Source organism: Macaca nemestrina, chromosome 5 (genome assembly GCF_043159975.1).
Source record: "Macaca nemestrina isolate mMacNem1 chromosome 5, mMacNem.hap1, whole genome shotgun sequence".
NCBI lineage: Eukaryota > Metazoa > Chordata > Mammalia > Primates > Cercopithecidae > Macaca > Macaca nemestrina.
In genome coordinates, this window is record NC_092129.1 from 31,348,579 (window position 1) to 31,492,757 (window position 144,179).

The window sequence follows — 144,179 nt, forward strand, 5'->3', positions numbered from 1 at the left end:
CCCCATTAGTTCTAATCTCTAATATCCAGCTAAGCTCTGACTCCTAGGCTGGGCTTTACCTAGATTTAGTGTCAGAAATTGCTTGGCTCTAACAAAGTTAGGATAAAACCTCAGGTTATTCCAAAATGTTTTGGTTGGGAAGCAAGCAACAAAACAACCCCTGGTCTTTGTCTACCAGCTATGTGTTCCTTGTTTGACCACTGACATTTCCATCAGTTGTTGAACATGTTGATCCTGCTTTCCTTACTGCTTCTTTCAATGTCTTTTGATCCTTATCCTAACAACCATTGTGTCAATTTTTTTTTAAAAAAAGATAAAAATGCTACTTTAAAGATTTCAAAGGGGAAGTAGATGCTCCCACCTCTTCCTCCATGGCTATTTAGGGTCTGAAGTTATTGATGAGTATAGTATTTTGGCCTTGGTTATTGATGAGTATTGTATTTTGGCCTTTCTGGGACTCCAGTATTAACCCATGTGCCATGCAGTTATGGTGCCAGTGCTCTCAGCTGGCTTCATTTCTGCTGTTTTTATTTCTATTTTGGTACTGAGAATACAAAGGGGCATATCTTACAGTTCTCAAGATAGGAAATGACAAATATGCAGAAAGGATTAGAAATTTGGAATCTATGTGATTACTTTTACACTTTCTTAGTTTTGCAATTTGCAGTACAAATTATTTACTATTATAAACATCAATTGGAATTATTCTAACTAATGTAGATAGAAAAGATAAATAAATAAAAGGTAGGCTCATATAACTAAATTAAGAAAATCTGTTTCTATTATCTATCCTCTTTCTGGTGATTTATATTTTGCTTTAATTCAAAGTATAAAATGAAGTTTGTTTGTTTGTTTTTCAAATGGATTTTGCTCTTGTCACCCAGGCTGTAGTGCAATGGCACAATCTCAACTCATTGCAACCTCCACCTCCCAGGTTCAAGCGATTCTCCTGGCGCCTGCCACCTCTCCTGGCTAATTTTTTTTTTTTTTTTTTTTTTTAATTTTTAGTAGACACGGGGTTTTACCACATTGACCAGGCTGGTCTCGAACTCCTGACCTCAGGTGATCTGACCGCCTCGGCTTCCCAAAGTGCTGCGATTACAGGTGTGAGCCACCGCATCTGGCAAAATGCAGCTTTTTTAACACTCTTTTTTTCTAACCTAGGCACTCCCTTTCCTGTAGAGGGCAACTGTAGAATTGACCAGACAATAGGTTGTGAGCTCTTCTAACTGAAACTGCTGGAGTTGGGAGAGTGTGTATTTCCAGCTGTTGCCCGGAATCCTGAATTCTGACCTGGTTTTGAATTGTAACCTGACCATTAAAGACAGAACAGGGCTGCTAGAAGAGATTAAGAGCTCTTGAGAACAGACCCAGTAAAAAAGACAATGGGAAGAGAGTGGTGTTATTTTGTATAGTCTTTATTTCTTTGGCATATGTGGTAAATAAAGATAAGAACTAAGCAGTACCTATTGGAGAAAATGAGTATTTTTTTTGTCACCGAAAACATTTAATAGACAACAGAGATGAGCAGAGATAAGTTAAATTATAAAATTAAGCTGGGCGCGGTGGCTCACTCCTGTAATCCCAGCACTTTGGGAGGCCGAGACAGGTGGATCACAAGGTCAGGAGATCGAGACAATCCTGGCTAACATGGTGAAACCCCGTCTCTACTAAAAGTACAAAAAAATTAGCCCGGTGTGGTGGCGGGCGCCTGTAGTCCCAGCTACATGGGAGGTTGAGGGAGGAGAATGGTGTGAACCTGGGAGGTGGAGCTTGCAGTGAGCCGAGATTGCGCCACTGCACTCCAACCTGGGCGACAGAGCGAGACTCCATCTCAAAAAAACGATAAATAAATAAATATTTTTAAATTAAGAGAGTAAAAACTAATTATGTATATTTCAAAGTTTTTTTCCTTCTGTATGTTTATTGTTTCCCATCTTGAAAACTGTATATAGCAAGTTACGGCCCTTTGAGATTTTTGCACCACAAAAAAGTATACTGAGCAGAAATGAAGAAGAAAATGAGGAGATGACCTATTTTTTAGTCTAATTCACTAGTTACTGTTTTTCAATTTGCCCTATTTTTCTCCTTCAATTTTTTTTAAGTCTACAGTTTCTGTTACTTTTCTATTTTATTTCACTAATTTTTTTATTTTAATTTTTTTCTTATTTAAGAAAGCACTTAACCACTCTGTTATATCTCATATGTTCTAAAATGTAATATTTCATTTACCATACAATTTCTGTAACTAATATTTAATATTGTGTTTGACAAGAGGTTATAGGGTATGTTTATTTTTGTAGCTATTAATTTATTGACATTTGCCTTGTGAGCTATATATAATTTCTTTGTTTGCTTTCTCCAAATAATTGGCAGACTGAAAGGTGTAATATAATCCAATACAAACCTAACTAGCTGACAGAATTTGATAATTCAAAGAATAAAGACGACAAATAATTTAGAAATTAGAGGTAAGGAAAAATGAGGAAAAAATGGAGAAGATGTAATGTTTCCAAAATTTGGTCAAAATTATGGCAAGAGAAGAGAAATGAGTCCAAATGGGAGAAGAGGAAGTTGAAACAAGAAAGAAGAAAAAGTAGGAACTAGATGTTATAGTGGTCAAAATGCTTTCTTGGGTAATTTCTAAAAAATATGCCTAGGAGTAAAATGGACACTAATTACCTAGTTGATATACTGGTTCTGTACCAGTGCAAAACATTCATTCCTCACCAAACCCAAAAGACCAACAATCAAAACTACCATAATGGTCCTAGTCCTGTCTACATCTTAAGTTGAAAAGAAGTGTATTCTCCTCATTTTTCAGATGAGCCAACCATAACCTTTGAAGAGTGCCGGAGACATAGTAGTTGCTTCAGAATAGATGTATAAATGAATGAGTAGTTAAACCAAGGTCAAGCAGCTGGTATCAGGTGAAGAATTAGGGGTAAGTGATCTTTGTCTCCTGCCTCCTCATGCCTTAGTCTTTTCAATACATGATATTCCCCTATGATTTTCATTATTTCAGCAAATATGACAGACTTAAACTTTCACTTTATTGGGTAGGTTATTATTTTGTTTCTTCTTCTCCTAGTTTAAGAAAGAGAAATAGAAACAGCCAAAGAAAACACAGGTAGGCATTTACAATGACATTAAGGAAACATACACTAAGAAGGATTGCAGAGGCATGAGGTGGTGAAGTCCAGGGAGTACAAATAATCTCATATGCATCTTACCACTGCACTCCAACAATACACACAAAAGTTGAATATCATGCTGGTAGAATAATTTCATATGGTACAAAGCTATAATATAGGTTATATATACAGTACAATCTCTAGTAGTTTGATGGAAACTTTCTGGAACACTCAGTTGAAAAAAAATTCAATGGTCACACATGAGATCCACAGGATGTGTATCAGATTGATTAAGAATGTCTGTCGTGGTTATGGATAGGGATAGAGCATTATGAATAACATAAATCTTCAACTCTTTCTTATTATATTTTATTTGGTATTATCACTTTTACACTATTCAGTGAATTAACTTGCCTAACAGAAGACTAGGGCATAGTTGAATATATATATATTTGAGAAAAATATATATATATTTGAGAAAATAAGCTCTTCGCTAATAGAAAGGGCTATATAGATATTTGATGAGTTATATATAATGATTAAATATTCTTGATGTATACTGATAGAAAGATATATTAGAAAAAATAAGAGAATGTCATTCCATGGCATCACTCGCTGCATAGTCTATCACCTGGAAGCAAAAAGGAAGACAGAAAGATTTCTCTACCCAAGGAAAGATGATTGACATTGTCTTCCATATCAATAGTCAGATTAAAAATGCCTTTTAATTGCAATATTTTAGAAAAGTTCAATTCAGTCTGCATTTTGAAAATTTCGGGGATGAAGTCAATTAAAAAGTACAAGAGAACTAGGTTAAACTTGTGGTCTATGTGGTTGCACCACTCAGTGACATGTGGGACAGATTCCTGGATGAAAGAAACCATCACCCAAGTTTAGAATTCACTGTAACCTGTGGCTTTTGAGATTTGAACCTAACCTGAACTTTTTGGTGTGTTGTATTTTCCTTTTGTTTTGTTTCCTGGCAAGAGAACATGTGTGTGTGTGCGTGTGTGTGTGTGTGTGTGTGTGTGTGTGTGTGTGTGTGTATTTGTACTCATTCTACAGTTGGTAAAAATTATTGTAAAGCCAATTGGGAAATATATTTTTGAATACATTTTGATGAGTTAACTGTAAATAAATTAATATCAAGAGGATTAAATTTCCATTAAAATATATAAATATTTAAAAATTGAAGGGAAAGATACTTAGAAAAACATAATTTAGGTTTTACCCAAACCAGAACATTTGTAAAAATAGCTAAAAATACTAGATGATCTCAAATTGTGGTCTAGCTCAAAACCTTAAGTTACATTGTTTTCCAATATTCGGATTCCCTGTGATCCCCAAGCAATATTAGTTAAAACTATTGCTCCTCAGGGAAGAGAATGTCGAAGCTCTGATTTGGTCTCCCACTCATTCATCAGGCCACATTGGGACCTGTCCTTGGTTGGATAACATATAGGGCCACCATGCAAGTTCTAAGAGCCACCTGGGAGAAATAATTAAAATCATGTGGCTAAGCTCTTCAAAACATATAGAAAAATTGATATGCCTGTCCCTGTGGGAGGAAAAGAAATCCACAAGAATAATGACCTTAATGGTGCCTTGGTGTTGCTTGACTCCCAGTGTGTACTCTGTAGTGCAGCCAAATTTTCTGATCCGAAGGATTGTAGTGTTGGCTAGCAGAAGAGTAAAATAAATGTATGAGATATAAGGCATTGTTTGCATTTGATTTTGTGAGAATATCATCTTTTTAAGTAGTATGTCTTTTGCTAGTCTACTCAGTCTGTTGTGTCACTTTATATTTTTTAAAAGGTAGCATCTTAGTTTAACATGGTAGAATAGAAAGGACATGGGCTTTGGAATTAGACAGATCTGACTCTGTCCTTGAATAGCTGAGTGAACTGGGGCAAGAACTGTACCTGGCATACTGTAAGGCGATGTTAATTCTACCTCATAATGTTACAGTTGTGAGAGTTTGAGATTTAATATAATCTGGTATAATGTAGGTGGTCAATAAACGCTAGTTAATCCTTTTTGTTTTTTTATCTTAGAGCTTCAGAACTTTTATGTGAGAGAAAAAAATATTTTAAAAGAAATAAAATTTCCCCATGACTGTCAGCATTTCTTTAATTTTCATACAGTGGGCCAGATCACTAGGCATTTGATACAAAGGACATCAGAGTAAAACCTCTCCTCCCTACTGAAGGATCTTAACAAAACTGTGACAAATTAGAAAGCAAATTAAGCTTCATCATAAAAGAAATAGAAACTAAGAGATCATATTTAGAGTGATTCCTTGCCAGTGTTTGGGTTATGCAAGCATTCAACATTGTTCTTTGGTTCTGTTGTAACATCCAGCTGTTATGATAACTCTGAAATAAGTAGTGAATTTTCATTTTTGCAGTTTAACTTTTGAACTTTATAACCATTAAATGAGAAGCAATATTCTGGAATCTATAGTTTGGTTTAGCAAAGAAATGTTTTCTGTTCTCTGCAGGCCTCACTTAGACCTGGATATTGCTGATTGTCCTGAAATACATATATTCATTCAAGAAGCCTTTAGTAATACTCCTAAAGGCTTAGAGGATGCCTGATATTACAGAGCTTCCAGGAAGTCACTATATCCATATAGATTATTAGTCAGTTTCATACTAAGTTGGGTACTTGAAAGGTACATATTTGCTTGCCTATTTTCCTTTCTGGTATCTCGGGTCCTAACAAAAGGGCAACAGTGACTACTTATCTTTACTGTAAATTTATCTTTTACACGTCTTCTGCCTTTATAGTTTCCATGTTTCCTTGTGTTTGCTTTTTCTCTTTATTACTACTACTGCCTCCTTGTTCAAGACTCTTATATTAGTCAGGGTTCTCTAGAGGGACAGAACTAACAGGCTAGATATATACATATATAAGAGGGAGTTTATTAAGGAGCATTGATTCACATGACCACAAGGTGAGGTCCCAAAATAGGCCATCTGCAAGCTGAGGAGCAAGGAAGCCAGTCCGAGCCGAGTCCCAAAGCTGAAGAACTTGGAATTCGATGTTTGAGGGCAGGAAGCACCCAGCACAGAACAAAGATGTAGGCCAGAAGACTAAACCAGTCTAGTCTTTCCATGTTATTCTGGCAACTTTGATTCTAGCCATGCTGGCAGTGGATTAGATGGTGCTCATCCTGATTGAGGGTGGGTCTACCTTCCCCAGTCCACTGACTCAAGTGTTAATCTCCTTTGGCAACACCCTCACAGACACACCCAGGAACAATACTTGGCATCCTTCAATCCAATCAAATTGACGCTCAATATTAACCATCACAGCTCTCATCAGTTTATACCCTGAATTGTAAGAGACTTCTACCTGACTTTTCTGTTTCTTTTCTCACTCATCTTATCGATTTGTGTCTGCCATAATCATAACTATAATACTTCCTGTAGTGCCTACAATAGTTCCTTACTGTCTACTACTATAAAACTTTGGGAGTTAATTAAAAGATCTCAAAGAGTTTGGAATTACATTTTTAGAAATGCGTCTGAGTTAAACTATAAAATCAGGCAAATATAGATAAGGTGTGTCAGCTGAAATGAGTTCCTGGTAACCCATTTGAAAATGCTCATGTATCTTGTCAAAGACTGAGCCTCTCAGAAAGAGGAATTTGTCACTCCTAGACACACAGAGAAGAGGTGAGTGTCAAATGTATATGTTGGCAACATCTATCCAAAGATAATCCAAGGAAAGGGAAATTGTCCATCCAACCTGGAATATTTCAATTTCTAATGACAAATACATTGCTAGAGTGCAAATAAATATGCGCAGTTGTAATCAGTGGGTTTTAGATCACACTGCCAATACCATCCATATTGTGAAGCCATTAAACGATAGATTTGTCTAATTCTGCTTACTCATATTCATACTCCCCAAGCAAGTGTGCCTGATAAAGGTGTGCAAGGATGTTATACTGCCATGAAACCTTTCTTATCCCTGTAACAAAAGTTGCTTCTGGAAATTCAGTAAAACGATATCTGATTACTATTTAGCTTCCTGGTTTAGTTACTTTTGTTTGATTACATTCCTAAGAGTACCCCAAATTTACTCAGGCATCTATTCTCTTTTTTGTGGTCATAGGCTTCTTAGAGGCTGGATGCAGCCTCCAAGCAGGGGTGAATCCTGATTTGTCTACACTGATCACTGATTTCCATTTTCTGTGCCAGCAACGTGTCTAGGCCAGAAACAGTTCTAACCTGTGAGATATAAAGTCAGTTGGCTGGTGGATCTCAGGAAAGATTCCTCATCCCTTCATTTGGTGCAAGTGAAAGCATGCCTTCTGCCTCTTAAAGGTTTTGTATTCTGTATGATATTTCAGAGTTCTGCAATGAACCCACAAGGGGAGCTAGCTGAGAGAGGCAGAAAGAGAGAGAGAGAGGGACAAGAGATAAGAGAGAGAAAGAACCTGTTGGCTTTGACGACACTATCATCCACTATCATCCCCTGAATTAATTAGCTCTGGACTTGCTCCACCTCTATGTTAAAGCATAAAGCATGAATGTAAGACTTAGGTTTGAACCATCTCAGTTTAAGGCAGTATAGTATTGAGTTAAAAGCATGGGCTCAGGAACGAACTGTCTTATTGTGAATCCTGGCTTTACCAAATCCTCAATGTATGAATGTGGGAATTTAATATTGTTGTGCCTCATTTTCCTTATGTTTGTCGTATAAACTAAAAGTGTTAATACAAAGTAAAGAACCAAGAATTTTTATAAATTGTAAGCTTTTCATAAATATTCGGGAAAAAATTTTATGGCAGAAAGCAATGTGATTGATACACTTCCAAATAGTTGAGCTACAGGGACAAAATATAAGATTCCTGCCAACATGGATATTCCCATTCTTCTATGTATTTCTTATTTTGAAAGAATAAGTTGGCATTTTGATATCTGCCTCAGTTTTATGTGTATTAAAGCTAACATAGGTCATTATCTCAAGGTCTGTTAATCCCTTGGCATTGGAAATCATGAGTTTAAACCTTGAAAGGGGTGGACCAGATGATCCAACAGAGCTGCCATCACATTGTTGTTTCCAAATACCTCTCTGCAGACCTATGCAGCCTGTGATGAGATGTTCTCCAGCCTCCAGTAAAATGAAAATGTAAGGAGTGAGTTTTTCACAAGCCAAATTTCTAATTTAAAGGAACATCCTTTATTTTGAGATCATTTGCATACTCCATTTTTTGTTCCAGATTTTCTTAAATTTGCTTTAATTTATTAAAAGTTGAATTCCAAAGTTTTCCATGGTCATTCCTGGATAATTACTACCCAGTGTGTTTCCTGAACTCCTTTTAGACAGGATTCCCAACTTTCCTCTGACCTAATTGAGCAGAACCTTCACATCCTATCAAAGCTCCACCCTTCAAGTATTTCTTGGAAGCCCTGGGATGTATTTAACGATGCCATCCCCATTGAATCTTTGGTGTGGCACACCAACCCTGAGAATTATTGTCCAAGTTCCACTCCCACTACCACGAGAGTGCTGCTCCTGTCTGTTCTCCCAGATGCTGCAGTTTCCTGCTGGCCCCTCATTGGCATCCACCTGGCAGTGGATGTCAAGTTGGGAAAACTGCCCTCTCTTCTTCTTGTTTCTTTCCAAGATGGCCCAAAGCAGCCTTATTTCAGGCCCTTCATTTGGGTTTAAATACAGCCTCTGTGGTAGACTCACATGTTTACTCTCCTACTATGATTGAAATGAGTAGCTGTGTCAAGTTCACCAGGCTTAGCCTGCTCTCCCCAAGGGGAAATTCTTTCCAGGGAACTTATTCAGGACCTCATGTTTAAAGACTTTGGTAAAACCACTCACCAGTACTACCAGCCAGTGTATCTGAACTAGAGCAATAGATGGAATATTAATTTTTTTCCAGAGGGTACAAATATATTTCCATCAGGCCTGTATCATCAGCTTGACAAATATACCTGAAGCCCAGCCATTGGTAGAAGTCCATGCACAACTCAAGCGGAATCATTGCTATCATCATTTAGGAATGAAGTTTTGGAAATGGAAATAGTACCTAAAGATCTAGCCTCTGGTTCTTGACAATTATCCTTAGGCAAATTACTTAATTTGTCGAGACCTTAGTGACTTTATGTATAAAATGGGGATAAAAATAGTACCTATCTCCCATGTAAAGTAAATAGGTTAGTATCTTATAAGGGTACATAATAGAGCATATACAATAAATCTTTACATATATGTCAGATATTATTATTATGATTAACTCTGTCACACTGCCTCCTAAGGTGGAAGCATATGAATATTCTTAATTGACTTGGGCTAGTGCATTCTGACAGCACTTCTTTTAATTCTTTTAAAGACATACATAATGTCTTGGAAAAGAAAATTAATTAATGATGTTGCATTACTACATTTACTTTAAACCTTATTCTGAAAGGTTTTAAAATATTCACAGAAGAGATATTGGAATATAATATGCACATATATATCAATTAACTATAATAATGTCTTATATTACTAGATGCATAAAATTGGTAATAGCATTACATCAGACGATGGGATATATAAGCTAATAGAATGGAAAATTTTCTTAATACTATGGATTATCCTTACCCTTCTTGCTTATTTACCTAGCAAGTGGCAGGGAAATTCAAATGACTGCTCACATTGTATCTTTAGTTCAAGTCACGGCTCAACCTCACAGAGGCACAACTGACAATTCCAGATGTTCATTAGTCATGCAACTATGGAAACAGACCCCACTGATCAGTTTGTAAGCTGTGGGCAGGTCATGGAATTATCTTACCGCCATACAGATAAACAAAACATATGTGCTACTAGTTTAGAGCTGAAGATAGGATTTGCATGTGAACTTAAAAATCAAACAAGAAGCTACATAAACTGTAAAAGTTTAGAGAGAGAGACAAATATAATACAAACTTTGAGGACATAAATAAAGGTAAGTCATAATGTAGAACAGAGCCTCATTTTTTACAGTAGTATTATTATCTTTGATTATTGCATGGAGCAGACACATGCTGGCTGAAATTATGTCTAGTATTTTACACTAGTGGATTGGATTGGCCAGAGGCTTGAAACCTTGTGGATTTGTGGCTCTTCAGATATGCTTCTGTATTGGCATGTGTTTGTGTTTGCCTTTATTTGTTTTTAATTAAAAAAAAAATTTGAAGAAAGAGTTTCTGCCTTGGTAGATTTTCTTTGGAAACTCAGACAGGGCTCTTGAGGGCTCTGTGGCTCTTTTGTGATGATAAACCAAAGCTTTGAGCTTGTCCCAGTTGGAATTCCAGACACTAAAGAAGCCAACTTTAATTATTATTATTGTTTTCTACAGAGCTGAGCCGCTTTCTGATTATTCAGGTTTATACTAATAGTCTTCTAAACATATTGCTTTTTTTTTTTTTTTTTTCAGCTAAGCTAGGACTACAAAGCAAAGCAGGAGAAACTTCACAATAAGGTTTCAGAGTTGCCAAGTTTTTGAGTCTCCATGGAATGTACCTATTAGTGTAGGAAATGTTATTGGGAGGGAAATATTAATAAAAGCAGGTCCTGCAGTGAAAAACAAGTTTCTCAAACTTGTGGAAGAGATTGTTACCTGGGAGAGATGGTAGCTGAGATAAACTTGGATTCTGTGAATTAATAAGTTTACTGCAATATCTGAATCTCTAAACCAATACATTAATTGATAATCATAGAATCTGAGAGTTTTAAGGAAACTTACAAATTTTCCAATCGAATCTTATTCTTCTGCAAGAACTAGCTGCACCACGTCTCCAATAGATTACTCAGTTTCTACTTAATCATACAACCTAGCAGAAATGTCACTGTCATACAAGACAGTCCATTCCAATTTTAAACAACTCTGAAAGGAAGTCTAGCCTCACACTGGGCCAAAAGTTATTTCATTTTTAACTTTGATCCAGTGTTCATAGTTCTGTCCTCTGAAGTTACTTTTTATTTCGTGTAATACCTGTCAATTATTTAATGTAGTTGTTATTTCACTTATTCCCTAAATTATTTTCTTGTCAAGAGTTCTAACCTGCAACCATTTCTCTCCTTTACATTAAATTCAGTCAAATTAACATTAATTGAATGTAACCATGGGCCATACTCTGTGGTAGAATCTCAAAATACAAAAATGATCTACAGTCTGTAGTCTTGAGAAATCACAACTGGGACAGGGAGACTGAGAGACATACAATCTTATCATTGCAATACATTCTAACAAATGTGAAATAGAGACTTGCATAGGCTGGAGGTGGCCTGGAGTGACTAGATCTGTCTAGGGAAGCTGGGAAATCCATGTCTAAACAATATAATTTTCTCACATGAAAAATATTGTGTTAGGAGAACGTGGCACACATACAGTACTTTAAAATTTTCAATATGAAGCTTCAGTGGACCCAGACATTTTATTTACTTATTCATCTGGGGGCTTTTTTCCAATCTTCTAACCTGTCTTGAATTTCCATCTCCATTTAAAAATGTTTATTTTTCCTTTTCTAGTTTAAGAATAATCTTATTTCACAGGGGAGAGAGAGTGACATAAAAATTGAGGATTGGGTGACGTCACAATATTCTTGAACACCAGACCCTCTTATCCCAATCAACTGGTCTATTAGTTTCTTTTCTTGATTCTTGCACCCCAAATAACTTTAAAGTACTTTCATTCTTCAGATTCTTAGCTCATCATGGGCTTTATCCTTACCAACATGATTCCACTCCTACTCTTCCATTTGTCAGTGATCATTTACCCTCACTGTATTTCTTATTTTTATTCGTATAAAATATTCCTTGAGAGAGTTATCAGTGCTTTTTAAGTGAATTACAATAGTTAATTATTTAACACTTATTAATAGTTGTTTCAAGAGCTTTAGATACATTATTTCATTCAATCTCCACAATAGGCTTATAAAATGATTATTACTATTTTTCACAATTTACAGATGAAGAAGTAAGTTCTGAGAAGATACACGATTTAACTACAAAACTTCATTTTAGTACTGGCTTTTTAAAATCTACCTTTTATTCACAAAACTGTGACTTTTAAATCCTTCCCATTTTTTACATCTTGGCCTTATTCATAATTGAAAGTGAGAAAATGTCATTTTTATTTCCTGCTTTTTTTTTCTATCCTAGAGTATATAACCATGTGAGCAATCTTCTTTTTGAACATTTTGAAATCCTATTTTCATTTTAGCCAAACACCCCCAGAGTGACCTCATGTGCAGATGCTCTACTGAGGTTCATAGCTGAGCCCAATAAATAAGAAATTAAACTGGGGCTCCTTTGGATGATGACTGCAATTCAAATGACTTATTTCTTGGAATTCATGGTTCTTATTTATACATAATTGCTTATTTTAAGTCATATGGCCAAATCAAAAATGATAAAGTACTGAATTTAAACTTAAAATTACAAAATTAGAAAATTACAGGAATAAACATGAAGCATCTTCATTAACTCCTGAAATCCAGTATTTTGTGTACCTTTTGCTGATCTCCCAACTTTCCAGACTCCCAAGCCCTCATCCAACCCAGGGATGCCCACTGGGCAGCCACAGATCTTACCATCTCTTAAGCTTTTAAATACCTCTGCCATTACTTTAGACCTAAAAATAACTCGGGCTTGGGATCATCATAAAAATTTGTTGGCAGATGCTAAAAATACAAATGGGAAATTCTGTTATATTAGCTTTTATAAGACGTAAAAAAATGTGTTCTGTCAAACCAAAAGACATACTTGGGAGACTTTTGTGGATAAGAAGGATGGCAACTTATTGGAAGACAACAAGGGGAAATTGAGCTGGAAGAGGAACAAACAGAAGTGAAGTTGGAGACTTTGTTAAAGGAAAGTACACTTGTTATTGGTCTGCAAGATATAATTCTTTTTGAATGAAAGTAAGCTTACGAAAGCAGGACAGTGTCTGTCCTGCTTTTGTTCCTGAGAACATGAGGAAAAAAATGGGAACATACACATTCTATCAAATGATCAGCACATGAAGCAAATTATATCCTGTTAACAGACAAAATTGGTACCACAGAGATGGTGATGGGTCTGAAACAACACACAAGATGTATTAGAACAGATATGTAGTTTTAAAATGATCTCCTATATAACTGGTTGCCTTATATAAAAGGAATCACTGAGAAGTATTTCTGATCTTGTTCCTAATTTTGTTATTTCTTCTAATGTGAAAATGCCTATCAGGCATTTCTTATAGAAAGCTAAAATAATGTCCTTGCCAATCCCAGTAGAGGAGAAAGGAATAACTCCTGGGGAGAAAGAAGGGGGAAGAAGGTGTGAAGAGTGTTGAAGTAAAGGAATGCTGTTTTGGCATCTCATCCATGTCAGTGACAGCAGGTGCTACAGAGGAAAAGACAACCAAATAAAGGGCAAGGAAACCAGGAGAGCAGACACAAAGGGGGAAACAGATCCCTCTGCCCTGTGCCTCATTAATCTTGTCAAAAGTATTTGCTGCTGAGAAATGCTAATCTTCTCACTCCCCAGAGTAGCCTCCCTCACAAGAATGTTTTAAAGTCCTGGTATATCTAATGATTGAGTCATTTAATAAATTACTTACTTACGTTACTATAAAAGCTAGTCCAGCAGCTGTAATGTACATGTAAAGCACTAAATCCTTTTACCTGACTTTCTAAAGGTTTCTCTAAATCATATTTAGTGACAGGGTGAGGTACACAGGAATCAGGATTTAGTGGCAGGGCATACTTCATGCTGTTTCGAGTAGGTCAGGAGGTCTGACTTGGATTTCTTCCCAGTAACCTGATCTAGGTGAATCAGCAGGTTATAAATGAAAGTCAGTTTCTAAGATCTCCTGACTTTCTTCAACTATCAGGAACTTTATAGGAACCTGGTGAGAAACAGGAAAAGACAAAGAGATAATAAATACCATTGACCAATATTATGGTATTGCAATTTCTCTTTCCTAATACAATGTAAAATGTAATGCCATTTTTGTACAAACTAATTATTTGTATAGATTCCTGATTTTGTTATTTTTATTGTTAGCCTGAATAAATACCTAAATAACTGGAAAATGTTTAAGAGCTCACAGCCTTTTCTAGGTCACAAAGTATAACATTAGACAGTGGGTCTTCCAACGGCAGGTTCTAATACTTTCATATGTTTCTATCACTCATCATATGAAAATTCCTCCTTTTAAACCCTCACTTTAAATCACAGGAGGGAAGACAAGTTAGAAAAGGGGAACAAAGGAAACAAAATGTATTGGAAGACTTGTCACATTCAAAGTATTGACACTCATTGCCCAGCTTCATTCTCACAGCAACTTTTGGATGAATTAAGAAACTTCTGCTCAGAGAGAGTCAAAATAGCTATAGTAAAATTAGTGTTTGATTCTAGCTTTGTCTGATTGCAAAGCCTGAACTGGAGGTAAATGTCTGGTGTAAGCAAAATTCCATTGCCCCTTAAACTGTACCTCACTGATAATTGTCTTCTTGTCCTTCCCATAGCCTGGTTCTGCACCAATTTCTGCATCAATTTATGTCGTATTTCTAAAGGTTATTTTTTCCCTCTTTGTTGTTATTTTCAGTTAAAAGATTTCTGAGTTAGCATGGCTTAGTAAATCAAAAATTTACATCTACACAATCTCAGAGAAACCCAAGGGCATCACAAGCACCACTAGTGATATGTTTCCTTCGTTGTAAATGGGGAATAGCACTTACTGTTTTAAAATGCCATGAACACATTGGGAATGTTCAACTACTTTGTGGGTCAGCATAGAAAAATTATATGAAATATGAAAAAACTATCTAAATTTTCTCATCATATTGAAATGTCAATAATAACAATAGCTCACAGATACATTATGAGATTGACAAACTGCCACATGGAAAGCGCAAAAGGCAGCTCACAGCATAGGATGAGTGTTAAGTCAATACTAGCTTTTATTAATGATGTTTTTATACTTATGATTAAGATTATTGGGTTCCTGTTCCCTGAGATTTAAGGGTTCACTAGCTCCAGAACCACACAGTAAAATGCTTCCTCTGTTTATGTCCCTTCCAGTGTCAATTTCATTGCTTCTGTTTTATATTCCAGGAGTGTGATTGGTGATTAATCAGGTAAATATAAGAATAAGCTGTAGATGATAAGAAACTGGTTATATTTGCAAATACAGCCTTCAGTAACCTGCATATTTATAAATAACTTGAGATTTCTGCCCCCATATGTACCAAAACAATAACTGAAATACAGTTTCTACACAACCACCTCCCAACCTTTTCTTACCCCCAAAAATAACTTAACAGGAGACTGCAGGACCATAGCTGAATAATAAGGCTCGCCTGTATCGGTTACCTTTTTCTGAAGGTCCTAATATATTTCAGGAATGTCTACCCTTGACCTTGCTAGTCCACTCCTCTGAAATATCTTATTTTATTTTTATGCTTGTTGTGTACTAGGGTGAGGACAGGCAGGTAAAGGTTAGGTTGTGTGATATTCAGAGACTGGAAATTGAAACCCCCTGTTTCTCACAGCACAGATGTGGTGCAGACAGCCCGGGCCTCTACATTTCCTCACTGTGCCCTAAAAATGACCTTAACCCTGACATAGAAAGAGAAGCAACATCACTGTGAAAGGCTGTTGTTGGCAGGCTGTGTGAGAGGGAGCAGTTTTCTGAGTGTGGGGCCGTGTCCCATTGGCCTCTCCTGTGTCATAACACTTCCAGTCTCTCCAAGTTGACCTGGATCCTCTGAAGCCAAAGAAAGGTCAAAGTTAATTCTTTGTGTCCATCAAACTCATTTTGTGAGTTGTTTTTTTCCATGAACCAGTGGGGAAATGATTCAGATCAATACTTTCTCTTCAATCTTAAAATATATTGGAAACAATTTTTTTCTTTTAGGATATTTTGCCCAAACAACCTCTGCCTTTCTACCATTTGCTTTATTCTAATAAATAAATAAAAATATATGTGTACATATGTATACGTGTTCATATATACAAAATAATCAAACCAAAACAACAATCACCTCAACAAACTGTGTTTCCTTTGAATTGTTTATTTTTATATATTTCACATTTACAACAATTGTAAATCTAAATGATAATAAAAAATTTATTTTAGCTTCTTTAAAGATTTCAAATTCTTGTTTTACTTCTTCATTTAAAACAGATGTTTATGTTTATATGATATCTAGATTTTATAAAGTCCAGGTAAGAGAATGCTTTCATTTTTTCTTTCTATATTTCTCAGGATAGAATAATGGAAAGTGATCAAACCAGGAAATGGAAGCGTTTAAGCAAATGGAATTTTTTTTACCAAAATTTATTAAAACAACATGGACAGGTTTTCTTTTTTAAAAAAATTGACTGACAAAGTTAGTTTTGTAAAGTATTTCTTGCAACCATTTAATTGAATTCAAGTCTTATGTAGTATAATTCAATTCTTATGTAGTGTAGCCTCTTCTTTGCAAGAAAGCATCATTTTAGGGTAAGAGCCATTTCTCAGATATTCACCTTACTTTCTGTAGTAAGGCTTCAACATGATTGTGACTGCCTATAACCCTTCATCTTTCATGGCCTGTGGATTCTGAAAACAAAAAAATGAAAGAACAAGACCTCTGATAGATTTCATTGGCTTCTTGGAAGACCAGTATCAGTCAAAGGAAGTATGATGACTTATCAGAGGTAAAGTGGTCCTCTATTGTTCTTTACTCTGAAGTACTTGCTCAGAAAGATATCTTTTTTTTTCCACTTTATTTTATTTATTTATTTATTTATTTATTTTTATTATTATACTTTAAGTTCTAGGGTACATGTGCACAACATGCAGGTTTGTTACATATGTAGACATGTGCCATGTTGGTGTGCTACATGCACATGGTGTGCTGCACCCATTAACTCGTCCTTTACATTAGGAATATCTCCTAATGCTATCCCTCACCCCTTCCCCCTCCCCGCAATAGGACTCGGTATGTGATGTTCCCTTTCCTGTGTCCAAGTGATCTCATTGTTCAATTCCTACCTATGAGTGAGAACATGCAGTATCTGGTTTTTTGTTCTTACGATAGTTTGCTGAGAATGATGGTTTCCAGCTGCATCCATGTCCCTACAAAGGACACAAACTCATCCTTTTTTCTGGCTGCGTAGTATTCCATGGTGTATATGTGCCACATTTTCTTAATTCAGTCTGTCACTAATGGACATTTGGGTTGATTCCAAGTCTTTGCTATTGTGAATAGTGCCGCAATAGACATATGTGTGCATGTGTCTCTATAGCATCATGACTTATAATCCTTTGGGTATATCCCCAGTAATGGGATGGCTGGGTCAAATGATATTTCTAGTTCTAGATCCTTGAGGAATTGCCACACTGTCTTCCACAGTGGTTGAACTAGTTTACAGTCCCACCAACAGTGTAAAAGTGTTCCTATTTCTCCACATCCTCTCTAGCACCTGTTGTTTCCTGATTTTTTAATGATTGCCATTCTAACTGGAGTGAGATGGTATCTCATTGTGGTTTTGATTTGCATTTCTCTGATGACGAATGATGATGAGCATTTTCTCTTGTATCTGTTGGCTGTATGAATGTCTTCTTTTGAGAAGTGTCTATTCATATCCTTTGCCCACTTTTTGATGGGGTTGTTTGTTTTTGTCTTATAAATTTGTTTGAGTTATTTATAGGTTCTGGATATTAGCCGTTTGTCAGATGAGTAGATTGCAAAAATTTTCTCCCATTCTATAGGTAGCCTGTTCACTCTGATGGTAGTTTCCTTTGCTGTGCAGAAGCTCTTTAATTTAATTAGATCCCATTTGTCAATTTTGGCTTTTGTTGCCGTTGCTTTTGGTGTTTTAAACATGAAGTCCTTGACAATGCCTATGCCCTGAATGGTATTATCTAGGTTTTCTTCTAGGGTTTTTATGGTATTAGGTCTAACATTTAAGTCTCTAATCCATCCTGAGTTAATTTTCATATGAGGACCAAGGAAAGAATCCAATTTCAGCTTTCTACTTATGGCTAGTCAATTTTCCCAGCACCATTTATTAAATAGGGAATCCTTTCCCAATTTCTTGTTTTTCTCAGGTTTGTCAAAGATCAGATGGCTGTAGATGTGTGATGTTATTTCTGAGCGCTCTGTTCTGTTCCATTGGTCTATATCTCTGTTTTGGTACCAGTACCATGTTGTTTTGGTTACTGTAGCCTTGTAGTATAGTTTGAAGTCAGGTAGCGTGATGCCTCCAGCTTTGTCCTTTTGACTTAGGATTGTCTTGGCAATGCGGGCTCTTTTTTGGTTCCACGTGAACTTTAAAGCAGTTTTTTTCAATTCTTTGAAGAAAGTCATTGGTAGCTTGATGGGGATGGCATTGAATCTATAAATTACCTTGGGCAGTATGGCAATTCTCACAATATTGATTCTTCCTATCCATGAGCACGGTATATTCTTCCATTTGTTTGTGTCCTCTTTTATTTCACTGAGCAGTGGTTTGTAGTTCTCCTTGAAGAGGTCCTTTATATCCATTGTAAGTTGGATTCCTAGGTCTTTTATTCTCTTTGAAGCTATTGTGAATGGGAGTTCATTCATTATTTGGCTCTCTGTTTGTCTGTTACTGGTGTATAAGAATGCTTGTGATTTTTGCATATGGATTTTGTATCCTGAGACTTTGCTGAAGTTTCTTATCAGCTTAAGGAGATTTTGGGCTGAGACAATGGGGTTTTCTAAATATACAATCATGTCATCTGCAAACAGGGACAATTGGACTTCTTCTTTTCCTAACTAAATACCCTTTATTTCTTTCTCTTGCCTGATTGCCCTAGCCAGAATTTCCAACACTATGTTGAATAGAAGTGGTGAGAGAGGGCATCCCTGTCTTGTGCCAGTTTTCAAAGGGAATGTTTCCAATTTTTGCCCATTCAGTATGATATTGGCTGTGGGTTTGTCATAAATAGCTCTTATTATTTTGAGATATGTTCCATCAATACCGAATTTATTGAGAGTTTTTAGTATGAAGGGCTGCTGATTTTTATCAAAGGCCTTTTCTGCATCTATTGAGACAATCATGTGGTTTTTGTCTTTGGTTCTGTTTATATGCTGGATTACGTTTTTTGATTTGCATATGTCGAACCAGACTTGCATCTCAGGGATGAAGCCCACTTGATCATGGTGGATAAGCTTTTTGATGTGCTGCTGGATTCAGTTTGTCAGTGTTTTATTGAGGATTTTTGCATCGATGTTCGTCGGGGATATTGGTCTAAAATTCTCTCTTTTTGTTGTATCTCTGCCAGGCTTTGGTATCAGGATGATACTGGCCTCATTAGATGAGTTAGGGAGGATTCCCTCTTTTTCTATTGATTGGAATAGTTTCAGAAGGAATGGTTCCAACTCCACCTTGTACCTCTGGTAGAATTCGGCTGTGAATCCGTCTGGTCCTGGACTTTTTTTGATTGGTAGGCTATTAATTATTGCCTCAATTTCAGAGCCTGCTATTGATCTATTCAGGGATTCAACTTCTTCCTGGTTTAGTCTTGGTAGAGTGTACGTGTCCAGGAAATTATCCATTTCTTCTAGGTTTTCTAGTTTATTTGTGTAGAGGTGTTTATAGTATTCTCTGATGGTAGTTTGTATTTCTGTGTGGTCGGTGGTGATATCCCCTTTATAATTTTTTATTGCATCTATTTGATTCTTCTCTCTTTTCTTCTCTAGTGGTCTATCAATTTTGTTGATCTTTTCAAAAAACCAGCTCCTGGATTCATTGATTTTTTGGAGGGTTTTTTATTTCTCTATCTCACTCAGTTCTACTCTGATCTTAGTTATTTCTTGCCTTCTGCTAGCTTTTGAATGTGTTAGTTCTTTTAATTGTGATGTTAGAGTGTCAATTTTAGATCTTTCCTGCTTTCTCTTGTGGGCATTTAGTGCTATAAATTTTCCTCTACACACTACCTTAAATGTGTCCCAGAGATTCTGGTATGTTGTATCTTTGTTCTCATTGGTTTCAAAGAACATTTTTATTTCTGCCTTCATTTCATTATGTACCCAGTAGTCATTCAGGAGCAGGTTGTTCAGTTTCCAAGTAGTTGAGCGTTTTTGATTGAGTTTCTTAGTCCTGAGTTCTAGTTTGATTGCACTGTGGTCTGAGAGACAGTTTGTTATAATTTCAGTTCTTTTACATTTGCTGAGGAGTGCTTTACTTCCAACTATATGGTCAATTTCGGAATAAGTGTGATGTGGTGCTGAGAGGAATGTATATTCTGTTGATTTGGGGAGCAGAGTTCTGTAGATGTCTATTAGGTCTGCTTGGTGCAGAGTTGAGTTCAATTATGGGTTGCTAACTTTCTGTCTCGTTGATGTTGAAAGTTGGGTGTTAAATTCTCCCATTATTATTGTATGGGAGTCTAAGTCTCTTTGTAAGTCTCTAAGGACTTGCTTTATGAATCTGGGTGCTCCTGTATTGGGTGCATATATATTTAGGATAGTTAGCTCTTCCTGATGAATTGATCCCTTTACCATTATGTAATGGCCATCTTTGTTTCTTTTGATCTTTGATGGTTTAAAGTCTGTTTTATCAGAGACTAGGAATGCAATCCTTGCTATTTTTGTTTTCCATTTGCTTGGTAGATCTTCTTCCATCCCTTTATTTTCAGCCTATGTATGTCTCTGCATGTGAGATGGGTCTCCTGAATACTGCAAACTGATGGGTCTTGACTCTTTATCCAATTTGCCAGTCTATGTCTTTTAATTGGAGCATTTAGTCCATTTACATTTAAGGTTAATATTATTGTGTGTGAACTTGATCCTGTCATTATGATATTAGCTGGTTATTTTGTTCACTAGTTGATGCAGTTTCTTCCTAGCATCGATGGACTTTATATTTTGACATGTTTTTGCAATGGCTGGCACCTGTTATTCTTTTCCATGTTTAGTGCTTCCTTCAGCATCTCTCGTAGGGCAGGCCTGGTGGTGACAAAATCTCTAAGCATTTGCTTGTCTGTAAAAGATTTTATTTCTCCTTCACTTATCAAATTTAGTTTGGCTGGATATGAAATTCTGGGTTTAAAATTGTTTTCTTTCAGAATGTTGAATATTGGCCCCAACTCTCTTCTGGCTTGGAGAGTTTCTGCTGAGAGATCTGCTATTAGTCTGATGGGCTTCCCTTTGTATGTAACCCGACCTTTCTCTCTGGCTGCCCTTAACATTTTTTCCTTCATTTCAACTTTGGTGAATCTGACTATTATGTGTCTTGGAGTTGCTCTTCTCGAGGAGTATCTTTGTGGCGTTCTCTGCATTTCCTGAATTTGAATGTTGTCCTGCCTTACTAGGTTGGGGAAGTTCTCCTGGATGGTATTGTGCAGAGTGTTTTCCAACTTAGTTCCATTTTCCCCATCACTTTCAGGCACACCAATCAGACGTAGCTTTGGTCTTTTCACATAATCCCATATTTCTTGGAGGCTTTGTTCATTTCTTTTTACTCTTTTTTCTCTACACTTCTCATCTTGCTTCATTTCATTCAATTGATCTTCAATCACTGATACTCTTTCTTCCAGTTGATCGAGTCAGTTACTGAAGCTTGTGCATTTGCAACGTAGTTCTCATGTTATGGTTTTCATCTCTATCAGTTCTTTTAAGGAGTTCTCTACATTGGTTATTCTAGTTAGCCATTCGTCAAATCTTTTTTCAAGGTTTTTAGTTTCTTTGTGCTGGTTGCATAGTTCCTCCTTTAGCTCTGAGAAGTTTGATCGACTGAAGCCTTCTCTCAACTCATCAAAGTCATTCTCTATCCAGCTTTTTTCCATTGCTGGTGATGAGCTGTGTTCCTTTAGAGGGGGAGATGCGCTCTGATTTTTTGAATTTCCAGCTTTTCTGCACTGCTTTTTCCCCATCTTTGTGGTTTTATCTGCCTCTGGTCTTTGATGATGGTGATGTACTGATGGGGTTTTGGTGTGGGTGTCCTTTCTGTTTGTTAGTTTTCCGTCCAACAGTCAGGACCCTCAACTGTAGGTCTGTTGGAGTTTGACTGAGGTCCACTCCAGACCCTGTTTGCCTGGGTATCAGCAGCAGAGGCTGCAGAAGATAGAATATTGCTGAACAGTAAGTGTTGCTGTCTGATTCTTGCTCTGGAAGCTTCATCTCAGGGGTGTACCCCACTGTGTGAGATGTGAGGTGTCAGTCTGCACCTAGTTGGGGATGTCTCCCAGTTAGGCTACTCAAGGGTCAGGGACCCACTTGAACAGGCAGTCTGTCCATTCTCAGATCTCAACCTCCGTGCTGGGAGATCCATTGCTCTCTTCAAAACTGTCAGACAGGGGCGTTTACCTCTATTGAGATTTCTGCTGCTTTTTGTTTATTGTTTAGCTATGCCCTGTCCCCAGAGGAGGAGTCTACAGAGGCAGGCCAGCCTCCTTGAGCTGGGGTGGGTTCCACCCAATTCGAGCTTCTGGGTGACTTTGTTTACCTACTTAAGCCTCAGCAATGGTGGGCGCCCATCCCCCAGCTTTGCTGCCACCTTGCAGTTAGATCTCAGACTGCTGTGCTAGCAATGAGGGAGGCTTCGTGGGCATGGGACCCTCTGGGCCAGGTGTGGGATATAATCTCCTAGTGTGCCATTTGCTAAGACCCTTGGTAAAGTGCAGTATTAGGGTGGGAGTTACTGGATTTTCCAGGTGTTGTGTGTCTCAATTTCCTTTAGCTAGGAAAAGGAATTCCCTTCCCCCTTGTGCTTCCCTGGTGAGGCGATGCTTTGCCTTGCTTCAGCTCTCGCTGGACAGGCTGCACTCGTGGACCAGCGCCAACTGTCTGACTTGACACGCCCAAGTGAGATGAACCTGGTACCTCAGTTGAGAATGCAGAAATCACTCGTCCTCTGTGTCGCTCACGCTGCGAGCTGGAGGCTGGAACTGTTCCTATTCGGCCATATTGGGTGCCCCCCTCTGCCCCGCCATAAAGATATCTAAGAAGAAAATCCATTTCTACTGCAGATTCTAAGCCATTGCTCTGTTAAGCATTGCTCTGTTAAGCATTTGTATATGGAAAGGGATATTGATGATATGTTTTTGAATATTCTAAATAATAAGAACTTATGTAAGCTGATGACTAATCACAGATTTTAGGGCAGTATGAGTTATATTCAAGTATACTTAAAAGGTGACCTTTCAGTTCATTCTCAAAATCTTGGCCTGTGCTCTATGAATGGCAGGCCACTAACTTTAGACATGCTGTTGTGGTTCATTTTAGGCTTTCTTGGTTGCAGTACAGAAGGTGCAATGCCAGCAGTGCTTTTTCAGGAGCTCTCTCTGAAGAAGATCGTGGCTCAGTTACTGTGGACACAAAGATGCTATGCAGTTTTTTATTCTTTTTACTTCCTTCATTATGTGCCCTCCCAGGAAATATATTTTCATTAGTAACTAGGTTTTGAGACATTTACCAACCTAACCTATTGCTCCCTAAACAAATGCCTTCAGTGTATAATACATAGGTATATGCCAGTTTGAGCCAACCATGCTATTAGGAAACTAATAAATACATCTTGTTTGCTTCCTATTTAATAAGAAAAAGCAAGACAATATTGCTCATGCCAGATCAGGTTTTGATTGGTATGTGCTTATCCTTCATAAACAAGTGTATTTTATACGAAAAACCACAAGGGAAATATTTTTATTTATTTTATTAGTTGTACAAAAGCCATGTTGGCAACTGAAGAACCAATAAAATAAAATTGTCTCATGTGGTTCTTATTATGGAATCAAATAGTAATGTAAAAGGCAAGCACACACCAATCATAATTCCATCTGGCTGAAAGAACAGGAAAATATGGCTCCATTTTCATTAGGAAAGGGAGGCATATATTTCATAATGTGTTCAAATGTGGCTCTAAAGGCACTCCCAGTACACTACTGCATTTTGTACCACTCATGAGGTGCCATATCTACTGATGCAAGTTAATGTAATCAAAGTGACTTGAAGGGAGAGGACTTCTCTTAGCCTTGCATCTGCATTAGCAGAGCACCAACAGAAGCTAGACCATCATTTCTTGGCATTCTGGGAAGAAATGCACGTTGAATCAGTAAGCAATATGTATAGTCCTTGCAATAGACACTTGGCATATTTGCAGCAAGTAAGTTGACATTCACGTAAACACCAAAAATAAATTCCAGAATGTTTAGTCTTTTCAATAACCAGACAAAATCATTCAAACTCTGGACTTAAAAGACTGCACGCATAAATATTTTCTGAATTCCTTTAGTGCCGTCTTAGGTTTATCTTCAAGGAAATATAAGGGTAGCTATTATCAATAGAAGGTAGGTGTTCATTTGTAAGAGGTTTGGTCAGCAGGACACTGCACTATTGAATCACGTCTGGGACAACATGGAGTGGTCATTTGGGCCTCTGGGAAGTGTGGCATGGAAGAATACTAGTTCTTTACTAAGAATAAGAAAGTAGCTAGCCCTGAGAATGAAGGTTGATTTACTTTGCTGAAACTGGTTTTCTAACCTTTGTTGGTGATTTGTTTCTGAAGTCTTGCTTTTTCTCCTTCTTCTTAATCTGTTTGTGAATAGATGACTAAGTGATCACATCACCTAGAAATGTGTGTGAGTCTCCTGATTTTTCACCCATGTGTGCCACAACTAGGATGGAATGATTTCCCTATCCTGAACTTGTTTGGGAATACAGAAAAAATGATGTAAGTTTTTGACATATTTTGTTAAATAGGTATGAGACTTATGTATGACACATTTACTTGGCAGAAAAGTAAGTGCAGGAGGGGACTGAAGTCACACATAAGCTCTGGATTTATAATCCTACTTATACATCTATATATTTTGTAAATTCACTTAAAATATAGAATCAGCAGACAAAAATTGAAACTTATGACTAAAGTAAATGTTTTTGAAAACTTAATATGGTGTTTTCATTAACAGTATCCATAATTACTAAATGTATACAGAATCTATACTATTGGACGTGTTTATTTGGTAACTAAATGTCTGATCAAAGATATTATTGGACCTGAAATGACCTCTCCACTGGACATTGGTCAACCATAGAAGATGAGGTTTGGCTAGTATTCCTAAGAATCTAAGAGTAGATGCTAAGTGGGAGAAAAATTTATTTGACTTCTTAGGGTTTAATTATACCTGGAACAATGGAGACCATATATAAAAGGGACTGACCAGTTTCTGACACTATTTTTCTTCTTTACTGAGAAAGGCTGACAAAGAAATGCTAGTGAGGTCCTGGCTTTGACATCAGGAGGTCCTGAATTTGAATACTAGACCTGCCATCTAATCAGTTATTAATAAACATCTAATAACTGATGTTTATTAAACTGATGCTTTCCCTTTGGAAATCCAATGAAAGAATAGATCTTGAATATTTTTGCTTACCATTTTATCTCCAAAGGATCATCCTGTGTAAGACATAGAAGAGATGTTCAATATATAGTATTAGCGAAAAAAAAGTGAAGGTGAAAATATTCTAAACTTAATCTTTCTTATTTTCCTAATTTATAAAATGCTAACAGTTTTTTTGACACAGGGTTTTGCTGTGTTGCCCAGGCTAGAGTGCAGCGGCACAATCATGGGTCTGCAGCCTTGACCTCCCAGGCTCCGACTATCCTCCCACCTCAGTCTCCCAAGTAGCTTGGACTATAGGTGCATGCCACCACACCCAGTTAATTTTTGTATTGTTCTAAAGACAGGGTCCCACCCTGTTGTCCAGGCTGGTCTCAAACTCCTGGGCTTAAGCGAGCCACCTGCCTAGGCCTCCCAAAGTGCCAGGATTATAAGAGTGAGCCACCATGTCTGGCCACTAGTACTTATCTTACAGGGTTATTTTAAGGATTAAGTGTGATATTTAATATATAAAACCTAGAATATTTCTTTACATAACACAGGTAAATGCTTAAAAGGTATGATGGTAATTATTTGTTTGATAGGCTATACACCTGTATATGAAGTACTTTAATTTTTTCTCTGTCTGATGCCTTCCTTGACTGTACTTAACAATTAATTTGCCCCTTGAAGGTGAAGATGAGGTACATTTTGAAGAAAGAAGAAAAAGAATGGGGACTTAGAAATAATATCATATACATTTGAAAGACATACACAAACCAAAACATTTTTGTTTTGCAAAGTACCCAAACCCTAACCAATGTTAATACATCTCCATCAAATGCCTAGAAGGCTTTTTTATATACAATTCAAATATGTGTAGATTATATTGTAAAAACAAATTTCAATTCTGTTGATTTGAATTCAACAGGAATGAAGAGAGGAATAAATAATGGCATTTTTTTTTCCTTTCATGAAGACAAACTTTTTGTCTTGAGCCCTGTTAGCTATATAATGTAGATCAGCATGAGTAAGAAAATAGACCAGGTGGAAAAGGAAGTACTGGTCATTTTAATGTTGTATTACAGGGTGATTAGCAACCGAGTGAAGAAGGGAACAGAGAAGGAGTTTGGTGAGGTCAATAGCACTGCAGATACGGGAGGTAAAAACAAAGCAAACTTAACCCTACAGAGTATGCCTGCCAGGAACTGCTGCGTTCACAGAAATGCAAGACAGCAAGGATGGAAGACACAGGTTTTCTGTACCAACTTTTGGGGCTTTGTACATGAGTGGCCCCAGGCCTCCTGTGTATGGGCCACTGATTAATCCTTTGAACAGCATTGCTTCTGTTTTCTGAAAGCTGGGCAGGAGCTCAGCGCAGCCACTGTGCCAAGCCACTAGAAAGGAAAACCAGAACCGGTGCTGATCTTTCAGCACTGCGTTCCCATCTACACTGTTTATTTCTCTAAATCTTTTAACAATTAAAATACTCTCAATTAGTATACAGCCATCTTTATGATTTGCTATATTCTTTCAACTTTCAGTGTAACATTATTTATTTTAACTTCAATTTACTTTTGATGTGGTGCATGTATACAATTTACCACAGAACCCATTTAACATTTAACAGCACGCTTCCTTTTTCCTTTCTCAAAGTATTTTAAATCACATGTTTCAAATTTTCATTGGATTCAGATATGGTTTCAGCAGATAGACAGTAAAACAAACAGAAACAAATTGATTTTGGTAAACAGCGGAGATGTAGCACGAAGCAAAAGTTCAATTTACACTTTTCGTGTTTTGCTTACCCATTTTTTTTTTGACAAAGGGTGCAATTTTTTTATTTTAACAGATAGGATCATCTCAACTAGAGGCAATAACCATACTGTTACAGTCTAGTTTTTCTTTCATTTGAGCCAATGGTCTTTTCTTTGAATTATCACAGCATGTTAACATTTCTTTAACAGTTAGTACATGGTTGGGTGGGTAAGGGTTGTACTACAAAATCTCGTGTTTATTTAAAATACAAAGAGCATAACTACCACCATCAGCATCAACACCAAAAATTCCTTGTTAAAAACAAGTGAACTAAAAAACAAAACAAACAAAAAGAATGTCTGCAATTGCATTTCTTTTTCCAAAAAAAAAAAAAAACCCTTTTATTTACTTTTTAATGGACACATCTAGTTAGTGAATACTATCATGACATTCCCTTCAGGTCAAATCAAAATCAGATAACATTTCTAACTGTCTACCAAGCATGGGACTCTTCCCCTAGGAACTCAATCTTATCACTAGGTATTTCCAGGAACCCGCTGGGAAACTTCCTTCCTGTCATTCCAAGATATTCTAAGCAAGTAGAATCTTGGAGAATATAAGTAGAGGAAGATGCCATGGCAATGATGATGCTTCCTGCGTGGATTGAGAATCTTAGTCTTCCCATGAGTCTCTGTTGTGTTAAATGATGTACAGTCAAAACTTCTACAGAATGTTTTCCAGTAGATTAATTTGAATGCTTATTATACATTACCTCATTCATTTTCTCCAGACACACAGTGAAAGAGAAGCTTTCTCCATTACACTTGGGGCTCGGAGATTAAGTAACTGGAATGCAGTCTCATGGGAGAGCCATCATTTGACTCTAGGCCTGAATGAAGCAACCGAGACCACATCCTGAAGAAATTTACCTGTACACAGAATAAAGGAGGAGAAAGGGGCAGGGAAGGAGAGTAAGTAGTTCAGTGTGAGTTCTGCTTTGCCCCATGTCACCTCCTTGACTAATTCTGATTTCCTTGCTCACTTAAAACTCTCCTTCCCTGAGTGAGTATATTAGCTTCTATTACTTCATAACAAATAACCACAAACTTAACTCAAAACAACATCATCTATTTGCTCTCAGTTGTATAGGTTCTACTTCTATTCAGAGTATAACAAGTTAGAAATCAAGGTGTTTCACCTGGAGGTAGGTAGTAGGGGAAGTTCCTCTTCTATGTTCATTTTTCTTGTTGGAAGAATTCAGTTCCTTTCACTGGTGGGACTGATGGCTCCATTTCCTTGCTGGCTGTCAGCTGCTCCTGGGTCCTAGAGTTTCTTCTCCAATCCTTGCTATGTGGCTTCCATAGACAGTTCACCACATGGATGTTTGCTTTATTCCAGGCCAGCCAAAGCTTGTCTCTTTCCTCTTCTTCCACCAGATGGAGAAAATCCTGTTTTTAAAGGCTCACGTGATCCAGTAAGCCTTACCTGGATAATCGCCCTTTCTTACATTTAGCTGTACCATGTAGCATAACTTAATGACAAGCCCTGAAATTAGAGCAGAAATCTTGGAGGCCATCACAGACTTTAGCCTGCCATGGTGAGATATCATCTATAACTATTCAAATATTTAATATGTTAAATGACATTAGAATAGGAAGTAATTTATCCAGAGGGGATATTTCAACTTTTTCGGTGTATTGTTAAGCACATAATTATATAATTAATAGAATCCATGAGAAAGACATTTTAGGGGTAGCACAATAAGTCATTTTGGGCTAAGAGTGAATATGCAAAGTTATAATTAAAGAATACACAAATCATTGACTGTATTTAATTTCTGGTTTATGTGATAAATATGCTAGCTTTTAAGTTAAAATGTTTATATAATGCTGGTCTACCAGCAAAGTTGGTAATATAGCATTTATACAGATGAAATTGTTGGAAAGAGGTTAAATAAATGCAATTTCTCTAGGCCTGTGACTGCTGTGTGCCTCCTGGCTTTCCCCTTTTTAGATGGTAGTGTGTAAAAAACTTATCCTATTCTTGTTCAATCATTGAATATGAATATTTGGGGAGCAAGTAGCTCATCTCTTTAGATATTATGTCTTTAGATCAAAATGAACGTTTCTGAAGAAGTTGTACTTGAGGAATTACACCCAAGGAGATTCACCTGAACCTTGACTGATTTAGATGAGGAAACCCTAGAGCAGATGCCACAGTGTGAGAAAACTTGAAAGTCTTAGGGAAGAGAATGAGTACATCTTGCATGTGGAAGGGTAGAAAGGATGTGAAGTTTTGTAGCTAGAGAGTAAACTGTGACACATTGTATTTTCCAAAGATGACCTGCATTCTTTATTTACAATACTTTTGCTGTCAAATAAAAGTCAGATCACATTTTTAATTGCCCTCAAAACCTTGATACTCCTCCCACTGAGTGGTAAAGTCCATGTCCCCTCTCCCTGCAGTGGGTAGACTTTAGTGACTGCCTCAATTAATAGAGTATGAGAAAAGTGACACTACTTGACTTTGAGACTAAATCATAAAAATGCCATGTACCTTTCCCTTGCTCTCTTGGGACACTTGCTTTTGGAACACAGAACCATGTTGTGAGGAAGCCCACACTAGCGCATAGGAAAGACTATATGAGGAGGCTACATGCAAGTGTTCTGATTGACAGCCAAGCTGAAGTTCCAACCAATAGCCAGCAACAGTCACCAGACATGTGAGTGAAGACAGCATGTTAATGAAACTGCCGCAGGGTGATTTTAGCCCCAACCATTGAATGATCCTCATCCTTAAAATCTTCCCAGCTGAGACCTCACAATTGTGGAGCAAAGAATAGCCATTCCTGCTTTTCCCAGTCTGAATTCCTAACCCACAAGATTCATGAGCATAATATAATAAATTTTCATCAAGTTTTGGGGGTAGTTTTCACCAAGTTTTTGGGGTCATTGGGGGTAGTTGTATAGCAAATGAGCACTGGAAAATTAGAATAAATTATATAGTTAACAACTATATTTCAGTCCTTGACTTTAGATAATTCTGCTAGGATAGTACTGGCTCAGCAAAGGCTATGAATCATGAATGTTATAAATATTATGAAAACTATCATTGACATCAACAAAAGTTATCACAGTTAAATTGACACACATTTAATTATATGCATAGTCATTGCTAAGTAAGTAGGCATAAGAACAAGGTACTTTAAATAAGTGATTATAATAGGTATAATATTTTTAAGTTTTTAAGTTTTTAACCTAAGTTTTTAAGTTTTTAATCTTACTGGTTAGTTTTGTATGTGTGTGTGTTGCTTATAATTTATGGTAGATTTCTATGATACACTGATGTAAATCTAACCTGTACACTGCCAACACTGCTAAATTTCATTGCACTATAGAATCAGGTGACATAGTCCATCCCATCAAAAAAGAGCATATGAGCCTCTATAACTACTTTAATACATAGCTAAGTGCAGGAAACAAGAAGCCAGAGACTCTGTATGAGGCAACTGTATGCAAGTCTCCAGGGGAAGCTGATAAAAAGCCTGAGTTACACTGGTGACTAGAGTGGGTCGAAAAAGAGGTGACACTCAGATGTCTTTAAAGTAATCACATGGGCACAAAAGGAACTGAGACGGTACCTAGAATCCTCATGTTTGGAAGCTTCATTGGATAGGAATTAGCTGTAGAACAGAGTTATTTGTTGGATAAACTCACATGGTGGGGCATGGGTGGGAAGTTTATTCAGTGAAAGTGAGTGAATTAACACAAGAGCCTCAGATGTATAATTTTCAACCTACCTTAATGGTATCTTGTTTTCCTTAAAGCAGAAATTTAAAGACATTCATAAAATCCCCAGCATTGTGGTGCAATAGAAAAAGTATTTCTAGAAAAGAGATTGGTATATATTCTCTGACCAATTTTTCCCTTTTCAAGTTAATCTGTTTTTTCTTGAACATTAAATGTTTAAGAAGATGTTTATTACACTAAATTACACTTGGTTAAACTGCCTAAATTGTGAGCTCTTAGAAAGATTATCAGGAAAGCTGTATTTATTGGTAGCCATGTAATTTTATTCTTAGATTATCTTACAGAGCCCTTAGATACCTTGGAAGATAATCTCTTAAATTTACTTTTGGGGATAATTTACTGCTTTCCTCCATTGGTAGTTTGGCCTGTGTTTGTTTTGAGCTATACAATGAATTATCTTTAGCAAGCACTGTTCATTTTTTTTCCTTGTCTACTAATGTAGAGATTAAAAGCTTTTGTTTCAGGGCTAGCATTAGAGATCTGCAAGGTGACTTAGCAAGGGCTTCCATTAAACAAGAGGAAAGACAAGTATCTTGTCTCTGACCCTTGGAGAAAGGGTGGTCTCCTCCTGACTACTTTCTCTTTCCATCTTAAGGTGAAAGAGAAAGTTGGGATGCAATCCAATAAAGTAAACATGTAGAAAAGTCAAAATAAACAACAAAACTGGAAAAAAAAAAAAAAAAAAAAAACAAGCCACAAAGCAACAACACAGAAATCTCAACTAGGAAAATCTTTCAAAATATCAATGGGTTTTGAAAAATTTAGAAAAATAAAGAGGTAAAATCAACTACCCAACAACAAACAAGCAACACAGAATTCCTGCCTGCCAGGTTTTGCATCCTGTATGAGGAGCAGGCTATCAGGAAGGTCCAAATAACTCTTCTTCAGAGATGCTGCTCTCATGTGTCTGTTATGTAAGAGATAGAGCTGGACAATCAGCTTTTGTGCCGTACAAGGAATTATTTTCACTGTAGTAAAACTGCCTTTGCAAAAATATGACAGTAAGAGAAACCTGACATGGCTGACTCCATCTTGGCTCTAGCCTTGTGTCTATTAAACTCTTTCTTTACTGCAAAGCCATGGTCTCTGCGAGCTGATTTTGTTTGTTCAGTGGGCAGGAAGACCCTGTTGGGCAGTTACAGTAGGTCATAATGAATTAACTTCCCTTATCTCACCAGCACCTTATCAGCCCCTAAACACTGCATTCCCAACATTTTGATGTTTCACTTTCAGAAACAAGTGATTCAAAGTAGACATTTCTCCTGAGGTTATGTACTTGGTGAGAACAAACCTCCAGGTATAGAACACGTGCTCTCACACCTCCATACCACTGTAGGGTGTAGTCTTTGAGGCAATATCAAGATGTTAAGTACTTTTCCTTATTATAATATAATATGAATTTAGGCCATCAGAATTCATTGCCTGCTCTCTGCTCCTACCCTGAGACCCCCATAAACTCTTCTGTCATCTCCTATGCGTCTTCTAATCCCATTTTGGGTTCTCAACCTCCAATATAAGAGAGCTACTGCATCTATAGCCTCATTTTAGGCTGGTGCCTTAAGTTCTAGAGATTTTTAGCAGCAGGAATTTGGGGTGAGAAGTGAAAGTCAACACCCTATAGGGAGGAGTACCTGAAACTGAAAAGTGAGCTCAGGAGAGGGGATAGAGCATCAGGAGAAAGGATTTGACTGTGTGCAGAGAGGAAGTGTTTGGCTAGAAGATTAAAAGACTTCAAAACTAAAGGACAGAGATGTGAAGAGGAAGGAAGGAATTAACACCTCCCACCTATGTCTGAAGTCCCTTTTAAATGCAACCTTCACACCATCCAAAAGGCTAAAGCAGAACTATCTGTAATTTAACTTTAAAGTAACTGATGCTTTCAAATGGAGATTAAATGCCAAATAAGTAAGGGAGGTAACACATTAGAGTTACACCACCAACTCCTCAGAGGTAACACATCAGTGTGAATCAACCCCAATCAAAATGCAAATTATGTCTGATCATTTCCTGCTTTTTTATAGGAAAGGAGTCTGGATGTAACTAGGAACAAATAGAGATAGAAAAGGAAAGACTGATGCCATATATATGTAAAATTTACATATTATATATAATTTTTAGGTTAATAAAAGGCATTTATATATGACATACATATATAAATTAATTAATAGAATATATATACAAATGCCCTTTCTTAATCTAAATGTTTTGCCTTCTCCAAAGACCAAAAAATGAGTAAACAGAAATTAAATTGAATATGCTAAGTAATTATACTGCTTTATATTTTTTGTTATAAACTTATGGCTTCAAACACCTTTTCTCATATAACCTTCCCAAGAAACTTATGCTCTCATATTATCATTCCCAATTTCAGGATGATGAAACTAGAGTACAAACAATTTAAGCAACTAACAGATAAAGCAACCAAGGAATTAACAGAGCCTGTATTGAGACTCAAGCATTTTGTTTTAGTTCCTGTGTTCTCTCCATTCCACAAGAGCTCCTTACAATTTGTGGTGTCTGGCCTCAGAGGATCGGTGCACAGTGGTTTTGATATCCTTCACCTTCTGAGTATTATACCATCAAGTAAACTCTGTGCCCTATCTTCCATATTATAAAAAGAGTTGCCTGGAAAACGGAGGAAGCATTCTGATGCAGTGGCTGGCACATAGCATTGCCGTGGCATTCTCATTATGCTTTTTGTTACTTTTTGTTTGTTTGTTTTTGAGAAAATAATACTATATGGAGTACTCATGATTTAGGGCTGATAACTATACTAAAGGGAATCATTAAAAAAAAGCCAGCATTTCAATACTTTTAAATTTTTGTTATTTATCTCTTAGGTTAGGACAGTATGACTGAAACACTATTATTCACATATTTTGAAGCTAGACAAATATGATGCAACCAATTATGAAGTATGATAATTTCAGTGGATAAATTACAGCTTTGTAACTTCATAATAATGGCAACCTTTTATCCAGTGCTGACTATGTGCCAGCCACTGCCATGTAAGCTAGGTACTACTATTAATCAGCATTTTACCAAGGAGGAAACCGAGGTTAGAATTGTTAAGTAAGTTGCATAAGAGTTCATAGTGAGCAGTAGAGCTAAAATTGGGAACCAGGTGATATGGTTCCAGAATTCACACCCTGAACTATGATGCCAAACACATACGCATCCCTACTTTGAAAGTGAGAATCCTAACTGTATCTCATTTTAGGATAAATCAACTCTGCCATTACCGAACTGTGTAGTTACTGTGCATTGTCCATATACGCTGCATTCTTCATGGGCCTCCTTAGTGACTAATTGTTGTACTTCATTTTGATAGCTCTATTTTTTCCATTGTTTTGCATCTTTTGCAGATGCAAAACATTTGGGTCTGTGTTTCAGTCCAAAATGTAACATGGGCTTGGGATATACTCTTTGAAAGACTTATCTAATTTATTTAATGAATAGATGAATAAATGAACGAGTGAATTACAGTGAATTATCACGAGATAGCAAAATGTTTATAAACCTGCCTGGACAGAATTTTCTGGGAAAGGAGTTTCTGTTCAAAGCTTCCCCTGAAATGAACTCCATAGAGAGGTCATGTAGGAAAAGTACAGGAATGTAGCTGGAAACCTGGAGTGAGAGTATAAACTAGCAAATGTAGTAAGTTAATTTTCCTAAGCTTTATTTCCTTACCTATGAAATAAAGGATTGGCTTATGATTTCTTTGATACATCTCAGTTAAAAATTATATGTTATGATTCTGTAAATTATAGCAAGGTTTCAGTGACCAATTTTTTAAAGCCCTAAGCATTTTGTTTTTGCCAGTTGACTTTTGCAGAGCTCATGAATACCAAATCATTCTTCTCTCTCTCTCTCTCTCTCTGTCTTTTTTCTCCTCTATCTCCTGCTCCCTCCCTTCTTCTCTCTCTTTCTTTCAAAGAAAAAAAATATTCCCCAAGTGGTACAGTTATTTCTCAGACTCTCTCACAGCTGAAATTATTTAGCACATAAAAACCTCAAACCAAGCAGTGACATATCCCTTGTAAAGTATTCACAAGCTATTCAACCAACATTAAAAGTGGAAAATAAGTCTTTGCTCATAAGGGGACATTGGCAAAGATTAAATAGACTTCTATGAAGTTCAGAGGGTGAAGGCCAGATTACATCATTATCAAAGCTAGATAGTTTCTCTCAAATAATTGGTAACAAGAGAGGCATCTTCGTTTCTTGCTGTGCATGTGGAAATCTCTTGGACAATGATGGAAACTTCACGAAGAACTGAGCATAGAATTCTTCTTTTACTTATTTATTTATTTGATTTATTAAGTATTCCTGAGCCTCTGGAGACATGAACATAGCTGTAAAAAATACTGGTACACATTAATCTAGTCCCTTTCCCAGCCTCAAAGTTGGAATTCTCCATATCAATCAGACAGAAGCCTGGATTCAGCCCAGGATATTAATGAAATTTGCATTCTCATTTTGCAGTCCTAAACAGAATTATATTCATTAACACATTTTCCTCTCTGATCACTGTCTAGAATGCTTCAGGTTTTTAAATGTTTATTTTGTTTTTCTAATTCCTTTTCTGCTTCCAAGGGTCAGTTGTATTGAAAAACAAAGAAGGATTGATGGGGGCTTTTTTCATCAGACCTTAAGTCTTAAATGCATTTTCGTTAGGGAGTATGTCCCCAGGCACTAAACAGAAATAGGGGAGAGAAACTGGCTGGCAATTTTTTTGGTAATATGTATCCTGATACTTAATATTGTTAATGATATTATTACTAAATCTACTAAAGCAGGAGGTATTGGTTACCAGCAGGAATTGGTGACCTACCTGTTCCTGTTCTTGAAGCAAGGTCATTTTCAAAGGTTATGTAAGAGAAGGGCACGAGACCCATAAAGTCATGTAGAGCCCCATGCTTAGAAGGGCTCCGTGCTTGGTTTAATGTTTGCTACTGCAGTCTTGAAAGTCTTCATAATTTTTTAATAGGAGGCCCTGCATTTTTATTTTGAACTAGACATTATCACTTATATAGCATGTCCTTCTTAGGCATATAATCTCATTAAGTAATTCAGTATTTTATTTTTGCACCAGGGCTAATTACATTAGGAAAGCAGTGGCAGCTGCCACTCTACAATTTATATGTATCCAAAACTATATGATGGATGAAGTTCTTGATATAGGGTATTACCTTGAAACCTGAAGACATCATTTTTTTTCTCATTTTTAAAGAATAAGAAATCTGAGCTTCAGAGACTTTAAATAGCTTGCCTAATTGTAAACAAGTGGTAAATACTGGAGACAGAACTTAGAGCTATGCCTTCAGCTTCTAAGACATGCCACTTTCTGTGAGTGTTTGCTTTAAAGTCCTATTGGAGTATGGGTTCACGGAAGATATCATGCTGCAGGCGTAATCTATAAGAGTTTCAGAAAGACTTAGATGGAATTTTTCAACCAAAATCTAAAATATGATAGGGGAATTTATTTGGCCTATGAATGGCTTCCTAAATATGAGAGGATTTCTTAAACCATGGTAAGACAAGATAACTCAGAATTGATTTACTTTTCTTATAAGTAAAGATACAACTTTATTAATCATCTCTTTGATAATGCAGACTATGCCTTGAATCTTCAGAGCATGTGACATCTTCAGGGTCTCATGACTACATAGTGAGTCATTAGAAAAACTGGTTAAAATGGAGCTCTCTATCTCTTCTCTATTGTGAATTAAGTATTAATTTTATACCATTTTATATTTCTCATGCCATTTTTAAGATAGATAAAGGTATCCTTTCCCAGTCACGGCTCTTCACAAGTGTTCTCTTTTAACCTCTCCAGTAGCTCCAATGTCATTGATCCTTTCAGTGGTCACTGTAGAACATTATGGACATCCAAGCATCTGACCAGAAGGAAACCCCTTTGTCAAATCTTCTGTTTCTTTCGTCTTTTTCCTTACCCTTCAGGATAATATTTGTAACGGTTGCCAGTGCTTACCACATTGTGAACTTTCCTTGACATTGTTGGATTTCTTTTTCTTCTAAAACTTAATTTAAATGAACTTGTAGACTAAATATTTGCTGTAGGTCATTTACATTTTTCCTAATGCCGATTCTGCCTTCAGCCAAAATTGAACTGCTTTAAGTTCTTGTTTTTAATGAATGATAAAAAAAAAATTTAACCAATTATATTTTGCCTTCTTTACCAATGAGGAACACAACACGCTCCTTTAATAAATAAGAGCTTATATATGAAGACAAGTAGTTGCAAAATCTCTCCTACAATGGGCAGTGGTGAAAATAAAGGTCAATTTAAGAGGGGTTTCTAATAGGCTGATAAGGTTTATGTTGCCTTTGGAAAGATTACATGTTACAGTGAATGGAGAAATAATTACATAGTCACCAATTTTAAAAATAATGAGAAATATATTTTTATATATGATCAATAAAAATCTCTTACTAACAAATAATTGTTGGAAAAACAAATAAGCTTTCACATTTTTTATATTGCTTATCTTCAGCTAATATATTTTAGGTATTCAACAAATAGTTGTTGGACTAGCAGATGTATTTTGAAGCATCTTATCTCGTTTGTCTTCAGAATATGACTTAGGACTTCATCTGTTCCCTCTGCCTTCAATGTACAGGTACGTACACCCATCAGAAACAAAACACTAAAAAACAGAGAAGAAAGTTTGCAGTTGAATTATACATAATTTCTATTGAACTACAGCCTCATTTTTTTAGATTTTTAATATAACAGAAGTTATTTTCACACAGAGGGAACAATATAATAATTTTTAATTATATAATTTGAGCCCCTTTCCAGGGAGAATACAAGTTATGCCCCTGCCCTTTAAAAAAAAAAAAAAAATCCACCAGAGAATAGGGAGCAGTGTGATGGTGCTGCAGGCTGGTAGTTATTTCCTGGGAGTCTCTCCACCTCTTTCATTATGTCACACCCTCCTGGTTCATCCCTGTTTTTTATTCCTTAGACTCTGAGATCAAAAACTGCCCAAGAGGTTTATCTTCTGAATTATTAACAAATTAGAAAGTCCTAGCAAAATTCAGGAAGTGAAGAAAACATTACTTGTTTGCTTCAAAAAGCATGAAATAGAACATGTGAGAGGGAAGGGACCCTGGGTATTATGAGAGGCCCAACTCTAGAACGCAGTTTTATGTACTTCCTCTAAACACAGGGCTGGGGCCTGGACAAGCCTTGGTTAATCCAAGTGTCCTAGAAAACCATATATTTCTTATGCAATGAAGATTGAAGTGGGGTTTTCAAATGTATATCGGTAACACAATATAAGCTTATTTAAAAATTGTTTAATTAAAGAAACGTTATAATTGTAACTTTGTGGTACAACAAATGAATTATATAATAATGTAGAAGTCTATTTATTTTTCACTTATGTTAAGAATGGATTCTTTTTAAGTAATGGGATATGAGGTAGATGTGAGTAGAGGCAATGGTCAAATGTGTGGCACTGGTGTCAGTCTGCCAGGGAATAAACACTATATCCATTTATTCCTAGCTGTATGAAATTGGACAAATTTATTCTCTTATCTCCATTTCTCACCTGTTGAATGATGATAATAATGTCTACCCAGTAAGACCATTGTAAGGATTATATGCATAATTTTAATTATTTGGATTCATTTTATGAACATGACATTAATTTGAAAAATGTTAATGTAAGCTCTGTTCTACAACTGAAAGTGATTCTGATACTCACCTGTTAGTTGAATTTGAGAGACTCATTCTTTAGGATAGCTAACCTAATGAAGCTTGAGAAGGAGCCTTTTCTCTTGTGCCATCATTAACAGCACACTTTACATGTGTTTAAGTATGAATCCATGGTAAGATTTTGTCTGTAATTTGAGATTTGAGTTGCAATTTCATCGCAAGAATATCAGCAGTCACTTTGTTGCTTTTAGCTGTCATTTGGTGATTCTGTTCTGGACTCATCCTTTCCTCAACTTCACAGCCACGTTTCCAAATAGGCCTTTCTTCTTTCCTCCAACTCCCCAAATGCACATTGTTTGAGTATACCTCATGATACACTTGGGACTATGCCCTCTAAGAGCTGGAAAAATGGGCACACACAGTCTGACAGTCACAGTCATAAAGAGAATGCTGATTTGCTCATGGAACCCATTCAAAGGGTTCCAGAGACTATCCACAAAGGCTGTCACATTGTTATACCACATTAAACACAGGCCTGTGCAATATAGGCGTGTTTCGTAACTTCAGAAATAACAAAAACCTCAACTACTTCCAGCCTTTTAATTTCCTTTTGTAACCATTGTTAACTGACTCTTCAATGCAAAATGAAAAGCTAACCCTCAAACCCACCAGCCCTCCCCCAATTCCTCTCCCTCCCTTTAATTCCCCCTTCAACCACTTAAAAAATAGTCCTAGCTCCTCTTAGCTTCATTGCTTAGTGGAGAACTCATTATTCTCCCAGGCAGATGCTCCCAGTGTGGTATGGTCTGTTGCTGTGGTCAGCCTGCATGTTCAGCCTGCCAGCAGGCTCAGCCATTTCTGGGGCTGCTGGGGATCTTCTAGCTGGAGAATACTTTGAATTCCCTGAGTTATCCAATGCATCAGTCTCTCCAGATGCACCTTGGGATAACCAGGGGCCTCCTGTCAAGGGGAACCTAGCCATGTCCTCCCTGAAAGAGTCTACACTCCTCATCCCAGGAGGGAAATAAAAAGAAAAGCAATATACAAAAATAGTGCTAAATTATGTTTTTTAAGAACTGTCTTGCCTATAACTAACTTTTCTATAAATGCAACATATATTCTATAAATCAAAGATAAGAGGATAACATTTGTTATGGTTTGACTGTGACCCCAACCAAACTCATTTTGAATTGTAGTTCCCACAATTCCCATGTGTCATGGGAAGGAACCAGTGGGATATAATTGAATCGTGAGGGTAGTTCTTTCCTGTGCTGTTCTCATGATAGTGAATAAGTTTCCTGAGATCTAACAGTTTTATAAAGAGGAGCTCCCCCATACAAGTTCTCTCTTCCCTGCCGCCGTGTAAGATGTGACTTGCTCCATCTTACCTTCTGCCATGATTGTAAGGTCCCTCCATCCATGTGGAACTGTGAGTCAATTAAACCCCTTTCCTTTATAATTACCCAGTCTCAGGTATGTCTTTATTAGCAGCGTGAGAATGCACCAAACACAATTTCTTAAAAGTTGCCTTATTTCTCTCCTCCTTCTGCTTTCTTTTTTCCCTTTTAACCATATGTTCCCCATTTCTCCTACTGTTCTTACAGGATGCCATGTGTATCCAGAACTGTCTTCAATAGAGTTTCTCAGTGGGCCTTTTCTATCCAAGTAGCCTTCACTCTCTCTGACCTAGAGTTTTCTGAACTTGTTTATATTAAAGTTTACTTAGCTCAGATCTGTCAGGCCCTTGTTGAAGCAACTGGCCATTCAGAAAATTTAAACTGTATGAATGTGTTAAGAACTATTGACTTAATAAGCCCACTCTTTGAAGAGCATTTGCATTTTCTCTTAGGAATCATGGAGATAAAATATTATATTCTAAGTTAAAGAAAAATTCAAGGAAACTGAAGAAAAGAGATTTTTGAGTAAAAGAATAAATACATCACACACACGCGCGCACATGCACACACACACACAATTGCGCTATTGAGAGACAGTGTGGCATGTATAATGATTCCATATAAAAGATTCATGCTGGGTATCTGGGGCTGATAGGGGGTGTGATGAGTAAAGACCACGGTTATGAGTTAAATTTTACAGTAAATTGTATACTTAGAAAGTAGAAGTATTATTTTTTATAATGTCACAGAAAATAAAGTTCTACTAGGAGATTTGGCAATTGTCAAGCTTGAGAAATTCCATGTTCCTATCTACTTGAGACAGGGGATTGAATATATCAGAATCTTGAAGAAATAGGTGTTAACCACTTACATTACTCCATTGAAAATTGTGATGAAGCACAGAATAGAGGAAAATGCATGGGTTTTGAAGGGAGATAGACTTAAAATAGAAGTCTTACTCAGTTCTTACTAAGCTATAGGATGTTTTACATGCTACTTAATTTCTTTGGGTCTGTTCCCTTATCTGTAAAACAGGGATGTTTTTCATGCTAATCTTTTACAATTATTGAGACATTGTATGTGAAATGTCTAGTGCAATATTTCACCTGTAGTAGATGGTCAATAAACAGCAGCTCTTATTATCATTTATATTTCTAAGAATAAATGCTGCATTACTGTTTAATGGCAATTGGAGGTTGCCAGGAAGGCCAGGAGCTACAGGCAATGACTCACACCTGTAATCCCAGCACTTTGGGAGGCCAAGGTGGGTGAATCACCTGAGGTCAGGAGTTTGAGGCCAGCCTGTCCAACATGGTGAAACCCTGTCTCTACTAAAAATACAAAAATTAGCTGGGCATGGTGGCACGTGCCTGTAATCCCAGCTACTTGGGAGGCTGAGGCAGGAGAATCAGCTTGAACACGGGAGGCAGAGGTTGTGGTAAGCTGAGATCGTGCCACTGCACTCCAGCCTGGGCAACAGAGTGAGACTCTGTCTCAAAAACAAAAAATATTTTGATTTGTCTTTCAAATCTTAAAGCATGTTTTAATGACATTGTATGCAGTTATTTTCTTCCACTTAAAAATTCATTTATCTAGTTGACCCTGAATTTAGCACAGTAGGTATTGAAGCAAATGTTTGCTAGACTAATATGTCAGTCCATTCTCTTGCTGCTATAAAGGACTGCCTGAGGCTGAGTAGTTTATAAAAGAAAAAGGTTTAATTGACTCACAGTTCTGCATGGCTGGGGATGCCTCAGGAAACTTACAATTATTGTAGAAGGGGAAGGAAACAGGTCCTTCTTCACAGGAGATACAAGTGTTGAGTGAAGGGAGGAAAGCCCCTTATAAAATCATCAGATCTCATGATAAGTCACTCACTATCACTCACAATCACAAGAACAGCATGAGGGTAACTACCACCATGATTCAATTACCTTCCACTGGGTCCCTCCCATGACCATGGGAATATGGGAACTACAATTCAAGATGAGATTTGGGTGGGGACACAAAGCCAAACCATATCATTCTGCCCCTCGTCCCCCCCCCCAAATCTCATGTCCTCACATTTCAAAGCATAATCATGACATTTCAACAGTTCCCCAAAGTCTTAACTTATTCCAGCATTAACTCAAAAGTTCAAGTCCCAAAGTATCATCTGAGACATGGCAAGAGCCTTCTGCTTGTGGACCTGTAAAATCAAAATCAAGTTAGGTACTTCCTAGATACAATAGGGGTATAGGCATTAGGTAAATATACCCATTGCAAATTGAAGATATTGACTAAAACAAAGGGACTACAGACCCCATGCAAGTCCAAAATGCAATAGAGTAGTCATTAAACCTTAAAGTTCTAAAATGATCTCCATTGACTTCATGTCTCACATGCAGGACATGCTGATACAAGAGGTGGGTTCCCACAGCCTTGGGCAGCTCTGACCCTGTGGCTTTGCAGGGTGCAGCTCCCCTCCTGGCTGCTTTCATGGCTGGTGTTGAATGTCTGTGGCTTTTCCAGATGCATGGTGCATCTGTTGGTGGATCTACCATTCTGGGGTCTGGAGGACAGTGGCCCTCTTCTCACAGCTCCACCAGGCAGTGCCCCAGTGGGGACTCTGTGTGGGGGCTTCAACCCTGCATTTCCGTTCTGCAGTACCGTAGTAGAGGCTCTCCATGAAGTCTCTGCCCCTGCAGCAAACTTCTGCCTAGATATCCAGGCATTTCCATACATCCTCTGAAATCTAGGCACAGGTTCCCAAACCTCAATTCTTGACTTCTGTGCACCCACAGGCCAAACACCATGTATAAGCCACCAAGGCTTGTGGTTTGCACCTTCTGAAGCAATGACTCAAGCTGGACCTTGATCCCTTTTAGCCACAGCTGGAGCCAAAGCAGCTGTGACACAGGGTACCATGTCCTGATGCTGCACAGAGCAGGGGGGCCCTGGGCTCAGCCCACAAAACCATTTTCCTCCTTTGCCTCTGGTGGCCTGGGATGGGAGAGGCTGCCTTGAAGGTCTCTGACATGCCCTGGAGACATTTTTCCCATTGTCTTGGTGATTAACATTCAGCTCCTTGTTACTTGTGCAAATTTCTGCAATAGGCTTGACTTTTCCCCAGAAAATTGGTTTTTCTTTTCTATTGCATCGTCAGGCTGCAAATTTTCCAAACATTTTATGCTCTGCTTCCTCTTGAATGCTTTGCCACTTAGAAATTTCTTCTGTCAGATGCCCTAAATGATCTCTCTCAAGTTCAAAGTTCCACAGATCTCTAGGGCAGGGTCAAAAAGATGCCAGACTCTTTGCTGAAGAACAGCAAGAGTCACCTTTGCTTTAGTTCCCAACAAGTTCCTCACCTCCATCTGAGACTACCTTAGCCTGGGATTTTTTGTCCATATCCCTATTGGCATTTTGGTCATAGCCATTCAACAAGTCTCTATGAAGTTCCAACTTTCCCATGTCTTCCTGTCTTCTGAGCTCTGCAAATCTTTAGGAAGTTCCAAGCTTTCCCACATTTTGCTATCTTCTTCTGAGCCCTCCAAACTGCTCCAACCTCATCCTATTTCCCAGTTCCAAAGTTGCTTCCATATTTTCGGGTATCTTTATAGCAGCACCCCACTACCTGGTACCAATTTACTGTACTAGTTCATTCTCACACTGCTATAAAGAACTGTCCAAGAATGGGTAATTCATAAAGGAAAGATATTTAATTGTCTCACAGTCCTGCATGGCTAGGGAAGCCTCAGGAAACTTACAGTCATGGTGGCAGAAGGGGAAGCAAACATATCCCTCTTCACATGGCAACAGGAGACACAAGTGCTGAGTGAAGTGGGAGTGGGGAAAGTCACTTGTAAAACCATCAGATCTCATGAGAACTCACTGGCTGTCACAAGAACAGCATGAGGGCAACCTCCACCATGATTCAATTACCTGCCACTGGATCCCTCCCATGACATGTGGAGATTATAGGAACTACAATTCAAGATGAGATTTGGGTGCGGACACAGCCAAAGCATATCAGCTAATAAATATGATAATTGGAAATCTTCATATGGGGTATAGGATAACTCTGTTGATTTAGTCAAAACACCCTCAAGTCTCAAGCGAATGTGGTATTCTTGAATGACAACCGTAAAACTTATGAGGGATGTCAGGTTTTTATTTTCAGTGAAGAAATACACTTGCATGCAAGTGTATGTATAAAACTAAAATATTCTGGCATAAAGCAAATATCCAAGGAGCAAACTATGGGGAGGTTATTTATTTATTAAAAGTTAAGGATGAGTTTTCAGGGCTCTTTTATAGCTCAACCATGTGTGAGAGCCATGAAACAAAAGGGTATTAACAAACGTGGAAACTATAGAGCTTGTCCTGGTCAGCCCACAAGATAGACATCTGGCACCCTTAAATAACCCGGAGACAAGAAGGTGGTTTCTGGGAAGACTATGTCTTCTGGTACTGCAGAGCACTGTGGAACTGACCTTCATGTTTGAATATTAAATTAGTAAAGGCAGAATCTACACAATACCAATGGTATTAGTCATGTCTGCTGGGGCATCCAATACCAGATGTCACTTTTCTGAACTTTTAGGATCAGCCTTCACTGTTTTTGGCACATCAGAGTTCACATCTGAGTACAATTTAAGTTGTAACAATGCAATCACCAGCATGCCTATTTTTTTGCCTTCCTCTCCTGCTATTTTTGGGAGCTGAAGCTATGAAGTTCCTCTGCCTATTCATGTGGGAAGTTAGAGATGATTTTTCTAGATTCCCTTCCCCCATTTATTTATTTATTTATTTATTTATTTATTTATTTATTTATTTTTTTTTTTTGAGACGGAGTCTCGCTCTGTCGCCCAGACTGGAGAGCAGTGGCGCGATCTCGGCTCACTGCAAGCTCCGCCTCCCGGGTTCACGCCATTCTCCTGCCTCAGCCTCCGGAGTAGCTGGGACTACAGGCGCCCGCCACCACGCCCGGCTAATTTCTTTTTGTATTTTTAGTAGAGACGGGGTTTCACCATGTTCGCCAGGATGGTCCCGATCTCCTGACCTCGTGATCCGCCCACCTCGGCCTCCCAAAGTGCTGGGATTACAGGCTTGAGCCACCGCGCCCGGCCCCCCCATTTATTTTAAGGGAATCAGAGAACATGTTCTCTGCTGCCTTACGAACACATTCATTTAAAAATTTACAGCAACCTTGCAAATAACCATTCTCCAGTGGAATATAATAATTTATGCTGGGTGAATAGAAGAGTTCTGACCCCATTCATTTTCCCACCTGTGCACCTCCTGGGAGGGAGGCATCAGTCAAAAACATGAATGTGTGTGCAGATGAACTGTTTATTCTTACTTTCAAGGTTGACTTAAAGTATGATAGTTGGGAATTCACCCATCTGCTTTAGCTCTTCAGTTGAGCCTAATTCGCAAGTAGGAAAGGAGCATAAATCCAGCCCTACCTCTTAGTTTCTAATTATTAAACAATAACACTGAAAGCAGTGTTATCAAGACCAGGAGTCTTCAAAGTTTGGTCTATGGACTGGACTCTAAAAGACCCTTGGGTAATTCTCATGTTTAATCAGTTCTAAGGTGTTTTTGTTTTTTTCTTTTCTTGGTATAGTAAGGTGTATGTAACAGTTGCTTGAATGGTGTCTTTTCTTTTGGATTTTGAGCTTTTTGAGAATGGGCATGTTTTGGGATCAACATTTAGTGCTGCACTGGGCAGCCAGGATGATCAAAGTGATACCTTTGCTGCATTACAATGACGTGATTTTTATGTGCTTTTGTCACTCCAAAAGTCATTTATTGCCAAGCTCCAGATCCAACTTAGAAGATCCTGTTTTCTCCATAATTGTGCATCTTAAAAGTTCCAGCTCAAAGATACAAGATTCACTCTTTCTGTCTCCAGGTGATACTGGACAAAGATTCTGAGATGCTCCCTAATAAACCATCAAAGAGGGGTATGAGCGGGGCCCCATCAGGCAGCACTCTTTCCCTTTAGCTCATTTTCAATCTCGTGAGCTTTGTTTTTTCTTTTTATATGCTTTACACATTGGCTTTCTTTTCAGATTTTAGCTAAAGAAAAAGGACTCTTCTACTAATATAAACAATATACATGTTTTTATTAACCAAGAGGAAAAGGAAATAGGCTTACGTGATTTTGAGCCTCCACAGAACTGTCAAAGATGGATCTTTCTAAGCAATTCACGGTAAGAGATATAACTATGAAAATGTTAAGATGTTTGTTTTCCCTTTGTCACCTAATTGTCCTATTGAGCTCCCTGACACCCTCAATATTTTTCCACACTATCACTGGTAAAGTTCCTTAGTACCACTGTTCCTCTTTGGGTTTTCATCATTCTTCTCTTGGAAATCATGCCAACCTATAGTTATTATACTCTGGAGCTTCCTTTTCATCTATAGGGTTCTATATACACAATTCTGTTTCAATTGTTCTTCTCATCTGACCTACCTTTCAATTCAAGACAACTTTTCCTCATTGACTGAATCCAATAGAAGCCAATGGACAAGGAAACATAGCAGGATAGAAAAAGTAGATAATGCAGGACCTGAACTTAGCTCTGGATCAAGTGGACCTGATTGTTATCTACAGAACTCACCCCAAATCAAAAAGAATACACATTCTTCTCATCACCATATGGCACTTACTCTAAAACTGATCACATAATTGAAAGTAAAACACTCCTCCATAAATGCAAAAGTACTGAAATTATAACAGTCTCTCAGATCACAGCACAATCAAACTTTAACTCAAGATTAAGAAACTCACTCAAAACCACACAACTACATGGAAGTTGAACAACCTGCTCCTGAAAGACTCCTAGGTAAATTATGAAATTAAGACAGAAATCAAGAAGTTCTTTGAAACTAATAAGAACAAAGAGAAAACATACCAGAATCTCTGGGACACAGCTAGAGCAGTGTTAAGAGGAAAATTTACAGCACTAAATGCCCATATCAAAAAGCTAAGATCTCAAATTGACAACCTCATATCACAACTAAAAGAACTAGAGAACCAAAAGTAAATAAACCCCAAAGCTAGCAGAAGACAAGAAATAACCAAGATCAGGGCAGAAGTGAAGGAGATAGACACAAAAATACATTCAAAAATCAACTAATCCAGGAGTTTGTTTTTTGAAAAAATTAATGAAATAGATAGGCTACTAGCTAGACTAATAAAGAATAAAAAATAGAAGAATCAAATAGACACAATCAGAAATGATAAGGGGGATAATACCACTGATCCAATAGAAACACAAAAATCAATAAGAGAATACTATAAACACCTCTATGCACATAAATTATAAAACCTAGAAGCAGTGGGTAAATTCCTGGACTTATCCACGCTCCCAAGACTGAACCAGGAAGAAATTAAATCCCTGAATAAACCAATAATGAGTTCTAAAACTGAGGCAATAATGAATAGTCTACCAACCAAAAAAAGTCCAACCAGACTGAATTACAGCTTATTTCTACTAGAGGTACAAAGAGAAGCTGGTACCATTTCTACTGAACCTTTTCCAAGCAACTGGAAAGGAGAGACTCCTCCCTAACTCATTTTAAGAGGCCAATATCATCCTGATACAAAAACCTTGCAGAGATATAGCAACAACAAAAAAGAAAACTTCAGGCCAGTATCCCTGATGAACATTGACACAAAAATCCTCAATAAAATACTCGCAAATCAAATCCAGCACCACATCAAAACGCTTCCACCACAATCAAGTTGGCTTCATCCTCAGGATGCAAGGTTGGTTCAACATACGCAAATCAATAAGCGTAATTCATTTCGTAAACAGAACTGAAGACAGAAATCACACGATTATTAAATAGACACGGAAAAGGCCTTCAATAAAATTCAACATCCTTTCATGTTAAAACTTCTCAATAAACAAGGTATTGAAGAAACATATCTCAAAATAATAAGAGCTGTATATGACAAACCTAGAGCCAATATCATACTGAATGGGCAAAAGGTGAAAGCATATTCCTTGAAAACCAGGAGAAGACAAGAATGCCCTCTCTCACCACTCATATTCAACGTAGTATTAAAAGTCTGGCAGGGCAATTGGGCAAGAGAATGAAAGAAAGGGTATTCAAATGGGAAGAGAGGAAGTTTATTTATCTTTGTTTGCAGATGACATGATCTTATATCTAGAAAACCTCATTGCCTCAGCTCAAAAGCTTCTTAAGCTGATAAGCAACTTCAGCAGCCTCAGGATACAAAATCAATGTGCAAAAATCACTAGCATGTCTATATACAGACAACAGGCAAGCAGAGAGTCAAATCATGAATTAACTCCCATTCACAATTGCTACAAACAGAATAAAATACCTAGGAATACAGCTAACAAGAGAAATGAAGAACTTCTTCAAGGAGAACTACAAACCACTGCTTAAAGATATCAGAGAGTACACAAACAAACGGAAAAACATTCCATACTCATAGATAGGAAAAATCAACATCATGAAAATGGCTATACTGCCAAAGTAATTTATAGATCAATGCTATTCCCATTAGACTATCATTAACATTCTTCACAGAATTTACAAAGAAAACTATTTTAAATTTCACATAGAACCCAAAAAGAGCCCATATAGCCAAGCCAATCCTAAGCAAAAAGAACAAAGCTGGAACCATCATGCTACCTGACTTCAACCATACTACAAGACTAATGTAACCAAAACAGCATGGTGCTGGTACAAAAACAGACACAGAGACCAATGGAACAGAATAGAGAACTCAAAATGAGACCACACATATACAGCCATCTGATATTTGACAACCTGACAAAAACAATGGGGAAAGGATTCCCTATTTAATAAATGGTGTTGCAAGAAAAATTGCAGAAAAATTGTAACTGGACCCATGCTTACACCTTATACAAAAATTAATTCAAGATGGATTACAGACTTAAATGTAAAACCCAAAACTATAAAAACTTTAGAAGAAAATCTAGGCAATACCATTCAAGACATAGACACAAAGATTTCATGACTAAAATGTGGGCAAAAGACATGAACAGACACTTCTCAAAGAAGATATTCATGCAGCCAACAAACATGAAAAAAGCTCAACATCACTGATCATTGGAGAAATGAAAATCAAAACCACAGTGAGATACCATCTTATGCCAGTCAGAATGGCAATTATTAAAAAGTCAAGAAACAGCAGATACTGGTAAGGTTACAGAGAAAAAAATAGCACTTTTACACTTTTGATGGGAATGTAAATTAGTTCAACCATTGTGGAAGACAGCATCGTGATTTCTCAAAGGTCTGGAAGCAGAAATACCATTTGACCCAGCAATCCCGTTACTGGGTATATACCCAAATGAATATAACCTATTCTATTATAAAGATATATGCACATATGTATTTACTGCAGCACTATTTACAATAGCAAAGACATGGAATCAACCCAAATGCCGATTAATGATAGACTGGATAAAGAAAATGTGGTACATACACACCATGCAATACTATGCAGCTATAAAAAGGAAAGAGATTATGTTCTTTGCAGGGACATGGATGGAGTGGGAAACTGTTATCCTCAGCAAAGTAATGCAAGAAGATAAAACCAAACACCACATGTTCTCACTTAGAAGTGGGAGCTGAATAATGAGCACACAGAGACACATGAGAGGAACAACACACACTGAGGCCTTTTGGGGGTGGGGAGAACATCAGGAAGAATAGCTAATGGATGCTGAACTTGTCACCTAGGTGTTGGGTTCATCTGTGCAGCAAACCACCATGATACATGTTTACTTATGTAACAAACCTGCACATCCAGCACATGTACCCCAGAACTTAAAATAAAAATTGAAGAAAAAAAAATCATAAAATTCAAATAAAGAAAAACAAACTGGAAAAAAAAAGTGAAGAATGAATCTGTAGGCACAGATGGAAGCTATCTGAAACACTTCTTTAATATTTCAGCTCTTCAAATAGCTCCAATGGAGTTCTTTTCAGTTAGGATATAGAAGTACATAAAACAGTTTTGCTGACACCAAAAATATAAGTAATCAATAGATTGGTCCAGAGCTATAACTAATGAGGAACTCTGGCTACAAAGAAATCTAAAACTACCAAAGTGTAGTAGAAGCTTTAGAAAGATGGGTGAACAAAGATCAGAGGATAGCTGAGTCTGAAAGCAATTAGAGAAGCAAGATGGTCTTTGTTCAAATGAGAAGTCAGATCAGTTTTTACGAAACCTATGGGCTGCATATTAAATTTAAATCTGGAGAAGCCCCAAATCCAGAAATTACTCTGCCAAGTAGCAGTCTCTCAGATTTGCAGTCTTGCAGACCTACAGTTTCAGTCTTGTGATCTGGACAGCTGTAGTCTCATTGTTTCAAAGCTGAACCATTTCATACTCTGGAGACTCATAGTTTCATAGTCTTGCAGTCTTATGACATGTCATATTTAACATCCAGTCATCTTAAATCTGTCTACAGGTCTAGTAGTCTAGAAGTCTTGCAGTTTTGGGGTCAAGTAGACTCAAGGTCTTACAGATTTGAGATCTGACAGCATTTGGTCCCAGTGCAGTCCTGGAGGGAAAGACATGAAATCACTTTCAAAGTATCTAATCCTAGAGAAAAATGGAGTATAACCAAATTTCCAACCAAAATTCCATCTGATTCAATGTCTGGTAAGATCAGTAACATTTGACCTAGTGGTGGCAAAGGAAGCTAGAGATAGAATGAAAAACAGAAAGACAGCACATTAGACTTGTGGTACTTGAATTCCAAGGCCTTGTTGGAGGGGTTAAAGCCAAACAAACTTGCCCCAAAGTAGCTTAATTTATGACTAGATAAAATTGATCAGCCTCTCCACCTATTCTAACAAAGAATAAGGTATTCCTTATTGAGAGTATAATATGATATGTTAAAAATAGTAATATTATGTATATCATTGCATAATATATTTTTAAAATCCATTATTTTGAATAGATCTATTTCTTTAAATAGCTTTATAATATCAATTGTCCTTTAAGATATAATTTACAATATTCAATAAAGTATTACAGGACATGCAAAGGAGTTTGAAAATATGACTTGTACTCAAGAGAAAAATGAACCAATAGAGAGATAAACTAAATATTAAAGCAATGATAAAGGAATTTAAGATGACAATGACAAAGATAATAAAGGATCTACAGAATAAATGCATGTAATCATAAAAGAATGGGTAATTAGGGGGCGTTAGAGAGTTTTTAGAGAAACAAATAACCAACTGGAAAAGCTAGAATAAGAAATATCATATCTAAAACATAAAACTTACTGGAAGGTATTTATAGCAGATTGAATACAACAAAAAAAGGATGACTGTATTGAAGTAGGTCAATACAAATCATCCAAACTGAAGTAAAGATATTACAATAAAAAAAGAGCATTCAATGACACGTTAGATGGTATTCAGGAGAAGTTCTTGAACAAGAGGAAAGAGAATGCGCCAGAAAAACTGAAGAAGTATTGGCTGAAAATCTTCTACTTTGATAAAAAACACAAACAGATCTAAGATGTTCAATGAACCAGAAGCAGAATAATTACCAAAGAAAGAACATCTAAGAACAAAATTGTCAGTTTGCTGTAAACTTGATAGAAAATCCCAAAAACAGTGAGAAAGAAAGTCATATTACATAAAAGAAAACAATGATAAGAATAACAACAGCCCTTTCATCAGATACAATAGGAGTCAGACAATGGTGAAACACTGTGTTTAAAGAGACAAAAGGAGAAAATTGTTGATTATATATTCAGTGAAAATATTTTTCAGAAATGAAAGTAAATTAAAGCAATTTCAGACCAATAAAGGTTGACAGACTTTGTTGCCAGCAGACCTAACTATAATATATGCTAGGTAGAGTTCTCAGGTGAAAAGAAATGATACAGAAGAAAATAAGGATCTGTGGGAAGCAATAAAACTCACTAAAAATAGTAATATAAGAGTAAATATAAAATTCTCATTTTTTTATTTTTTTAAAAAAGTCAACTAGCTATTTAAGTAAAATAATAATAATATATTTTGGAGTTCATAATACATGTGGAGATAAATATATGATAAACATAGAACAAAGGGTGGGAAAGCACATAAACAAAGCAATAAAATACTTACATTTAAAAATTGATTTAATTGAGAATAAGCTGTGATAAAGTAGAAACACATACTGCATGTATTAGTCTATTCTCACATTGCTCTAAAGTACTGCTTAAGACTGAGTAATTTACAAGAAAAGAAGTTTAATTGACTCACAGTTCCACACGACTGGGGAGGCCTCTGGAAACTTACAGTCATGGTGGATGGCAAAGGAAAAGCAAGACACATCTTACATGGTGGCAAGAGCGGGAGCATGAAGGGGAAGTGCTACACTTTTATAGCATCAGATCTCGTGAGAACTCACTCACTATCATGAAAACAGCATGAGGGAAAATGCCCCCATGATCCAATCACCTTCCACTAGGTCCCACTCTCAACATATGGGAATTAAAATTTGAGATGAGATTTGGGGAAGGACACAGAACCAAACCATATCATTTCACCCCAACCCCTCCCAAATCTCATTTCCTTTTCACATTGCAAAACACAATTATGCCTTCCCAACAGTCTCTCAAATTCTTAACGAATTCTAGTATTAACCCAAAAGTCCAAGTCCATAGTCTCATCTGAGACAAGGAGAGTCCCTTCTGCCTGTGAGCCTGTAAAATCAAAAGCAAGTTAGTTACTTTCAACATAAAATGGGGGTACAGGTATTATGTAAATAATGACCCCATTTCAATTGGGATAAATTGGCCAAAACAAATGAGTACAAATGGGTACTCATTAAATCTTAAAGTTCCAAAATTATCTCCTCTGACTCCATATCTCAGTGAGCGCACGTTGATTCAATAGGTGGGCTCCCACAGCCTTGGGAACCTCTGCTCCTGTGGCTCTGCAGGGTACAGCCTTCTCGGCTGCTTTCACAAACTTTTGTTGAGTGCCTGTGACTTTTCCAGGTATATGGTGCAAGCTGTCAGTGGGTCTACCTTTCTGGGGTGTGGAAAAAGGTGGCCATCTTCTCATAGCTCCATTAGGCAGTGCCCCAGTGGAGACTGTGTGGGGGCTTCAACCCCACATTGTCCCTCTGCATCCCGGCCACTTAAGCTTCAGCCATGTCTAAAAAGGGTCAATATACCACTTACACCATTGTTTCAGAGTGTGTGAGCCCTAAACCATGGTGGTTTCCACCTGGTGTGGGGCCTGTGGATGTGGTGTGCAGAAGACAAGAGTCGAGCTTTAGAAGCCTCTACTTAGATTTCAGAGGACGTATGGAAATGCCCGGATGTCCAGGCAGAAGTCTGCTGCAGGGGCAGAGCCTTCATGGAGAACCTCTCCTAGAGCATGCAGATGTACATTTTAAGGTGTGGAGGAATAAAAAAAAAAAAACAAAAAAACAAAACAAAAAAACACTGTTACATCTTGAAGGCTTTGCTACTTAGAAATTTATTCTGCCAGGTATCCTAGTTCAAAGTTCAAAGTTTGAAGTTCCACAGCTCTCTAGGGCAGGGGCAAAATGCTGCTAGCCTCTTTGCTAGAGCATAGCAAGAGTGACCTTTACTCCAGTTTCCAACAAGTTCCTCATCTCTGTCTGAGACCACTTCAGCCTAAACTTCATTGTCCATATCACTATCAGCATTTTGTTCAAAACCATTCAACAAGTCTCTAGGAAGTTCCAAACTTTCCCACATCTGCCTGTTTTCTATCTTCTTCTGAGCCTTTTAAATTGTTCCAACCTCTGCTTGTTACCCAGTTCTGAAGTTGCTTCCACATTTTCAGGTTATCTTCATAGCAGTACCCCACTATCCCAGTACCAATTTTTGGTATTAGTCTGTCGGCACTGCTAGATAGAACTACCTAAGATGGGGAGGAAAAGAAGCTTAGTTGACTGACAGTTCTGCATGGCTGGGGAGGCCTTAGGAAACTTACAATCGTAGTGGAAGGCAAAGGAAAATCAACACATGTCTTACATGGGGGCAGGAGAGAGAGCACTAAGGGAAGTGCCCATTTTTAAACCACTAGATCTTATGAGAACTCACTCACTACAAGAATGGCATGGGGTAAACTGCCCCAGTGAGCCAATTTCCTCCCACCATGTTCCTCCTTCAATACATGGAGATCACAATTTGAGATGAGATTTGGGTAGGGACACAGAGACAAATCATAAAACTATAATTCCTAGAGCAATCACTTGAAAGTACTACGGAAATTGCTAGGGCTTGAATATGGTTTGTTTGTCTCCATCAGATTTCATGTGACTTTATTATGTTCCCAAACCGAAACTCCATAACCATATTAAAAGATAATTTACCACCCGTCCTTTCTCCTAGTCACTGGCAACTACCATTCTACTTTCTCTTTTTATGAGCTGAGTTGCTCTGGATATTTCATATAAGAGAAATCATACAGCTTTTGTCCTTTCATGACTGGTTTATTTCACTTAGAGTAATATTTTCAAGGTCCATCTGTGTTATGGCATGTATCAGAATTTCCTTCCTTTTTAAGGCAGAATAATATTCCAATGTATGTATATTGCACATGTGTTTACCATTTATCTGTTGATAAAATTTGGGTTACTTCCACCTTTTGGCTATTGTGAATAATGCTGCTATGAACATGAGTATACTAATATCTGTTCAAGTCCCTGCATTCAAATCTTTTGGGTATACACCCAGAAGGGAAAGTATGGGATAATATAGTAATTCTATTTTTACTTTTTTCAGGAACTCCATACTGCATGCATCATTTTACATTTTCACTAGCAGTACACGGTTTCACTCCAACACTTTATTTTTTAAATAGTCATCCTAATGAGTGGTATCTCATTGTTCTGATTTGCATGTTCCCCTAATAATTAGTGATATTGAGCACATTTACATATTTTTATAGGCCATTTGCATGTCTTCTTTGGTGAAATGTCTATTCAAGTCCTTTGTCCATTTTTTAGTAGGGTCATTTGTTTTTAGCTATTGAGTTGTAGGGGTTCCTTATTATTTTTGATATTAACACTTTATCAGATAAGTGGTTTGCAAATATTTTCTCAAATTCCGTAAGTTGCCTTTTCATTCCCTTGTTTTCTTTGCTGGGTAGAACTTTTTAGTCGGATGTAATTCCATTTGTCTTTTTTTTTGCATTTGTTCCCTGTGTGTTTGGTGTCATATCCAAGAAATCATTGCCAAGGCCAAGGTCAAGAAGCTTTCTTCTATGTTTTCTTCTAGGAGTTTCATGATGTCAAGTCTTAGACTTAAGTCTTTAATCCAGTTTTTGAGTTTATTTTTGTATATGGAGTCAGATAAGGGTCCAATTTTATTCTTTTCCATGTAGATATCCAGCTTTCCTAGCACCAAATGTCCATCAACAGGTGAATAAATGAACAAATTGTGGCACATTCACGTAATGAATACTACTCAAAAATACAAATGAATGAATCAGTATGCTCAACAACATAGATGACTTTCAGAAACATTATATTAAAAGGAAAAAGTCACACAAACTAGTGAATACCATATGATTACATACAAAGGTCTAGAATAGGAAAGACTAAGCTAGACTGATGGAAATCAAAATAACAAGTGGATAAGAATGGCCTAAAAGGGATATGAGGTAGTATTCTGGGGTGGTAGAAAAAAATTCCTCATCTTTAATGGGGTGGTGGTCACAGAAGAATATACTTTGAACTAGACCTTAAAATCTGTGCATTTTAAGAATATAAATCATACATCAATAAAGCAGATTGTTTTGGGGAAAAAAAAAAAAGTTGTTCTACCCTCTTTCCCTGAAGAAAAGCAGTTAGTCCACTGATCGGATCAGAATGAGGATTAGTATTTCTTACCATTGCCTTCCCAGGAAGCGACATTAGAGGATACATCAGTCCATCTTTGTTTTATGTGAATTTAAGTGTGCCAATGTTCTTGGCAAGATTTCTGAAGCCTTCTTCATGTAGAAGACATTGGGGTGTCAATGTAAAGTGAGCTCTCCCGGGGTAACATGTGTTTACCGTGATTCTTTGAGGCATGCATGAAAATATACTGCTGCAGTCTGTTACACTGATGTTAATTAATTATATCACTTAACATTTATTTTATTAAAAAGGATATTACCATATGAGTTATCTAACTATCAATAGCCCATTTATTTTCCCTAATATGTTTACCAAACTTTTTTATTTACCATTTTTTCGACGGCAAGCCATTATGGTAGAGATAGATTATTCAGCAGGGCCTTGTTAGATAGCAGAATTTTAATTTGAAAAATAGCCTCAGTCCATACTTTTTTTTAAAGGTACAATTACCTTAAGTCATTCCAGATTGATTCACTCTATTTCCTATTTTTAAGCATTCACCAGGAACAAAATTTCCATTTTCTCTTTTCCAAAATTTAGAATTACTATCTTTGCAGCTTTTATTTCAAGAAAGCTCCTCTTTGCACTAAGTCAAATCCTTTGTGCACAGGTGTAGTCAAGCAGGCAAGGCAAAACACATACTGCGCCAAGGAACCTTTACCCTGACACTACTAATCAGCAGGCAGAAGAGGTAATAAGTAGCCAGTTAACATTAAGAGGTGGGGGCCCAAGCACAACAAAGTGAGGAAAGTAATTTTATTCATCAGGATAGGCTAGTTGCACTATGGTAATTGACAATCCAAAAATCTGGGTGGATTAAAACAATAAAGGTTTATTTCTTACTCATGCTGCATTTATATCAAAGGTTGGTGGAAGTTAGGGTATGCTGACTCTATTCAAGACATTCTCACTTAGGAACCTAGGTGGATGGAGTTTCTGCTATCAGACAACCACTGTCACTTCCAATCATATTTCACTGTCCTTATTGAGGCAGGAAAGTCCCCTGAGTAGAGAAAGAATGGATATTGGTGAGTAGTAACATTGTTGACCACATTGATATTAAAAATATATACAGGAAAATCAAAGGTTCTCAAAGGAGTGTGGATCTGCAAGTAGCAAAGCTTAAAGATTTATGAAGCAAATGGGCTGGAGGACAGATTCAGAGCTGCAGTTCCAAGAGGTGAAACTGGCAACTATAAGAGGAACTAGAAGACTGGACAGAAACTTGGAAATGGACAAAATTATATTTCCAGCCTTGCAAACTGTGGCAATGAGGACAGGTGTTACTAGGGTTCTTGCCAGCAGGAATTAGAGCATCTTGAAAATCAGAGCATCAACAAGAAAAGTTTGGATCTAGGTGCAGCTTGAGAGCCAGAAGGCCAATCCTGGGTCACTACGTCTTAAAGCAACCAACAAAGAATATCCTAGGGTGTACCTGGTTAGTTCTTCTGAGTGGAAATTGAAGTCTCCAAAATTCTTTGTGCTTCAAGTCTGTATTTAGTAATAACTGTGGGGAAACTAGACAAAGAAGAGGCAGAGATAATGAACTGGGATTGATGACGTCTGATGTCCAGTGTCTTGTAGTTTGCTTGCCTGAGGAGATGAAAGAAAGTGCATCCATGAAAAAATTAAAAATTGACTCCTAGCCTCTCTATAAATATTCTAGAGTAGATTTAAGGAAGGACAACTTCCAGAGAAAACTTAATGGAGGAAGTTGGCCTGGTAGTATTTTCTGAGCCAAGTAAACTTCCTATGGCTGTGTGTCTAACCCAATCCACTACAAAGGTATTTTCTAGCTTCCTGAGAGCATGCATGATTTTATAGGAGTCTACCTCCAGAAACAAGAGGTCCACTTGGTGGTACCTTCTATATCATATTGGGGAAATGATCCTTAAGACATTTTATTTGGTTCAACCCAAACCCAAAGAACCCTTTTTTAGGTAGATCACAATTTATACCCGCGATATGAGAAGAAAGTGTTTCTTACTCATTCAGGGAAATGTGTTTTGTGTCTTGCTTTAGCTTATAGTAAGTAGATAAGAAATTCTGGGCAATGTAATATACTTCTATGGCTTCAAATTTTATCTCTCCTGGAAACTTTCAAATACAATTTTGTCCTAGACTCCTCTTTCTGAGCCTCAGCTACATACTGAGCTGCATGAAAATGTCCCAAAATAATTTTGCATATTTCCCCCAAACTGGATCCTCCTCTTAATTAAATGCCTAAAGAGAGTAAGCCAGTTACCCAATTCAGAAATCTCTGATTCCTCCTTGCCTCCTGCTTCTTCTAAACACTCAAATCCAGTCAGTTGCCAAGTCCTAATAATTCTAACAGCTTAATAGCTGTCAAATCTGTTCCTATTGTCCATTCCCACTACTTCAGGTCCTCAATATTTCTTATCAAGACTACATTTTCGCCCGTGTTCTCCCATCTTCATTCTCTGCTCAGCCTCTTCCCCTGTTCTCAATTCTGCAATAAGAGGCTTCTTCCTAGAATGTAACTGTCATGTTAATCCTCTTTTTAAAAGCTGTTGCCCTAAAGAGAAACTCCAAATTGCTCAGCTGGACCTTCCTGACTGCACACTGCTGATCTCTCTAACCTTTAGTTCTCCCAGACTCTTCCAGAGTCCCAGCAGTCTGCTTTCCAAAGACATTGAACAGCTTTCATGCTCACAAAAGAACTCTGCCCTTTTTTTTGGCTCTGGACTCTGGATTCCTCTTTTTCCTCCAGCAAAGCCCTTAAGTAGTACCGTGGCTCAGGAAAGCAGGCTGATATGTCCTCCATGCCAGGGTGAAACCAACTAACCACATTTATGGTAATGGAATACCATGTTCATGTATAGCTTCGGCCTATATATATCTGAATACTGCAATTATTCAGTGTTAGACCCAAAAGGCAATAGGTCAGTTTTTCACAACCTTTCAGGTTTTCTCCAGTCTCCAAACTAGAGACAAAAGAGTACATGCAAAACAATGTTTAAGTTTATCGCTAGTGGCTTTACTTCTAAATTCTTTTCAACACAGTGATAATCTGAAAATATAGTCTGAGGCAAATTTCATTTTTGTTGAAAATACAGTGATCTAATTATACCCAAACCCCATTGACTAGAATATGCTAATTTACAAAAATCTATTCAGGCTGATAATTTTGTTTTTTAACTATGATCTGAAAAAGAAAAAAAAAGTAACTCCAGCCAGCTGTTTTACAAATGCCAATGATAAGAGGAATTAGGTGAAACAGTGTTGATAGATTCATATAGGCCCATCAACTTATCAGAAATCCAAACCAAGCCTCTTTCTTAGTTTGGGTTGGGGGAAGTAAAATGAAGAAAAACAGATTCTTTTCATTAAATTAAAACGAAAATCTCAAAGCCTGGTAATATTCATTGTCAAAAAATAAAGAGATACATGTATGTTGGGCTTCATACTTTAACATAGAAAACAAGACATTTAGCTTTAAATAAAGTGCATTTAATTTTTTCTTATTAAATGTGTTATTTATTGAAACAACCATGACTTAGAAGATATCAATTCTAGGGTTTTTCATATTATATGCAAATTAATAAATGTTCTCTAATTGCAAAAGGAAATTCTGTGAGAGAAAATATTTTACACAGCTAAATATTTTATTTTGTGCTGTAGAGGATTATGTTCAACCTTATCATCAACATTTAGTAGTAGAACTAAGCTTAATTCTATTAATTCTAGAATTAATTATAGACTACCAGGACTAAAATTCAATTAATACTAGAATAAATTGGAGAAGTAACTATAATTCTACCAGTAGAAAGTTGTGGTTTGAGAAGTCGGGAATACAGAAATAAAGCATAAGCAATAAGCTGAGTTTAAATTTAAAATATTAGGCACCGTAAGGTTTGGCATTCATTTCACCGAGTGCCTCCTCTACTCACATACGTTTAACTCAGGGTTAGATTGGTGGTTGGGAGGGGTGGCAAGTTGAGGGTGGGATGTGGGGCAAATGATCGTAGCAGGAAATCAACTCTGAACCAAGCCGCAAAACTAAGCAATAAATTCCAGAGTACAGTCTAGTTCACACAAGCTTCAGGCTCAAAAGCCTCCAATTGTAAATAGAACTTCCAATTGTAAGGCAGCTTTCTGTACTCCAAACTGTTCATGGGAGTCCTGAGGGTTTTAAGTGGCCAGACATGAGTGTAAAATTCAAATGTCATTCAAATTCCATTACAATATTTAAGAAGCTAACATACAGGAAAACAGTTGGCACAAAATCAGTGCCGAGAGCAAGTATAATTCCCAGTGCAGAGTGAACCAACCCTTAGGTCACTCTGAATTGGAGCAGTGACTTAAATTCAAAACTAGGCTGAGGATTCGTGGGCTAATACTGTCAGTGACTTAAAACTGGATCCCAAGGAAAAGGACTATTTTCCATTGATAAAGAGGACGGTTCACTGCCAGGCAGCTGGAGACTATCTTGCAGGGGCTTTTTAAACAGCCAGCATGAGTATCTAAATGACTACTACAAAGAAAAAAAAAAAAAAAAACAAAACCTAATAATCCTCAAATTTTAGATGTCCTGGAAGGCTTTTAATCTATTTTGGTGTTTGGTCTTCATTCGTGCCTGTTAAAAATAGGACACCATACTATACTATATTATAATTAATTAACAGTTGTCGAATGTAGTCTCTAGCAAATGGAATGGTGGAAGTTACCATCCTTTGTAGAAAAGAAATATACTACCCATGACAGCTTATATCATAAAATAGGACTCACTGGTTGCATTGTACTTGCAAATATTTTCATCGCAGTTATTGAATTCAATAAAATGTCGTAAGGTACTCCTTAGCCTCTGGCCAAAACTGACACAGAATTTAATTTGCACTAGTCAGCTAAAGACACAAAATGTTCCTGGGGAAAATTCTGCTGTGCTATACAAACACGCAACACTTACTGACAGGTCCATGGAAATCCTGTGCCTATGCAAGTAGCGGGGGTGATGCTGATAACACCACTGGAATGAAGTAAAGTGTTCACTATTTGACATAATAATCTAAATTGTTTCTAGACCTTAGTTTCCTCCCTAAAGGTCAACATCTTCATTTTTGCAACTTCTAGCTAAGAGCATTGGCAAATAAAAGAAAACCCAGGGGAAGGGGTTCTTTTTAAAGAAATTTGGTAGAAAACAGACCATTTGAAATTGATTCTAAATTACTTTTTGGTGGTTAGTACATGACCTCCCACAGCCATTTGAACTAGAGGTGAAGGTGACTTTCTCTCAGTAAATAGGATAGGGGATTTTTTTTCTTCCTGAAGAGTCAGGATTATGTGACCTTATAAATTGGTCTCATTACAGAGCTACTGACAGACAGACATATTGGTTGCTGCCAGTGGGCATATGGGCTGAAATTTGGAGGAGGAGGGGAGAACAGATGGAAGAGGGAAAAGAGTGATGGATGGGTCCCTCACACAGAGACCAGCTGGTAGGGAGCAGGGCATGTCTATTACTGCTAAGCTGAGAAAGATAAGAGTGTCTGCAGTGGGAAAGGTGACATCCATCAATCAGTTTCTTCATTATGGCAAGAATGAGGCTTGTGGTCTGAGGGTGGAGGAAGGGGACCGGTCATCCCACACCCCACAGGTGGCAACTCTGAAGAGGGCTTATCTTTCACATTGTCGGGAAAAAGAAGAATGTGCCCTTCATGAATTTGGGCTGTTGTGAGTCCTTCAGAGAAAACTCAGTTAGATGGTTTAATATTATTTTCAAGTGCTTTTATGTTGAGTCGAATATAGCATGAATGCCACACTTCATAATGTAAGACAGCAACATTACAAAGGTTTTCCAGGTGAACCTCAAGTTCTCTTCTGTCTCTATGGCAATGTCCAAGGCAAATGGAGTGGAGGCAGGAAGGTTCTCTAAGGGTTTCTAGAATGTAAGCTCCTTCGGAGTAGTGACTTCTTGGTCTTGCTTATCTCTAATACCCAGGTGGTTAAAACAGAGATGTGGAGTAAATATGTATTGAATAAATTAAGTTGAAATTATAGAAAATGCCTCAAAAACACTTTAACTCCCAAGCAAATACATTTTCTGGCTCTTTCCCGGACATCTGTTATCACCTTACCAACTCCTCTTTTCCACGGCTGACATTCTGGAGATATAAAGGCAACTTCAGTGAGGAACAGCAGCAAATGGAACATTTGACACTACAGGTAGTTAATAGCTACACTCAAATGGTAAAGAGTTGCACTGAAGCTTTACACTTCAGTGAGGACATGATGAAATTTGGGGAAAGGAATGCTTTTATTCTGAGGAGAATATCTTTCTGCCATACATGATACTATGAGACTGGTTGGCTCTGTGTCAGGTTCCTGAAAGGCAGAATAGAAGCTCATTTATTTTAATTCTCAGTATCCCAAAAATAGTGATGCTTAATTAATGTTGAACCACTAGCTTAAATGATTATTCTGTATTCACAAAGTTTTCTAGCATAGGGTCCATAAACCAATTTGGCTTTCTTATATATTTAGGGGAGAAAAAAATGATCAGAGAGAATTAGAAATGTGATCCAGACAGAGATCATTTTATTTGAAAATATTCTGCTCTATAGTACTTACTTTAAGAGAAACATATATTATCTTAAATAATAACAATTTTAGTGAAAATATGGCCACATAGAAATTAGAACAATTTTGGAAGTTAGAATAACAAATAGTTGAATCTAAAATTTGACCTTAATAATTAATTATTAATATAAACCAATCTAACTGTGAGGAAGGTAGGTGTTATTGATTTGCAGATACATTTGAAGCTTATTGACCTGATCAAATTAGTTAAATAAAATTCTATTTATATTTCCTGTTATCTTCTGATTGGGGATTAATAGCATATGTCACCCTTTAATATAAGAAAATAATAAACTTTTCTGAGGTTTCTAAGCAAATTGATTTTTTAAATGTACCTGGCTTTAAAAATATAAGCTCTCTGTTAAGAGATTCTGTTACATGCTAACATGATAAAAGTCTACATATTTAATTAGTTTGCATATCCTAAAAGACAACTGCCTGTTTATGAAATTAGAACATATTTTGAATAATTTAAAAAGAGTCTGACAAATTTGAAAGTGTGTCCCTATTTAAATTGTGAGAGAGAGTTGACCTGTGTGTGTAAGATTCACTTCAGGGATCCTACTGGACTCATAGGAAGGACACATTGCTGACCTCACTAAGTGGTTTAGATAGGGGTTTCCTAATTGATAATGATGGGTTTGAATGAACAAATTAGTCTTGGATTGAAGAGAACTCAGTGTTGAACATGTTAGGGGAGGAGGCAAAGTGATGAAATGCTTCAGCTCTGGAATGAGAAGGACTGAACTCCAAATTTGGTCATATGGCCTTAGGTGAGTTAATCAATTCTCTTTTTCCTGTGAGTCCATGTGGGCATTAAAACAGATAATGCATATGAAGCACTTATCATAGTGTCTGGAACAGAATTAGCACTCAGAGAGAGTAATGGTTTTATTTTTGCCATACTGTTAGTTTGCTAATATTATAGTTTGGTTCTTAAATACCCCAAATATATTTCATACTTTTTTTGTTCCTACTCTCTAAAAACTACCTTTGAAGAAAATCTAAGAATTGCCTTTCTTTCTTCTTTCTTTTCTTCACTTCTTCTCTCTCCCTCCCTCCCTTTTCTTCATCTCGCCTTTCCTTTGCTCCTTCCTTCCTTCCTTCCCTCCTTCCTTCCCTCCTTCCTTCACTCCTTCCCTCCTTCCTTCCCTCCTTCCTTCCTTCCCTCCTGCCTGCCTTCCTTCCTTCCTTCCTTCCTTCCTTCCTTCCTTCTTTCCTTCCTTCCTTCTGTCCTTCCTTCCTTCCTTCCTTCCCTCCCTCCCTCCCTCCCTCCCTCCCTCCCTCCCTCCCTCCCTCCTTCCTTCCTTCCTTCTTTCCTTCCTTCCTTCCTTCCTTCCTTCCTTCCTTCCTTCCTTCCTTCCTTCCTTCTTTCCTTCCTTCCTTCTGTCCTTCCTTCCTTCCTTCCCTCCCTCCCTCCCTCCCTCCCTCCCTCCCTCCTTCCTTACTTCCTTCTTTCCTTCCTTCCTTCCTTCCTTCCTTCCTTCCTTCCTTCCTTCCTTCCTTCCTTCCTTCCTTCCTTCTTTCCTTCTTCCCTCCCTTCCTCCCTTCCTTCTTTCTGCATGTCTATATAGTCAACAGATTTTTGAATACTTATTCTATGAAAATCCAAAAACTTCTGCAAGTAGGACATGTAAAAATATAATATTGCAATTTAACTGTCTGTAAACAGAATATTTTATATGGTCTGAATTATAACATGATGGGAAAAATATCCCATAATGATAGGGAGAAATGCCCAATATTAGTATCATTTGTCTTCTGTAAATATAGAGGAGAATTTGAATCCATAAGGGTATTTTTTCATTGAGTAATATTGATCATAGTATAAAAATGTATGATAGATTGAAATTACATCTTCTTCCAGGTTTTCTAGTGGCCTAAAGGACCAATACTTTCTTGGCTATCTTAAAATATATAGCAGCATCTTTCCTGAATGCATTTGCTTCTCCCAACGTGTAACATATTCATATGCTGGTATTTATTGAAATAAGCTTGCTGTCATTTATGGTGCAGATGTATGCCAGTTCCCTACCAAGGAATCCTTCTCCACTCTCCCAATTGAATTTGTACACAGTTATTTTCATTTCTGTTGATTCAAAAAAGATGCGGAAGTGAAAATAGTAAAAATAGATGTGTTCAGGTATTTATAATCTATACATCGAATTTGTGATTTGAAACTTCAAGTATCAATGTACAGAAATTGAGAATTGACTATGGAGGAGACAGCCCAACCACAGTCTGGATTATTTTTCAAATGCTTTAGGTCTGGCAAAAACTAAAATGTTTATTGCCAAGCCCTTTTCCTCTTAATTTTAAAAAATCATGTGTGTTTCAAGGGAAATTTAATCCACATGTTTCTGATTCATTTGCACTCAAGTTGTCAAACTGTTTTGTAATCACAGTTCTCTATCTTTTTCTTTCCACAGAAAGTTGAGTTGTTCCAAGTGTGCATAAACAATAACCTCTCAGAAGAATAAATTGAATTTCAAATTCAGAAATCAGGGATGGGCAAAAATGTGTATATTTCACCTGTTCTTGGAAAAGAAAAATAGTTTTGGGCTTTTGCCCCTGACTTAAAACCTTTTGATGTAGTCATCACTTGTCCTTGGCAATATGTAATTCTTCTCTCCAAGGAAAAGTATATTTAGAGTTCAAAATATACAGTAGAAGGTGCTAAATGACCCATGAAGCAGGAGGATTCTAAGTCTTTAAAATTACAAGTAAATATGACCACAAATAATATTAGTTTTATAGCAAAAACTTATTTTAAACATTATAATAGTCACAATTGGGTTTATTTACAACTCTTCATCCCTTGAATATGAGCTTAACAAAGCGAAAGTGCTAGCTTTGTTGGCTCCAAATATTTATCTTAAATGAGTTTAAATTACAAATAGAAGAATTTACAGGGGGAAAACACTTTTTTAAAAGCTTTTGTCATCTCTGAAAATAGCTCAGAATTACCACATTTACATATTTTTCTTATAAAACATTCTGTGGTGAGCGTTCAAATACTAAAGCTTACTATAATAGAATGTCCCATTTGGAAACATTAAGAACTTTTGTTTTATGATAATTCTACAATAGTTACTCCCATTTGGATCTCTTAGGAAGTGCTAATTCCAAACACTTCCTTCTTTATCATGAGATCAAACCATTTGGACTGCTTATTATCATGTACCCAGTAAAACTCAATCTGTTGTGTTAATTAGTTATGTAAACACATTTTATAATTGTGGAGACAAAGCAGAACTAGACAACTGGGTAGGTGAGAAAAGATCAAAGATCTTTCTTAATAAATTGTTACGGTAATTAGTGTTTGTCTTGTACTTCTTCTCCAGGGGGTCTTTTAAACCCAAGCTTGGGAAACCTGCTTAGCGAACAAGGAAGCTTTTGGAAAGACAAATCTTACTAAGCTTTCAAAACTGACTTAAAATCAGTGGAGTGAGGAAAAAAAGGAATACAAGAAAGGGAAGATAAAAGAGACTGTGAATTCCTCTGGGGGAGTCTCTACTCTGTTTAATAGCTTAAGAGTGAAATATGGAAAAGAACTATCACATCACATGTAGCCTGTTTAGATACTAGACAACAGCTTTCTCTACCCACCACCGCACCAAGACGAACTGTGTATCGCTTTCTTTGAAAATAATGAGAGAGTACTGTAGTGTCTACACTTCTCAAAAAATGTTATTAAAAAGTACCTACATTTTAGGAAGATAAAGTCCTCCAGAAAATGCCCCACCCTCCCTCAACATTACCTGGGCTTCTTCCTGCTCCATTCTATCTAAAACAACACCTACTTTACCTATATTCTTTGGCTGTCTCTTCCAATTTGAAAGCCCATGCATGATGGCAGGGAGTTTTGTCTAGTATTCCACCAGTTTGTTCAATGACTGACTGAATAAAAGAATGAATATACAGTAGTTTCCTAAACATTTTAGAAGCAGTTTGGGGTAATATGGAGTCGTTTCACCACTTACATGCTGTGGAATGGCCTTGAGCAATTTACTTGATCTTCCTGAACTCTGTTTCCTTATACATATACCTAGGTTGTTATCTACTTTTCAGGGTTATGTCAAGATTGGAGATGATTTATGTAAACTGCCCAGCAGAGTGTCCAGCAGTTAGTAGATGCTCAGTAAACAGTAGTTGTTTTGTTGTTATTATTACTTTCCTCCACTTTTTGTTTATACAAGCCAAATATTAAGACTCTTGGATTTAGCATTATTTCTTTCTGTTTTTACCATACTCCTCTCTTTTTCAAGTTGTATTCATATTTTCTTAATTGAATAGTATGTTCTTTGTTGTTAGTCATCTCAAATATGAATCAAACTAATATAATAAATATTACGACAAAAATTTAATAATTTAAACAAATATAGTAACAATTTCCTAGAACTATTCTTTAACTTTCTCTTAAAATTCCCACATATTTGTAAATTACTAATCTTGACAATTCCTACCTATAATATAGGTAGGGGTGGGTATTTTCATTTCCAAGTATTCATATTCAAACCCCACGACAGAAATTATCCACTTTGTCCCAGGTTTTCAAATAAGCTTTTGCATGCTTCCTCATAGCCTGGGTGGAGAGGAACTTGTTTCAGATCTGTATCTAGGATTTGCCTCAATTTGTATATTTTATCTTTTAACTTCAGGTCTTGTCTCTAAAAGACAGTCCTCTCCTGAAATCTCCTCCATGAAAGTTGGAAGTATAGACGAAAAGAGGATTAAAAAGACCAAGAAATTAAATTTCTAACATATCCTTCATCTGGCCAGATTTTCTGGCACCCTGCCTGTTTCACAAGTTCCCAGTTTTTATGAGATAGTAAACCTAAAACTGCTTTTTTTTTAAAGCGTATTTTTAAAATAATACATTAAAAATAGTAATATGTTATTGTTTAGCAAATCTATTATTAGAAATTATGAACAAGTGAAATTAAAATGAGTACAAATAATCTTTAATCTCACTATCTATAATCTTTTTCTAGTATAAACTATATGTTTAACATCACAAAATATAGTATAGTATATATAGATAGTATTTGAAATCTGTGTTTTTTCTCTTTATAGTTTAGCATAAATATACTTTTCAACCGTTAAACACACAAGCATCATTTTAATAATATCATTGGACATATCACTGTCTATTAAAACAATCCACTGTCTGTAAATGTGATGAAAAAATCTGTATATTTGAGCAAAAACTCAAAAAAACATGAAATTTTTGTGGTAGAAAACTGGAAAATATTTGGTAGTTTTATTTTGTTCTTGCCAAGTAATTCACATTAAATTCTTATTTTTTTTTCCTCTTTTCTCTCAGATAAAAACCTCATAAATGAAAACACACATAACAAACTAAAGGCCCATATTCATAACCTGGAATTCTGATAAAAGTCTTATTTGTCTTTTTCACATTTTCTTTTCCATCAATGTCCAGCATGTTGCTACTCAAACAGTTCTTAATAAATATTAGATGAATAATTGAACAAGTGAACTTAAATCACATGCAAATACCATCTTATGAAATCTGTGATTGCAGTTTTACAAGCTTGTTTGTTTTTCCACTATGGGAATAAATGAACTGACTAAAAAGGTCCCTTTTAGTCTCTATCTCCTAAAGTGTCATTATTACCTATGGCCATGTCAGAGTTCTCCAAAAAGTGGGTCACTTGGATCAGAATTACCTGGAGTACTGGGAATAATTGCAGGCCCCTGGGTGCCATTCTAGACCAGCTAAGGCAGAATAATTAAATTTAAAGCCCAGGAAAGTTTGAGAACTACTTCTAGGTGGGGTCAGCAACCAACTAAATTTTGTATAACAGTCAGTTGAAGAAGTATAGAATATGATGCACTTCTCAGCATGTGTGGAACGAATGTAGCATGGGGAGCAGAAATGGGGGAAAAAAATCTCATTTGTGTTTTCATGAAGACAATGGCATTCCCTTTATGATGGTAAAGATCTAGTGAAGGTAAAGAAGTCAAGTTTAAAGCTCAGCTTTGTTTTGTGTGGAAATAATTTCATTGGGCAATTCTAATCAAGAGAAGAAAAATAAAATAATCTAGGTTCCTGAGTTTCTTTTCAGTCCTAGCTCTCTTTCTATCTGTGGTCTCTTACAAGATTCCAGTGAAAGCTATTAAGAAAAATGCCTATCCACTAGTCATAAACTGGAATCTAATGTATTAAGGCTGTTTTCTATACTTTTGGTATGCAATAACAATAAGACTTTTAGAGATACCTAAGTTTTTTAAGGTATTGTTCAATCTGCGAACACAATAATTACCTCACTCTGTCTAATCAACTGAACAGAACCAAAAACCAATCTTAATTTTTTTTTTTTGCAGGAAGATGTGAAAATTAATATGGCATGTAGGTGCTGTTGGTTCCAATTAAAATCAATATCTGTCCTGATTTGTGTCTCTTGTCTCTATGACAGCGAGGGGGCTGGCTAAGGGGATACATCTGCTCCTCTCTCCCAAAGGGGCTCAAAACAAGTGAATGACCTGCAGTGTTTATTATTAAGTTTTCAAAGGGAAAGTTGTTTTGGTTTAATTGAAGCAATAATACGAGAGAGGTTATTTCTGGTCAGTTCCCTGCTGTTTTCACTCTGGAGAATATATTCCAGGTGTTCATGTGCCACACTGCAGTGCAGTGCTGCTGTCTCTTGAGTGTAGGCATGCTAGTGCCAGTGGAGCGATAAACTAACCTTAGCAGTTTAAGCCAGTCTTGGCCTTTGAGAGACACTTTTTTAGTTAACTTCACAGTAAATCAGATGGTTAATGATCACATTCATTTTCAAAAGTCCCAGTTCCCGTGCAATAAAGCAATGCGATTTTATAAATCTCGAATACATTAAACAAAATTATTTTATTTCCCTTTCCTCCAAGGGAACTACTATACAGAGTAGCTGTGTCATGTTAATGTTTTCCTTTTAAGTCATTTTTCTTTCCAGATTAATTAATGGCTCATCTAAAGTAAATAAGGAGAAAAAAAATTTAAAATCTCTTTAATTAGTGAAAGCATTAGCCATCATTGATTTATAACTGCCTGTTGTATTTCTGTGTTTGAAATATATATTCTAGCTCTGTGATTTTCAAATATCCCTGAGATGTCATAAATAGTATCAAGGATGATTGGTGAAGGATATAGACTCTGTAACTGAATTTTGAATGTAAATGGAAATACCCAGTACATAATGTTTGGTTATAACTGGCCTGAGGTATATGTGACCGATAATTTCTAATAAAGGATGAAAGTTATCACAAACAACAGTTTGGGAATTTCAGAGGTCACATTCTATTTATTAGCCAACTCATATACGTCATAATTTTTATATTACTTTGATATATTTTTCTCCTCAAAATTACAAAACTGAAAACAACATATTACTGAATGGAAGTTAATCTAAATTCTGCGAACTGTATGTGGTATTTACCCAAAATAGCTTAATTTCAGTTGCATTTCCAGCTAATTCTTATTGGTAATTACAGGAACAAAGACTATTCTAAAGTTTGAATTAATCTTCTTTCTAGTTCCAAGAGGAATTTTTGATCTTGATTTTGCTTATTTTCATCTCTGAACCTAATATGAACCCACAGACCAAAACAGTCACATTAAGAATATGGGCTGGATTTCAGGCTAATCAGGGGAAATGCCTGGGGAGGGTGGTGGTGGTGATGTCTGCTGCTCACTCGCTTAATCACTCAGACTTTCTGAGTCCAGGATACTTCCAGAGTCTGAGTGGTAGTGATTTCTCAGTTCACATTCCCAGATGTACGAATCAAAGGGTCTAGCACTGAATGTCCTCAGAGGAGGGGCGGCCCTGGGATGAAAATAGTTCTGCCTCTCCAGAAAGGGAATAATGAGTGGCACCCAGTGTCAAGGGCATCATATTTATAAAGCACTTTGGGTTCTTTGGATAATATTCAAAATGTTTTGCAGAATGATTACTTAAGTATTTTCACTAACTCCAAGTAGAGGGCAGAAACCCAGCTCCGGTGGCTGTGTATCAGGCAAAGGAAGCTGACACGTGCATTCCTCTCATTATTCTTTCCCTGCCCTCCAAATACCACACACATAGCAACGGTCAATTACAGGGGAGCAGGTGAGGTGTGCAAATTAACACAGGAGAAAAGTGGTGAAAGTCGTGGGGGTGGGTTGGGAATGAAGAAGAAGAGGGAAGGCAGGGGCTGCCTGGTCGGGAAGGCAAGTCACACAATGCCACTTAATAAACATGACAGTTAATAAAAGAAGATTTAAATTCTTGAACAGGAAATAAGCAAAAAAAAAAAAAAAAAAAAAAAAAAAAAAAAAAAAAAAAAAAAAAAAAGAAACCCTGCTTGCTTCCATTCTGAGTGCTTCCAAAAGGGTGTGATGTTATGGTCTCATTCGATGTGATTGGTCCCAAACCAAAAAGGAGGATCCATTTTAATCCATAACTACAAAAGAAATAAATTACCTTTGTAACTGAAATGATTTAAGACAACAAAAAATAGAATAATGTTAGTCTATTTCAGAGGCCATTGTCGTTAGTGTGCCTAGATTAGTTTGCTTATTAAAGGCTGCAGTTGCAGTGCAGAACTTAATATTTAGTAGTCATAGAACTCTCAGAGATGACGGTGAGATAAGAAGGGAAGTGTCTGTTACTCCCCCTATCCTTTGTAAAATCTCAAAGCAGATGATGCCAGAAACCATAGCAGTCACTGCCAATCTTAATGGACACTAATGTCTAAGGCTTTACTATATAATGTAGAATTCATTGTACTTTCAAAGTTAGCATCTTCAGTGATCCTTTTAACAAGTTAAATAGTCAAATCCTAAAATTCGCTCATGAGTTCATATTGTTCTGTGGTGCAAGACGGACTTAAATCAATAAAGTCGTTTCTAAGATGAAAACTTGGAGGTACATTTGAAAGGTCCTTTGTTTTGCTTAAGAACCACATTTTCAACAATTGGAGAAGGATAAATCCTGCAGTGCCAACTGTGCCGAATATAAATTAATTTCTTTTATTTTTAAAGTGTTCTTCAGGATCATACAATAATTCTGAGTACTAATGAGCTTCAATTATCACTTTGTTGGAGACATTTCAAAGACATTTATAGTTGACAGAATGTGAGATAAAAGATCATTTACACTATTGTTCTTCAAAACACAAAGATGACTTTGAAGTATTTGTTTTCTTACAAACCTGCTGTAAGACATGGTAAATTACCTCATATTTTGTTTTGCTCAAATAAGGAAACTGAGTCATAAACGGATTAATTCACTGTTAAATAAAATGCTTTGATCTCTTATGTTTAAAACAGCCATTTAATTATAAAGTTTTAAAAAAGCTGCCATCACTGACAAAATAATTTGTTGAGTAAAACAAGTGGCCTGAAAAAAAAAAAGTGATAGAGCTTACAACAGGGCTTTGCGGTACACAAATGCACTAGCTTAGTAATTATGATAAGCTGAGTTTATGACTTTACCATTCTACTCTTCACAGTACTGTTCTTAGGCTGGTAGAGGATGAGTGACTGGCACAGCCTTGATTGTTGTAGATAATCTGCAGGTCGTTGTGGATCATCTGAAGCAGAGTTTGTGGGCATAAGTTCAGTATACCATCGCAGAAACTGTCCTGGAGTAGATAGAGACGACATTAATCTCATTTTTGTGGTAGGTGTTGCAGGTACTAATAATTCATGTTTGCATGTTTACTTCTTTGTTTTCGAGGTTTTGTAGCATATCCTCTTAGAATTTGAAGACTCTGAAGATCAAATTGCCAGACCCCTTGATTTTACAAACAAGAGCTGAAACCCATAAGGTCAATTGTTTTCTCTAACGTCACATGTAAGTACATGGAGACCAAAGGCTAAAGTCCAGGAATACTGATTATATTATTCCATGACCCCAGGCTGTCCTAATAGATGTATTTTATTTGATCTTTATGATATTCATGTGATATAGGAATTGCTAGCTACACTTGTTTTATAAACTAGAGACATGGATCCAAGGAGTTGCATGACGCTCTAATTAAAGTCTTAAAGCTTATTAAGGACAAAATGTGGTTTGGTACCCAGGCCTTGTTCAAAATTTTAAAAGTCATGCAAAAGAGATTTCTACTGAGAACTATCTTATACTATTTCAATTTATCTGTGTATTATCTATTAAAGTTATTTGGAACAAGCACTATTTAATCCTCTTGAAAACGTATAGAAAAAACTAATGTGGTTTGTTTTAAATTATAATTTCCAGTGGACCGAAAGATTTCATTGTTGCTAATTTTGCACAACAGTTATTAATGAATGAACTAAGTTATTCTGCTTATGACTCATTTTGAGATCACAGACTTGAAGCTATCATTCTAAAATGAAATCACTAAAAAAGTTCCACTTTTGTTTTTAAACGGTTCTTTTGCCACATTATTCGTTTTGCTTTGCAAATATTCTAGATTGTTTGCATTTCCTGGCCATGTGAGCATCCTTGCCACTCTCAATAAAGACTTTGAGACAATCTGATAGTCTGTTTATCTCACTGGTTGTCTGTCCTTCATTTATTCATTCCATGAATAGTTACTGAGCACCTTATTTATGGCAGGCCCTGTTCCAAGAGCTGGGTAAAGAGTACTGAAAAAAATAGAAAAAGTGTCTGCCCTTCAGTTGACTTATGGTTGAGAGAGACATTGTACAAGTAAATTTATAATTTATTTGTTAAATTATTTTTAAAAAATAATATGTGTTTGTTCATTGAAGAAATCAATTTATAACTTGTCAGGTGTGTCAACTGTAGAGGGTGAAAATAAACCTGAGGAGGGGGCTGGGGGTGCTGAAGAGGGAGATTGCTATTCTACACACAGTGTTCAGGGCAGGCTTCTATTGAGAACCTGAAGGAGACATCTGAGGGAACAGCACCTTGAAGAAACCGAGGTAGGATTGTGATTGGCATGTTCAAGGTAGAGCAAAACATGGGGGAAGTGGAGTTTGAGGTCACAAGGGGCCAGAACATACAGGGAGGGTCACATAGGCCATTTTAAGGACATTGGGTGAATGACAGGAGGAGTTACTGAAGTAGTTAGTACAGAGGAATACATTTAAAAGTTTATATTTCAAAAAGTCTATGTTGATTTCTTTATGAAAATAAAGAAGTGGGTACAAGGATAGAAGAAACAAGGAGACCAGCTAGGAGATGACTGAGAAAAAAAATCATGCCATAAATGATGATGGCTTAGGGCAGGAGAGGTCATAAAACTCTGTTCGTATTTTGACAATAATGAAGAGAGAATCTATACAAAGCTTTGATGTGGATTGTCGGAGACAAAAAAAAAAAGCAATGAAAGATACTTACAAGATATGTGGCCTGAAAAACTAGAATAGCATTGTCCTTTTCTAGAAAAAAATAAAACTGATAGAGGAACATCGGCGGGGGGCATATTAAGAAATTTGTTTTCTGACATCTTATGTTTGAGATGCCTACACATAATTGGAGATCTTGAGAGCTGGATTATAGAATTAAGAATGGGGGATTGGTGTTTCATGAATGGAAATAATTATTTAGGACCCTTCTAGCTCAGGAGAGTGGACAGTGAGTATAAACATAGCAATTAGAGGATTAAGCCTGTGTTAAAGTAGGGAGATGAGGAAAAAGTTACCTAGAGCACGGAGAAGGAATAGCAATGAGAGAAAGGTGTTCTCTCTTGGAAGCCAGATGAGGCAAAAATTTTAGAAAACAAACAATTAATTGGATTTGCCTTCTCATTTGTTTTTTAATTAAATGTGATGTTAAGGAATTGGCTCAAAACAAACATCAAGATTATGCATTTTAACTATTTAACTAAGTATTGCACACTTGTAAAAATCGCTTGTTAGAAAACATTAACAGGAAATTTATAATTCTCTACTCGCAGAATTACCATTTGTATTTATTCTTTTTCAAATAATGATTGAGCATGAGAAGATTTGGTCTAATGCAATTTTGCATTCTCATTAAACAAGCAATACGGACTAACTCAATAGCTCTGAAGATTGATTTTCCCAGAAACACAGTGTGGTGGAGTATAAAGAACACAGGCTTTGGAGAAAGATCTTGTTCACAGCTTTGTGTGTGAACCCATGTTCCACAGACGTATGAGGTAGTGAAACCTTGGTCAAGTGCTTCACTTCCTTTCTCCTGCAGGGCTCACTCCCTTCCTCCTTAAAAATGGAGATGTTGACACTTATCTCCCAGGATTACTATGAAAATTAAATGAAAAAAATAGGCAAAGCACCTAACATATTGTAAATACTTCATAATGACCTCTAAGTAATTAAAAATAATGACTTATTTGAAAGGATTGAATGGCATAGGAGCATCTTCCCGGTAGAAATTCAGATTACCCTGATTGTGAACTATTTGTTTAGTGATATATATAGCCTCTCCTAGCTGATGGATTTACTAAAAAATTTTAAAGCAATTGTTTACTCTTTCTACCAGTTTCCACTCTGGGGTAAATAAATGAGCAGAATACCTCTTTTTACCCTCCTTTCACTTAGCTATTCAGGCAAAGTCTACCAACACGACAAAAGTATTTTTTTTCTTCTGAGACATTGTTCAACCCAGGTGGAAAACATGATTAAGAAAGACCTCCCCGAACCAACTGTTGCCTTTAAGTTGAGAGAAATTCTCTGGAGAAAATATATTTTTGAAACATACAGTAATTTTGTGATCATTTTAAGCACTCTGTGTGTACTCTCTCTAAACCTCTCTTCTGTGCAGCCCCCTGTGAATAAGAAATCTGAGTGGATGCTTCTCTATCTCATCTCAATCTCACAAAGCAATTGCAAAATAAATTCAGATGATGGATCTATAATCTATTATGAAATGAAAGAAAATTCATCTTCAGAAGAAACCCAAATGAAGAGATGATTCTAATTAGACCCTATTTGCTTATAATGGTGCTTTAAAAAAAAAAAAAATCCCTGTGGTATATAACTTCCATTGTCACCAGGACACTCTATCAGCTGATACCTCTGCCCTCTCCAGGCCCCGCTGCACAGTCCACTGGGGACCAGACCGGGATCCCCTCAGAACTTAATACCCCTCAGAGCTTAACAATGTGGAACCTCTTGCCTAGAGACATAGCTTTGGTTATTATTATTACTATTTTTTTTTTTTTTTTTTTTTTTTTTTTTTTTTTTTTTTTTTTTTAGACGGAGTCTTGCTTTATCGCCCAGGCTGGAGTGCAGTGGCACGATTTCAGCTCACTGCAAGCTCCGCCTCCCGGGTTCACGCCATTCTCCTGCCTCAGCCTCCCAAGTAGCTGGGACTACAGGCGCCTGCCTCCGCGCCCGGCTAATTTTTTTTTTTTTTTTGTATTTTTAGTGTAGACGGGGTTTCACCGTGTTAGCCAGTATGGTCTGGATCTCCTGACCTCGTGATCCGCCCACTTCGGCCTCCCAAAGTGCTGGGATTATAGGCTTGAGCCACCGTGCCTGGCCAGCTTTGGTTAAATTTTAAATTCTCTTTTCTATATCCTAAAACCTTGGTCTTACTGTTTCCGGTGTGCTTTTAACCAAAAAGGTCAAAGATAATGAAGCCTAAAAAAATCTAAAGTAGACGTCAAGCATGCAAGGGAAGAATGTTCTCCTTCCAATCCAGGTTAGACTATAAATAAATGAGGGGAAAAAAAATGAAAGTTTCATGAAAAAAGAGGCAAAGAATTGCTTCAATTGTCAATCCTCAACAGCTTAATTTGAAGTTTACACAATTTACTTGCTATGTGTTAAAAAATTAGAATGGATTGCTACATTTGGAGTGGAGGACTTTTTATTTGACTAAATGCAGTATTATTTTAAAATGTTTTAAAAGTTAACATCAGTGTGTAATAATTAAAATATGTATTAAGCATTAATACATAAGAAATATTTCATTAGGGAACAAAGAGGTAATTAATTGGAGAAGAAATTATTTCTCCTGTTTTCCAATCAATAAGTCTGTGCCTTTCCTTAAACATTAAGTAAAATTAGAAATACATTTTGCATTCATGCTAAACAGATAACTTTTTAATTAAAAAATGTCCACTGAGTCCCTGCCATGTACAAAACTCTGTACTAAGCACAGGGATCATAACAAAGAATAAAACATAATCTTCTCATCAAAGGAGCCCAGTTTCTAGTTGGCTTGGACAAAGTCTCAAATGAACTAAGAAAAGAATCATGACAAATTAACTGCAAGACAAAATTAGGTGAACAAATCAAGGTGCGCAGAAGAAAAAGCAGGTATTATTGATGGGTGATCATAGATGACTGTTGCTGAGTTGCCTAAAATATCCTTAAACAGCTAGAAAAATGAATTACTTCTGGTTAATGGAACAGATGAAGCAAAGCTGTAGAATTGTGAAATTTTTTATTTGTTCGCAGGACGAAGACTACACTTGGGTGGCCAGAGCAGAGGGTCATTGGAAGGATAAAATAAGGTTGGAACAGTAATCTAGAGCTATCTGAATGTCTTCTGAAAAGTCTGAATTTAATTCTATAAAAACATGGAAAGCTATTTTGGGTAGGAGTGTGTCTAGTTATCATTAAGAAGAGATTGTTAGGACTATATATAAACTCATCGTCAGAAAAAAAAACTAATTTGCCATGTTAGCTCTAAATGATGAAGTGTAGATAATTTTTTTAGATATGGATTCCGTCTGCTCTGAATTCTTCCTTCCTCTTAAGATTTCAAACTGAATTAAATATTCTTTCCTGACATTTAAAGTTACTTCTGTTCCCAACAGGGATAGGAATACCATTGGCATAACGTTCTGTAAAATGTTTAGATACACTTGGCATCTTGTCTTGTCTGCAATGCATTTATTCTACAGCCTCTGTCTTTCCCAGTTTGGCTCACTGATCTATTTTACCTATAGTATATCCTATCCTTCATTCTTGGTACATTCTGCAATAAAACAAGTCTTCCAACTCAGGTTTCTTTTATTCTGCTGAAGTTTGGTATTCAGAGATCTTGGTGTTAATCTTGGCTCTTTGTCTGCCAACCATACCCTGGATCCAGTGCCCCTAATGCCACCAACCCAACATGTATATTGACAACTCTTCTTCTTGTCATTCTTTACTGCCAGGCTTGAAATTAGAGTTCTATTCCTGAACCCATACCAGTGACCAAGGCCTTGCTTCCTATGAACTAAGTGATCTTGGCGGCTTGTCATTCTACCTCATTTGTAATTCCTGCCCAAGTCCTATTGCTAATTTTTATCTGACTACATTCCAAGCTAATCTATGGATTAGCTAGGAGAGTTCTCTGGCTCTGTCTACTTATTGGATAACATCTTTTGACAAATCTTAGGTTTTTATTCCTTCTCGCATTTTCCCATTGTTGTGAGGAACCATTGTACCTCAAACATGAGTTCCCTGTGTAACAGTCAGTATAATCGTAGAGTCTGCTAAAATATAGAAAACTGGAAACTCACAGAAGATCAACAAAATTTGAACTTTTGCCCCACATAAATTAACATGATGATCAAAGGCTGTTTAGTCTGCGTTTAGGCTTGAAGGAATCAAAAGTTTAATGCTTTCCCTTAAAGCATTTCCCTTAAAGCAAGTAAACATCTGTACTGCTATGTTCTATGACAGGCTCGAGGTGGAGGTGACTGATTTCTCCTCATGTCCTGTCATCCCCTTGCTTCCCAGCCAGAGTTCAAATTGTACTTAATCACAGGAACATGTCAGGAATGCAAACAGGAAGGAAAGGAAAACAGGTCAATTGATTGTTGACTGGTCCGCTGGCTAATCCCATAGCAAAAAGAAAGTGTCACTTACTTTTTAGAGATCGAAATTGTTCAGCCAAAAATAGGACAGTCTAGAGACAGTATACTCAAGGAAAAAAAAAAATTGAAGAACAATTTTTTTAAAGAAACTTTGTATCTTAATTGTATTTTCTCTGTTATTACTAGTTGCTGATTTTAGAATCAGCTGATTTTAGAATCTTACAGTTCACAGAATGTGCTGGACTAATCAAGTCTTGTGGTTCCCAAACTTGGAGGATTAGGTGTTTCCTCCTAGACCTCTGGAATGAAGATCTCCCAGTGGTGGTGCCCTGGAATCTGTGATTTTAATAAGTTCCTCAGGTGATATGAATGATATAGTAGGAAGCACTGATGCACAGTACAGAAATATTAAAATGATGTTACTTTAAATTACATATATATATTTGAGACTGTGTCTTGCTCTGTTGCCCAGGCTTGAGTGCAGTGGTGCGATCTCAGCTCACTGCAACCTCTCCTTCCCAGGTTCAAGCAATTCTCCAGCCTCAGCCTCCTGAGTAGCTGGGATTACAGGCACCTGCCACCATTCTCAGCTAATTTTGTATTCTTAGTAGAGACAAGGTTTTACCTTGTTGGCCAGGATGGTTTTGAACTCCTGACCCTGATCTCAAGTGATTCTCCCACTTCAGCATCCCAAAGTGCTGGGATTACAGGTGTGAGTCACCATGCCCAGCCTTTATTTTAATTGGTAGCTGTCTATCTTAATGTGTTTGGGCTGCCGTAATAAAATACTCTAGACTGGATGGCTTATAAACAACAGAAATTTATTTCTCACAGTTTTGGAAAATGAGAAGTCAAAAATCAAGGCACCAGCAGGTTTAGTGTTTGGTGGGGCTACTTCCTGACCCATAAACACTCTTGTCTCTCTGTGTCCTCTCATGGTAGGGAGAGGAAGCACTCCAAAGTCTCTTTTTTAAGGGTACTAATCCCATTCACTAGCATTGAACCAAATCACTCACTTACCAAAGGCCCTACCTCCTAATACAATCATATTGGGGGTTCAGATTTCAAAATACGAATTTTGGGGCAACACAAATATTAGTTTATAGCACCTCCTTTTTAGGTTTTTCTTTTAGAACTAGAACATGCTTTATGGATAAGTTAATTGTGTTCTCAATATGTTTTTAAGTCATAATTACCACTTCTCAGGATAAAAATGAACAATTAGATACTCTCAGTGAGGTTAGTTCAGCGAGAGAAGTTAGTGAGAAATATGAGAAAATCTGATGGTGGAGTGGTAAATGAGGTTTGCAAGCATTTGCAGAAACCAGAATAGTTTTATTCTTTTGTAAAAGAGTGGGTTTTGCCTAGGGGAAATTTACTCCTGGGCTTCCAATATTGCCTTGAATATCAGATGAAAAATCCTACTTAAGAATCTGTCCAGGCGAGTCACTTAAGGCCAATGACAGACTGAAAAGAATAAAGAGACTCAATCCTCCAGTGTAGGACATATGACAGGTAATATGAAAGAGGAAGAAACAATTTTCCCGTGACTGGAAACAGAATTTGAAATCCTCTCACTGAAGAAGCCCAAGTTACAGAGTTACAGAGATCATCTCCCATCATAGTTTAACACTGCCAGGCAAATCAGTGTAAGCCAAGCAAGGTTAATCTTAATTTTAGAGAGCACCAGAGGGGCATTGAATGCTTGCCTAATTATATTATTCTAGTTTTTCATAGCCCTTGCTTCCAGATAAATCTCTCATCTACTTAATTTAAATCATCTCCTTGGAGCATTATCTTATTTTTTTCTGATACTTCCTTAGTGGAGATGGGGAACAGCTGGTAAACTCACCTCTCAATGGTATTTATGACTATGATAATTTCTTTTAAAATTCAAAAGCTCCAAAGAAGACTTTTTAGAGACTTCCACCTCAATTCAGGTTCTTTTCTTTCTTTTCTTTTTTTTTTTTTATATTTGTCTAACAGAGCTGAATGGATAGACATACACAAGACTGTTTTTCATCTGGATTTCAGCTCTATCTGAACTTCAGTATATTTGAAAAATGGTTACAAATATGTGCAATCCTTTTGAATTGACATTTAATTATTATTAATAATTAAAAAGTCCTGTGGATTCCAAACTTTAGACAGTTAGCCCATCTGTTACACACTTGAATTTCTTCTTGGGTACAAAGAGTTTCTAGGCAAATTGTTTTTGTCATTTCGAAATGCAATGAACAGATCATCAGCCCTCAGCTTTGTTCCCTTCTCCTTCTCTTTCTCTCACTGTTTTCTGTAAGTTCTAGGGGTTTTCCTTCTTTTATTTTCTCTGGTGATCTTGCTATTTGATTTACCTCTTTTTAACTTAAAAACCCATTAGTTCTTTCCCTTCTATTCTATGATTTTAGGTGAGGCATATTTACCATATCCTTTTACTCCTGTAAAAATACTGCCTAAACGTAACATATTGATAAACATCGAAAAAAAAATGATATTATCCTCTTTAGTGATCCAAGAAAATGAGGGAAGACTGAAGCTGAATTTATTTATTATTCATTCATTAAGTGTCAGAGTACAAGCCCTGACGTTATCCTTAGCTCCCCTGTTTAGGAAGCATACACAACTGTTTCTGATCTTTTTCACAAAGTGTATGTGGAAGCTTCACCCTTTTCCTTTATCTTCCCCTATGCCATTAATAAAATATTTTCTGGGGGAATAAGGAGACAGTGACATAGAGGGATCCCTATTTCCTTGAGTAATAGGATCCCACGAGGAGAAAGAACTACGATTTGATCTGGTACTTATAAATCCATTGAATCTCATTTGCCCAAGAAAGGCAAATGAAGCCACATAAAATTCACAATTAGCTATTTGGGGTCATTAGAGAGGCTACTGTGGTAGTGTAAAGTCTGGTTCTAAGGTCTCCAGTGTGTCTTAGTGGGTGAGAGCAATTGCTGTAGGTGACAAACAACCACCTGAGAGGGCAGCCTTAGGTTATGTTATGCGAATGCTCCCTTAAAGAATTTTTACCTAGTGTAAAATTGTAAATTAATGTATAGTGATTCAATTTTGCTATCTTAGTGAATGGTATCAAATGAATGGTGTGCTAAATTTCCTAAACAATATTCCTGCTTAAACACAATAGGATGTCAGGCTCTACTGGGAGGTTTTTCCCTCCTGCAAATGGTAATTTAGGAAATGAGCCATAAGCTCATTCTGTGCACTACGTGCACAAGTGTACCATAAAAAGCCCATTAACCAAGGTGCAAGTGAAATGGATCTGACTACCATGTGTCTAGCATGCCACCGCAAAAGGTGCCACTTAATAGCATTCCTGACATCACCTTGAACCCTCAATGAGAAGGGAAAATGAGAACAAGGGAGAGATTTTTTCCCCACAGTTAGCAAATCAAGGGGCATTTTGTCTAAGGCAAAGCAAAATCAGGATTGAAAAAGCAACAACATGATATATCTTGGTCTTCTTCCAGAATCAGTGAGAGTCTCTGCCAAAAAGCAAGAAACAGTATCTGAAATGTTTGAAAGGCAGAAACCCTGCCAGCCCTCATCCACAAGGTTACTTGAGATGGGGATGAGGAGTTCCTGAATGATTGGTGCAACTTGTTGCCATTATCAGTTAAGGGTTAGACAGCTCACTTGATATGCCTGGCCATTTTATCCAGTGCCAAAAAGGCAGCGTTTCTCCATGGCTGAGGATGCATAAGGTCTGTGTAACATACCTAACTACAGGATAGTTCTAAATGCAATAATAGGTTTGGTCAGATTTGCTTGACAACAGCCATTGACCCTAAGCCCAAGCCATGGATGATGTGCCAGTTATCACACAGTTTGATCATTTATCAGTGATTACCTCTTCCCCAGGTCAAATGACACCTGTAAGGAGTGGTACCGGATGCATCTCACCCCCTGGAAAGTCCATACAAAAGGCAACATTTGGATATAGAGAGTCCTGCTCAAAGTAGCATACACTGAGTTGTGGGGTGGGCTGCAGACAGTGTCCCATCTGATAGTGAAACTGGTGCATTTTTCCTCTACACCCTGAGGCTTTTCAGGCCCCACAGGAACATGGAGGGAGAGTGATATGGAGCCTGTCAAAAGGAGAATGTACAATCTGTATCCAGGCTCACTTCTCCTGCTTTCTATGTGAATACAAAACAGAGTGGGGCACTAGAAATGTAGGCAATTATAGATAAGCTTATGAAAAAATCAAATGTCTTTTGTCTCTTCTTCTTATAAACTTATTTAAAAAAATGGATTTTGTCCCTTCTTCCATCCTACTCTCCATATGAAGAAATATAAACTGAAAATAGAGAGTTTTATCAAATAAATAATTTCCAGGTCCTTCTGGTAAATAGATAATTTCTTTTGTGGGTACAGGAATTTATTCAGGTAACTGAATTATTCATTTTAGGCCCAAATCCTCTATATCAGGTGAGACTCAGGACTCTAAACAGTGGCCTATCTCACTCATTATTGTATATTGCATTCAACACATATTTAAAGACCAAGAACTAAGCTAGGCTTTCAGGATATAGCAGTTTTACAATGTTACAAAAGTGATTAAGATAACTACATTGTCCTAGAAAGATTGGCATTGCAAGTAAGTTAAAAATACAGATTGGTTTCCTTCTTCTTCTTCTTCTGTTGTTTTTAAAGGGAGACTGACTCCACTTACACAAGGCTTTTAATGTTAGACTGAAGCTTCATTCCATGGGCAGTGTGATGTAGGGTTCAATGAATGCAATGTTAATTTTGAGATTAATTTAATTGCTTTAAAATATTTTGTGCAACATGTTATTTAGAGTTTATAGCATTAGGATATATTGAAGTTACCTTAGAGAAAGTCTACCTTTCTCAATTAAGAGATGAAAAAATCAAAATCCAGAAAGATTAAAATGAAACTCTTGATTAAAATGGTGGATTGAATGCAAATATTTAGTTATCCTAACAATAGAAAACCCACTCAAAAGACTATGAAAAGATGCACAAAGATGAAGAATAGAAAAATCAAGGGCAACAATATTTAGGAAGCTAGAAAGCAGATGGCTGAGTGTAACAGACCTGGCAGATTTTAGAAAACCATATCATAAGTTAGCAGTGGGGAAAGCAGAGAAGCAACTGGATTTACATCTCATCTCAGAACTTCCCAAAGCTGAGGGACTGGTGGTATCAGTTGCCCCTAGAGTGGAGGTTATGGTGGGCATACACAACAGAACATAGTGCCACTGTCATGTCCACAGGTGATTGATATGCTGAGAAAATTAAATAAATGAATGTTTTAAAGGGAGAACTGGGATAAAAGCCTAGGAATATGGCTCACCATGCTGTGTTTTATTCATTATGTGTTTAGATATAGTGTGTGTGTGTATATGAATGTAGGTGAAAGACATGAAAGCGAGAGGCTCTTAATGTATTATGTGCTAATAAAAATGAATCATGACATATCTCAAAGTCATCATGGAGCTGTGAGTCATTATAATTGAATTTTTTAAAATTCCTGTTCAAATGCCTACACTTAAAAAACAAATTTTTTGAGTGAATATATTGATGATTTTTTTTTTCTTTTACTGTGGGTTGATTTTAAGGCTTTTTTTTTTTTTTTTTTTTTTTTTTTTTTTTTTTGGAGTGTGTGTTTGCTAAATCATGGAGCTACTGGAGGAAATCTAATTTATGTACTAACTCAGAGAACTCTACAAACTGGGCAACCAACCACAGGTTGTAGTTCCATGTAAGTTTTAAGGCTCCCTGGGAGAAAAGAGCCAAGTCTATTTTGGGACTCATAGGTCTCCAGGGTTGTAGTTCTCATGTAAAGAGGGAAGAGGAAGGCTACTTCAAAACAGAAGAGTTTATTCTAATTTCTTCAGAGAAGAGATTGAACATGAAAAGGGGAAAAGTTATTTACAAGATATCAACAAAGAAGTGAAGTATTTAAAGACCAGATAAATGAAAGGTTATTAAAAGAAATGTTACTGTTGGCAGGGCGCGGTGGCTCAAGCCTGTAATCCCAGCACTTTGGGAGGCTGAGGCGGGTGGATCACGACGTCAGGAAATCGAGACCATCCTGGCTAATACGGTGAAACCCCGTCTCTACTAAAAATGCAAAAAATTAGCCTGGTGGTGGGGGCCTGTAGTCCCAGCTACTCGGGAGGCTGAGGCAGGAGAATGGCGTGAACCCGGGAGGCGGAGCTTGCAGTGAGCCGAGATCCGGCCACTGCACTCCAGCCTGGGCAACAGAGCAAGACTTCGTCTCAAAAAAAAAAAAAAAAAAAAAAAAAAAAAAAAAAAAAAAAAAAAAAAAAGGAATGTTACTGTTACAGAAAAATAATTGCTCCACTGTACCATGACCATAACCAAAGTCTGGAATTTCGAAACAGATCACGTAGAAAGCCAAAAGGCAGGGAGGGAGGTACACAGAGAGGGTGAGCAAGTAGAGACCAGAGACCATGAAGGAAGATGAAGAACAGCCCCACTCCCTGAGAACACCAGCTAACTGAAGAAGCTGTGATATCAAGAGCAGCTTAGGAGACACGGGGAAGGAAAAGAAACTTATAGTTGCGTGGGGAGGGTTGAGGATGATTGGAAAGAGAAGGACACTAGTAATTTTAAAAGGTATGCATGGAGGCCGGGTGCGGTGGCTCACACCTGTAATCCCAACACTTTGGGAGGCTGAGGTGGGTGGATCACCTGAGGTCAAGAGTGCGAGACCAGCCTGTTCAACATGGTGAAACCCTGTCTCTACTAAAAATACAAAAACTAGTCGGGCATCGTGGCTGGTACTTGTAATCCCAGCCACTTGGGAGGCTGAGACAGGAGAATGGTTTGAACCTGGCAGACAGAGGTTGCAGTGATCACGCCACTGCACTCTAGCCTGGGTGACAGAGTAAGATTCCATCTCCAAAAAAAAAAAAAAAAAAAAAAAAGAAAGAAAGAAAACGTATGCATGGGAACACAGAATCAAATTCCAAACCTGTCATCAATACATTTTTTAAGCTATTTTTTGTAGACCATACACTTTGTAAACTGCACACTGTATGAGCATTTGTAGTGTATGCTCTGGTTATTCTCAGATTTATGACTTTTTCCAGCTTAATTATTAATAGCACCTTTTTCATTTTCAAAAGTGTCTTGGTGAGGACAGTAAAGTAGATTATTGCCATAGTATCAGGGAAGAAAGTTAAAGTATCTTTGAAATGAATGAGCAGGAAGATTGGGGTAGAAAAAATAGAAATTTTGCTCAAGACAATTTAAAAGAAATTTCATGGTTCTGTTTGATAAATACTAAGAAATTAAAATAAAGAAGCATGGATTCTAGAAAATTCCATGTTTTAAGAAAATATTAAAGTGATATCATTTTGGGGCAAGTTAAAGTTCAGTAATAGTGATCTAGTTTGTAATTCTTAGAACCATTGTTCTTTAACAGACTCTATCATAGCCTAGGAAGCTATGTTAGAACACTCCATGGAGTAATTGTCTAAATATCATGTCTCTTTTTGTTTGTTTGTTTTATTAAGATGGAATTGTTATTCATGTTTGTGACATAGAATGAAAATCAAAATTTTTATTTGCTCTTTTTTCCCAAATATCATCACTTGTTTTATGGAAGATTATGGCTTTACATAGCCACTTATAAAGCAAATGTGGTTGTATCTCATACCACAGAACCAGTAGAAAAAAAGCTTTATCTTTTAAAGTCTTTGGTTAAGGTCAACGATCTAATTATATAGTAATTAACACAGATAAATTTATAACTTAAAAGACAATTAATATATGTGTCATTAATTACGTTCTCCTGTGAATTTTAGGCAGAATTTGGCCTGTTGTTGAAATGTTCACATTATAGTGACTAACTGATCGTAGTTTACCTGGAGCATTCCTTGATCATCACAGTCCTTGATAAATTGCGATGATTGTTTACTATCAGACTATGACAAAAAGATCAATAAAGCATCTCAACGCTAAGTTTTCACAAAAATCCAAACTCTTGCTGATGTTCTAAAATATTACAGTGCATTTGTTCTTTGTTAATTTCTTATTTGCAGTTTGTCATAAGCAGCATCAGAGCCAGAGGTGCCAAAAATCTTTACAAAAGGCCGTCCTCATGTAGTTCCAAGCCAGGTCCAGTAACAAAGAGCCAGAAATTTCCAGGCCAACTCTGAAGATTTAAAAGGTTCAGATAGTTCGGATAAGCTCTGGACAAGCAGCCAAATTCTGGAAGCATATCTGAATTTCCTCCAAATCTACAAACCTTTTGAGGTTTGCTTCTCCTTATTCCAAAGCCACTGCAATAGCGACAGCCTCTTCACAACTTTGCATGAGCAATAATGAGCATGAGATTATTGGAGGCGCCAAGTCACGCCATCCCCTCATTGTTTGGATAATAAAGTTCAGAAGTACTGAGGATAATCTCACTAGAGAGACAGAGACCAACTTTTACTTATCATTCTTGCATTCACTTCCTTTTTAGCTAATTAAACCTTAGTTCTTCACAGGAAATAAAATTTTGCAACCTTCATAATAGTTTGGCTTGGTAATATTGTATATATCTTTCCCGGTTTGTCTGGAAAAACAGGAAAAGAGAGGTGCCAGTGCGAAGACCCAGAATAGTAAATTATCTTGTAAATTAGCAGATTTTTCATTTGCACGTGGCCAGGGCTGGCTGTGCCACTGGGTCAACAAGGATGCCTGCCCTGGACCTCTGTCTGGAAGGCTTTGAGGGAAGGGGAGGATACAGGAGGCATGATGGAAGATGGGGGAGAATTTTCAGAACTACAAGTCAGCCATCTCTATGTGTGCCCTACAAGCTTCTTGATGTGGCCATACATAAGCCTCTTAATGGGCCAGTTAAGAGGCTGCAGCATGCACTGTATAAGGAGGAGGGGAACAATAAGGCAAACGCGTTTTCAGGTTTTAGTCATACTGAAGGCATATGGGAGTTGTCTGTTTTCTATCACCTTCATGGAGAAGCTGACTTCATGTTCACATGTAACCCCAACTTACTGTTTCTTGTCCCCTCAAAGCATAATGAGGAAGAGGCAAGAAGACAGATGTTATGGGGCCAGGATCTTCCTGGATGTGACATGTGGCATTATGAGCTCTATTTCAAAAACAATCTGCAAAAGTTATTCTTTCTAACATATTTCTGAAGAAAGGTGAGGAGTGGAGAAAGTAGAGAAAGCTTGATTTATAGACACAATTTCATACAATTAACACATTTAATCTCTCACTTGGAATTTTACATATGGAATCCAGTAAAAATTGACAAATGTTCATACAAGATAACAAACTGCCAAGTAATGTGCTAGTTCAACAGATTTGGTGGAATAAAGAGGTAGAATAAATATGCTAAAATTAGAAAGGAACTCAGCTGGAATGACTACATTTTTATTCGTATACTTCGGAAAATCCTGTGATTCTCCCATCCCCAATGGTTATACTATTCAATAATAAAGATTTATTGTAAGTATTTTGCCTACCATGTGGCTAAAACCATTTTGGTTTTTATTAGTAGTATTTGAGCTTAGAAACAATGGCATCTCAAATATAAGAAAACCCTCTTATTTTGTGTAATAATGAAAAAGTATTAAGTCAGCTTACTGTAAATTGAATAACAGATTGCTATTTGAAAGACCCTTTTAGAAAAGTCTGTTATAAACTCAAGGCCTCTTTTGTGGCATACCAAATTACTTCCTCTTTTTTCTCTTTTTTTGATAAATCTAAACTTTTGTGTATTGGATTTATAAAGAAAGAACCATATTTTAGATCAGCATAAGATATAGACACTCAGGAAACAAAATCATCTGTTGTCACCGCAAAAGAAAAAAAGGCATTCGTTTAAGAATTTAGGCTTAAAATAGTGCTTAAAACCACAAAATAATATTATTTTTGAATAAGAATATGGAATAATTTAGATACCTGAAAGGACTCTGTAACACATCAACAAAATTCATGAACCTGTAGAAGAGAACAGACCATGAGATAATAAACATCAACGTTGGAAGGATAATTGAAGTCAGATTAACCTAATGTACTTCAATGACTACACTAACTAAAAATGAAACATAGTTGCATTTTAGTGGTGTTAAATGAGCAATTGCTATTCTTAGAAAATTAGGTTTTTTAACAAACATACATACTCATGGGTCGTAGGTTGCATGAACTAACCGGTATGTTTTTAATATGAATAGCAATTGTAGCTGGGCTACTTCCGGTAGAAAGTACTCTGCTTTCTCTGAGTGGCAGAGGAAGCACGAAAGGAAGATCTTAACTCCAATTAAGATTTTTCTTTTTGCAATTAACAATAGACCAAGTGTTTGGTAATGGGGGTTAAAGTGGGGCTGGGTGTTATAGGCCCCCTTCAAACTATATCCCCTTTGGTTAAAAGTATCTAATAATGGTGATGGTGGTTGCTGAAAACAATAAAATGTAAATGTGCCCATTCAGTTTCCTCATCTCCCTGTTAGTTAGATGTGCCAGGTTACTACTCTGGCCCCTCACACTGCTCTGAACCCCTCAGGCAGTGAGTCACAAGATGGGGCACGCCAGAGACTCACACCTCTTACTAAATTTCTGTTTTCTCCATGCAATTGGTAATTGGGATAATTACCAATTACTAATTTCAGATAAAGTGTTAAAAGCTAATAATGGGTGCTCTTTTGAAGATTATTTCCTATAACAGTCATGTGGTGGGGAAGACATTTTGGGCTAGAAGAAGAGGAACAGGAAGAAAAAGGTGGGGGACAGGAGAGGTTTTTCTTCCCCTTAACACATGATGTGGATAAGGCTGACTGTGTTCACATCATTGAATGTTGGAGCTGAAGGAAACTGAGGTGTTACGTAGTTTAACCTTTTCATTTTAGAGTTGATGAAACTGAGGCTTGGAGATGTTAAGCAGTTTTGCGGTTGAACAGGAATGAGACCCACGCCTCCTGAAACACATTCCAGTGCACTATACAGGTCATTTGTGCTGTTTTTTTTTCTTTTTCAAAGCCATAATTTTCAGTAAAATTTTATCCCGGTCAGATTCTTCATACGATTTTTGACAAATCCAGATTGCTGGGAACATTCAGTGAAGACATACTTATTATTACATAATCTTTAATATAAAAGTATACTTCCCTGGATTTTGTTTGCTCTACCCTATGGTAACACCATTACAGAACATTATTTGGTTAGCAAGTAGTTATATGTATTGTTTACAAAAACATATTTTTAAAAATAAAATAATTTTTATTACGATTATATGATTATTATATGTATTCTATATATGATTAAATATTTTGAGTGTATTATATATGATTATAATTATATGGTTTTATGTTATCCCTTTGAATTATGTTTCTTATAAAAATCAGTGGGTATATATTAAAATATATTTTTAGCATAATGAACCATCAGTGCATATAAGTATAAAGTAAGATCTCTCTTTCACTCTCTTGTTCTTTCTCTTACCCCAGACTATTGAAAGTTTGTTCAGCTGTTTTTGATGTCTTCAGCTACTCTTTCTAGCCATCTGTTGATATTTTTTTTCTTTTATAAAAATAGACTGAACCTGTACACATAGCATTTGGGTAAAATAATTATTTTGACTTTATGTTGATTACATGTGAAGAGAATTTAGGCTTCAAATTTAATAAGCATATCAGGAATATTCATTCTCAGCAACCACCAGACAATGGTGTGAATTTCGTATGACTGTTTTCTTTACCCTTTCTGTGCAGACAGCATTATTCACTATAAGCACCATTAAAGAACCAAGTGTCAATGAACCCAGCCGTGAACTGACAGTTACTTAAACAGCACATGATCCAAAGCTGTTTGAGGAATGCCAAATGTGTCTTTCTTCAACAAGTTCATTTCATCCAAGGGAAAACATCATTTCATTTAAAGATTTATATTTATGAACATGTTATGAACGTTCTGGATGTTCCCTGTAATGTTTTATGAAAGATACAGATGCATTTCCAAGAATCATGAAGCAAGCCGGCTGGCCACGGAGACAGTTTGGACCTTAGTGGGCAGATCCAAGGGATGGAAGGAGTTGGCTGAGCCCTGGAGAGAGATTATACTCACTTGGCAGTGGTTCTGCTGATCTTCCACCTGACAGTGCTCCATGGCGCTCCCCTTTGTTCTGATTGCTTCCTCTCAACTCCCCCACATGGGCAGTGGGAAGAGACCAGCTGTTTGGGAAAATAATCAGGAAAATTATTTCTAGGAGCCCTTCCCAAGAGACCAGGTTGAAGGCCAACCACCTGAACAGGTTGTTAGCCAAGAAGTACTTCTCCTACTCTCTGGTGACCTGCTCTCTGGAGCTGGTTAAGAGGAGAAGGCCAAGAACAGCAGAAGGCTGTCCCACGGAGAGGGAGAGAGAGAAGCTGAAAGACAATGCAAGCATCTACAACAAATTTCCCTCTTTTCTTAGGGTCTGTATAGTTATTTATCATTCCAGTAGAAATAGATATGCTGTCATTGGGACTTTTCTCCTAATTTTAATTTTTAAATATTTTCTTCCATTTCTTCGTTTGATTGACTTGCTGGGCTTAGCATGTGGCTAAGTAAACAGGATAAATAACTAATTCCCTGGAAGAATCTATCAGCATTTCCCAGAAAAGATCTTTGTATTTATATGGCTGGAGCCTGTATCCTAGACTTGGCCAACTGTATCCAAAGTCATATGGTTGGTTAGAAGAGTACCAAGGAAAAGATGGTGAAAGTCACTGCCCATCCTGGAGAAAGCAACTTAGTATGTATCTTCCTGATGGCAGGTGACTTAGCTTGTTTTCCCCAGAAAGCAGAGCCTGAGGCAAGGGCTTTGATGTAGGTGGCTTATTTTGGCAAACAATCTAAAGGGATGATATGGGGGAACTGGGAAAAGTGAGTCAGGGAAGGAGGGAAAGACAAATTAGACCTGTTAATGAGCTTATCACTCCTGGGAGTCTATCCTGTTGGGAATCTTCTGAAGAACCTTGTAGAACGTCCTCAAAGTTGCCAGAGGAGCTGAAAGAGGGCACATTTACTCACCACTTTCATACCCCAAGATCAAGGTTTGTGCCATGGGATTTTAACTCCCTCATACTTTCAGATTTACCTGTGTAATCATGGCTGAGGGGTTCAGTAGGCAATCTTCTTAGCAGTAAATTGGATATAGCCTGGGATATACCAGAGGCCTGGAATAGAGCATGAGATATAGGTGGTGCTGCTGAGGCAGGTGCTGTCAGAGTACACTGACACTAGATGCTTAGACATGTCTGGCATATAAAAGTACACCCAGTGACTGTGAGGTCTGGTATAGGAAGTGTCCAAACAATGGGCTTCTGCATTGTCCAGTGGGAGTATGTCAACTCTTACTGCTGCATACCTTCTCTTCTCTTCTCTTCTCTTCTCTTCTCTTCTCTTCTCTTCTCTTCTCTTCTCTTCTCTTCTCTTCTCTTCTCTTCTCTTCTCTTCTTCTCAGTTCCATATGTAATGCCTTCTACCCCTACATTTTACTGTCACTCTCAAATTATGACCTTGCTTTTGAATTTTACTTAGAAAATACAATTAATCAAAACACACTCCTCATCTTTCCACCACCAAATCTATGGTCTTATAAGCACCAGTACTTTCATACTGGGCCTTATTTCTGTTACAATGGACGAGTTTCTGTGCTCTTATCCTAAGCCAAACTCTTCATTTGTGCACTAGATCCCCTCCCCTCTCACTTACTAAAGGTCTTCACTCTTATGCTCTCTTTCTCTCTCTGCATCATGAACTTTTCCTTCTTTACTGGGTCATAAAGCATATGTACATGCTGTAATGTTTCCAATCTTGATAATAAAACAATTCTCTCATATCTTCATGCCTCCATCTAGCTAATGGCCTATTTCTCTGCAGTCCTTTGAAACAAACTCCTCTAAAACCTTACTTTTACTTTGTGTTCACACTCCTTCACCTCACATTTTCTCTTGAATATATTGCTGACCCAGTTTTTATTCCTTGCACTATATTATAATCAATCTTGTCAAGGTTGCTAATCCCCAATTTACTAAATCTAACGGTCAGTTTTCAATCTTTTCTTCCTTGACTTCTAGATAATATTTGACCTAGTGAATCCACATGGTTGATCTGTCCATTTTTGAAATGCTTTTTTCTCTTAGCTTTTGGAGCTGTAGATGTTGCAGATTTGATATTGGAATACTCATGGCTCACTCTTCAGATAACTAAATTTTCTTTACAATCATCCAGACCCACAGTTTTAAATGCCACATATATGCTACTGGTTCCTAAATTCCTAAATTTATATTTTCTGTTTCGAATTCTCATCTGGGCCACTCTCTTATATAATCAACTGTCTACTCGATGTGTCCACTTGGCTATCTAATAGCTGTCTCGACAATTGAGCCCTTGAATTCCTACTCTAACAAATGTCAATGTTCCCAGCCTTTATACAAAAGCTCCACTGTTCACCAGGTGCTTAGGTTGAAAACCTAGGGGACATTCTTGATTCCTCTCTGCAATAGCCTCAAAACTTATCTATGTTCTTATTTTTGCCAATCATTGGTACATTCTCCTCTATGGAGCCAGAGAAAACTTCTAAAAGTATAATTCAATGCATGTTACTTTCTGCTGTAAACTATCCCATGGCTTCCCAGCTCATTCAGATAAAATGTGTAAGCCTGCAAGGTTGTGCACGATCTGGTCTCTGGATAACTCTTCAGTGTTATCTCCCGTATATTCTGCCTTACTACACTTCAACTCTGCTGGCCTGTTTGCTATCTCTTTAACATGCCGTGCTCGATCTTGCCCCAGTTCTTCTGTATTTGCGGTTCCTTCCCTCTGGAATGCTATTTTCTCAGATTTTCACCCAGTTAGCTCCCTTACTTCAGTCACGTCTTTGCTCAAATAAAATCTTTTTTCAGAGGTTTTTCCTAAACAGTTTTACTAGAATCCCACGTGTACCCACCTCTAGTTATGTTTTACCCAACTCTTTTACAAGTCTTTATTTTATCGTGGTACTTATTACTTTCTGATATATGTTTTTGTTTATTTGTTTACTCTCTGTCTCCATCGTTGAAAGGTAAACTACATGAGGCTATCAAAGCTGGGCATTGTATTAGTCACAACTAATGTTCAATGTAGCGACATGGTCAATATCTACCGTGATGTTTAGGACATAGGAGGAACTCAGTAAAATCCACTGAATGAAAGAACAAATAAAGAGAGAGCTTAATTAGAATTATGGCTGCCACGTTATCATAGATAGTCACTTATTTGAGGCAATAAACATACTCAGAATTTTCCTTAAATAAAAACCCATCCATTTGATGGAAATATACACATTTCTATAATATAGAAAAAAGAAAATATAAAGTTGCATAAAATTTAAATGTATTAGAAATTTTTTTTTTTATTTTCTAATATATTATATGCAGTTAAAAAGCAACCAGGCCTGGTGGCTCATGCTAGTAATCCCAGCACTTTGGGAGGCTAAGGTGGGCAGATCATCTGAGGTCAAGAGTTCGAGACCAGTCTGGCCAACACGGTGAAATCCTGTCCCTCTGAAAAATACAAAACTTAGCTGGGCGTTTAGTGGGCACCTGTAATTCCAGCTACTTTGGAGGGTGAGGCATGAGAATTGGTTGAACCCAGGAGGCAGAGGTTGCAGTGAGCCAAGATAGCACCCCACTGCCCTCCAGCCTGGGTGACAGACAGAGACTCCATCTCAAAAAAAAAAAAAAAAAAAAAGCAATCATAAACATTTTTGAAGAGTCCTGTGAAAGATAGAGATTAATTAGACCTCTGTTCTTGAGTCACCTGAAATCTTATATACAAACTAGAGCAATGGTTTCTCAAAGTTCATATCTCAACCAGCAGCACTGGCTTCTCTTTCAGCCTCTTCCGTCCATCTAGGCTTTGTGAAAAATACTCTTAGACCACCATGCCTGCTCAAGATCTTTCATTTATCTGCTCCCTTCTCGATGCCTGAGAACCCTTGACTGGTCTTTTTATCACTGAAATGATAAGATTCAAGATCCCAGTGAATTGATAGGGGAAGAGAAATCAAGGCTTTTGGCTTGCTTTATTTTTAGGCCATCTAGACCAATTTAGCCTACCTAAAACGAACTTCCCCTGCTTGTATCCTGGCTTTTGAAAGTTCTCACTAAAACCTAGGTTAAACCCCTTATTTGGCATTATTCTCTGTATTCATCTTTCTTTCAGGGACTTAGTGGGAAGAACAACTAGATTGGCGTGCTTGCCATTCTCTACTTCTTTTTCCATAAGCATCTACTGGCACCCCATTTTGACAAATACTACATCTTATGATAGCCAGCTCCAACGTCACTATGACATAAGAAAGTAAAAACACTGGGAAAAAAAAGCAAACTATAAATTGACAGAAAGATGAAGAATTTCAATTCTTCCATTCATTCTTCATGTATTTGTTCATGTCTATATTGAATAAATATTTTTTGAGTCCTTACCGTGTATGAGGGACCATGCTAAGCTCTGACTATAGAGGATTGCACAGGACCATCACAGTCCCTGCCATTATGGAGCTTACATTATAGAAGAGGAGGCAGATAGTCAGGTAATTTCAAATTAGGATATTTATGCTCTCTAATTAATATACCATGAGCCTGACTTAAATGAATGGGAAATAATCATGAATAGAGGGATGTTATGAAGGGTAAAGAAGAACAGAGTCAAGGGAAATAGCAGGGACAATAGCCTTCCAGTGAAAAGGAGCAGAAAGAGGAACCAAGAACCTGGTGTGAGGAGAGCAAGGGAAGAAAGATCCATGATGAAGCAAGAGCCAAATGTGACAAGGCAGGTCCCTGCGGGCTGCTGGGTGTGTAGGGATTTGTGTTTTCTCCGAAGAGCCACCGGAAGTCATTCCAATAAACCTTAAAAATACTGTTTTGGTAACAATTATTAATGGAAGTAGAAATAAAATGGGATAGGTTAAGATGTATCTCAAAATGTCAGATATAGGTTATGGTGGTGATAGTACGAAAAGATAACAATTCGGCCGGGCGCGGTGGCTTACGCCTGTATTCCCAGCACTTTGGGAGACCGAGGCGGGCGGATCACGAGGTCAGGAGTTGGAGACCCACCTGGCAAACATGGTGAAACTCGTCTCTACTGAAAATACAAAAATTAGCCGGGCGTGGTGGCGGGCACCTGTCCCAGCTACTCGGGAGGCTGAGGCAGGAGAATCACCTGAACCCGGGAGGCCGAGCTTGCAGTGAGACGAGATAGCGCCACTGCTCTCCAGCCTGGGTGACACAGTGAGACTCCATCTCAAAAAAAAAAAAAAAAAAAAAACAAACAAACAAAAAGAAAAGATAACAATACTGTCTTAAAAAAAGGAACTTCCACTAGATTAAAATATATTTAAAGTTGAATTTGCCGTAAAATGCAAAGGATTCTTTTACCTTTCACTGCTTTGAAAGGGAAAGTGGTTTAGAGTCACAGACCTGAAACTGAAGTGACTAATAAATTGTGGGGATTAATTACTCACTGGAAAGAGAAAGTGACTAATAAATTGTGGGGATTAATTACTCACTGGAAAGAAAATGTGGTAAATGCAAACTTCTTTGGCTTCATAACAAAGCCACATTTCAACAACACATGGACAAACAATAGATAATGAAAATCTTCTTTTATATAACTCCTTCTCTTTTCTACATTATATAATAGTTTTCTACCTACACTAATTTCATGAAAAGGCCATTATAAACTTTGTATGAAAGTCTAAATGTATACATTAACTATATAATAAACATATGTACTATACCTTAACTTTTAACCTTGATTTTACTACTAATATACACAAATATTTACTGCACTTTTCTCTTTTTAGATAACTTTTTTAGAAGAAGCAGGTTTCAGTTACATTGAGGTGGGATATTAAAATTATTTTTGCAAATTTCTATCATAATTTGCATACTCAATTAAAATCTAAGCAGTAAATTTATTCCAATTTTTTTACCCATTCTCAGTGAACAAAAATGTTTTCTCAGTGTTGTATCTGTTGTTTTTTAATTTGAGTCACCTTTATGATAAGTACCAAATAACGAATAATTGCTTCCATAGACAGTTCCATTGCCTCAATAATTCTGAGAGCTTGAGATAATTTCCAAGCAAGACTATTGGGGTGTGAACCCTGAATATCTCAGACCGGTCTCAGTTAATTTAGAAAATTTATTTTGCCAAGGTTGAGGACACACACCCATGACACAGCCTCAGGAGGTCCTGACAACATGTGCCCAAGGTGGTCAGAGCAGTTTAATTTTAAACATTTTAGGGAGACGTGAGACATCAATAATATATGTAGGATGAACATGGGTTTGGTCTGGAAAGGCAAGGAGGGGGCTTCCAGGTCATAGGTAGATAAGAGACAAATGGTTGCATTCTTTTGAGTTTATGATTAGCCTCTCCAAAGGAGGCAATCAGATATGCATTTATCTCAGTGAGCAGAGGGGTAACTTTGAATAGAATGGAAGGCAGGTTTGCCCTAAGCAATTCCCAGCTTGACTTTTCCCTTTAGCTTAGTGATTTGGGACCCCAAGATTTATTTTCCTTTCACTGGGGTTATTGGCCAGAAGGTAGATATGGCAAAATCAAGGCAGAAATTGAGTGAATGAAAAGTCAGCAAAGAAAAGCAGAGCTTATAGAAACCAGTAAAGAGAAAAGTAGATGGCAAAAGTTAAAAGCAGGTGGTAAAATATAAGGCATAAAATGATCATTAAGGAGATAGTCAGAATCACAGAATCACAATACCAGAAACAAAAGGGTCTTAAAAAGAACTTGATGCTGGCAACAAAAGCAAGTGTAAACAAGAGGAACTACATCAAATAAAAGTCTTCTGCACAGCAAGGGAAATAATCAACAAAATCAAAAGGCAGCCTATAGAATGGAAGAAAATATTTGCAAACCTTTATCTGATAAAGGGTTAATAACCAGGGTACATAAGAAATTCACCCAGCTCAAGAGCAAAAATAATACAACCTAATTTAAAAATGGGCAAAGGACCTTAATAGACATGCTTCCAAAGAAGACATACAAATGGCCAACAAGTATATGAAAAGGTACTCAGTATTACTAATTATCAGGGAAGGGCATTTAAAAACCACAATCAGATATATTACCTCATAACTGTCAGGACAGCGATTACTAAAAAGGTAAGAAATACATGTTGGTGAGGATGTAGAGAAAAGGCACCCCTTGTACACTGTTGGTGGGAATGTAAATTGGTACAGCCATTATGGAAAACAATATGAAGATTTCTCAAAAAAATTAAAATAGAATTCAAATACAATCTAGCTATCACATTTTTGGGTTTATATGCAAAAAAAATGAAATCAGTATCCCAAAGAAAAATCCGCACTCCCATACTCACTGCAGCATTATTCGCAGTAGCTAAGACATGGAAACCAGAAACAACCTGTGTACACTGACAAATGAATTGATCAAGAAAATATGATACACACACACACGAACATATATTACTCAGCAACAAAAGGAGAAAATCCTGTTATTTGTGGCAACATGGATGAACCAGCAGGATATTCCACCAAGTGAAATAAGATAAGCTGGGCACAGAAAAACAAATACCACGTGATTTTGCTTACATGTGAAATCTAATAAAGTCAAATTCATAGAATCAGAAAGTAGAATGGTCATTGCCAGGCACAGGAGGCTAGGAGAAATGGGGAGATGTTGGTCAAAGAGCACAGACTTTCAGTTATAAGATGAATTTATGAGATGAATGAGTTCTGGCACTCTACAATGCACATAATGGTGACTGTTAAAAAAAAAAAAAGAACTCCATGCCTCTTCTAGTTGGCAAGACAGAGCAGGTGCCAAGACCCCTTGTAAACTCCACTCATGATGCCCTCTGAGGATCATGATGTTCTTTTCTTGCTTTTGGTCCAGGCAATCAAAACAGAAAACAGCAGACATTTAGAGCAATTGGTTAGGTAGTTAATTACACTCAAGGATGAGCTAGACTTCTCTGACCATAGGAATGGTCTAAATATCTCTTCATTTTCATATTGTTAAATCACTATGATTGAAAAAGGAGCTAAACTCTTCCCATCCAAAGCAATAATAATATCAGTTTTCATTGGTCAAAAACCAATTCATCTCTTTTTTGTGGGTAATATAAAGAGGGACATTTCATCTTGAAATTATTTTGGCCGTACTCTACTTTGTTCTTTGCAATAAAAGAGGAATTTACTCTGATTTTGAAGCTTCGCCTTACCCCCAATCTCTTCTGATTTAGCTACAATTAAAATTCTAGCCAGCTGCCCACTGTATTATTACCCATCCAGTGCTGCAATCTTTTTGGTTTTTGCAAAGACTTTGCCTTGATGTGGTCTTCAGGATGTCACAAGTGTCTAGCTTAATACATTTGATGACATTTGTAAACAATATAATTCAGTAAAAATGGTTCAACTGTGCTTTTCATAAGATTACTTTATGAGCTTCTTATTTCCCTGACAGAGCTCTTGTGGGCTTTTTCCTCTCTGCCTGTTTATTCTCTCATTGAAAGGAATGGAGGCATAATCAGTCAATATTGGACTTCTTTCTTAGAAATTAAAGCATTAAGGTATTTAAGTTTTGCCATATGTGTGACATAAGATAACTATAAGAGAGTCTGTAAGGTTCTGCTGGGCCTCGCAATTTCTAGCAATTGGGACGCTGCTCTGTACTTGATCTGGGGACCACATAATCTGATGAACAATAATATACTAATTTTGGGACTCTCTTCTCAGTCAAACCATGGATGGCCTCAGACTTTATTCCAAGCATTTTTTCTGTATCTTATTCTAGGAAGTTTTAGATTAGCTAAAAATATGTGTAAACAGCTTTGAAGATTTTTTTTCTGTAATTAGTGTGATTTTTTGCACTCTCTGTTCCCCTCCTTAAAGATAATAAGTCTGTTGAGATCTGTGAGTTGTTAGGAGATAATCTTGTTCATAGTTTTTTCATGTCATTTTCAAAAGAAGTCTTAAACCAAAAAATGACCTATAATAACTATGTAGGTAGAGTATTTCTTACACGTGGATTTCATGGAAAAACCATCTATACCATACTCTTCATTTATGAAATATTTAAATTGCTTAATGCTTTTTTGTTTTATTTTTTATTTTTTTAAGAAACTAAATGAATCTTTTTAGAGCTATTTTAGGAGCATCTCCTGTTTACTTGGTACTTTATCTATCAACGCATACCTACAGTGTTTGTATGTTTTAGGATAATATCTCATTATTTCTCAACCTTCAGAAATTTATGGTTAGAGAAATGAGTAAGCTATGGTACTTTTATGTGAATATGCAGTATGCAAGCAACAGTGAATTTAAGAAGCACCTTCCCTTTTAGAATTTAACTAAAGTGCGCTTTGCTTTTCTGCTTTCTGGCATGTTGATTGACCCAATTAATTTTTGAAAGTGTGAGGTCCTAACAGCAGGGATTAAATCAGTCATTCTCAAACTAAATCTTAGAGTCAGGGTCTTTTATTTTGTTTTGGGGGGGAAGAAAAGAAAGGGCCTGGGAATGAAATCCACGTTGCTCTGGGGATGTTTTTTTCCCTGAAACAATTCCACATAAGCCTACTTTATTAAAACACACACACACACACACACACACACACACACACACACACACACACACTCACCTCTGGTTTAATTGCCACTAAAATACTCATCTAGAGACTCAGGAGTGGGTGGTATTAAGGGTTACTGGACCTCCAGGGAATCGCAGCAAAGAGTTAACATGGCACATTACCTAATGTGACTGAGTGTTACCTTCTCCTCGCTCATCACACTTTCTTTCCCCTTCCTCCACTGTGCCTCTGACACGAGACCACTATGTTCCCCCAGAGTTTCCTTCAACAGTTCCTTAAGGCTCCACGTTTCCAAGTTTCTCGAGAAAAAATGATTTTCCATATTCTTTATTTCCTATAATGAATCTGACCAAAGCATTCTTTAATCATCTGCTGGAACTTCTTATGGGACCACGCAGAACCTCTCTCCTGACATCTTACCTGTGATTTGTCCTCCTGCCATTCTCTGAGGTAATCTACTAATCTGATTTCTCCTTGGCCTATTTCTTTTTTGTTTCTACCTTTTTCCTAAGGTCTTTCCTTTGCTAGAGTGACTTTGTCTTCCTAGTTTGTCATCTGTTATACTGACACTATGCAGGGAACCAGGGCCATGTAAAGCAGCAAAATAAACATGCTAAGATAGGAATCATGTATGGACACAGCCTGGGTGACTGGAGAGATGCCCAAAACTGGGTTATATTGCCAAGACAAAGCTGGGAGAAGTCCAGTGCGGACTCAAACCCAGTAAGGAGTCCAGAACCGGAAGATATACAGGTATCAGGATCCTAGATAAAGGTAAGGCAGGAAGTCAAATCAATAGCCACGAGATGTCACACCAAAGTAGCACAGAGACTCAAATGATGACTGCCTCAGACAGGAAACCTTGTTGCATATGAGCCAATCTCAGGCTATGGCCCTGCAAGGGTCTGCCAGTGTGCATAAATGAGCCATGTTAGAGAGCTGGCAAATTGCTTAATGGGACTAAAAATGGGAATGTGGTTCTGTATCCTTGTTCCATACTGCCCTACTTACAAGTATTCCCAACTCATCGAAATGGATAAAACCCACAATCCTGTTTTCACTCAACACCCTGCCAGTAACAGTTGCCTTCCTGTCTAAATATGATGGAAATGTGTTATATATTTAAGCTTATGTCATCAATTTCAATATTTCTGTATTTCCTGTAGACTTTTCTCCAGTGGGGAAAATATTTTTTAAGAGAACTCTTTCTAAACGAATTTTATAGCATGTAGACCAGAGATGGCAAAATAGGTTATATGCTTAGAACCGCCTCTGGGGATCCCACCTCTGGCAGCTATTATTTTAATCAGGGCACAATTTCTGCTGAGTCCAGGCTTTACCTCAACCTTCTCAACAGAGCTCTCCAGGAAGCAACAATCAATTTGACTAAACTGGGAGTGGGGTTGACACATTTACCTTCCTGACCCATCCTTTGGCAACAGCTGGGGAAATGAAATGTTCTTGATGGTGATGTTGGCCTAAAAGTTGGGAGGAAATTGCCCTACTTCTTTACTGAAAGTATGGCCAGATTAACTGCAGAAAGTAAAAATATCAATATAGACATTTTTAGCTTGGCTTTGAAAATGGGCACCATTGCTTCTCTGCAACAGGTACAAAGAACTCAGGTGTGAATCTTTCCAATGAATTAAGTCTTGGCAAGAAAATTTCTTGCTCTTTCTCTCTCCCTGTCTAAGTGGGGAAGTATTTAATTCTCCTTGCAAACACAGTCCCAGCTTTCAACTTCACAGGACTGCCTACTGTGTTGAATTATATTCAAAGGTTTATCTACCATAGACCCCTGACCCCTAGGGACCGGGCTAAGACTATTCATGTTGTCTAGAACTATAGGTCAGATTGAAACCTGTATCTCTGGCAAAAAGCCAATACTTCACTCACCACATCACTCAACTTTTCTCCTCAAGTTATATAATTACAATACAAGTACCCAGCCTGACATTTCAGTCTGAATATCAGTGGACATAAAAATTCAATCTAGGCATATGACAGACAAAGCACTACCAATTTTTACTTTTTAAAATGCAGGGACTGGGATAAAGTAGAGAATAGACTATTACAATTGACTATACTGACTTAGTAGAGTTAAGTCACCGTAAACCATAAGGAATGGAACACCTGAGCAAGTAAATTTGGAACCAGCATGTAAATTTGGAGAGCATGTATGCATATGTGTGCATGTATGCATACATGTGCAACTATTATTTGTGTGCGTTAGCAGTGGCTTAAAGAGGTTAGAATAGGGGCAGACTGAGGAGGTCCATTCAGTTACAGGGTTTCACGTGAATGCCTCATTATTTTGCTACCATATCTTCCTGTAGGTGGCAGCACTAACAAGGCTGGGGTCAGAGAAGAAAGGTTTAGCTTCAGATTCTGAAGAGGAATTGTTAGTAACATGAGTACAGAAAGAAATTAAAACTTGTGCTTTTCCTTTTTAATTAACTATAGATGCTGAAAGTCTTCCAGTAGCCAACCTGTTACTCAAATGAACACACACACAGCCATCTCATTTAAAGAAAACAGACCAACATTGGATAACTTGGCATCATCAATCACACTAGAGAGACTTAGAATGTTTCATGTTCTGTGTGTGGGAGAGAATGAACACTTTTTGTTCGGCTTGAAGTATCATTTCTCATAGATAAACCTAGAGGAGAAATTTAACCCAGAACTTTTATTTCAGTGAACACTAAAAAATGTTAGTTATGGCAAAGTTAGTAGCTGGAGTTAGACTCTCAGACCCTGTTTTTGAGGAACAAGCATAATTTCATATGTTATTATTATCTTATTATTCAGCAATTAATAGATTACTAAAATGGTAATGAAGATAACAAAATAAAAATTTCAGCCAATTAGCCAATAACAAATAAATACCCAGATTTTATAATGAATTTAGTAGAGATTGTCTGTTGATATTTTTAAAAAAAGAATACTAAAAGTGAGTGTATTGTGAATTTGAGTTTACAAGCTTTAATTATTACTAATCATAAAATTATAAATCTATGATCCTAGCTATGAAATTGATTTAATGTTTTACAATCTATTCTCCTATGCAATCCCTAATTTTAAATTCTGTTTTAGGGTTTGTTAGATTTCCTCACATAGACAGTAAGCTCCTGAATATCTACATAGGTTCTTGTTGTACATCAGCAGCACTATCAGCTTTTGAACAGTCACTATGTAAAATTCACTTTATCCTAATCCTCCCAACAAATGGAAGGGGTGGTACTACTTTCTTCATCTTTCACACTGAAAAAGCTAAAGACGAGGAAAGTTAAGAAACTAGTCCAACTGCATGTAAAAACTAAGGGCCAGGACTAAGGTGTGAATTCTGGTGTTTAGAGGCAACACTCATTTTACTTACTCTCATTCCCCTGCTTATTGGTAGTTCCCACAGCCAAAGTAAATTACACATAGTAGGTGCTGAACCAAGCTGAAGGATTCTATTATTTTAGAATGCCATTACCCTACATGATTCTGGTTAATTCAGCAGTTGCCCATTATCTATGCTCAAATTAATGAAGTAGTTTTCTGTTCGTAGGGATGGGGGAAGTAACTACTTCCTTGTCAAATTACCAAAGCACTAATAATATTTTTTTATTATTAAAAAGAGACTTTCTAAGAGGAAGGTATAAAATCTGTCATCATTTGCATTGAAAAGTAAAAAATTCCTTTGCAAAATTTATACTCGTATTTTTATTATTAAATTGGTATTGCTGTATTTAATTTGGGGGGCCATTTTTTTCATCTTGTAAATGGGAGTTCTGTATTGCTCAGGATTATTCAGAGGAATTTGCTTTTCATGTTAGCTGACTAATCACTCTCTGTCCTCCACCAAATAAAGAAATTCCTTGGATTTCCACATGTCACTCTTTCTAGAACAACAACAACAATAAAAACCAGACTATATACTACATATGAGCTATGTTGATATGTATTCAATCTGTAAGAATTTTAGTCTGAATACCCTCAAAGAAAAGCATTTTTGTGGTATTTCTTCTGGAAATCCCTCAAGAACAAGCAATGTGGTAATATTTCTCGTTGAAATACTGCATTTTTCTTCCAGTGGTGGCAGAAGGAAAACATAAGAAAATTTTTTTCCTAAAAGGCATCTTTTCTCTCTCACAGTGTTTCTGAGGGGAAGCTGTGGAACCTGCTGGTGATAATGCCCATGAAAGGGGACTTAGCTCTCACAAGCGCTTTTGACCCATGAGTAATTAAAGTACTTTGCAAACATTCATCCTGCCAACACCTTTATGGGGTAGGTAAGTTATATACTCAAGGTCTAGTATTCACTCCAATTTTGTGACATTGAGAACAGCTACAGAACTGTCCACTGCTAAATAAGTTCTGCACCATAGAAGAAAGTTTATTTTTATTGTTCAGTCAGATGGGGAGCTAACCTACTCTATGGCAAGTGCAGTGTTAGGCACTTGAACTATGTGAATTGATTTACACCTCAAAACACCCTTGAAAAAATTTATTGTTATCTCCATCTTACACAGGGGTCAAAAACTTCAGTATACTCAAATTCAAATGCTTCTTTGGGAGAAAACTGTACATCTCCCTGTATGCCTGTATGTATGGCTCTGAAATTTGTGTGTTTCCATAATATCACACTATCTCTTTGATTGTACGTTGTCCTGGATTGAAACCAGAGAGCGTCTATAACACATCTTGGACATCCTTGTGCTAGTCCTCCTCACTACTGCTTTCTGCTACTTGGCCAGACTGGAACATCTCTCTCATCTGTTCTGTTAGGAGAGATTATCTAAATTATTCAGAACAAGAGTAGGAAGGCAACTTTATTATTTTGTGCACATGTTTATGAAATGTATCCCATTTTAGGGTTGTATCCCACTACAATTCTTTTCATAGATTATGAGTACTTTAAAGCAAAGAACAGTATCTTAATTGATTCAAACCTGCAAAATTTAACACCGTGTCTGGCACATACCGGGTAGTCAGAAGAGATATGAAAAGTTAACAAAATCAAGTCTTTTTCTATTTGATATCCTGACTTCATTTACTGTTTACCTACACAATGACATTTCTAAGACTGTTTAAGGTAGGCAAATTTTGGAATTTTGACAATAATTATAAAACCATTTTTCAACATAATCTTTCGTAGTATTGGTAAATACTACCAATACTTTGCTATCACTTCTAATATAGAAGAGTAAAACACTCTATTTCATGAAAGCATCGTGGACTTTAAAGAAAACGAAACAGAACAGACAATAAAAGATGGATGATAGAAGTGTCTCAATCGATTGCTATACCATAGATCTTTAATATAATTATGAAATATTTCAGTGATTGATTCCATTGCTGTATCATAGATCTTTAATTATGAAATATTTCAGTGATTATAAAAATGCTGCTGGCTACATTATATTGCTTTCCCTAAACATAGTATAAATTACAGACATATAACTTCTGTTTTAAAATATAAGCCATAAAGGAAAATATGAACTATTTAAGATGGCCCGAAGGCTTTCCATATCCTCTCGTTACCTCCTTTTCTCAGGCTTATTTCTTATAATGTTCCTCTACTCACTCAACCAGCTCTTTTTCCAAACACATTGGCCTCTTATTTGAACAGACCTCAGGACCTCTGCATGTTCTCATCCTCTTGCTGGAATTCCCCTTTCCCTCACACCCTGTTTTCCCCATGGCTCCCTCCCTCACTTTGTTCTTCTCTCTGCTCAAATGTTCCCTCTTCCACCACCCAGGTCCACTTCTTCCTCCATCCCTCTGCACATGTGCTCAATCTCTTCCCTCTGGGATGTTTTACCTTTTTTTTCATGGCACTTATCATCACCTGTCATTATTCTGAATATTTGTAAAGGTATCCTCGTCCCTTCCTAGTACAATAAAAAGTCTATGAAGGCAGAGACTTTTGTCTATCTTGTTAATCTCCTCATCCCAGTGCCTAGAGCACATGGCAAGTGCTCATGAATGAAACAACAAATGAGTTGTTGCATGACTTCACAGCATAAGGAAGTTATTAAAGGCACATGACATTTCATGATACTCTATTTTCATAATGATACTTGATTTTTTTTCAAGGCATCATAATCCCTATGTCCCCAAAACAGTGCTTTTGAAAATGCATCCTGGTGTATTGTTCCTATGAATATTCTTTATCATAAGTAAGTTTTTTGTGTGTGTTTGTTTTCTTCATGGATAATATCCGCAATGATGTGCCAGACAGAAGCAAAAAGGTAAGACATTTCTTTGATTTCCTGATTTACTAAATATTACTACAAATACAATTTGTGGTACTCAGTACTTTGGGGATTAGAGACTCCAACAAGTCACTACATAAAAGGCTGCATCATAGTAATTCAATATTAGACATTTGCTCAAATGAATACTGATTTTTAGCTTGTCTATTTTATTCCTAGAGCTAGCTAACTGATGTCTCCATTTTATAGAGCATTGGCTCAGAACAAATAGGAAAAAATTGTTTATACAAGGTTATATTATTAGGTGGGTTGCATTAGAAATGTGAATTCCAGCCATGTTTTCCACCACATTTTTTTCTTCACATTTAATGGAGGAAATAAAAATGCTTCCAAGGCCAATCCCAAAGGTCCTCATAGAAAAAAAAAAAAAGAAGTGTGGCTAAACTGGTCTCAGGAGGAGGACCAGCAATAGCATTAGTTTTACCACACTGCCTGTCAGTCTTTTATGAAGAAAAGCTTTCCTCCAAGGGGAAAATCCCTCTCCCGACAGCCACTCCCCAACCCCCCTCCAGCACATAAGAAAGGTGTCGTATGACATTGAATAAGACTGAGTATTCTATACAAGATTTAAAAATACATTTCTGCTTTAGTTGTTTTTGATCTTTTTAAAAAATCCGAACACTTTGTGAGAACGGAACTTTCTAACAAAGATGTTTGGGTATCTTTCTTTTGAACGTCATAAAATAATTTTGGAGTTTTAATAAGGCTTACTGGAATCAACTTCCTCACTACAAATGTGTAGTTCAGTGATTTGCAATTCACTCTATTTGGAAATAAAGACAATCTTGAGATTCCGTGACTTCTCTTTACTCCACAATTAACAACTAACCCGAACTAAAATGGAAACTCTATGAAGAAGCTATCTGACAAAAATGCTTCTTTCCAATGCAAAAGTTCTGAAAACATTTAAATTATCCACAATATAATAAGTAAAGGGACATTTAATGGGTATTTGAGCTTATAATTGGTTAGGGGCTGGACTTGAAAATATATTTATTGGCACTACAAAATTCAACTATCTGTATACCATTTTCCCGATTAAACTCAGTAGGTATTGAATGATGGGGGGGGATCAGTGTTTCTTTAATATGACAGGTGACCACCTTAATTTTTAGGAGATAACATCATGTTTAGTATATATTCTCTGAAAACTAATCTCATTTATGCAATATTATCTATTTGACAAATTTAGCCTAAAAAATTCCTCATTTATTTAACTCTGGGATATCATGAAGACAACTAAAGTTTGACACCATAGCCTAAATTTCTACTTTCTCATTTTCCAAATTTTGACTGACAAGCTGAAGGATACTGCATATAAAGGAAAGGTTTTAAAGAAACAGAACCAATTGCAGTTATGCCCAGGGAAACTATTGCCACTACTCTATAATCAAACCCTGTGCTGAGACTGCTTGAGAAGTTATTAGGGACTTCAATGAAAAAGCAGCTGCTAGCCCCATGATCTTTATTTTGTTACTGAGATATATTGTCATATAGAGGACAATATGAATGAATTAGTAAATGCTTATAGATTATAGAACATGCTGGGGAAGGAACAGAAACTCCTACGTCTTATTTTCCTGATACATCCGCTAACGTTACACAGAGTCCATGAATCATAGCAGATACAAGTGTGCAGCCTTCCTGCAGGGGTCCTCATCCTTATTTTTGCTGTGTAGGCACTGACAATCTAATAACTACGATAACTTCAAAGTAGTGACTACAACAAGAGATATTTCAAGATATAAGCAACAAAAATAATAAGCTATAGAGTATCTGTGATATGCCATATTTGTAATTTAAGAAAACAGTAAATTTCAGTTACAGAACAATAAAAACAAAAACATATTTTTGTTCCCATGATGGATCTCCTGAATTCTATGCACAGATGAAGGGGATTCTGTGGACCTGATCTTTAAAACATCAGGTTAGAGAGCAAACAAAAAACTACTTACTATAATCATCAGAGAAATGCATATCAAAACCACAAGAGATACCACTTCAGCTAGAATGGTTATTATAAAAGAGATAAAAGAAAACAAGTTTCGGCAAGAATGTGGAGAAATGGAAACCTTTGTACACCGATGGAATTTTAAATTAGTACAGCCATTATGAACGTAAATAGGTATATAGAAGAGACCTCTCCTCTCATGTGGATTACAGCACTATTCACTGTAGCCAAGATATGGAGTCAAGCTAAGTGTCAAACAATGGATGAATGGATCAAGAAAATGTGGTATATCTACATAATGGAATAGTATTTAGCCATAAAAATGAGTGAGGTCCTGTCATTTGTGACATGGATGAACCTGGGGACGTCATGTTAAGTGAAATAAGACAGGCACAGAAAGACAAATATGGCATGTTCTCACTCCTATGTGGAATCTTAAAGCAAAGAAGTTGACATCAAAGAAGCAAAAGCAGAGAAAGTAGAATAGTGGCTACTAGAGCCTGGGAAGGGGTGGGGCATGGGAAAGATGGGGAGAGTTGGTCTATGCGGACAAAGTTACAGTTAGATAGGAAGAATAAGTCCTGGTAATCTATTGCACAGTATAGTGACCATGGTTAACAGTAAAAGATGGCATATATAACAGTAAAAGATAACATAAAAGAAGGGAGGCTTTTGAATATTCTCATCACAAAGAAATATAAATGCATGAGGTTATGGATACACTAACCTCACTAATTGAATCATTATACAACACATGTATGTATGGAAATGTCAAATTGTACCCCACAAATAGATACAATCATGTGCCCAATTAAAATAATTAATCATTTTTAAGTTAGACCACTTAAACAAACAAAAAAACCCTCTATTTACTACAAAATAAAATTTTAACGTCCTTGTCAGTATGAGATTGATTTACTCCTCCCTAACAGATAGTCTAATTTATATGCAATGTAATAAGGTTTAATTAATCCATAGAATAATGTTTGATAGGAGGAAAAGGGGTCAATGCTTGAATATACATATGCTTGTTTTACCTTCTTCGTGCCTTTAGTCTTTCTGAAAAACATAAAACCAGATGCCCGATTAAGTGATTAAGGCAGTAAAATATCTTCATGATAAAAAATGGACAGAGAGCTCCTGGATCAGTATTTGACTCATTTACTTATTTCCTCCGAGTTCAGTAGTTTCATGTTTATATACTCAGGCTTCCTTTGGCCCAGCCGTTTCTTTGCTTTGGCTTTGTTTTACCTAGGCAACTGTCCAGATGATGTTAGCCAAAATCCACTTTGGACATTTTCTGGAGTTTAGAGAGCCATGTATGAGTCTTGTACTTTATTCATTAACCTTTTATGTTAAGTTAAAATTTACACTAAACTTCATTTACAAACAGATGTTTTAACAAAAGAAACTTGATGACTGAGATGTTTAGCCCTCAAATTATTTTTTCTTTGTGTTGTTGTTGTTATTACTGAGGCTGAAATTAACTTATATGCTCATTGTTTAATTAAAATTTAAAAACACACTGACATACATTAGTAATTAAACTGTACATCACCATATGAAGGGATAATATATTTTGGCAAGCATAGATTTTGCCTCAAAATTTACTGAGTTGATAATAATTATAAAGCTATATTAAGTTGAATAAGGCAAAAGTGGAGAAAGAAACAGTATTGATACTTATTCACCATTTCTTATGTATCAGATTTTGTATGTGTTACCTCATTCAGTCTTTACAATAAATGTAAGAGGGAGGCATTATTATAATATTATTACTGGAACCAAGATTAAGTAATTTCCCAAGGTCACCACTAATTGACATATATGGAATTCATGCCCAGGTCTTTCTGTCTCCTTATGAACAGCATAACCCTGGATGTGTACCTAAGAAAAAAAAAAAAGAAAACCCGGCCATTATGGACACAATTTCCAAGACAACTCATAACAGGCTGATCTCAAGCCAGTAAATATAAACACACCGCAGCCTAGAGTTCACTTTCCCCCGTTCCGATTTTCTCAAGGAGCTAGTTTCTCTTGGACGTCATGTTTTTTACACAGAACTGAGTTATCAGTTTTTAAGGCAATAAATTGATGCGTAAATGAGAAGATTCACGTGACAGTTGAATCTCCTGTGAAGCTATTTTTAGCTTTATTTTTAGCTTAAGAAATAAGGAATTTCTTTTCCAAGTTATGTGGTTTTTTTCACCTAAAAAGATTATTTCCTTAACAGATTCAACAACTTCTGGACTTATACTCCCAAATGTCTTCATTTTTAAAAAATTTATTTGTGTTATTTTGTTCTTATAGTCAAGTAGATAATACTACCAGAATTTCTTTTTGGGGGAATAGAGTAGGTGGAGTAGTGGGCAGTCCACAATAAAGAACAATAGTTTGTCTTTGTATAAAGGTAAAAGTGTGAATCTTGTGTCATGTTCATAGTCTCTCTCTCTCTCTCCTCTCTCTCTCTCATTCTGTGTCTCTCATTCTCTCTCTCTCTCTTGGACTGCCATGTACTTGGGGTCACTAAAAGAGCAGCTAACCATTTGACACAGTGTTTGGATTCTCACCCCCACACCACAGACCCTCATTACCAAACTGTTAATCACTGCCAAAAGAGCAAGTCCCCTGGCAGCCCTCAAGTCCCCATCCCCCAGAGCAGATCTTTTCACACTTGGTATCAAATTGCATTGTAGTTACAAAACTGGGACCGAGTCATTTAATTGTACATTAGCAACAAGGAAGTTCTTTTCTAGCTTGGATTTAAGTGTTTCTTCTACTATCTAGTGCATGTTTGTACATCAGTAAGAAGTATAGATGTTGAAATTTGTTCTCACAAACACCATTCCTCAAACATACACATTATACACAAAGCACCTGAAGCCCAGCAATTTTTGAGTCCAAATTCCATTTCTAAGAGGTTCAACCTGCTATTTGGAAGTTTTGTGTATTTTTTATTACATTGGAAATTGCCCCATCTATTATTTGGCTGTAAGGTTAGTGACACAATTAGCTACTCAAGAGAAAAATTTGTTTCATCAACAATCATTTTGTTTATTTGATGTCAAATAGCTGAACAGGCGGATGTTTTCCGCTGATGGTTTCAGTGGGCTCGTTGAAATGAATTGGAGTGTTGATAGTGTGGAAACTGAGCCAAGAAGTGAGGAGATAGAATTTGATTTAATATAATGACCCACAGGGCTAATTTCAGTGTTTCTGGCATATCTCTGTTTTTTTTAAAAGCAATTTTCATTTTCTAGCACCTAAAGCTTCATTAAAAATATAGTCTTTCTGGTGGCAATGTGAAGACTAAAGGTAATTACATAAATATGCCACTTTGTCTTGTATTCATTTATTAGATTGGTTAAATGACGAGTTCCTGCCTTATCCATGTTTAGTTCATTTCCTTTATTTTTATTCCATCATATCAAAGGCATTCCAAGTGACATGTAATTGATTACCTTAAACTAACTAATGTTTATCAAACCACCTTGAACCTATATTCAGATGTGTGGAGCAATAATAATGTGTGAATAAAAATAAAAGTCATGTCTGGTGATGATCTGGTGCTGTGATGGGTGATTGTGCATCTGTTGATATTGCAGTCCTCTCGCCAATGGTTGAATATGGTACTCATCAAGATGCTGCCAGTTGTAAGTGACAGATTCCCAAGACAAATTGGCTTTGACTGAACGGGAATATATTGCTTCATGTAACTAGGAAGTCAAAGTAGAATTTGCTGCCTGCAGGCATTGTTGGAACCAGAACCTCAAATGTGGCCACAAGGGGTTTTTTTCTCCTTTCTCTATCTCCCTGCTCTCCCTGCTTTGCCTGGCTTCACTCTAGGGGCTGGAATCTCCATATAGTAGACAAAAAGGACCCTGGCAGAACCAGACCTTTATTTTTCTAGGAAGAGCAGTTCTTTCTTCCAGTGACTATGTATTAATCCCTGTAAAGGACTTGGTTTCTCTCTGTTTGAAATACATTTCATCATTGAAACTATGATTGTGTCTGAAATAATTTAGAACAATAACTAGTCTAGCCTCAATGATATCCTCTACCCTATGACTGTTGGCACGTTTCAATGATTATAGCCCAACCAGGACTCTATCAGCTGTAGGAGAGATGATTTCTCCAAGGTTGTGATATGGTTGGCACAATTGACATACGCTCCCCTTCTAACTACCCCACACCAGTTGCAACAACAGAAAGACTAACAGTTGGCTTGATATACACTAAGTATAAAGTCTAGAAATTCAGAAATCTATCATTATTTGCACTCCCTCTACAAATCTAAATTCTTCAACACAAAGGCATAGTTTGGACCAAGCCAGTTTCCTCACCATTCCTCAAACTCATCATTCTTATCCTATCCTGTAGTTTGCATTTCTCTTTCATCCCCCACTCTCATAGGATTTGCTTTGCTTTCCTTTCATCTATTATTCAAACTATATGTATTTTTCCGAAAACAATTCAAACCTTCATCAAAGCAAATTTCTGCATAACTAATTACAAACATGCTTAAATTTTTCTTCTCTTATTTCTTATAGCATTGTATTAACCATTGGTTTTATATGGCTTTTATTCCCAACAATATTAAACTTGCTATCTATGTTTTACAGTTTTGATTTCCTCAGCATAACAGTATGGCTGCCCATGGGCACTGGGAGAGTGTGTCTCTTTGTTCACACCTTGCAAGAGAGACAGAAGGAGAGAGTAAGAGAGAGAGAGAGGGAATGTGAATCTTGCTTCTCTTCAGAGAAGATCTGAGCAAACCTCTCTTCTAGTTGCATTAGCCCCAACTATCTAGGCTGAACCACTCAAACTCCAGTCCCTGGACAGAGGAGAGGAGTATTTGGTAGCCATTAATTGATAGATAAATTACCTGAGGCTAAATAAAATCAGTAACAAGATTACTATTATATCAGATCTGGAACTAAATCTGCAGTAAAGAGTCAAATATGAACACAAGTTGAATAAATTAAATTGGAACTGAAGAATGTAATTGGCTGTAATGTAATTCAGTGAGTGATAATTAATATTTAGCCCCTGTTCAATTAGAATTAAACAGAAATATTATGCAACTGACACGGATTTAGTCTTATTCACAATGATTTTAATAACACCTTAAAGAGTTTATCTGATTAATTCTTATATTATTAAACTTAGTATAAATTTTCTAAAGGAAATGCTGCTCTATTTTTAAAAAAATGATACCATTAAGTAATCTGAAGAAGATTATAGCAAAAAAAAAAAAAAAAAAAAGAAAAACCTCCTTATTCCACTGAGGCAGTTTAACATAATGAATCATCAGTTTCAAAAAAGTATAAAGAATTTGATTTGATCATGTTCAAAACATGTTTTTTTTAATATCTTAATTATCAAGAGGTTAAGAGTGTCAGAGGGAACAGTATATGACCTATTGCATATTCATTTCCCGTAATACCTGAACATGTATTATGTTGTAGACCATGTAACAGCATAAAACACCTAGAAAGGCAAATATTTGAAATGTATTCATGGGTCTTGACATAGATGCATTATGTGTAACATCAAAATATAACACTCTATTTGCCCTTTCTCAAAGAAAGTCTATTGGAGCATGAGGGTCACTTACGAAAAGTTATTTCCTTTATTTTGTCAAAAAACCTCTTGGGAGATGATTTGTGTGGTCCTGGTTACAATCAAGAACTTTTCTTATTGTGAAATTAAAGAGAATTAAACCAGGATAAATATATTAATCTTGCACAGCGATACTATTATCATATCTCAGCGAGTTTATAACCAATGTTAACACATTGGGAATTAGGTTTTATTATTTAATTTCCTTTCTTCCTTCCTTCCTTCCTTCCTTCCTTCCTTCCTTCCTTCCTTCCTTCCTTCCTTCCTTCCTTCCTTCCTTCTTTCCTTCCTTCCTTCCTCCCTCCCTTCCTTCCTTCTTTCCTTCTTTCTTTTTCTTCTTTTTCTCCTTCCTTCCTTCCTTCCTTCCTTCCTTCCTTCCTTCCTTCCTTCCTTCCTTCCTTCCTTCTTTCTTTTACCTTCTCTTCTCTCCTCTCTTCTCCTCTCCTCTTCTCTTTTCTTTTTTTCCAAGACAGGTTCTCACTCTGTCATCCTGTCTGCAGTGCAGTAGCGCAATCACAGCTCACTGCAGCCTCTCACCTCAGCCTCCAGAGGAGGCTGGGACTACAGACATGCACTACCATGCCCAAATAATTATATTTTACATTTTTAGAGAAAGCATTTGCTATGCTTCTCAGGCTGATCTCAAATTCCTTGTCCCCAGGAATCCGCCAGCCTCGGCCTCCTGAGCATCTGGGATTACAGGTGAGCCGCTATACCTGGCTATCCTTTAATTTTCAAGTCTCTGTCGCCAAATGTATTTGTGCAGAGATCTGTATATGTATGTGTGTACATGCATGCATTTGTTTGTGTCTAGCATTATTCATTTCAAGGAGAAACTCCGCAAAAAATAACTGCTTAAGTTGATAAAGTTTTAGTTCTTACTTTTTTCAGTATTTATGAGGAATCCAACATACGGCAATCTTTTTCATGATACTATTTTCCAAAAACTTCATCGAACAGTGGCTAATGTATCATTGTTATTATTTTAATGTATAGACATTTACCATTTGGTGGAGGAAGCTCAGTTTACTCTTCAAGATTCTTTGGGAATTTTTCCCTACCCCGGTGCCTCACACTTTCCTGGACACAAAGGCTGAAGCTAATTAGAAAGTAGCAGATTAGAACAACATTGAGAGATTGTCCAAGATGATAGAATTATTTTTCTTCTTCTCTGGTAAATGAGAGCAATTCTAAAAGCATACTGAAATAATTTTAATACATAAAAATTTAAATATACAAAATATTTTTAAGCACTGAGAAATATCTTTATGCATTTATCTTACAAGAATTTAAGATCATCAGATTTTTTAATGTAAAACATGTTTAGACACGAATAGATGTTACTTACAGGTAAGAGAAACTTACATGACGATTAATATCTATGTTCTAAATCATGCCTCAAACATGTTTTATCCTAAATTTCTACCTTAAGAAAGGGATTAGGGTCAGAAGAGCGTGGTCTATTCTATGTTCATTCACCATGACATTCGACCAATACTTTTCTATACCATATTATGACACACATTTTCCAAAAGAAACAAGGATGTGAAATTTAATACATAAGTATCAACCCAGTATTTTGGTCTCATATTAGATACATAGTTAAGAAACTTGAAGGCCGGGAGCGGTGGCTCACGCCTGTAATCCCAGCACTTTGGAAGGCCGAGGCGGGCGGATCACAAGGTCAGGAGATCGAGACCACAGTGAAACCCCGTCTCCACTAAAAAAATACAAAAATTAGCCGGGCGTGGTGGCGGGTGCCTGTAGTCCCAGCTACTGAGGAGGCTGAGGCAGGAGAATGGCATGAACCCGGGAGGCGGAGCTTGCAGTGAGCCGAGATCTCACCACTGCACTCCAGCCTGGGCGACAGAGCAAGACTCCGTCTCAATTAAAAAAAAAAAAAAGAAACTTGAAATACTTATCTGAATGAGGCAACTAAGGACATCATTGTCTTTTCCTGTATACTATGCAAAAAGTGAAATAATAGCATATTGTTACATATGAGATAATCACAGTAAAAAGTCTGGGAGTATGAATGTTGAATATTACATAAACAGTATACTCCATAGACATGGATTAAAATGCTAAATTATTTTAAATTTATTTGCAAAATTAGAGCTCAACTAATGTTATCTCTAAAGATGATATCAACTAGCTTTAGAATAAATACAATAAAAGGTATTGAGTTAAAGTTTAAATTTTTAAGATAAGTTATATTTGTATTTGCATATAAATTACAAAATATAGAAATGTTTGCTCATTTTACAGAACTTGCCTTTGATTTTATTTTAAAATATTTGTGGCAGATTTAAGTGACTTAAGCTTTGGGGTGTTGAAACAACAAACATCCAGCATTCTATTCCTTTTATAATGACAGAGGAAATAGAAGTTATTTGTTAACTTTAATCCTTGAATACCTGCAATCACATTTTTAAGTAATCACTAATTTCGATACATTGGCACATATATATTTTGCTCTCAAAGATTCGAAATAATTGATGATACCCCTGTAATCCCAGCACTGTGGGAAGCCGAGGCAGGTGGATCATGAGATCAGGAGTTTGAGACCAGCCTGCCCAACATAGTGAAACCCCGTCTCTACTAAAAATCCAAAAAAATAGCTGGGCATAGTGGCAGGCGCCTGTAATTCCAGCTACTCGGAAGACTGAGGCAGAAGAATCTCTTGAACTGGAGGCAGAAGTTTCAGTGAGCTGAAATTGTGCTATTGCACTCCAGCCTGGGTGACAAGAGTGAAACTCCATCTCAAAAAAGAATAATGATAATAATTTATAATAGACAAATACCATAAAATAAACCTTTCCCATTATAAAAGGTATAAAGTTGAAGACCCCTATTTTATCTTCACTAATTCATATGCGCAGAACCACATTCTGCCAGAACTTAAGTTACTTTCTAGGACTAAGAAGGGTTTCCTTGAAATCTACATGAGCTTTTCCTTAGCATGAGGGTACTGTTAAATAACCTCAAGTTTCCAAGCTTAATTGAATAGTAAATTATCTAAGGTCAAAACCAAAATATTATCAAACAGTAGCTACAACACTTTTAACTCCTAATCAAACAGCTCTGGCTTCTGACTGAATTGTACTGACCAATAGGCAATGATCAGAGCCCTTCTACCCTTAAGCATCCACAAATTGCTTAGACTTACTAGAGAAAATTTTCAAGCATCAAGCAAGACAAGTCTTATGTGCCATTTACTCTTATTCTCATGGTTTACAATTAGGAAAAAAAGAAAAAAAGTTGCCAGGTGAGCGGCGGCTCATGCCTGTAATCCCAACACTTTGGGTTTTAGGTGGGCAGATCACCTGAGGTCAGGAGTTCAAGACCTGCCTGATCAACATGGAGAAACTCCATCTACTAAAGATACAAAATTAGCCGAGTGTGGTGGTGCATCACTGTAATCGCAGTTACTCGGGAGGCTGAAGCAGGAGAACTGCTTGAATCCAGGAGGCAGAGGTTGCAGTGAGCTGAAATTGCACCATTGCACTTCAGCCTGGGCAAGAAGAGCGAAACTTCATCTCAAAAAAAAAAAAAAAAAAAAAAAAAAAAAAAAAAAAATTCTCAGAGGCTTCACATCAAGTTCAAAGCTAGAATCCAGTTGACCTCAGCCCCTTACCTCCATCCCAGGCCTCTTTTTCTTGGATCAAGCTGTTTTGGGGACAGGATCCCAGGTGACACACACTCTTCTCATAGATTCTTCTGCTCTGCCAATTCTTTAGTCCATTAACATAATTTTGTTAGTTACTGTGTTTTCTTAAGTTATTTTTGGGAATTAAATAAATAAAATAATCTAAAACTATTCTGCCACCACATATAGAGAAGAAGATTAAACAAAATCCTAAATTCTGGATGAAAATTTACAGCTTCCAAAGGGAATTAATTTGCAAGGAGGTATAATTTAAACTTACAAGAGGGAAGGTATGAAGCCAAATCTATTTTATTGAGGTCCACATTGGAATATAAATTATCTTAATCTTTTATCATGAAAAGTGAATTTTTGAAACAAAATGACAATAACAGTAAGATTATACAATGTTTTTATATATGTGAGGTCATTTGATCTCCAGATAACCTAATAGGCAAGTATTACTGTTAACTTCACTATAGAAAAATGGCAGCTTAAATTCATGAATTGACTTGCTCCTCATAACAGAACTAGTTATTTTCAATGCTTGAATTTGAACCCAGATATTCTAACTCCAAATCAGAATTCCAACTTTCTTGTTCCCTTATCAAATATCCATAAAATGTACTGCACACATGTACATGTACTCACCTTTTATATAGTGAATGAATTTTTCTCTATTGTTTGCTGCTATAAAATGATTTTCTATGCATTATTTTCATTTAATATTAGAGCAGTCTCATGAATTAGACAACACAATTATTATAACTTCCATTTTACTAATGAAGAAATAGAGGTTCTGAAAGATAAATTGACTTAATGAAGGTCACACAGTAGCTATGTGACAAACCATGGCTTGACCTTCTGTCTCTCACTCTAAATTCAGCAGCTGGGGTTGCAGAGAAAAGCAAGTTGCCTACTGATCGAAGCTCATATGCCTCCAAGAACTTTTATCTGATTCTGAGTTTTAAATGGTATGTTGAACTTGTAGCCTTCCAATACCAGAGTTCATTTCTCGCTTAGCAATTCTGCCAAGGAATTTCTTTAAACCGGTGATGCCTGTCATTTAAAATGCAACCTTAGAGATGCCCAAGATTCACCTAAGTTTTAGATAATGTCCAAACAATTACTCCAACAGTTAAATATTTGTTCCACAATGACTTAAACACAAATGTGAAGTAGACTAAACCAACAACATTTGCTTAATCAGCACTTTTAAACTCTTTCCTTATACATGTTGTTCTGAGGATTAAAATCTGCTTTCCCCCTTTGAGGATTTATGCTATATAATAGAGATGGCTGGAAGCCATTAAAACAAAACAATCTGTGTATCCTCAAGGCGGAATAAAAATGTAGTTCATTTTAAGCATGACACTGTTATGAAGCTGGTGCCGTGCTTTTTTTGATTAATCTCCATGTGTATGTTCATTTTGTAAAATGTGTTAGATGACAGTAGCTTTTCATTTAGCAAATTAATTTTGCTCTAATTCAACAGGGATGAAAAAATAATAAAATCTTCCCTTTTTGTGAGACATTTAAAGAGGACTTTTTTCCAAGAAAAGTATAATTTTGTAAAATATGCAATACATATTCTAGTTTAAAAATTGAATTACTTCTGCTTAAACAAGATCTCTTGAATACTTGTAGATTTGTGGTAGCAATAATTTTATTGAAAACCATTAAGGTTTGAATTTTTAAAATATCTTCGTGTATAGAAGAAATGATTTCAGGATTGCTTTAAAAATAACATGGAGAATCCAACAATGAAACAGAAAACTGTACAAATTTGCTTCAAGATGATCATGTTGATGTTGAGTTGGCAGCAGAGGGTGGGAGGTGAGATGAGGTGGTTGGGTGAAAAGAAAGCTGTTATTAAATTCTATGTCCCTGGCAGTTTCATTCCCCTGAGGAATTTTCAGAAATCTTGTTTCTAGTGCTGATACAAGTGCCAGACTACAGTTTCCACATTATAAATTACCCTTGTTTTGTTAAAGCTTAAATTATTTTTATTAGCTGGTCACCTGGGATGTGAACAAGAGTCAAGTTAAAACTTTCAGATAAGCAAAACAGCTGTTGCAATCAGCTCTTTCTTTGTCCTTTCTACTTCAGTCTGTCTCCTGCCTTTCCCCCAATCTCTCTCTCCCTGCCTCCATCAGTTTCTCTCTTCCTGTCTCCATCAATCTCTCTCTCATATCTCCTTTGCTCCATCAATAAAGTGAAAGAACACATGAATTTTAAGAAATGCCACGCAAGCCCAAACAGATTCACTTCCTGTCATGAAGAGATTCTGCATCTGAGAGATGCTAGCACAAGTTTGTCTGGGGGTATAGCTGTTGTACTTCTATTACATTAACCTCAAAAATTCAGCAGTGAAACCAAAAATTTTCTAGTGGTTCGACAAAAGAAAAATATAAAATTGTTCAAAAAGCATATCAAAGAAGTTGTATTCCATGTAGAAAAATCCAGTTGTGACAAATGAAAATTTACTGGAGATATTTTCTTTTTCTAAGTAACATCTGCTAATTATAGAAATTTGGAAAATGCCTAAAAACAAAAGGAAGAAAAAATGAAATAGTATACCATACAAACATAATGATAACTTTGGAATTTTTCCAGTATCTTTGGAATGAATAGAGAGTGTATGTGCTCATCAGATGTACATGTGTGCATGTGTATATATGTACATATATATCATATATATTCTTATGTTTTCAAAAATTATCATCATAACAATTTTTATATTATGTAATTATTCTTATGGTTGGTTCATAACACCTGTAGACTAAATTTTCATTCCATGATTGGATTTATTTCAACATTTTCTATATTTAGTAGTAAACAATTAGTTCATATCCCTATATTTTTGTGCTTAATATTAAAATTCTACATCTATTTTGTGCATAATACTTTAATTTCATACTTCAGATCATTTCCTTAGTTACGTTTCCAGAAGTAGAACAGATTGATAGCAGAGAGTATATTTTTTTGACATGAGAAGATTTTGATTTTAAAGAAAATTCACATTGTAGTTATAAAGCATTCTATACCAATGTAGTTCTGATAAGCTACTGCTCTACTACTTAGTGTGTGCAATAATTGGCTTTATCAAGTGCAATACTACATATTAGAATGATAAATACTCCCAGAAAGCCCTAGCAAATGTTTTATTATGAGCATTCTATCTTATGAAGAATATTTATACATCAGAGTGAAACATAAGAAATAAATGTTTAGATACCTACAGCCATATAAGAAAGTAATTTATAGATTTAAGTGCTGTTATCCTGGTACAGCTTATGAAAAGGATGGCATACAGTTTGCTTCATGTTATTTTTAAAAGGGGGCCAGAACCCACAAGTAAAACTACAGAGAACCTGCTCTGGTTCCTTTGGTGAAAACCTTTATATAATCAGCTGTCATCCAACCTGGAATGAGCTGTCTTTATAGACACAGGTCTTTTAAGCATATGTTCAATCTGCTCAATATATAAGGAGCTTCTGTCTTGTGTGGGAGGGCAGGCTCAGTGCATCTTTCTCAATATAAAATATATTGGTTCCATAATTTTAAATACATTTCAAGTATTTCTGAATGGCTTAAAAATACTTTTTGATTATAACTTTTTCTTTTGATAATGTTTTTTGTTTGTTTGTTTTTTGTTTTGAGATGGAGTCTCACTCTGTCGCCCAAACTGGAGTACAGTAGCACAATATCAGTTCATTGCAACCTCCGACTGCTGGGTTCAAGTTATCCTCCTGCCTCAGCGTCCCAAGTAGCTGGGATTACAGGTGCGTGCCACCATGCCTGGCTAATTTTTGTATTTTTAGTAGAAATACGGTTTCACCATGTTGGCCAGGCTGGTCTCGAACTCCCGGCCTCAGGTGATCTGCCTGCCTTGGACTCCCAAAGTGCTGGGATTACAGGCATGAGCCACCACACCTGGCCTCTTTTGATAATGTTTAATAATAAATTTGAAGGTTAGATATATAGGATGAATCCATATATTAAAGGATCCTACACTTTTACTGTGGGCAATTTCTCCAACACTCTTGCCTCTGTCCTTGTTAGACTCCAAGAACATAATGGAAAGAAATAGCCAAGGTTATGATTTCACAGCATATCAAATTCTGGAAATAAAATATCAAACTTTTTCCTCTGAGAGTATGGAATAAATATATTACCTTAGGAAAGTGTTTTTGACAGTAACATTTTGAAGTGTCACTGAATACAAGTATAGCAGGTAAGCAAAAATAGGAGAGAAGCATTTATAATGAGGAAAAGATAAGAAAGTTACAATTATGTAACACCGTCAAGTTCCTACCTATAGAATGTTTATGTTCTTGGTGTAGGATACATTTGGTCATAAAAGCCTCCATAATCCTAAAGACTGACCTTCTAGTTGGAATTACAAGGTGCAATTATTACTAAACCCACTTGCTGGGGCAAATCAACAAAACAGAGCTAGCCAAACATTTTCTTCTTGCATTCCTAAAATAGTTGGAGGTAACCTCTTAAGATCCAATATCTGATTCTTCAGACTATCTTGGGAGAAAGAAAAGGAAGTCAGAACAAAGTCATGCATATTCTGATACAAAAATAAACAAACATGGTTTTAAAAGTTAAAAAAAAAAAAAAAAAAAGATGATGGACAAGAACAAACATCCCCTTAGAACTATAATGTGTTTGGTCTTAAAAAGTTTAAGGCAACAAGGGATTTTATATTAAGATGTGACAAATTCCTCACAGATGGGAAAAGATATAAAATGCTGCTTTGTAAGCATTCATTTTAACCAGAAAGGATTTTCTCATACAATGGCAATACACTGTGTGGCGAATGATAAAATAAATAGATAGCTACTGAAGAATATTCTGCTGCACTCATGTAGAGGCCAAAGCCACCAGCATAATCTGTATCCAGTTGAAACAAAATGTTTTGGTTTCAGAATGGCCACACAGATAGATTTTATCCATTTGCTTGTGGGAAGAAGTGTCCTTACTCTGCTGACATATTCTAGAGTATGGCATACGGGAACATGAGAACTCACCTAAACAGCTCTGTTCATCTACTTCCTAGCCTGCAGCTGCCCGGGATACTTCAGTTTACCATACCCTGTGCTCCCCGCCGAGCACTTCCACAAAGTCCCTCACTCATTCTTTCTGCCATGCCTAAATAGCTGACTGGCACTGCCTCTATTATGTTTTCTTTTGTGTCCTTCCTTACATGCAATCTCAGTAGCACACCTAATTTTATCTTCCTGCTCATTGTCAGGTCACTGTGCATCACAGGAGAGCAGACAGAGGATGTCATTCAGGGATAAATAAATGAGACAAAATTTTGGTGCTCAAAATATTTGAGAACAATAAGCTGCAAGACGAAAGTAAATGACCTACATTTCAAGGATTGTTCACTCGGTAAAGTTACGAGGTTCCATTTAGCGCAGTTTGCTAAGCACTGGTTCAGAGACCAACCTCAGCCAATGACTCCATTGTTATTCTCCCACAATAAGGCATATTAAGTTTATTACCAAGTAATTCTAAAAATGATGCTCTTTATCACTGGTAGCAATTATGATTGCATTTCCCATATCCTTATTTTGTGCAGATGGGATATCGCACATAAGAGTTGTACTCATACTGCTCAGTTTGTCTTCAGTCCTTTGTCCCCATCCTCAGATAAAAGATATCATTGCTCTAGTGTAGAACACCAGGCCAGGAAGAAAATGTGATGCCACAAAACTCAAGGTGTGAATAGGACTCAAATACTGGGAGAGCGGGAACTAGAAGAGTATCAGCAAAATTGGGGGAATAGCTGTAGGCAGAATTCATGACAAAAATCTAATTATTGGAGGGAGAAAACAATTGGGTGATTCAAAAGATGAATATTATGAATAAGTAAGATTAATTTTAGAAATTTGAATAACTTCATTATTCTGTAAAAAATATATATGTGAACACACTGTCAAATTTTCTTATGTTTCTAACGTAATATTTTGAAAACAGCGGCAATACACCAGTAAATCTAGCATGTAAGAAATTAATGGTTTGAGAGTTAACTTACTTTCACAATAAAAGGTACGCATTCACTTCTTACTGGCAGGAACAGATTACATTTAAAAAATTGCACAAACCAGTCATCTACACGTATGTTGTGTTCAAAGCAACATTCGATCTGCTTAAAATCAGATTCCACGTTGTTATTAATCTCTCCTCTTCCTTCCCTAACCCAAACCCTCTGCTTGGCCAGCTGTATACCATATTGAATCAACTTGTATTGAAACACTCATGTATTCTGTGAGTCTGCTGCAAAATTCCCGTAGGTATTTTAACTTGGATTTTGTCTATATATGGAACTCACATATGGCTATGTCTCTGAAAAATGCTATGTATAATCCTCCGGCAATGTACTTGTTTGGAGATAAGCCCTGAAACCTAGAAAATGGCACTCAATAAACTTATCTCTCTCATCTCTCTCACCTTTGTTCTAGTAGAAATAGACTGCCCCATATTACTCGATAAATACCATCTTGTAAGCCAATGGTTTAACTATTCTAATGCGTATTGTCTAATATCTTCTCAAGAATGCAATCCTACATATAAAAAAATGCATACTGACTCATTTGACTGTGTTGACCCACTGCAGGAGTATGTATTTACTCCTATCACAGCAGATATTATACTACATTCTAATTATTTATCTTGTGTCTTCGGTTCATATTGCACTGTAAGCAACATGAGAGCGGAACTATACTTTGTTTTTGTATCCACAATGCTTGGCTTTTAAGAGTGATATGAACATGATGTTTGTTGGGTGAATACATGTACACTGAATATGTATGCATGGAAAATCTTTTAGATTCAATCTTTTAGATTCAGTGCAATAATTACCAAAAAGGTAAGAATGCAAAGTAACAGCCAATCAAAGGCTAGAAGGGAGCTACAGATTACTTTTCAGTCAAACACAAATCTTTGCCGTCCCTCTAGGAACATCAAAATTAATAATAAATTTTATAACATTTATGTTTCTCCCATCTGCTGAACCACTTTTCTGACGTTTCAAGTATTTGATACTTTGTAGCCAGATAAAATTGTTAATAATAAGCAGAATTAATATATATTTTAATTAAGATGTAGTGGAACATTTCATGTAAAAATGAAAACATTAGTTTAAATGGGAACATAAATTTTAAATGATTGTTTTATAGAGATACACTCAGTTTATACATTAAAAATAATCAATCCCATTCTAAATTGAAATACACTGGAGATACATTAGATCTAACTGTAACTATTATTCTCCTAAGACTACGTACTATATTTTGCCAATCTAGACTCAAAATGAAGAAATAAAGAATTAATAACCTGGAATTGCTTAGCTCTGTCACATATTCTCTCCTTTGTCATTGGGGGTATAACAATCAAACTTTGGCCTTGAAAACTGTCTCAAGACAAAGTAAAGCAATATGCACCCATAACATGAAGGTAAATTTAGTCTTTTCCAAGATCTGGTAATTTCTCTTTAATAAAATTGAAGGGATAAATTCTGAGCTATTCAACAAATACCTTGTTTTTATGATCTTAAATGATTTTTATGCAGCCCCTCTCTATGCATGACATTCTGAAGTACCAAATCAAACACAGATTACCAGATGTATGGTTCAAGAATTACTACAGAATATTTACAACACATATTGATGTATGTTAAACCAATAATCAATTGAATCCTTAGTAGCTCGAAATAACCTTCTCCCAAAGAACAAACATAACATGTATTTATTACTACTGACAGTTTCATGTATATTTTGTTGATGAATTTTACTTTCTATATGTAAAAATGGACAATAGATTTTTTTTTTTTTAATCTCATTGAGTGGAAAAATTTCCACTTTGCTGCTAATGTTTAGAGGTTACTTAGAACTCTGTATTATGCCAAAAGAAGGTTGGGGAACTGCTATTACTAATAAGGTAAATATATTAATACATCTACAACTTTTCCCCATGTTAAAATTACAATCTATCCAACACTATAAAATGAACTTGGCTTCTGTTTGTATTCTATTGATATTTTAATTTCTCACGGAACTTTTTATATCATTGTAGATTCTTGCCAAATGAATTATGTCAAAATTTGCAAAAGCAGCCTGTAAACAAGTACTGATGCAATAAAACTTTAGGGCAGAAAGAAACTGACCCAAGTAGAATAAAAATTGTACACTTCATTTTAATTTATTTTTAATAAGATTCTCCATATTAAGGTCTCATAGAATTCTATTTCCTAATTGATATCTATGGTAGATCTTGTTAGTGACTTAGTCAAACCATTCTAATTCCTTCTCCCACATATGTGCATACATTGTTAACAGTGCCCTTTTATTTACATATGGATATGTTAACAGTGTGTTCTGGAAAGGTAAGCCCCTCCCTGTTTTCAGTAGGTAAGTCATGTTTGGTCTCAACCAGTCATAAAAAAAAACACATTCTCTTTCCCGTGAGTAAGCTAGGGGTGGTCATATGATTCCATTCTGAAAATAAAATATAAAATGTTTTGCAGTGCACTAAGGGTATCAGGGAAGATTTACTGCCTCAATAAATAGAATATCTGGGAAACTGGTCCTTTTTTTGCCTATTTTATTTCTTCCTATTGTGTAGCCAGGATACTTAGACAGGCAGTGGTAATCTTGTGATCATGAATTGAAAATTTATAGGAAGGATAAACAACCAAAATGCTGAGAGAGATAAAAGGAAAGAATGGAAAAAGCCTGAGTCACTGTATTGGCTTTGGAACTGCTTGATTTCAGAATCCTTCCCCGCCCGCCCTCACTCCCCAAATAGCCTCTTACCTGCAGCTAAACACACCACGCTACAAAATTTATATTGTTTTACAAATTAAAAGTTGAGAGAGTAAGAAAATACATTCAATCTCATTCTTTTGGTTGAAAATGAAGACTAATTGCCTTTTGTTTTCATCAGGGACATGACTGATTATTGCTTGAGTTGATGACAAAAGCTATCAAGTTACTCCAATTATTAGCTGCCCTCAAACTAGGCAATCCTGAAGTCGAGATGCAATGTCAGGAAACTTCATAGTTGAAACCAATGTGCTGCTCCATGACCTTGCTGTCCTCTTGTCATAATAAAAACACAATTTTAGTGCATAAGTCGGCAAGAAGTTCAGGTGAATTTGCTTTAATGTGTCTTTCTCTATCAAATAACTCAAGAAACAGCGCCAACAACTTAGTTGCAAAGTTAATGATGATATAAATTATACTGAGGTAAATGTCTAGAAGAAAGAATGTTTAGTTCTTGTCTTTCTCTTTTGGAGCTCTGAGATTTGTTGAATCCGTAATGAGAAATGCCTCAGTGTTCTTTAGTTTTCCTCTGGTACAATGTGTGGTTCAATAAATGCTAATATACCAACATTCATAGTGAGATAAGAAGACACATTTTTTTCATTTGAAATTTCATTTGTTTCCAATATTTGCTAAACCACTTAAAAATAATTTTTAATTATTGTATGTAAAATATGAAGCTAGTTTTCTTAAACTCAGAGTTAGTTTACAGATATTCTCAAATATTTTGTTGTGTTATTCACAAGTATGGAATATTAGAATTATTCCTAAATAAATTATTTTTGTAAATATAGGTGTTATAGTCACACCAAATATATAGATATTCTGGAAATATCTATGTGTGTTTTCTTATTTTGCTTGTAATCTTGTTTGGTCTTGGAGAGAAGTGCTAGAAGAATGAAGATTATAGTTGAGACTATAAGATCTCACATAAAACAAAGATGCTCCTACTTTTTAGATTGAATTATACTCACATGGTTAAGTCTGGTCTTTGCCTGAAAGGATAAATATGTATGTCTAATACCATATTTCTGTGAGGTAGTAATTCATATATTTATAAAAATACAGAGACAAAACTGAATATGAAGATAAGCGACAATAAGGAAAAATGAGTGACGGGGCCTTTTCCCTGCCAGAGCCTCATGTTCTATGGAGTCTTTCTTGGATTCTGACTGATTATTCAACATGACACCCTGTCTTTCTTTCGGACGCATGCTATACTCTAGGTTCTACTATGATGCCATGCTAAGCTCTTCATAAGAAGTAACCTCCAGAACCTCAAATCGCATAGAAATGAATTTCGACTGTAGGTGGGTGATAAACAATAACAAATGTCAAACAAGGAAAAAAGACTTAAGAGCAGAGGAACACATTTACTTCTGATTTTGAAGTTCAGTGAATAATCTTGTTATTGCTTACATAAACCAATCTTCAATTCAAACTCAGCTCAGATATAATTGGTGGAAATAAGAATGTATCAATCCAATGTTTGGCTGCTGCACAATGGTTTGGGAAATGAGATATAAAACTGCTACAATTCTGTAAAATCAAAATGTATTCGAATATAGAAGGAATTGACATCCACGGCCCAGGTTCCCATCATCAAGTGTTTGTCCTTTGTTTACACCCTTCCTTACTAGCTCCTCTGTGGACCTTATGTACGTTCTCCCCAGGTTGTGAGTACCTGGAAGACAGGGGACATCTTTTTCCCTTAAATGTTTACTTCCTTGGAAAACCTAACCTAATCATGTTTGTAATAATTACCAGTGATTTTTCAGAAATCCCACATTTAGGTGCTTTTTTTCAACTATCATTGATTCTATTATTCGAACTTGTACTATAATTCCTACAGTCTGTTTTTTCACCATGGGAATTTTTAAGGTTCCTAAATTCTAAGGTTTCTAAATTTTGGCCCTGGAGGTGATTTTAGGACCATTCAGGGACAGGGTTTTTCTTTTCCATATGCAGTTAAGGGATTCCCACTCATTGGGAATCCTCTAACTTGTAAGATTTAGCTGAAAAGGTCACAGGCCTGGATTTTCATATCATTTAATCACATACTACTTAGAAATTCTCACAAATCAAAATTTTTCTAACAACCACTGGGACCCTGAAATGTATTATGGGTTGTTTTTTTCTTGTTCTGGATATTTAGATGGTCTCTGAGATATAAAGCAAACCATACGTATTGCACCATTTTTACATGAAAGCTGCATCTTTGTAGGACACAGGCAGAGAATTTAACCAATGATATACCTGATTGCGTTCCAAGCCAAACAACACAGCCTTTTTATTTTTGCCCATGCCGCAGGCTCTCTGAAAGTATTAGAGTTAATATGCAATCAGGTAACTAAACCCATATAACATATCTGTAATTTTCATCCAGTAGAAAGAAAATCTTATATTACAAGCCTCCGTAATTGCATTCAAATGTAATCAAATACAAGAGTTTAAGATCCCAAATCCTTTGAGTCACAAGATCTCTTTTTCTATACATATAACCAAACTTATAGCTGCAAAATGAAATTGAAATAATTCTCTAGGCATTTTTTAAAAATAACAAGATTAACTCATAGTGTACTCTCTGCCCCAGGCTCTGATTCTTTTATAGCACTGTTGGCAGCAGCCATTTATCTGCTTGGGCAACAAAGGCCTGGACAAGGATAGGACTAGAAAAATAGCCCTCTGGAACTAAATAAAGTTGCTTTGGTTGGGGGCGTTGGGTGAAAACCAATACTTTAATAAACAGAAGTTATATACTGTTTTGATCTCCGAACCAAGAACGTAAGACTAGAGGGTTCTTGCTTAGCATCAAAATTGAAGGAATCTGATTTAAAAGAACAGTCTTAGAAAGGAAACTCATCAAAACTATAAATAAGAATCAAGCTTTGAAAATTTAAAGTAGATTAAGCTAACAATAACTACATATTTACTATGGCATTCTTCCTTTCTTCCTTTATTAGTTTTATTTTATTTTTTTTAAATCATGGAGGAAATACAGAACCACTTGAAACATAGGAATGGGATGTGAGGGTAGATGCTATTAACCAATGCTAAGTGCATCTGTTTCACTCTATTCTAAACTAGCTAAAGGAAAACAAACTTTGAGTGTGTAAAGGGGTTGGAGATACTGGGTACACTAAAATGCTACAAAACTACTTGGCCAAAAGAGTTTTTCCTCAAAATCTAGGCAATCAAATTACATGAATTAGAGACTTATTTGTTAAAAATTTCTACCTTTAAAATACAAATGCAATTTTCATGCTATGATTTCCTACTGTAAGACGTGATATCAGATGACCCTTTTCCCTAAGAACAATTACGAAAGCTGGACAACACACACAACAAGCATTCGGGAGAGTCCATGGCATCCATGGGGGAAGACAACTGACCTGGTTTCTTCAAAAAGTCAATATCATAGGAAAAAAAGTAAGAAAGATTATAGTATGATAAAAGAGACATGAAAACTAAACGCAGTATAAGAACATTGATTGTATGCCGATTCTAAAAATAGCCATCAGATATCTTGAGGACAGGTGGGAAAATCTGAATATTGACCAATTGTATATTATATTAGAGAAATAATGTTAATTTTTGTAGATGTGATAATGTGGTTATACAGGAGAATATCTTTTTTTAACTTTTAAGTTCGGGATAAAAGTGCAGGTTTGTTATATAGGTAGTGTCGTGGGGGGTTGTTGCACAGATTATTTCAGAACCCAGGTATTAAGCCTAGTAACTATTAGTTATTTTTCCTGATCCTCTCCCTCCTCCCACCCTTCAACCTCTGATAGGCCCAAATATCTATGAATGCATGTGTCCATGTGTTCTCTTCGTTTATCTCCCACTTATAAGTGAGAACATGTGGTATTTGTTTTTCTGTTCCTGCCTTAGTTTGTTAGGGATAATGGCCTCTAGCTCCACTATTGTTCCAGCAAAGGAAATGATCTCATGCGTTTTCTTTCTTTTTCTTTATCTTTTTTTTTTTTTTTTTTTTTTTGAGACGGAGTCTTACTCTGTTGCCCGAGCTGGATTGCAGTGGTGCTATCTCGTCTTACTGCAACTTCTGCCTCCCAGATTCACGTGATTCTCCTGCCTCAGTCTCCCAAGTAGCTGGGACTACAGGCACACACCACCACGCCCAGCTAATTTTTATATTTTTAGTAGAGATGGAGTTTCACCATATTGGTCAGGCTGGTCTTGAACTCCTGACTTCGTGATCTGCCCACCTCGGCCTCCCAAAGTGCTGGGTTTATAGGCATGAGCCACCGCACCTGGTGATCTCATGTGTTTTTATGGCTGCATAGTATTCCACAGTGTATATGTCATGCATTTTCTTTATCCAGTCTACCATTGATGGACATTTAGGTTGATTGCATGTGTTCACTATTGTAAATAGTGCTGCAGTGAACGTTTGTGTGCACGCATTTTTATGATAGAATTATTTATATTCCTTTGGGTGTATACCTAGTAATAGGATTGCTGGATGGAATGCTATTTCTGTTTTTAGGTCTTTGAGGAATCTCCACACAGTTTTCCACAATGGTTGAACTAATTTACACTCCCATCAACAGTGTATAAGCATTCCTTTTTTGGAGAAAAAAAACTTTATTCTTAGGAAATGAAGTAGTTAGGGGTGATATCTCAATATGGCTGCATCTTACTTTCAAATGGTTCAGCACAGAATAATAGAAAAAAGACAGAAGGAAAAAAGAAAGGAAGAAGGGGGTGGAAGTGATGAAGGAAGAAGGGGAGAGAAAGAAAAAAATAGAATAGTGTAGAATCATGACGGTGGTTATGAGAGTATATTTTATATTACATATTCTTTCTTGTTTTGAATGCTTGAAATTTTTCATGATGAGAATCTGAGAAAAAAAATTCTTGTAAGTCTGGTACAGAACAACTGCTATCTTCAAGAAGACGTTGCCATTGTCTACAAGGAGAGAGTTTATTAGGGAAAACAAACCTCAAATCAAAATTAAGTCGATTCCTCCAAGTATTTTTTTAGAATGCCCCCAGGTGTAATAAACACTACAGGTAGTCATGTACTCAACAGAAACAGAGCTCTCACTTTGCTCATATAGTATTAGAGCAGAAGAATTAGAAGGAAGGTTAACTTTTCTTCTATTCATTTCTGAACTAACTTTATAAAACTGACTCCAATATTCCTTTTTCAATCGCGAGCTTTTAAGGGTCAAATAGGTATATATTTCTACAAACGTATAAACATGTTCTCTAGAGAAGTTGGAAAACAGTAGCTTTCCCTCTTACTACAATTCATGTGCTTTTTATGAAATCGCCTGAAAATAAGTCTCTTTATTTTCTTGTTTCAAGTATTATTATAAGAACAAAAAGATTGCATGACAAATTGAGATCCTTCTTTACTTTCTGTCACTAGAATGTTTCAAGAGATACATACTATAAGATTTGAGTGGGTTGATAAAACTAATCAATTCTAGCAATTATGATTTTTCATACTTAGCCTTTGATTGTTTGTTTACCAGGGGGAAGGCTCAGATGACTTTCAATCCCTAAGGACCAAGTTCAAGCATCAGTTATCCATGCACGGATCCCATTGGCTTCAGTGATTCCCACTGCCTCCCATGGAAGAAAGCCAAATTGTACTTGAGGACGTGTGCGTGCAGCTCTATTTGAAGTTAGTGGAGATCACATATGTATTCTAGGGCAGAACTGGGCCCCAAAATTATATACTAATCAATAGCTGTCTTAGTATGCAAAACAATGGAAAAAATATTGCCACTAAAAAAGTAAACCAAATGTTAATGACAATACTCCAAGAGATATCTAGAAAAGATTCCTTACAGAAATACAAAAACATTGTTATGCCATTACTGCTCTGCTGGAGACTGAAAACAATTAGGATTCTAATAAGATATATGTTGCAGTAAAAAAAAGTCTTGGATAATAGAACATTCTCACACAGATCTGACCCACACAGCCATTTCAAGCTTTGGCTTTCCCCTCTATGAATGTGTTATTCTTCTGACCTTCCTCCATCCTTGTTTTCCACTAATTACTTTAAATGACATCATATTACTTCGTATAAATCTAAATACAATACTAAAAGTGGATAGCCAGTTTAGTGTCTTCTGTTTTTTTTTTTCCAATTAGTTTCTTAACATTAGATACTCCCTGTTGGAAAGCAACAAATAAACACAGTGCAATTACTATGGTGGAAAGATATATAACAATAATTATTTTGAATCTGTAATTTTCATCCTTTTTGAACTCCATTCGTTGTAAGCATACAACTCCAACCAAATATACTTGCTTTATTCGTATAAGCAAAGAATGTGATGAAACATCCCTCTTTGTTACTACCTTAGCAGTATTTCATCTTTTTTATAGTAAGCAATGCTGATTTTCCATTCTATCAGAGGTTAACCTATGCAAATCACAAGTGTATTTATGACGCTTCATAAAATTAACATGGTCATGTAACTACCACCAGATGAAGAAATTCGTCATTGCCAGCACTCCAAAAGTCTTCCTGTCCCCCTTTCCCAGGCACTTCTCTCTCAAAGATAATGACTATTCTGACTTTTATCGCCATAGATTAGTGACAGCCTGGAGTGTTTACCAGGGTCTCTCCTCTTTGTGTCCCTTTCCAGTTAAGACCAAAAAACCTCAGGCTGAGTTTTTATACTTTACCTATCCCTTTCGACTTGACTGTCTTGGCCTGGAAGAGTTTAGATATAAGCAAATTCCTCAAAAGAATTAGGAATGCAGAATGTCAGACTCGTTATCTGTGTTACCTTGTCTCTGGGATTTTGTTCACTAAAGTCCTGGCTGCCTTGGTAGCCCTGGACTCCAATTGTATCTCCCTGAACTGATTAGACAGCTAAAAGGCCTGAATTACTTATTTTTGCTAGGGCTATTGGATCCCTGCTTAGGAGTCACAAATGCTTACAGGGAAAAAGTAATAGTGAATGCTGGGTCCATCTCAATGTGTTTTCCTTCTCTCCAGGATCTTAGCACCTCAAAACCAGGTTGCTTTGATTGCTCTCCATGACTTTAAAGAGCTGTTAAAACAATTATACTATTCATCGTTATATTTATTTTCAGTGAGCAGGTTGACATAATATAAGCTACTTCATTCTATTCAAAGGGCAAATATTTTCATCTATTTTCATCTGTTTCTCTACTAACTTCTTCAACTCTTCCCCTTGGAATACAAATTTACACGATTGTCTTCCTGGTTGCTTCCACTCAGTCATTATTATCACATCTTTCTTTGTTCTGTATACTTCTGTTGTTTGAGTTATTTAATTGATTTATATATTATTATTTTTATATTCCTATCTCCTCTACTGGCACTAGTAGTTTTACATTTTTGACCATCATCTATATAAGAAGTACAGTTGATATATTAGCCCAAAACACATACCTATTGTATAGAACTGATAATTTTACCAAACATTTGGTAATCTTGCATAACCTTGTTGCCTATGATACATCCTAACCTATTCTACTTCATTGTAGTCAATTTTATTTCAGTTTTAAGAAGTGCTTGCAGCCGGGTGTGGTGACTCACGCCTGTAATCCTAGCCCTTTGGGAGACCAAGGTGGGCTGATTACTTGAGGTCAGGAGTTCGAGACCAACCTGGTCAATATGGTGAAACCCCATCTCTCCTAAAAATACAAAAACTAGCTGGTTGTGGTGGCTCATGCCTATAATCCCAGCTACTTGGGAGTCTGAGGCAGAAGAATTGCTTGAACCCAGGAAGTGAATATTGCAGTGAGCCAAAATTGTGCCATTGCACTCCAGCCTGGTCGGCAAGAGCAAAACTCCATCTAAAAAAAAAAAAAAAGTTCTTGCAACCCAATTAAGTTGATTTTAGTGACCATTAATTTGTTGTTGCTTAAAAACAATGAGCTCCCTGAGGTTAAGCTACCTATTTGTTTTATTCATATCCATTTGTCCCCTGGGCTCAGAAGAATGCTAGGCATATTGTAGGTGATTAATAAATGTTTGAGGCCTGAGCAAACCCTCGAAGTATACCCACAGGCCCTTCACTAATTTAGTGAAGATAATATTAGAAAAAAAATGCTAACTGAATCAGAGCTATTTAGTGTCATTAGAACATGGTTCCTATGGAAATGTATTTCTGAAATATGGTAATAGTAATTTGTCATTCTTGCACAAAGACTCTACAAATATCTGTGTGGTTTTAATTTCCACATTTATTTTTTATAATATTACTGAGTTATATGTGACATACAGTGAAGTGTACAGATTTGATACGTTTTAATATATTTGTAAACTTGTAAGAGCATTACCACAATCAAGACAATGACTAGTTCCATCACTTCTAAAAATCTCCTTTTGCCATTCTCTAATGGCATATATCCTATACCCCTATCCTCAGGTAGCAATTTATTTGACTTCTGATACTGCTATTTTTCTGGGGTTTTTTTTTATTACACTTTATGTTCTGGGGTACATGTACAGAACATACAGGTTTGTTATATAGGTATACACATACCATGGTGGTTTGCTGCACTCATCAACCTGTCATCTACATTAGGTATTTCTCCTAATGCTATCCCTCCACTAGCCCCCCCACCCACTGAGAGGCCCCAGTGTGTGATGTTCCCCTCTCTGTGTCCATGTGTTCTCATTGTTCAACTCCCATTTATGAGTGAGAACATGGCAGTGTTTGGTTTTCTGTTGTTGTGTTACTTTGCTGAGAATTATGGTTTCCAGCTTCATCCATGTCCCTGCAAAGGCATGAACTCATCCTTTTTGTGGCTGTATAGTATTACATGGTGTATATGTGCCACATTTTCTTTATCCTGTCTATCACTGATGGGCATTTGGGTTGGTTCCAAGTCTTTGCTATTGTGAACAGGGCTGCAATAAGCATATATGTGCATGTGTCTTTATAGTAGAATGATTTATAATCCTTTGGATATATACCCAATTATGGGATTGCTGGGTCAAATTGTATATCTGGTTCTAGCTCCTTGAGGAATCATCACACTGTCTTCCACAATGATTGAACTAAATTACACACCCACCAAAAGTGTAAAATTGTTCCTATTTCTTCATATCCTCCCCAGCATCTGTTGTTTCCTGACTTTTTAATGATCACCATTCTAACTGGTGTGAGATGGTATCTCATTGTGGTTTTGATTTGCATTTCTCTAATGACCAGCGATGATGAACTTTTTTTCATACACATATTGTTTAATCTATCTTGAGTTAATTTTTGTATAAAGTATAAGGAAGGGGTCCAGTTTTAGTTTTCTGCAAATGGCTAGCCAGTTTTCCCAACACCACTTATTAAATAGGGAATCCTTTCCCCATTGTTTTTGTAAGGTTTGTCAAAGATCAGATGGTTGTAGATGTATGATACTATTTCTGAGGCCTCTGTTCTGTTCCATTGGCCTATATCTCTGTTTTGGTACCAGTACCATGCTGTTTTGGTTACTGTAGCCTTGTTGTATAGTTTGAAGTCAGGTAGCATGATGCCTCCAGCTTTGTTCTTTTTTTCTAAGGATTGTCTTGGTTATGCAGGCTCTTTTTTGGTTCCATATGGAATTTAAAGTAGTTTTTTTTCTAATTCTGTGAAGAAAGACAATGGTAACTTGATGGAGATAACATTGAATCTATAAATTACTATGGGCAGTATGACCATTTCACAATATTGATTCGTACTATCCATGAGCATGGAATGTTCTTCTACCTGTTTGCATCCTCTCTTATTTTCTTGAGCCACAGTGATTTGTAGTTCTCCTCGAAGAGGTCTTTCACATCCCTTGTAAGTTGGATTCCTAGGAATTTTATTCTCTTTGTTGCAATTGTGAAAGGGAGTTCACTCATGATTTGGTTCTCTGTTTGTCTGTTATTGGTGTATAGGAATAGTTGTGATTTTGCACATTGACTTTGTATCCTGCGACTTTGCTGAAGTTGCTTATTGGCTTAAAGAGATTTGGGGCTGAAACAATGGGGGTTTCCAAATATACAATCATGTCATCTGCAGAGACAATTTGACTTCCTCTCTTCCTATTTGAATACCCTTTCTTTCTCTTGCCTGATTGACCTGGCCAGAACTTCCAATACTATGTTGAATAGGAGTGGTGAGAGAAGGCACCCTTGTCTTGTGCCGGTTTTCAAAGGGAATGCTTCCAGCTTTTGCCCATTCAGTATGATACTGGCTATGGGTTTCTCATAAATAGCTCTTATTATTTTGGCATATGTCCCATCAATACCTAGTTTATTGGGAGTTTTTTAGCATGAAGGGTGTTGAATTTTATCAAGGGCCTTTTCTGCCTCTGTTGAGATAATCATGTGGTTTTCGTCATGGGTTCTGTTTATGTGATGAATTATGTTTATTGATTTGTGTATGTTGAACCAACCTTCCATCCCAGGGATGAAGCTGACTTGATCGTGGTGGATAAGCTTTTTGATGTGCTGCTGGATTCAGTTTGCCAATATTTTATTGAGGATTTTCGCATCAATGTTCATCAGGGATATTAGCCTGAAATTTCCTTTTTTTGTTATGTCTCTGCCAGGCTTTGGTATCAGAATGATGCTGGCCTCATAAAATGAGTTAGGGAGGAGTCCCTTTTTTCTATTGATTGGAATAGTTTCACAAGGAATTGTACCAGCTGCTCTTTTTACCTCTGGTAGAATTCAGCTGTGAATCTGTCTGGTCCTGGACTTTTTTTTGGTTGGTAGGCTATTAATTACTGCCTCAACATCAGAACTTGTTATTGATCTATTCTGGGATTCAACTTCTTCCTGGTTTAGTCTTGGGAGGGTGTATATGTTCAAGAATTTATTCATTTCCTCTAGACTTTCTAGTTTATTTGCATAGAGGTATTCATAGTATTCTCTGATGGTAGTTCACATTTCTGTGGGATCGGTGGTGATATCCCCTTTATCATTTTTTATTACATCTATTTGATTCTTCTCTCTTCTCTTCTTTATTAGTTTGGCTAGCAGTCTTGTGTATTTTGCCCCAATTAAAGGCACAGACTGGCAAATTGGATAAAGAGTCAAGACCTATCGGTGCGCTGTGTTAAGGAGACCCATCTCAAGTGCAAAGAGACACCTAGGCTCAAAATAAAGGGATGGAGGAATACTTACCAAGCAAAAAAAGCAGGAGTTGCAATCCAAGTATCTGATAAAACAGACTTTATACCAAAAAAGATTAAAAGAGACAAAGAAGAGCATTACATAATAAAGGGATCAATGCAACAAGAACTATCTTAAATATATATGCACCCAATACAGGAGCACCCAGATTCATAAAGCAAGTTCTTAGACACTTACAAAGAGACTTAGACTCCCACACAATAATAGTGGGAGACTTTAACACCTCACTGTCAATATTACACAGATCAACAAGACAGAAAATTAACAAGGATATTCAGGACTTGAACTTAGCTCTGGACCAAGGAGACCTAACAGACATCTACAGAACTCTCCACCCCAAATCAACAGAATATACATTCTTCTCAGCACCACATCACACTTATTCTAAAATTGACCACATAGTTGGAAGTAAAACACTCCTCAGCAAATGCAAAAAAACAGAAATCATAACAGTCTCTCTGACCACAGTGCAATCAAATTAGAACTCAGGATTAAGAAACTCACTCAGAACTGCACAACTACATGGAAACTGAACAACCTGTTCCTGAATGACTACTGGGTACATAACGAAATGAAGGCAGAAATAAAGATGCTCTTTGAAATCAATGAGAACAAAGACACAACATACCAGAATCTCTGGGACACATTTAAAGCAATGTGTAGAGGAAAATTTATAGCATTAAATGCCCACAAGAGAAAGCAGGAAAGATCTAAAATCAACACCCTAACATCTCAATTAAAAGAACCAGAGAACCAAGAGCAAACATTCAAAAGCTAGCAGAAGACAAAAAATAACTAAGATCAGAGCAGAAATAGAGGAGATAGAGACACAAAAAATCCTCAAAAAATCGGTGAATCCAGGAACTGGTTTTTTGAAAAGATACTACTATTTTCTCAATTTTTGTATGTGGGAATCAATCAGCATAATTGTTTTGAGATTCATCCATATTGTTGCATTTATCAATAGTTCATTCCTGTTCATTCTATCATACGGATGTACTACAATTTGTTTATCCATTCAGCAGTCAATGAACATTTGGGTTTTTTCCAGTTTGGGACTATTGAAGCTGTTATGAAAATTAATACACAAATCTTGTTTGAGAATATGCTTCCATTACAGAAAGAAGTAGATTGGCTGGATTACAATTGCTTCTTAAGAAATTATAACATGTTTTCCAAAATATTTTCCAAAGTCTATAACTTTAATAGTTATGGACTTCAATGGTATAAATTATACATACCATTTTACATTCCTACCAACTGTATATGAGTGTTACAGGTTCTCTGCATCCTTATCAACAGTTGATTAGTCTTTTAATCTTAGTCACTCTAATGGAGATTTTATGTAAGTAGAGCAAGCCTTCCCATCCACCATTTTAGATACTTATTGCAGTGTACTAATTAAAAGCCTGGGTCTGCAATTACACAGACTTGACTTCAGCATGCTCCTCTCTAGTCATATAGGCTGGAAGGAATTAACATCTTAGAGTCTCAGTTACACATATTTAATGGAGGAACATTTATAATTTCTAATTTCTAGAGATGCAGTCAATTCTATAAATAATATTTTATGTCATCATTCTTCTCTCATTTCTCCTTTCTTGTAGGAGTGTGTGTGTGTATGTGTCTGTCTGTCTGTGTGCATGTGTGTGTGTATAACATTTCGGTCAATGATGGACTGTATATACAATAGTGTCCCATAAGATTATGGTGGAGTTACCCTATATAGGTGTACTTTTTTCATTTATATTTCACTGTATTTTTATTGTATTTTTACTGTATCTACAGTAAAAATGTTACAGTTGCGGACAGTATTCAGTACAGTAACATGCCATATGAGTTAATAGTCTAGGAGCAGTATACATGTATACAGGTTATACCATGCAGGTTTGTGTAAGTACACTTTATGATGTTCACACAACAATTAAATCACTTAACAACACATTTCTCAGAAAGTACCCCTGTCATTAAGCAATGCATGGCTATATAAATTATTTTTCCAAAAAACTGAAAAAATATATTACTTTTGCTCCATAATTTAAAAAATAGTTAGTTATACACACTGTTCATTTCAGCTTTAATCACAGTTGACTTAAGCCACATTTTAAAATTATAGTTGATTACATCAAATTAAATAAATCTGTATTTTTTCATTACTCATAGCAGTATTTCTTTTTACTTCTCCCAAAATGCAGTGATTTGTTTTTTAAAAGGTCTAGTCATACAGTGATTAAAAGTTGAGTTCCTTTGTATTAAAACTTTTTGGCGTGTCATACTTTCTTATCTCTGAATTATGCCTTCCTGGAAATATCTAAAACAACAGTAATTTATTTTAGATTCAAAAGAAAATTTTTATAACTTTTGTTTCAAAAAAGTATTATAATTATAAAAACATTAAAACAAGAAAAGGAAAATTTGTGAAACTGAGAACATTTATTCATTAGCATTTCTTTCTTAATAGACTGCAATTAATCAGTTTTTATTCAATTTATGTTCAGGGTTTAATGAATTATTATACACAACATGAGATGAAAGTTTAGAGCAAAGGCAAGGTACAACACTGACACTGTAAATGTGAGCAGTTCTTAAGAACAGACAGTTCTTGGCAACTACAATTAAACTTACCACTCTAGCAACAACACCAATTCTGACAATTTGCAAATTAATTCTATTCTAAGAAAAACGTAAGTCATAAATAAACACAGATGGTTGATTGCCATCAATGGTTAACTTTCACTGGTTGTCTCACCTCTTTTCAAATAACACCAACTTTCAAATTAAGACTACGTTCTTTTCATATATTTTTCCTTTTATTTTGTCACATGAATTCCATATGTTTTTAAGTTCTTCATTTACCTTCAGGATGAACAGTTTTATGTAATAATTTTTTATTAATACAGAATATCCAATGAATGCTTATGGAAAGAGCTTTCACTGATTGATTCTGTCTTTACTGCCATCTTATCTCCACTTCGAAAATTACGGAGCGTAGGTTGGTAATGCAAGGTCAGCAAACAAAGAAAATATTTCTCAAACATAAACTGATACTACACAGCGAAGTGCTACACAATGACATTTCAAACAATGATGGGCTACACATACTGCAGTGTTCCCATTGATTATAATACCGTGTTTTTGCTGTAACTGTTCTATGTTTTGGTATGTTTAGATACCCAAATATTTACCATTGTGTTCCAATTGCTGACAGTATTTAGTTCAGTAACATGCTGTACAGGTTTGTAGCCTAGGAGCAATAGGCTACAATATATAGCCTAACTTGTAGTAGGCTATACCATGTAGGTCTGTGTAAGTACACTCTATGATGTTTGCATAACAGTAAAATTGCCCTCCAAAATCCCTGTTGTTAAGCAATGCACGACTATTCTATACTCTCTTCCTAAGAATCATTCACTTGACCCTCTTTGCGTAAGGTTAATTCACACTCACTATCTTCTAAAGTGTAAATTAAATTCTGGACTACAAATATTTGCATGTGAATAGCCCCTGAACTGCACAGGTCCACAAAAAATACCATGTCTTATCAAATCTAAGATATTATCAATTATAAGATGCACTGTTATATGACTAAAGAAGAAAATAACATTGAAAATTAAGGTATTGCACACATATTAAGTGTTACTGATTACAATATGCATCCCAAGTTAAGAGGTGAAAAAACTTGTAGGAAAATGTTCAGGTTAAAATTAATGAAATATGGTAGTTCACGTTAAGACTTCCGTGCAAAATGAGCACATCACTGTGTGAAGTTGGATGAGTTATTTAACTCCCTGTGCCTCACCTGTTTTATCTATGGAATGGATATAATACAGATTGACTATCCCTTATCTGAAATGCTTGCAACCAGAAATGTTTTGATTTCAGATATTTTCTCCAATAGTAGAATATTTGCATATGCATAATGAGATATCTTGGGAATGGGACCAAAACCTAAAAAGAAAAATTCATTTATGTTTCATATACACCTTATAAACACAGGCTGAATGCAATTTTATAGAATATTTTGCGTGTGAAACAAAATTGGTGTACATTGAACTATCAGAGAGCAAAGGGATCACTCAGCCACACAAGAGGACAATCTGTGGTTGTTTGGCATCGCCATCATTCCTGACTCCTAATTTATATGCTACTGATAAGCAATAATTTTCTTACGCTTATTCATGTATAAGTACTTAATAGTAAAAAATATGTTATTAATACAATGAAAAAACAATGTGTTCAGTTAACCAAACAGCACAGAATCATCACTAGAATACTTGTATCAGCTGCTAAACAACAGCAATAACAAATAAAGCAGACTTTCAGTCTCCACCTACAACACTGTGTTTGATTAAAAGGTTGCTGTACACTGTATTTTACTTTTCTAGATGAGAAGAAGTATCAGAAGCAGTTGGCAGACCAGGAAGTGGGTTCTCTAGAGATGAGGAAGCATTCTGCTGGATGGCTTTTTAATGCATTTTCTCCAGGGTTATCTGCCTCATTAACAACGCTTTTGTCTTAGAGGTCCCTCTTTGATTTTATAAATGGATGCACGTCCTTATTCTTCTATGAATGCAAAGTGCTCTAGTCCCTCAATAAGCCCATAACACATTTTTGCTATGTTGTCTATAGGCACTTTTTTCCTTGAGGACATTTTGTAAACTATATGTTGTGTGCCAGCGTTTTGACTGTAGCCCATCACAGGATGTTAAGTGTGGACTTTTCCACTTGTGGTGCTATGACAGCATTCCAAAAGTTTAGGATTTGGGAGCATTTCAGATTTCAGATTTTCAGCTTAGAGATGCTCAGCCTGTAACTGTTTCTCAGTCAAAGGGATGAAAGGAGCTTGTAAAACTGTGATGTGTCAGATACATAGTAAGTTGAAAATAATCTTAAGTGATACGTTAGTGTTATTATCTTTTTTTACATTGATCTCTCACAGCAAAAATAAAAGGAAACAAACGTAAAATAGAACAGACACAATTGAGAAATTATGAAATAGACAACGGTTATGTTAAGAAGTAGGACAAGGCAGACATATGCAGTAAACCAGAAAGCTTGACAAGAGCTGACAAAAGTTTTCAATTTTACATGGGCAAAGTAGAAATAGAGTGAGAAATCCTAGTCTTAAGAACAAAGTGAGCAAAGGCATTGAGGTGAGAACAATGTGATACTTAGAATAAGTTCAATAAAAGAACTCCAGGTGTAATACATGAGAGCTGGATTTTACCCTACACTGTCATCAATAGACATGAGTCTTTGTAAAAGTAATTCATCCTCTTTTGGCATCATTTTTCTCATCTCTATAATGCTGTGTCTATAGAGATGACTTGTCATGACAATAATTTTAATGATCTCTTCTACCTCTAAAATTTCCTATGTCCATGTATACACATGTATGCACACAGAGAGGGGGAAAAAGGGAAACTTCCCAAGAGAAAGGGAAGAGAAGTAAGAAGGAAGGTGGACTATTGTGTCCTAAGATAGTAGATTTTTATTTTTATTATTATTGTTATTATTATTATTATTATTATTTTTGAGACGGAGTCTTGCTTGTTGCCCAGGCTGGAGTGCAGTAGCGAGATCTCAGCTCACTGCAAGCTCCACCTTCTGGGTTCACACCATTCTCCTGCCTCAGCTTCCAGAGTAGCTGGGACTCAGGCGCCCTCAAAAACGCCTGGGTAATTTTTTTGTATTTCTAATAGAAATGGATTTTCACTGTGTTAGCCAGGATGGTCTTGATTCCCTGACCTCATGATCTGCCCACCTCGGTCTTCCAAAGTGCTGGGATTACAGGCTTGAGCCACCGCGCCCGGCCAACAGTAGATGGTTTTTAACCAAGATAAAAGGGCAGACATGATGTAGGCTATTCAATTGATATTTACATTCCGTCGTTCCCAATATTATTCATGAAAGTATATAAATATACACGTAAATATATATATATATCCTCACATGTATTCATATATGCTGATAGAGATAGATTAGATAGATAGATAGGTAGATAGATAGATAGATAGATAGATAGATAGATAGATAGATAGATGACAGGTAGACAAGGCAAACTGTGGAAACTCTTATAACAGAGAATTAATTCTCTGCCTAGCAGAATTTAAAATGGCATCTTCTTTTTAATTCAATATTTTGCTTGAGTTACTACAAATATATGTAAATTTTTAATTTTTAAAATACGATAAAAAGCAATTAACAATGATGGTCTGTTAAAATAGTTTATATTTTAACTGATAAATTGGGAGCCAATTTAGGAACTTTGAGGATAATTTTAATAATGTAAACTATTGCTTCCCAAAGTTGTGTGGAATTGCCATTTTAAGCGCTTGTCAATGAAATTTCCGTATACAGATTAGAACATATAACAATGGAAATTACTATGTCCCTTCCAATATTATACTGATACACATGAAAAAACATATAAGTTTTTTTATTCCATTATTTAGATTTCAATAATGATGTTTTAGTCCCCCAAAAAATTAAATCTAAAGAAGAAATCATACACAATGTAGTGTGGGAGAAGGTGGTAAGTAGAAAACAAAAAAACATGATGCAAAGACCATCTGATTGTAGTGGGACAGTCTTACAGATTGTAAGACCTAGAAAATTTTCTTTTTTTGAATATAACTCTAGTATTTATGAGAATGAATATCTGTGTGTGTGTGTGTGTGTGTGTGTGTATGTGTGTGTGTGTGATTTGACACTTACCAGCCACTATGGATAGAGAAGCACATTATCACATACTGATGGAGACACCTTGAAGAGGTACCT

At 36.5% G+C, this 144,179-nt stretch overlaps 2 long non-coding RNA genes across 2 annotated transcripts; both read left to right on the forward strand.

Moving 5' to 3' along the window:
- Positions 1–16,582: 16,582 nt before the first annotated feature.
- Positions 16,583–104,136, forward strand: LOC105465562 (uncharacterized). The gene is made up of 4 exons (XR_011623043.1): positions 16,583–16,820; positions 24,682–24,806; positions 28,004–28,184; positions 104,090–104,136. It is a non-coding gene; the product is annotated as an uncharacterized lncRNA (long non-coding RNA).
- LOC139363128 (uncharacterized) lies at positions 37,547–57,631 on the forward strand. The gene is made up of 3 exons (XR_011623042.1): positions 37,547–37,666; positions 46,163–46,303; positions 57,071–57,631. It is a non-coding gene; the product is annotated as an uncharacterized lncRNA (long non-coding RNA).
- Positions 104,137–144,179: the final 40,043 nt, after the last annotated feature.